Genomic DNA, 144,179 nt, shown 5'->3' on the forward strand with positions numbered 1-144,179 from the left:
AAAAAGGAAAAGGACTATGGATAGGAAGATTAAGTGAGCCCTTTTACAGGATTTTTAATAGCCGTGGCTGAATTGGTTTTGTTGCTTTCATCCTCTTTCATGCACATTGAAAATGTACATATCATCTTATGCCTTTGGGAAGGAGCAATATGATTTCAGTATCTAAAAGGCAATATCCAGTCATCCTGTAGTGCTAATTCTTTCCCTTCTTTCCCTGTCAACACATTAAAAAAAAAAAAAAAAGTTCTGTATGGCTGGTGACTTGGAGGAAGGAAGGTTTTAGATTCGGAATGCAAATATATTTCAGGATTTTGTTATTAGACATTAAAAAGCAGATCTCACATTGCAGTTTCACTTTCTACAGGTGAATCCCTAGCATTACTGATACATCTGATAATGATGTTTAAAATACAGAATTTTTGTCATCCCATAGAGATGGAATTTGGTAGGTATGTGCATTTATGTTATTGATTCAGTGGGTTTTAGCCCAAAGTTTTCATTAGTAAGTTAATATATTACTGTTTTTAATAGGAATTATGAAAGGACACAGGATTTTTCAGAATGCAGATTGTCTGCAGCTAGCTTAATTCTGGATTCCCACGTCTCAAGTGGACCAAAAAAACCCAAATTAAAAATCAACAGCCAAACACTGAAAGGCACTTTGAACATAGAGGTCTAAGAGATCAAAAAAACAATCAGTCTTTGAATTCATCTGGAAAAAATGCTAGAATGCAAATAGCTTTGTTCATCAGTCTCGTATTTGCTTTGTTTCAATGCTTATTGACAAAAGAGGAAAAAAGTGTAGGGAACTTGTTCAGTACTTTACATATTTTTTTTTTTTTCCTCAGCCTATCAGATCTGTTTCCTTCTTGGGTTTTGTGGTTTTTTGTTGGTGGCTTTTTTTTTTTTTTTCAGATATTCCATTGATTATAAAAGACAAAAAGGAAAAAAACACTATTTAGAACTTTAGTCATTTTGGTAGGAGGGAATTATATATCAATCAGAAGTGTAAATCCCTAAGGAGCTTGAGAAGATTTGTCCTAATTCTCAGAGGAAAAAGAAAGTGTATATCTAACTTTGAACCTCAGCGACTTGCTTAAGTAATGTGGTCCTTAACTACTCTTAAGAGAATGTTTTCCAGTTGTTAATCTAGATGTCTTGTGAAGTAAGCTTTTTTTTTTTTTTTTAAATTACAATGCAGAGGAGGACTATCTGCTGATAATGATTACTTCTAAAAGAAATTTCATGTATTTTTTGTCACTGTTCCTGTTTCTAAACAATCTCTCTCTTAAAATATATTTATAGGTAATATTTTCTAAGAACTTTACTTCTAAATGCCCTTTTATAAGCTTTCATCAATTTTCTTAAAACATGGAAAGACTGGATACAGTGTTCTGTTTTGGCTTATCAGTGTCAAATAAATGTATTCATGTATGTCTTTTCAAATTATGCTTTTGTTCATAGATCTCTGAAATGTCTCTTGCAACATCATATTCCTGTATCTTTTAGAATGATATAGTAGCATCCTACAACCTTTTCTTCAGTACTGCTATTATTCTCTGGGTTTTATTTGCACATTTCATTATGATCCTACTTTTCTAAAAATCACAGTCACTTGCCACTTTTCCTTATTGAGCTTTATCTTTCTGGGAAGTCTCTCGCTTCTGAAAAGATAATTTTGTATTCAGCACTTAACCACTGAGCATTTATAACCATTCTGCTTGCTGCAGTTCACAGTTTTCATAACCATTCACTATGTTCCATCTTCCAAAACATGGACAGAAACACTATCTTGACCTTGAAAGATACACTCCCAGTAGGTCCATATTTGATACAGCCATTCATCTGGGAATGAACTATCACTAAGTATTCTCTAGATGTATTTTTGTATATACTTTTTACAGTAATTCAATACTATGCTTCCTTTTTATCCTATGAGAAAGCAATGCAGGTTGGCAACAAACTTTTAGAAATCAAGATATATTACTTCTCTGCCTTATGCAACATGCTATGATTGTAGAAGAAGACAGGATTTGGCCAACAATTTCTTCCTGGCAGATCTGTGTTTCTTAGTGCTGTAATTCTGGGAGCTTCTTTTGAATTAAGAATAAATAAGACTGAGTGTTCTCCCTTTTCCTGAATCTTTGTTTAAAAAAAGGAAGAAATATAGTACCTTTAAACCCACTCTGCGGTGTGTGTATATATATTACTGAACGACCAAATACAGGAGAACTTTAAGCAATGGATAAATGTCCATGACATCATCAGAATAATTTGCTGTAATTTTATCACATATTTTATTCCAATAAACCATATTACAGTGCACTATGTTACTATTAGTTTGAATAACCTTTTAGATATATGCAGCTACATGATCATTTACGGTCTGAATTTTGCTGATGACTCATCTCCAGCAGAATCAAAGTAGTACAGAGCTATGCATAATACTTCTGATGAAAAAAAATGAGTTGTATAAGCAGAAGAAACAAAACCTCCAACATTTAGAGACAAGAAAACTAGGCCAGCACCAGTGAAAGACCATTAAGTCATCCACAAGTGAGTAATTTTGACATTAAAAAGAAGAAAAACTAGTTATTTAGATAATTTTTAGCCTGATCCTTCGAAGTAAAATCTTGATGATCAGTGTGAGTGAAGTGTTTTTCTGAAAGTGAGATTTGATCTTCATAACTAGTAATTTCAAGGAGTAATCAGCAAAGTCTTAATTCTACTGCTTTCGCATATTTAGCCACTTTCTCATAAATGAATTATATGTAACATATAAAAAAAAAGTGTGAAAAACTGGATGAATTATGTGACAAGCATGAAGAGGGACATATGAAAAAGGAGGTAACTGCCTTTAACATAATGCTAAGAATGAAGCATTTTTAATATCCCTTCTCAAGAGTGTATAGATAGTCATCCATTCCCCACCCCTGAGCAATTATAGTAGGTGTACGTTAAAAAAAAGATGAACTTTATTTGGAAGGGGAGGAAAATACACTACTTCCATATACCTTCTAAACTCCTACCCTTACATATTAAAGCAGAACACCACATGTACCTCTACTGAATCATAATTGTCATCTGGATTTGTATTATCTTAATAGAACCAAACAAAAAATTCAAGTTGATATTTAAAATTACATGGAACGTATTTAAAGAATTGCTTTACAAGGTCAAAAAAAAAAAATCAGTCTACTACACATGTGATCTGGTTATCTGAAAACGATCTGATTACATATTATGCAAACACTCTGGAACTGATAAGGACTTTTTCAATAAAATAATAGTAGCAAAGCCATTATTTTACTTCATTATGCTATCAGCAGGAAATATGCTGGCATACTAAAAAAGCTATCTCTGTGTAATACGTGCTTTTCCCCCAACAAATAAAAACAAATACAGGCTTTTGAAAAAGTATATGTCATCTTTTATGTCAATATTCCTATAAATTTACTACCATGAGAGGATATACTAATTACAGTAAGTTTATAACGATGCATTTCTTTCCTGGAGGAACTTACTGTTATGGTGAAAGTCTAATCTGACTGAATTGACAGTATTTGGGATGATTCAGTGGGGAACTTAAAAGTACTTGTTATTTTTGGATAACAAACAGCATTAAAAATATTGATTACATTTTTGCGTTTGATTGTCTCTTTTACATGAGGTTATATTTCTCCGCAAATCTACACAGTGCTTCACTGGCAAGAGTATCAATCACTTCAGGCTCTGGTTACATACTCTCCACAGATTAGAAGGGGCAAGGGCAAATTGTTATAGTTGAGTTCTCTGGTTTGTGACCTTCATTAAACTACCCACCTACTTATGGACTACTGAAATGCATCTTAAAAACGAAGTGGTTTTCTCCTTTTGGAACAGCCACTTGGCGCTAATTTGCATGTGTTAAACCCACACAGTCCACCTAAGTAGCTGAACAAGTTTGGCCTTATCCACATCTGCCTTCTGCTCCCACCCAGTCACTCTCTGCCATAGCATTAGAAAGGCCCCCAAATTTCAGGGACAAACAAAGAAGTGTTTCCAAGAAAGTGCATGTGCGAAAGACAGCGCCTTTCCCACCCCACCTAATTCTGCCTTCCCTCTTGACTGTGAGAAACCTTACTGCCTTAAAACATGAAAGAAATTAGTCATTTTCTGGATCTTTATAACTTCTCTTCTTCCTTGCTAGTAAGTTTAAGTGACAGGCAAAGGCCAAATATATGTGGTTAGATTATCATGAGGATAGAACTGGCCTTACCTCTCTGCCCCCTGTTAAACAAGTCTGAGTGGTAAGTCTTTATGTTTCTGTTCAGGTTTCAAGTTCTTCTTGGCGTATGTACCTAGCAACTTGTCTTTTGTTAAGAAATAAAGTTAACCTTGTCTTAAATTATTGTCCAGAGAAGATGGAAAGTTAGCCTTAATGGCCAAAATTAGATAACATAATGGCTTACAAACTTGTACATTTACTCCGGCTCTTTAGGAATCAATCACAAGGAGTTAAATGAATGTAGCCAACTCTTCTTTACAAAACAATGCTCTGTGACCTCAGGTTATATGATCCATCTACATTTCTTTTAATTGCATTTTCCACAAAGCTTTCTTAAAAAAAACCCAAAACAACCAATCAAAAGGTAAGCTGAACACAGTCTAAGTATTTCTGCTGGAAAAAGGTGGAGCTACAGTACTGTAATCTGATGCCATTAGTCAATCAAAAACCAGTTTGAAACAGGATTTACTGTTTCTGTAAAACATCTTAGTGTGTACTGTAGCTTGTTTTGTCAAGTGAATAATTCCAAAGGTCATTATAGATCCTTTTCATATCACCGATTGATTTTTGTTTATCTGTGCTCATAAACACATGCTTCTTTTGTCTGTTACAGAATTAAGCTTGTGTACTTTAATGTGAGCTTGACTGTTGTCTATTAAAAATCAGTGCAGTTCCTTCTGCGGAGGAAATGGGGAACTGAAAATAAGATACTGCAGTTTCAAAGTGGAAGTGTTTTGTCCTTTGTAAAGAACTTGACAGCCAAATGGACAGTTTGTTCTGGGACTCAAAGACATGTCACAGCAGTGAAACAGATCAGCAACCCTCACCCCAGTTCAGGTACTGCTGGGACAGCAATTTGGTATGAGGATGTTGAGGTGTTTTTATTAAAGCAGCATCAAGCAAGAGAAGCTTATTTCTCTTTGCTGAAAACATCCTAATGACAGTTTACTTCACTGGATTATCAGCAACATGCTAGCTGTGCCACCTGAATTTCAATTTCTTAATTTACAGCATAGATAAAATAGAATAGAGCCGAATCTCTGCTGCTCTCTACACTGGGCTGGTCTTATCAAGCGTGAAGTTTGGCGCATTGCAAACCTATTCAAGTCATTATCTGTTGAGGACCTCTTGAGCCATCTCTATCTCTGCTATGTGCTGATAAGACAGCTGTTTCTGTAGCTGCAGTGTCTCTCTGGGCCTCTGTCTTCTTTTGGTGCAAACTACAGCTTTGTCACTGTGCCCTGATGCTGTCACTTTCTCTGTTGTGCAAGCGTTTGATCCAAGCACAAAAGAGGGTGATGGCAGCGATTGACTGGCAGGTGACATGTTCTTATTATTTTACAATTAAACGTGCATTACACACCACTGGAAATAAGAATCCTCAATAAAAGAAGCTACCTAAGATGTGGTGCAGCAGAAATCTGCTTTTGCCTGGTCACAGTAGGAAACAAGCAAAGATACAATAATTTGAATAAACAGCTTATTTCAGGTATTATATGTATCTGGATTCAGGTTCCACAGTGGTCTATAGAAAGTCTGAGCAGTTGTGGTTACCTTGTGTGGAAGTGAGTTTAAATTACCTTTTTAGTCTCAGTTGCAAAAAGTGGAACACCCCCCTTTTCTCTCCCCATCCAAATGCTAACCTCTTTTTGAAAAATAGTTTTAATTAATATTCAGACATTGCTGTTCAATAGAATAGAGAATAATATAGCAGCCTCAGCTGCAGTGTCTGTACTGTTGTAGTTTTATACGGTATCTGTATCTTATGACCACAGAAGGGCTCGGAGAAGGAGGTAAAACAATCAGGCACCTATGCTGGAGTGCAGAGCCCGTGCCAGTATGTTTTGTACTGGGAACCAGCTGTCTGAAGACTTGATCTGAAGCCTTCGCGCCCATTACCGTTTATTTGTCGAGGGAGTAAGAACAAATGTAACTTTGCACTGCAAAAGCGACCCGTGCAGTCCCCCGGGGTGCAGCTACGCAGACACACACACTCACACGCAGCACACACCCGTGTGAGCGCACAGTTTCGCACCTGAACACCACGAGGCGGTTACCCCTTGCCTGAGGGCCCTTCCACACCACAAGCCTCACCGGGGTTTTTCCCGGCGGCGGGGAGGACTCGGGGGGTGGGGGGGAATCCCCGTTTGGCGCGGTGCCCGCGGTCCCCGCAGTGCCAGCAGGCAGCCAGCCGCCCGGCGGCCCCGGAGGAGCCCGCGGCCTCCGCACCAGCGCCCGCCGCCGCCGGCAGCCGCGGTTCGGGCCGCGCCGTCGGGGCGCGCCGCTGTCCGTGGTGCTGAGGCGGCGGCCGCGCCGGTCCGCGCCCCCCGCCCGCCGGGAGCGGCGGCGTGCATCGTGCGGCGGGGCGGTCCTCTGCCTGCCTCATTTCTTCTTTTCGATTTCTTTCGCCCCCCCGCGCCCCCGCTAGTTGTTAAACCGCTTTCCGCCCGCGCGCTGCAGTTGCCGCTGTCACTGCCGTTCCCTGGCCCCCCGGTGCCGGTCGGAGCGGAGGATTCATCACGCCCGAACAAGCGGCGCCCTTCCCTCCTCCTGTAGCTTAACCATGTCCGACGACTGTTTAATAAGCGATACACGTTTTAGCTTAAGGCTATGTCCAGACAGCCAGCTACCGCTAATCATAAAGACTTCTTTCCAGACATATTACCTAAGCAAAGGCGAACTTTGCAGAATAAACGTTTTTCCTGAGAGAGAGAATTCAGCTTGCTTTCTTCTGCCATTGCCAATGTTAAGGGCCTCTGACAACACAAGAGGGCCGATGACAAGACAATTCACCTTAACAGCTATTTTCTGCCCAATTTCACTTTAGCACCGTGTATCGACAAACGTGACAGACGTGATTGCGTTATTGGTACAGATATTAAGGCTCGAAAGAAAATGCATAAAGTTCAGCTTTTGTCGCTAAAAGCTCGTCACTAATTACGGCTGGAGGACTGTTCCTTTCGGAAGGGGGGCGGGGTGGAGCAGGAATTGAATTGGAATCCTGAGTATCAGATCTGACAGGGAAGCTGCTGAGAGCAGAGTCCTTTAATTTCCTGAAAGATCAGAAAGACACACTTCTGGTTTCTAATATCACACGCTTTGGCTTCCACTTTAAGCCAAGTTTCTTTAGCTCTAAGATCAGTTCTGTATTCATATGAATTTTTAAAATTTTCTTTTTCTTTCGATCAATGCATTGAACTGCTTAGGAGTTTCAGAGAATTTATTTATTTTCTTCCTTTTTTTTTTTTTTTTTTTTTTCTCTTTTCATACATTGCTGATGTTCCGCTAAGGAACGCTGTTGTTTGCTTAAACAAATTCAGCACAAACTGAACAAGGTGAGAAAGTAACCAGCAACTAAATCTAGTAATTCCAAAGACAGCAGCACAGTGCCCAGTTTTTTACAGATTTTCTTCTACTCGATCTCTGCTGTAATCCATGTTTCAGAACTCAGCCTAGAAAAAATAACCACCTTTTTTTCAAAAGAGATATACAAAACTTGCTGATGTATGCACCCACAGCATAAAGAACATGAGCAAGTCCACTGTTAACTGTGGTATCGTTAGGAGACTTTCAAAAGCAGTTTTGCTGTATCAAAGGGTAAACGTTGCCGTAACGAGACAAGAGTGAACATCAGACATAAGCTCAACAACAGTGTAAAGTCAGAGGACCTTCTCAAATACTAACAGACAGTACTGAGAGCACAATTTGTACGTGATTACACGAATTGTGTGTGAACAGACATCACTTCATGTAAGACTTGTGTATAAGCAGCTTTAAGGCAGTGGCCATCCCCAGCCCGTTCTTTATTCAGTCAGAGCCGCTAGCTTGGCACTTGTTCCACCAGGGAGTTATTCTCTTTTTTGGAGTGCTGCTGATTCAAAACGTTGGTGATAGATTGTAAATAATCAGCTAACGTCTGTGTGTTCTAGAAAAACATCGGATGCATTCGGCATAGAAATAATAACATAAAATGTAAAACCAGGCCCTGTGTAACACTCAGTTATTGTGGTAGCACAGGGAGATTATTAGAAACAGATGATACAGAAACAAGCATGTTTTCTCTTTCATTGCACTAATCATTTATAAACACTTAAGGACACTCTCAAGAAAGACTATGTTACGTCTCTATTTGAAATGGCATACCTCTTTATTTTTGCACCTTGCTACATGCTGATACCACAGTACTCTAGATAAGCATCTCACTTCTGCAGGGTGTAAGTGCTTTGCTGTTGGAAATACATTATATACACCTATGTGTTCCGTGTCAGAAAAGACACAAGACCAAAGCCACCCCTAGGGAAGCACTTTGGATTCTGGAAGGAAACTGATCAAGAGCAATGAAGGTCAAGCAGTATATGGAATAAAAGGCATGTTTCTGAATGCCATGCAGGATTTTAGACTTCCATACAACATCGCCTTTTTCTCTGTGAACACTTCTTGTCTGTGCAATACATTGGAATCGACCGCATAACGACTAGAAGCTCTTTTCTTCCTCCCTCCTTCCCTCCCTCCCTCCTCTCCTTCTTTCTTATCTTCCCTTCCCCCTCCCTCCCTCCCCTTTCCCTTCCTTCTTTTTACCCAGGATGTTTGTTATAAGAAATGTCGCTTGTTGGTACGTCCGCTCTCAGAAGGGCAAATCTCAAGAGCCATCCCTGGGCAGCGATATAAACTTTACACGCGCGGTGCCGACGGGCGTATGGACACAACTGCGCGGGGCTGGGGGGGAACAAGCGAACCAACCACACAAACAAACCGAACCAAGCAAACACCCCCCAGCCCCCTCCCGGAGCCACCAAACCGGGCTGCTCCCCGGGCAGCTCTTGGCGCGGGGGATGCGTCGCCGAGCGCCGCCCGCCCCGGCCGTGCCGGGATGCGCCGCCCCGCTCCCACGTGGCCGGCCGCGGCGGCACGAGCCGCCGGTCCCCGGCGGGCCGGAGCAGGGCCCCGCCGCGCCGCGTGGGAGCCCCCGCGGGGCCGCCGCGCCGATGCCGGGCGGGGGGACACGCGTGGCCGCGGCCCCGCCCCGCTGGCGGGACGCCCGGAGGGGCCCACCTGCGCTCGCGGGGGCGGCCCCGCGCGCCGCGGCGCAGCCTGGAAACGAGGCGCGCCGGGGCCCTGCCCGGAGTGGCGGCGCGTCCGGCCAATGGGAGGCCGTCGCCTCGCCGGGGGCGGGGCGAGCGGGCGCCGGCCGGGCCAATGGGGGCGGGCGGCGCCGCCAGCAGCTTGCGTTGTGCGGCGGGGTGCGGAGACACTGCCCGCGCGTGGCGCCGGGGTAGGCGCGGATCGGGCCGCCGGGCGGGGGCGGGGGGAGGCTGCGGCCGCCCGTGGACACACGCCCCCCGCTCGCACCCCACGGCCGCGCCGCCGGGCGGGCGCGGCACGCAGACGCACGCACCCCGGCGCGGCGCGGCGCGGCGCGGCAGCAGGCAGGGAGCCGGGCGGCGGGGCCGCTATAAATCTGCGGAGCGGTCCGCCTCCCTGCAAGGCACGGCACGGCACCGCGTCCTCCCCCCGCGATGCAGCAGCTGACTCCGGCGGCGAGCCGCTAGGAAGGGACCGGCAGGGAGGGAAAGAGAGAGCGCGTCTTTAAAATCGCCCTTCCATCCCTCTTTTCTTTGTTCCTCTATTTCTCTCTGCCTCCCCTCTTTTTGTTTGATAGGGTTGCGAAAGGAGGGTAGTCCTGACACACTCTCTCTCTTTGAGTTCTCCCCTTTTTATTTTTGAATTTTTTATTTTTTTACCCCCCTCATTTTTTTTTCCCCCAGTGTTGGACTGTTGGGGGAGGGGGGGGAGAGGATTTTTTTGGTTTGTTTTAGGTTCTGGGGTTTTTTTGCTTCCTCTTAGAACTGTCCCCAATTTAGCTCTTGTGTGTTGTCTTGAGAGAACTATCCATCTGCCTCTTACTCCTCTTTACTGGGAGAAGTGCACCGTTACTTTTTTTTTTTTTTTTTTTTTTTTTTTTAAGCCGAGGAGAGGAAGGTAAGTTGTGGCTTGATTCTTTCCGTGATTGTACGTGTGCGATAGGGTCCACGTGAATGCCTGAGGTGCATGCCCTGTAGAATTACCTTGATTACCTGTGTTTGCTCCCTGTTAACACCGTTCGTGCCGACGGCGCTGAACGCGGCAGTCCGTGCACATGGCAGCGTGCCTGCGGAGCCGCGTTGCTGGAAGCGTTTGCAGCGCGGGGAGGGCAGCCCTTGAAGCTGGGGGGCCACTGCGCGCCCACGCAGGAAGGCGTGTGCATCCGGCCTTGGCCGAGCTGCAAAGTTACCACCACCACGGCGCCCGTCCGGCCCCGGATACGTCCCTTTACGGGGAGCATCCGAAGGGAAGGATCCGCACCGCGCGGGTGGCGGCAGGCGTATCGCTTTGAGGCGATAAACCTGCCTTTGCAGATTAGCCGGGATAAGACACGCACCCCCCTCCCCGCGCTAATTGCTTTAGCCGCACGGCGTTTCGTCTTGCCGTGGGGCTGGGAGTCGGCTGCGTGTCAAGGCGCACAAAGACGTAGCCGGCCGGAGCAAAAGCGCGCAGCGCGTATTGTCAGCGGGTGTGGAGGGTGTGCGGCGGGGAGAGGGAAGCCGGTGAGCCCTGGGAGCAGTGGTTTAGCGTCGTGGAGGGCCGTGTCTTTTCGTGAAGATGAATAACTCGCTGCGGGAGTGGGTGCGTCCCTTTGTTCGGGGCGGCGGCGTAGGCGGGGGGGCGTGTGCGGTGTTTGCGCCTGCGGTGTTTGCGCGGCGGCGGCTCCGATCTCTGTCCGTGGTCCTACCGGTCTGGCGGAGGAGGCGGGGGTGCGGGGAGCGGTCCCCGCTGTGCTCGGGGAAAGTTTGCGTCCGGCTGCCGCGGCGGGGCTCCGAGCGGGGCTGCGGCGAAAGGGACGAACGGGGCGTCCCGTCCTCGGGCGCGTCCTCTCGCCCTCAGCCCCCGCGGCGGTGGGAGGGTCCGGGCAAGGAAGGAGAAGGAGGCGATGGTAAGCGCTGGCGCTGCAGCGTGTCCTCCCGGCAAGGACGGGCCCCAAGCACTGCTATTGTTGTTTAATTTATGCCCAGCACGTTGCACCGTACCCACTTACTTCACATACGAAAATCATTCACCTTGGAGCTGGACAAGCGTGAGGCCCGTGGGTAGTTGGACGCGTTCCGTCAACTCGTTTCCGAGGACCGGTGGTGATGCCGGCGTTGAGGCGGTTTATTTTGACTTGTCCTTGCACACTGCAGCGCCGGGAAGGCGGAGGGCACCCCAAGCCGTGCGGCCCCGCCGGGGACGGGGCCCCTCTCTCCCAGTGACACCCGCTCGGCACTCGCTGGGGCGCTCCCCGCGGGACGAGCAGCGGCAGGCCCGAAGGAGCGGAGCCTCGCTTTCCCGGGGCCGGGGGGGCGGGGGAGGTGGGTTCCTGCCCCGTCGGACGCCGCCGGTGAACCGGACGGTGCCGCTGCAGCGGCTGGTGCCCGCCGCGGGCGCTCTGAGCCAGCACGGCTGCTCGACTGCTCGCGGGGGGAACCGCGGAGTGCTCGCCGCCGCCGCGCGCCGTCGGACGGGCGGTTCGGGGGTTGGTCCGCCCCGCCGGCCCGCTTTGGGAGAGGAGGCAGCGCAGGACCGCCGGCGCTCGGCGTTTTTCAAGGAACGGCGGCAAGGCGGGGCGGGGGCCCTGACCCTACCCCCACCGGGGACCCGACGCCTGAACACCCCCGGGAAGGGGAAGCGCAAGCTGCCCCGCCGCCCCAGCCCTGCTCAGAGCAGCCCGCTGCCGCGCTCTGCCTCTCCGCCGCCCGCCCGGCCCTACCGCTGCGGCGGGGAGCGGGGCGGCCGCCGCGGGGTGCCCGCTGGGCCCGGGGGCGCGGCCCCGCGGGCGCGGGGCTTCTTGATTGGCCGCCGGCGGCGTCACTCAGGCGGCGGCCGCGGGGATGGGCGGTGAGGGCCTTTATTAGCCCGCCGCCGCCCTGCTCCCGCGTCCTTGCGGCGGGGCAGCAGTGGCACAGCGAGGGGCAGCTTCGGGACAGCGGACCGGCAGCACTAGAGTCGACGGGTGAGACGGCATCTGAGCAGCGGCACCCCCTCGCCCCGTTCCGTGCCCCGGGCGGCAGCAGCAGCAGCCGCCACGCTCCGCCGGACCTGCCGTCGGCGGCCCCCGGGACAGCGGGCAGCGCCGGTTCCCAGTTGCTGGAAGGAGAGCGGGTCGAAGGGCTGGGAAGGGCGCGGGGGCTTGCGGGGAGATGTCGGTGCGGTCCTGGTAAAGGGCGGCGGTACGCCGAGTGTCGTCCCTCCCCGCCTTCCCTCCGGAGCACGCGTGGAGGAGAAGCGGGTCCGGAGCGGGGCAGCACCCTGTCTGACGGGAGGAGGGGCGGCCTGGGCCGGGGGGAGGCTGAGTTAGGGGCTGCCGTTGCCTGGCCAGAGCTCCCCAGGAAAAGGTGAAGACCCGGCGTGTGAGGAGACCTTTGCCCCTCAGCTGTTGTAGTTGATGGGAGGTTTTCAGCTGGTACCGGCTTGTTGCGCTCCCGGTTGCAAACTCCAGGGTATTCGCGGCGTTACAATGAAGAGGGGCTTCTTGCTGCTGACGGGCGGTTCTTTTCTGCGAACGGCTCATCTCTCTTGCCCTTCCCCCTTTCTCGTGCTGGAGAGGCTTCGTCCCTTTTGATCCCCCTTTAGGACTGTGTGAGTGTCCCGTTTCGCGTGCGGTGCTAACTGGGCAGTTTAGCACCTGTGCTCCGAACGGAACATTGTGCAGTAAGCCCTCTGTTTTGTCTGCTACCTCGCTCTGAATAACTTCCTCCCCCCCTTAGAGGTGACTGTCTCTGCACCGTGACTCCCGTTCTTCCCACAAGCTGCTCCTCTCTTCCCCTCTTTTTTTTTTTTTTTTTTTACGTCTTGACCTTCCTCTCACCGGATTACTCGTTTCTACAATAGTGCACCTGCCGCCGGCGCCGTCCTCCCCGGCGCAGGAGCTGCCGCCGTCAGAGCCTCGGGGCAGCGCTCGGTGGCGGGTGGAGCCGCTCGGGGGCCGTCGGTAGCCGCGAAGAGGCTGCGGGGGGGGCTGGGGCTGCCGCCGCAGGGGTGTCGCGGCGGCTCCCGGCGCACCTGTGCGGCTGCGGAGCGCTGGGGGGGCGGGAGCCGCTCGGCGTGCGGGGACCTGGCGGCGGGGCTGCGGGGCTGGTGGCCGCGCTCCCCGCCGGCGGGAAGGCGCGGTAGCCCCGGGACGACCAGCCGACCTCGTTTAGTCCCGGAGGGGCGGAGGGTCCCGCCGTGCGAACGGGCCGCGCCGGGGAAGGGGCTCGTCCGTGTCTGTTGTGTCTGATTTCGGGGGTCGCTTCGTGTTTCGGGTGCAGGGCTCCACGCCGACTTGGCGCGGCCGCCCTGGGTCCGGCGTGAGGGATCACCCCGCCACTTCTGCTTTTGGCGGGGGCCTTGATCTGTGTACTGCCCCCCTTTTCGGTTTGCCCTGCCCTGGAAGAATAGTCTCCGCGCTCTTGGCGTTGTGTGCGTGGGGAGTGGAGTGGCTTTATCTCACCTGCATGTAGCGCTGATGGTAAGAGCTAGTCTTGGGGAGCGAGACAGCTCAGTATCTCTTTCACCCCGTCTATAATACCCTCTCTACTTCCGTTTATACACAGGTATAGCCTCTTAAGAGTCGTGAAACTTACCTTTATTTGAAAAAAAAACCCCAAAACCAAACCACAAAACAATAGCCACCAAAAACTAAATGAAGTGGTCTTACTGCAGTTGATTTAATTGAAGGCTGTAAGACTAAAATGTGTTGCTACATTTATGGAGTTTTGAAGAAAACTTTGGTAATACGGTTTAGTAGCTACATGCTGCTTCACCGGCTGTTTTTCTTACAAGCGGTATTTGATAAAGTAGCAATGCCTCGTGATTATTTCACAACATGCACGTGTGTTTTCTTGAAAAGAGGTTCCTGAATTTTTTTGTGCTAAAAAACTCCATGGTGTTTGACTTTGGACATCAAGGCAGAGATAATTAACAATCTTAGATTAAGGAGGGAGTCCAGAAAATATTCCAGTGAGTGAGAACTTGTTCTGTTGATAAAACAGCAGGGTGTTAGAATTTCAATTTTGCATTTTTCTTTTTAAACCCGTGGATTCTGAATCCTGAAATGACATTTAGTTTTCTTCCTCTTTCTCTTCCCTGGCCTCTTGGAAATGTATTGGGAGTAATTGTTTTAAGAGTGGACTTTGAATCTGTTTTATAGCTATTATTCATAAATAATTTTGTTCACAAATACAGAATTGTTAATTTAGATAATTTTTTTAAATGGGATATTACTTAATTGGAGAAAAACGTAGTTATGTGAAGTTTTTGCTATGATATATTGAGAGCATTTGCAGCTGTAGGCATGTACAAATGACCTTGAAACTGCTAAGGAATCTTATCACACTTATTAAAATCTGACAAAGCACATCTTTAATGCCCCCTTCAAATGTCTTATGACTGTACCTGAACTGATATTTCCACCTGACAATAGCTGGATTGATTTTACATGTTTTCATTTTGGTGGAGTGGTTGATCTTTTCTGGATGGCAGTAGAGATTTTTATTGCTTTAGTCTTTGCAATGGATACTCCAGTATTTTCATACTTGCATAAATCTCTTCCTATTATTAGCTTAATCATATTAGTATGCTATTTCTGCATGTAAATTTATTGTGACTTTCCCATACTAATATGAACATAAATTTTCATTGTTCTTCCTGGATTTGTTTTAAATGCTGTTTTTCAGTGAGAGGGGAAGATCCTTTTATCAATGTGGTTTTTGTTGTCATTGATTTATTTATTGCCTCTTCCAAAATTGTGAACTATCACACTTCAGATTGAGCTGCGTGACCCCAGCGTATTGAGTTGAAGTTGTTCTGAACAGCTGAGAGATCTGGAGTATCTGCTTTAAAACAACCCTCCCCCCCCCAAAAAAAAAAAAAAAAGATGAAGGCTTTCAGATTGTTTCCCAGGTTTCTGGATGGCAGTATTCAAACTATGGTGAAGCCCCAGGCTGAATTCTGTTAAAGCTCCTGTAATGCTAAACTATATTTTTGGGGGGATAAAGTTAAGTCTGCTTTATTTGGGGGATAAGAAGGAAATGGATGACCTGTGATCAGAAAGCCCAGGTTCTGAAAGCCCAAGGAATACTTCACCTTTCCTGTGCTTCTTTAAGTCAGTGCCATGGCAGAGGTGGACTTTGCAAGTAAAAATAGTACAAGGATGCACGCTCAAGCTCCTTCCTAGTCAGAGTGGTGTTAAAATGCTGCTTTTATAGGTAGAATTCTTGCTGTCTTACAGTGTAATGACTTTTGATTATATTTGTTGCCACTGATGTTCTTCATAGCAATAAAACTGATTGTTAGCTAATGGATAAACTCGATTTGTGATGAATATACATTTCAATCTTGCTTTAAAACCATCTTTGCTTCTGCTGTAATGCATTTCTAATAGATTCTAGTATCTACAGAAGGCAGTGAAAGTTAACCAGCTGTTGGTAAGACTTTAAAAGTGAGAGAACGTTGCCTTTGTGCACAGAGCTTTCTTTTCCTGACAGCCCCCAAATCAGTGGAAAAATCACAGTGCTATCCAGCAGGATTAGCTGATGGTGCTTTGGGTTTTGACATCTGTAGTTCCAATTCTGAAGGAAGCCACTAGATGTTTTTTGATCTGTTGCCTGTGTAAACCTACCTGATTTGATTTACTCAGAAGGATTAGTTCTGGAGAAGCTGCTATAACATAGTAGCTAAAAGCTATGACTTCTAACTACAACCTTTGGGCCAGATCAAGATGCCTTATTGCCTAATCCTTGTTCTTGAAACTTAAAAAGTCATCCTGAGTTTCTGGTGGCAAAATAATAGAGGCAGGCTCCTCGACTGATTCCCATTGAAGCTTGGAGAAACTGCCAATATCGAGCAAGCTGCTTCTGCCTAGGAGACATTGCTGTTGATTTATGGGGACTCTTAGCATCTAATATTTTGCTACTGAGCAACTAAATATCATGCTAGATTTGACAAAGGCTGTGCTTAGAGAACAGCTAATCGTTGGTCTTCCCTGTATTTGGAAGTGCTTGCTGTTTTGTGTAGACTTCTTGGCATACAGGTCTGTATGCCAAAAGTACACCTTGGAAAGATGACCTCAGTGAAACACTTGGCTTTAGCAGTGAGTGTTTTGGTAGGGAGTGCAGTTTTTCAGGTTTAAAACTGTATGAAATAGTTGCAAACATCTTATGGCAGAAGTCTTAGGAAAAGGTTACTTTCTCAAACTTATTTTTAAATTCTAAACCCACATCAAGTTTTTGAAATAGCTCACAGTCTAAATCTGATTTTACTGGCAAAATATCTGGAGTTTTAGGAGCAGTAATTATATGACAAAAACTGTAATGGGAAGGTCTTACTTGCATACATTTGAAAAATGCAAATTGGGAACAAGCTGAAGCTTTCCAGATGGAGCTTAAACTAGTGTCACACTGTTTTCTGTTCTGTTGAGCCACTGTTCCTTGTGGTACTCTAGTACTTAAGCAACAGGGGTTTCCATTTGTTTTGATATCATAGTAAGCCCAGACATAATGGGTTTGGAAAAAGCTATAGTTTCCTAATAGAAAGTTGGAATGAGTGTTGGGTGTTTAAATGTCTTAGCCACATCTCAATGTTGTGAGTGCACCAGCCTAGGATCAGAATGAGAATCATTCTAGGCAGTCCTAGGCTTCACTTCATAAAACATTTGTGATACTGATTCTCCATTCCCTCATACAGTCCTGACACTGCCTGTGACTCGCTGGTCAGAAACTGCACAAACAGATGCTTAGACTATATGAGGCTGTAAGACGTTGCAAAGATGAGTATCTTGGTTTGCTGTGTTTGGCAAAAATCAGGTGTGTCACAGTAAACCTGCAATAGTTGACCAGATGACTGGGAAGCTGGAAAATACTAAAGTGCTGAGGGCACTGTAGGATGGTCTTAAGGACTCCAGACACTTTCTCTGGTCTTCAGTTGACTGTGGTGTAGATTTAGAAAATGTTCTATGCTGGGAAGTTGCTGGATTGCTAGAGTGTAATGTAATGTGTACGTGCAGCTTCTTGAATACTTAATACCTGAATACTGGTAAAATAGGGAAAACTTAAACATTCAAATGGCTTGTAAAACAGTCTGCACAGAGGTAGGAAAGGCTGTTCAGGATGTCCTACAACACTCACTGTGATGTATTGAGCATCACCTTTCTGTAGGTCTGTGCTAGTTGCATTTGCTTTCAGTCTCCTGAGGATGAGTTTGTTTAACCAAGTACTTACCCAGATTTAACTGAATAAGCTTGATGTATTTTTGTGAAATGTAACTGCCATTGCAAGATTATGAGTACTGATGTTCTATAATTTAAATCTTAATGACAGAAATGAAATTAGTAGGATTTGTTTTGCAAAATAGATGAAGAGAGTTAATTTCTGAGAAATTCAAATATCTGTGGACAAATGCCTTAGTCACTTTAACTTACAAGGTTTGAGAGGAAAAGATTCAGCTATGGAAAGGGAAAAGTAATTTAAATTCAGCTTCTCTGCCAGTACCATCCCCGCTTCTTAGCGTGTTGATAATATTTTTCAATACTATTCTTATCTACTTTTTCAGAAGTAGAATTATGGTCAGAAGGGTTACTTGGAGTCAGCTTCCATGTGGCTTTTCACACTAATGTGTATATTTGAGAATTTTGTATCTAGAACTGTGTCTCTGTATACAGAGATCTGGACAGGTAACTTTTGTATGCCTGCAGGACTTGTTCTGTGTAATGACATGGGAAAACTTACTGTTCGTATACTTTAATGTAGATAAAATCAGCTAACCTGTGCGTGGTTTTATCTGTTAATGGAACTATAAATTGCCTTCAGGAAATGGAGTTCTCCATTTTAGACTCACTGCAGTGGATATCAAAAGTGAGAAAATAAATACCTAAACACCAGAAACAGGGCAAGGGTTTGTCAGCCTAGTTTTCTTACTTGACCTCATCAGCTTGGCACTTCCTGTTTTGTAGATGTTTGTGGTGTGTGGGGGGTTTTTTTTTGGCTTTAGTACTATAGTGGAGAACTCTACCACTTCTTACCTGTGATTAACTTCAGTATTTTCATGGTACCTGTGAATACATTCTTGAAGTTAAGGTCTCCTGTACTGCTGCAGAAGCAGCTGTGCCTGAACTTAAGCAGCACTTTTGGAGAAGAGTATGCCGAATGGCCAAATAGCTTTTGGTAATTTACAGAGCCAGGTGGGCACAGATGCACTTGTTTACCGACAGAAATAGTTAAGGTTCCTGCAGCATTGCTCCATGTGACCCTGTGAGAAGTGGATGCAAGGTGGGGAGGTCCCTTGGAACTCTGATCTAGTAAAAGGTTTCTGCTGATGAAGCTGGCTGCAGGAGGGAGTAGGTATTGTGGCCATCATGGCAGAGGAGAAGATTGTTGGGGGGTATTTGGACTTCTGAATTTGATTTGAGCAAATGGGTAGTACATCACAAAAATGGTAGCAGCATATGTGCCTTCACTATGTTCTCATTTCATTTTTGTAATGGAGTCCTTGTTTTAGTGCCATGCATTTTTTTCATCCATTAGCATTAAATTTCCTATGTATCAACCCAGTTTAAAGGCAGAGCAAGATTTTGGGGTTTATTTACTTTTTTTCTGTATCTCCTGTTCATCACTACTCTTGAACCAGCAAATGTAACTAGTTAAAGGTATGAACGCTATTGCTTTCGTAAAACAATTGATTTAAGAAGGGCTTCTAAATCTTTTACGTTTAAATCTTGAAATCCTAATACCTGCTATAACTGTAATGATTATTATTTTTATCTCTAGTAACATGCTTAGAAATCTTGTCAGACTTCCTGCTGTGGTTCTTTTCTACCCAAATATGCACCAGAAGCTGCTTTCTGTTTCCAAAAGAGGGACAACTAAAGTCATAATTCTAAAACACCATATGCTTCTTGTAACAAACTGTGTACTGCATGCATGCAGTAGTGAAGAAATTGGTTTATTAATGAGTTTAACTTTTAAATTTTGATGTGCTTGCATCTTGAGCTATAACCCAAAATTGAGTTCCTGACCTAAAACTGCTATTGCTAATCCGGCTGGAGCACCCATTCTGAAGGGAACTGGAAAATTGCTGACAAAGTGAACTGCATAAAGTGAGGAAGACTTTAGAAGCTGCTTTTGCATTCAGATAGCTAAACTGTGAAACTTGGCATAGCAATAGCACTTGCCTTGGACTGCATCCATGGTTGAGATGTTGGTAGGCAAGATGAGAATTACAGCCTCATTAACCAACTGAGTAGCTGAATTTTTTTTTGTAACAGTTGAACAAATTGAAAGGAAATGAAATGGAGTCATGCTTGTCTTTTGATAAAGGCTATTTTTATAAGGAGAGTAGTTCTTGTAGTGAAATTCCTCTGAACCATTGCCCCTGAAGGATATAAAACTAGCTATCCTGATGGAGACCACATGCTTTTTTTGAGTATAGCTCTGATGGTCGAGGATCTCTTCTCTGCTGAAACTATAACTGGGTTGTAGGGTTGCTTTTTTCTGTGGAAGGTTTCTTGCAGAACTCTGAGATTGTTACACCACTTGATGTGGAAGCAGTCACTCAGATTACACATATAAAGGTCTGAGCAACCTAACTAGTGGAAGATGTTGGGGCTGATATTTAAAGGTCACTTCCAACCCAAATCATTCTGTGGATGTATGATAAAGTGTCAAAGGGGGACTTTCTGTTCCATTAGAAGGAATGTAGATTTCATTATTAATTTTTGGATTTGATAATGTAGTTTCACAGAAGTAGCTGTTACAAAAGGAGGAGATACTGCAGACCCCTGCTGTGGCAAAAGTGCAACCTCTTTTTCTGCTTTTATGGATAGGGCCTTTTTTCATCTTTACAAATACTGCATGTGTGTAACCAGCTGGAGTTAGGATTACATGTTCTGAAACATGTGTAGGTGTTTTGCAACAAGGAATATCAGTGTTCCTGAAGAAGTGCTAAGTCAAATTGCCAGTCTTTGGTGTGAATTGCGTAGAATGATCAAATGCACCAGACTTTCTGTTTGAAACAATGAATGAGAATAGAAAAAGAGCTGATAGTTTCTGTAGGAACAGTTTCCTTTTCTGACTTAAACTAATTGTGTGGTATCAGATTTAATTTCCACTTCTGCATATCAGTCTTGCATAATCTTGGTATGTACTCTGAGTGCCCAGGATCAAGGACCTAATTTTAGTGACTGTTGCTAATAATTGCTCAAATACTCTAGTACTGAAAATTAATGACTACCTATTTGTAACCGTCCTCCTGTTTGTTAAATTGGGTTGACTTGCCGCTTTAAAAACTGATTTATACATCTTTTCATTACTTGCTTACCTAAGAAGGCTGTACTGCTTTTATCTGTGTACATCTGAAAAATCTGTCTGTTAAGCTATTAGGAAGAACTGTAAGCATATGATTTGAATCATGAGTTTAGTCCAAAGTGAGATACCTGAGTAAATTCCCATCAAATTCAGTACATTTATGCAGGACTCTTTACTAACCTACATAAATGGATATGAAATAGTATATTCAGGTACAGCGTGATGTAGACAATATCTAATACTACTTTGGGCAGCTTTGAACACTTAAATGTGCATGTAGGTGTTTTTCATGTGTAATATGTATGCACTGAAGGGTTAATCTTCAGTGGAACAATATGGAAGTTGTACAGCAGGATTAAATGGGAATAGGAGCATCGATTTCTTGAAACATAAATGTATTTGTAGTATTGTGGATGTAACAGAGATGAAGATGCCTTTCATATTAAAATGCAAGATTAATAATTTGAACAGTGTCTGTGACCCAAATTTGAGAACCTGTACAGCTGATCAGTCTCTTGGGACATCTGTTAAGGAATGTTTTGCCTCCATTTTAACTTGTAATGCTTTTAGAAAACTCAGCAGACAGTGGGTATAGATCATGAGTCCTTAGCTTCCAGAGTGCCCTTTCTTCTGATATGTGTCAGTTCTGTTTGTTCTTGACTTGAAGATTAACTAATTTACTTAGGTGATTATGACACTACAGTCTTAAGTCAGTGACAATCTCCAAATCAAAACTTTGGTAATACCATCATGCTCTCATGTTAAACATTTTAAAAAGTTTTCTGGAAGGAAGGCTCATGCTACTTCATGATCTACTCACTACAGAGGTTCTGCTCTGCTTTGTCTTGAAGATGGATGGGCAAGCATTGAAGATTTTTTTTCTTAATCATAGATGGTAGGGTTTTTTGTAGGTTTTACATTTGGCCAGGGAAGTTATGCACTGTATCTCCTAAGCTGAAGTATCATTTTCCATGCCCTTGTGAACCAAAAAGTGTCAGACTAGGCTTTTAGCTGTTGGATCAAGAAAAGCATTGCCTGAGGAGCAATTTCCCACAGTTAGCTTTCTGTATGAGGCAACCTGAGTTGAGAGCCTAAGCCTTTCTTGCCGGTGTTCAAAATTGATGCTTTGTGTGTAGCACAAAACCAGATGGGACTAAATGGCCAGAAGCTATTCCCATAGCAGAGGGACCTCTATGCCCAGCTCCCTCTGTAGGTAGTTTATGAAGCGGGCTGCTTCTTTGCTTATCCTTCTATGGAGATTTCTAAAAGCAGTTTTTCTCCTCCCCTTACTTTTTCTCTACTCCAGCAAAATAGATCTCCCATATGTCTTAATCTGAAGCTGGAGGGGGGAAGTTGCTTTAGGTAACCTTGGAAATGTTTTGGTTTTAACCAGCTGGTGTCAGTTCCTGTAGAGACTGTTTAGTGAAGCCAGTGGCTTGCAGAAGCAGATGTATTCTCCCTCGGGCCTGTCATGGTGGTTTGGAAGATGCTGGAAAAGTGACCAAGCCACTGAGAGGAAGCCCACAGGGCTTGTCTGGGCTTGAGGAGTCAGGGCAGAGGAAACACCATATACCAGGGGTGATGGATCTCACCTCTGCATGGGGATGAGGGCAAAATGACCTATTTCAGGCTCTGTATCAGGAGTTTGAAACTTTGAGCCAAAATAATATGGGAAGAATGAGCTTTGTCCAGTAGTTTATCTTGCTGCAAGTCAGTGCAGGACTTCACATGGTCATAGGCACCCAGATGGCATGCTGCAGCCCAGGAAAATACTTCTGTTATTATTTGTGTAGTTCTGTGCTGGCTGATAAATAGAAGCTTTGTGTGAGGTGTCAGCACTTTTCATAAATTGCTGTGGTTCTCCTGAACTTCCTGGATTTTGCCAGGCCAGGATAGCTGCAAACTGAGGGAACTTAAGACTTTGAGGAGAGTTCACTCTTCTTTTTCCAACAAGGAACTTCCTAGATGGATAATGTTGATTTGTGTCTGGACTTGAGTGAGAGCTGGCTGCCTAACTTTCCCTCAGTGGAGTGGTAGCTTGCTGTCTTAGGTTTCCAAGGCTGTTTTCTTCAGCAGGGTGAGCTCTCTGGGAGGAGGTCAGAGACTGCCTATATCAGACACGGATGGTTCCAGCCAAATCCACAACCTCATCACAGCAGGAGCCAGTCAGGCCTGTTGAGGGAGTCTGTGGTACATTTGTGAAAACCTACTTAACAAAGAACAAAATGTGCAGGTGCAGAAGGGGGGGGGGGGGGGAGGCCGGAGAGAACTGTGAGGAAACAGCCCCACAAATGTGGAGGTAGGAGGAAGAGGTGATGCCACTGGACCAGGGCAGGCAAGGCCCTGCAGCCTGGGGAGACCGCCGTGGTGGAGCAGGCCTTTCCCTGGAGGCCATGGAGAAGACTGCTGGGGCACATACAGGCAGGGCAGCCCGTGGAGGACTCTGTGCCATAGGAAGTGAATATTTCCTGGAGGGGCTGCTGGCTGTGGAGGGCCCTTGCTGGAGCAGGGGGGAAGGTGTGTCCATGAACCCCCATCCCCCTTGCCACACCGGACGGTGGTGGGGAGGAGGCAGAGGTGTCAGGAGTGACAGATTGAAACTGAGCCAGGGAAGATGGGAGTGGAGGTGAGGAGAAGGTTGTTTTCATTTTGGTTTTGTTTCGCACTAGCTAAATCCATTTTAATTGGCAATATGTTAAATTTTCCTTGAGTCTTTTTTGCAATACTAATCGGTAAGTGATTTCCATGTCTCTTTCTTGACCCATGAGCTTTTTCATCCTGTTTTTTCCCCTTGTCCTTTTGGAGGCTGTGCAGGCAACTGGACAAACACACCATGGGTCACAGGTCAGTTAGTCTGTGTCAGAGGGCAGTGAATTTCAAAAATGGGCTGTCTACTAGTGGCCAGACATAGTTGGCTAAGCAGAACAATATGTAAGGGTGAAGATGGCTGTGCTCTCTTCTGAATTTAGGTATGTCTGCTCTGATGTTTGTGTGCCTGTGAGTTGTGGCTTCTCCAAACTGTCGCCTGGTTAACAAGGAATAACCAGGTTTTCAAAGTGGCCCGGGAATGTGCATCTAGGGTGTTATTGGTGAAAGGCTTTGTATTTTCATCTGTACTCCCAAATTGAGCTTACAGGAAGAGATAGTCGTTGTCTATAAGTATAGTAGGTCTTCCAGGCAAGATAGTTTCTAGATGCATTTATGTTTTGAGTACCTCACTGGCAGCAGATTCTTGTTTTCATTCATACTGCTATTTGATAAAGTTTTTAAATGTTTGTGGAAACAGGTATTTCTGTCAGAGCAGATATTCCTGACAGTCACAGGTCCTGTCCTTCCAAGAGAGACAGAAGTTGGAGGTTTTCTTAATTTTTAGGTAGGAGATAGTTAATGGCATATGACTTGCTCCATTCTTTTCTTTTGCTAAACAAAGAAATCAGGTGTTGAAGTGGGTCCTACCACCTGTCTGTGGTCTAGGCAGCTGTTAATGTCTGGTGTTCACTGCCATGATTGAAGATGTGCAGTCATTCATCCCCAGTGGTGACAGACCTTAAAATTGTCTCTCTCTGCTAGGTCTTTGTCTCTTCTTTTGAGCAGTGGAATAGTTAGGGTATTGGTGTTAGTATTAGGTGTTATATTCAGATGCACAGTAATTGCAACTTCAGTTTGCATGTCAGTTCACCTTAACAAGTGGTTGGGTATTAAAACTTGCCTACTCAATTGTCTTTGCTTTTTTAGTCAGTGATAAGCTAATGGGCAGTCCCCACTGCTGTCCTGTGCCCTGTTTTTCAGTATCCATAGTAAATGGATGAAAAGTCATCTGAATTTACAGTGTCAGTGCAGAGCCACAATAATTGTGAGTGTATGAAGTAATGGCTGATGGTAGTGGTCAGAGGTTGACTGAGTTCTAGTGCAAAAAAGGTGTACAGGAGATGGAAGTGAGGACAAGACATGATGGAGCAGCATTGCCAGTGAATAAAGGGGTGGGCTGAGAGAAGCTAGAGCACAGCTGCAGTTAATGAAGGATGTCAAGGGCAACAAGATGGGGTTGTACCCATAATGCAGCAGCAAAAGAATAAAAAGAGGAGACTGGGCTTGCTGCTGAATAGGATGGATGATTTGCTGATAGCAGATAGACAAGGCTGTGAGGAGCCTGATGCTTTTATTGCCTCCATCTTCAGTGACAGGGTCTTCTGAGCTCTTTTTGCACGGGTAGAAGGTTCAAGGAGGAGATGAGCTCCTCTGTGTAGAACAGGATCAGATCTGGGAATTCTCAGGAAATCTCAACTGTTTCGGGTCTGAGGGTATTGAGAGAATAGTCTGCTCTCATGATGAGGCCACTGTCTAATATTTTTGGCAGATCAGAAAGGTTCCTGATGATTGTGGAAAAAGCAAGTTTTTCTGTTGATTTAAAAGTGAGCGCAGTAAGGATTATATGGGGAGCCTCACTGTAGTCATTGTGTGAGTTGTCTTTGAAATAATTTCTGTGTAAATTAAAGCAAAGGTGGTTGGAAGTAGCCAGCATTGATTTACCCAGGGTAAATTGTAGTGGAACAGACTATTTTTGAAGTTAATAGGGGATGAGAAAAGTGATGTCATCTACATTGAGCTGAGCGTAACTCTTCATGTGTTTTCCTACAGAATCTTTGTAACAGCTTTGGGATGTGAAGGTTTAGGTGGGTGGATGACTAGATAGGTAGAAAACTGGTAGGCTTTTGGAGCTTGAAATTTAGTGGTTAAACTTCATGATCTTCCTGGAGGCTTGTTACACATAGAGGTCTTGGGGACTCTGTGCCACCTATGTATTTACTATGTACTTCAGTGACCCTGAGGAAAGGGAGAAGAAGTTCAGCCTCATCAAGTTTGCAGACATCACCTGAAGGGTGTAGCTGGTGTTCAAGGGCAGGGTTGCTTGCTGTTCAAAGGGACCAGGACTGTTGAGAAGATGGGGCTACCAGGGACCCTGTGTAATTAATGCAGGAGCAATGTTGCAGCCCTGTTTGGGGCAGGCAGAGACCTGGCAACAATGACAGTGGGACTAGGGGGAGAGGGCCCTGGACTCTGGTGGGCAGTGAGCTGAGTAGGGCCAGAGAGGCTGGAGATACAGGAAACCTTTTGCCCCCCTGCAAGGTTAGCTGGGCAGTATGTGTGGGATCCAGGGAGATGCTGCTGTCTCCATCCTTGTAGGGTTTCCAGCCTACACAGGATAAAGCCCTGAGCAACCTGTTTTGACCACATGGTTGAGTCTGCTCTGAGTGGGGGGTTAGACTGGAGATCCCCCAAAGGTTCTGTTGGCCTGAATGATTGATGTATCTACCTCTTGTCAATGAAATGCATTTATTGGTCAGAGAACTGAGGCATGATGTCAGGGTCCTTTGGTTTGAGTTTTAGAGAAAGCAGAAACACGCCCAACTCTAAGCAAAGCCTTTGTTTTCAAAGCATGCTTGAAAGATTTTGGAGGGTGTAGCTTTGGCTTGTTGTATCTGACCTAAAAAACCAAGAATTGTATTGGAGAGACAGGCTGGGCTAGGTATAAAGTATCAAGGTCAGATTTGCTGCTTTGTTTGTGCTCTTTGAGGTCACTAGTTTGGAAGGTGTGCTGTAACTTTCTGTTTCATGTGATGTAAGCTTTTTGTAGAGAAGAAGCTGACAAATCCAAGCTGGAACACTTTAATATCCAGAAATGCTAGCACAGTATGAAACTGCTGACTGGTCTTATGAGTGCCTTTCAAGGTTAAATTCACTTCTTTGAACGGTTTATCAGTTGCAGTACTACTTTGACACTCTCCCTGTCCTCTCCTTCAGGATGTAGGTATTTCGGGTAGAAATTAGACACTGAGAACTGTTACCCACTATGTGGGCAGCTGTCCTTACGAGTTTACCCTTAATGTATATATCATCAGTTAACAGTTTTCCTCAAGCTTTTTCATGAATAATAGTAGAGCCAAATGTTTATTGATTCTGAGGGGCTGTATGGTATCGTTTGAGAGGAAAGAATTTAGTGGTCTCTTCGTCCATGTAAGCTGACCTATTCAGAGAATAAATAGTGATATGTCTGAACTTGTTTTCCTGGTGGGGATCAACCTAGAGACAAAGACTTGATATTTAGACTTTAAGTAGTCTTCAGAGCCCTCTTGGAGCTAAAAGGATGCACCTCCACATGAATGGCTCTTACGAGTAGTGGCTGGCAGAAGGTTTTTTCTGGAAATCCCCAAGGACTGTTCTGGGCCAAATAAGGATCCTTTGACAGCTGGGATGTTCAGTGTGGAGGTGTTAGTGATGCTTTCTCTGGATACTAGGTGAGCTGTAATGAGAGGGCCACTGGCCAACCTAATCTATCTGTGCCAAGTAGAGTCTATTCAGAGCTGTTACTTGTATAATCAGCTTAAGTGTGGGGTTTGGGGTGGTTTTTTTGAGAATGCTGGTTTAGATGACAAAGGGGGTTTTGGGCACACTTGTAGGTGAACGTGTCTGAGCTTTGGCCAGGTTTAGGCTTTTTCAGAGACTGGTCGTCCAGTGTCCTATGGATTAGGGTAAACTTGGTGTGGGCAAGATCTATCTTTCTTAAAATGGTCTTTGGTGCAGTAGGAGTGGAGCTTTGACTTGAGAGGAAATGAAAAATGGAAAGATGTGGCTAATGTGTGTTCTGGTTTCAGCTGGGATGGAGCCAGTTTTTCTTCTAGTAGCTAGAATAGTGCTGTGGTTTGGATTCAGTATGGAATTTGGTATGAGAAGAATGTTGATAATATACTGATGTTTTAAGTTCTTGTGAAGAAACCAAGGATTTTCCAACTTCCTGTGCCATGCTAGTGCACAGATGCATAAGAAGCTGGGAGGGAGCATAGCCAGAGCAGTGGACTCTATAGGATATGGAATATTTTGTTAATGTTATGCTCACTATATAGATAAGGATTGGAAGGGAAGCTCCCCTCTTCTGGGATTGCAGTGTTGGGATTTTTGTCTTCTCTGAGATTGCTAGCTGGGAATAGGCTGGGCATTCATCAGCAGGTGGTGAGCAATCATGTTGTGCATCACTTGACAGTAATAATAGAATATACAAACATTATTTTAATTTTATTTCAATTATTGTTTTTACCTCAACCTATGGATCTCCTTACCTTTACACCTTCAACTCGCTCCCCCATCTCCTGAGGCAGGGAAGGGTGTTTCAGAAGACTGAAGATAGCTGTAGTGATCAGACTAAACCTGTTAATGCAGCAGCATAATGTTAAGTCTGGCTTATTTTATGGTGTATTAGACTTGGAGATCCCTGTTCTTCCAGAGTTAACTTTTGCTTCTTTTCCAGCTTCTTAAATTGAGGAAGCAACTGTGGCATCATATAGTTGAATGCTAGTGTAAATAAGGGAGGCTAGCTGCTTTTCTGTGCTTTTATGCAATAGAGGGACTTATAGCCAGTCAAAAATGTAAAAGTTTTGCCTGTAACTACGTTTTGACAATGATGTGTCTGGCAGGTACTTCTGGTTACAACCTAGTAATGTGTAGAAAACATGCCTCTTCTGTGGTTAACAGTATGTGACCAGTTGGTGACAACCTGTTTGTATCAACTACCTTATTGCTGTCCATTTTTCTATACTGTATGATAAGAGGTGACCTCAGGAGGATTAGGATGCAGAGATACAGTGGAGTATTCACCTTGAACATGAAAGGTAGTGGGGGGTGGAAGGATCATAAGTAGTCAAGGTACTGCCTCTGGCTCAGGTATTTTAACAGCAGCCTTGTTCTGCATTTACTTCACTTTGCTGCAAAAAATATTTAACTTACTATATGATGTGGATAATTTTCTTAGGACTTGGAAGTAGAAAGGATCAGAATATATGTTTAAGCAGCCTTTCCTTGTGTCTTCTGTGGGACAAACAGTAGTGGTCATGAAAACCAGGTAGCTACCTGAAGGATTATGGAGAATTGGAAAACATGGCTATTTTAGAGTGAGTGGCTAAGGATTGTGCTTCAGCTTCTTTGCTTTGATGCTGATGTGTTCCTCACAGCCTGCAGTCCTTTGACTGCAATGTGTTCTCACGAATGGCTTGTAAAGGCACTCAAAAATAAGGATCTTAAACTGCACTTCTTGTGCATTCTACATGGCCATTCATTCCAATTAGCAGTTGGGATTGTGTATGCAGAACAAAACCAAAATGGTTGCTGACTTATATAGTCACATTACCTCTTCAAACCCAGGAGATAACTCTTAAGATGCAAGAAATCGTTCTCCTTAAATGGGAGGAGATAAGGGGATCTGAAACTGCTTATGTGGGAATGCTAGTAACTAGCCATTGTGGTGTTGAAATGTGACACTTTTTGTCTTGGGCTCTGTAGAACTAGAACATTATATGAATTCTAATAAAATAGAGTTAGTGATAAAGTCTTGTTCTTGCTGCCTTTGTTTCCCACTTCTCTCAGGAGAAGCCTGTTTCTCAGGATTTAATACAGAGAATAGTTTTGATGCATCAGTTGAGTGAGGCAGAACAAATAGATAGTGGTGGGGCTAGCAAAGGTCCAGCCATGCAACCCCCACTTCCAGATGATGTGGGGAAATCTGCTCTATTATCCAAGCTGCTGAATTCAGTCATGTGAACAGGTAGGTACAAAGGAAACTTGAAGCCTGGAAATAGACTGATACCATAGGGAGGGGGAAAACCTCCAGAGCTATAATAGTCAGATGAAATGCTTGGATGCCCTTATTTAATCATTATTTTATGACTAGATATTAATTCATAGGTTGTTCTACCACCATAGCTGCTCTCTAATATCTAGGTGAGACCTTCAAACTCATCCTTTCCAAGTGATGTCAAGAAGGAATCTCATAAAAGGAATTCTTGATCACCCTCTTCTAAAGAAGCCTTCCTGAGTTTTTAGTCCAGTGAATTTGTAACAACCTTTGAGCTTAATGAAAAATAGCCTCTCCTCAAGATTAGGTTCTGTGGTGAACCAAGGTGATGTCATCAGTTTATTAAGGTGAATGGCATTTGGAATACTCTTAATAGTGAGCAGCTGGCAATCTCTGTGGCTCTTCCTATAAAAACGCACTTCACAACAGATATTTGTAGTATATTTTCCTTGAACTGCTTTGCTGTTCTTGGATTAGGAAGTACTTACGACTTTGCTGTGGGGTTATAGCCAGAGCACAACTTCTTGCTCTCTAATCAATACTTACCTGCTTTTTTTTTTTTCATTATGAAACTAATCTTGCTCAAGCTAAATGTAGCCACCCTTAAAACCTGCAGTACTACCACTGTATATCAGTAAAACATCCCTGGAAATGGTACAGGAACACAGACCTATACTTGTTTTCTTCCCTCCTTCCTCCACCCAACGAATATTTGAGTAGGGAGAGGATTGTGTTAACATATGGATTGAGTGACCTGTGATTTACTTATTTTCCACTCTTCTTTTGTGAGAAGCAGGGTGTAATATTCTATGAAGTTGTCTACCTTGCGTGTAATACTGTCTGATTTGGAGGTAAGTGGAACCTGTGAGGACTTCAGGTAGTCACATTCATTGTAGACATGTTCATTTATGTAAGATGAGTTAGTGATATGTGCAGCTGTGCTGGAGTTCTCACCTGCCTGCACTGTGCAGAGTTCCTGGAAGCAGAAGTGGCCACATGTGAATAGCTGTGGCTAGTTCTGGTACATTGCTGTTTCTGATGACAGCGTTCTCCCTCAGCATGAACAGAGACACTGGTAGGACTAAAAGATAGGGCCTCTGGTTATGCAACACCAGGGTTGCTCATCAGTTTAGTGTTTCTGCTCTGTTCTTCATGCCTTCTTGAGCATAATGCCTGTGGTATTTCAAAACCCTATTCCACATGAAAATGAGTGTATTGAATAACCATCGGAGTTGAGAATAGTGTTTTTTTTGTTCAATTTGAGTTAATTGTTTCTAGTTATGGTTCTGCTAAATAGGCAGACTGTTATGTTTTGAGGTAGGTATTTGGTGGAAGTCAGATTGACTGCAGATATTAAGATAGAAGTAATTAAAAGATAGCTAACCTGAGTGGTATCACTGAACTATTGTCCTGTCATTTTGTCCTTCAGCATTTTGAAACAGTGCCTTGAGATATCTCATTGTGGCTGTTCCTCAGGATGGAGGGTGATGTGTGGGAATCAAAAACACTGTCAACAGTTAAATCAAGTTGAAGGTACTTGGTAGCTACAGCACTGCAAAGGTTATAGTAACAGAAGAACACAGGTGTACTCAATCTAACAAGTGCTCTGGGCAAGAAAAAGATTAAACAGATTGGAGGGGGGCAGTTATTTCAACATAACACAGCTGTAAAACTTAATGCTTTCAGAAGATGTCAGTGGAGACTGCTTGGCAAAGAATTCCATAGGCAAGATTTGATACATGGAGGGAAGAAATCTCGGTAATGATGAATTTATACAATGGATCAAGCAACAGTTGCTGTTCAAGGCAGTTTCCTTCTGCTTCAATTCATTGCCAAGTGTGTTTTTTCTTTTTCTCTTTATAGCTTGCATACAACTGTTCCTTAAAATTGGAAAATCCAGTTCTGAAGCCTCTGTAATAGCATGACACATCTCATCTGGCTCCAGTTGATAAGGAAGCTGTCACAAACAGCCTTGAGGAGGTAGACTGTGCAGTAGAAATGTCAGAACAGAACTGGGGAGATACAACTCCTGCTATATCAAACTGGTGTATCTTTATCAAAAAAATTTTGAAGCATAAACCTTCCTTGTTAAGTCTTAATTCATTGCGTGCATTGACTTCTTAGGAGGTAAGGGTAGTGTTGGCAGGACTCTTTGAAGGAAACATTGTTGTGACACAGCTTGCTTTTACTTGCCCATTTATGCTGGTAACAGTGGCAGGACTATAAGCATGGGGAAAAAATGGGGCTTATTATACAAAATGGGCTATTCTGAACATAGTTGGAATGCTTTCCTGTACTCTTCAGAACACTGGTCTGGGCTATGTTCTAGGGTGTATTTTATCTGATAAACTGAAGAATGGAATTGTAAGTGGAAGACTGCTTAAGAGTTGTAATCTACTGAGTGCATAATAAACAATATTGAACTAATATTTTAATGAATTCTGCTTTGCCAGGTAATTTTTCTGGAGTCCTGCATGTGTGAATTCTTTTTCCGTTTCTGCTGGTTAACTGAGTAACGCAAGTATATCCTTTGCTGTACTGTTACTTTCAGTAAGGGGCACCTTAAAGGTATCAGTCCATCCACAGGACGTATGGGCAATAATCTGTTTTTTTCCTAACATTCATGTGGATTATAACACAGTACTAGTTTGAAACTTTACTCATAGCCCAGCCTTGGGCTGGAAATTTAGATCTCATGCTTTTTAAGTATCTCTTCTTCCCTTTCTCATTGCCTTATCTTGTCTGTTGAGCATTGTTGCTGTTGTCACAATTGTGGAATGTAAAAATTGATGTGTAGATTTACCATGATGTATTCCTGTACCTACAAGTGCATTTGAATTTTAATGAAATACAGTATAAATTAACTCTATTTGCCATTGCAGATAGAATAATAGGATGACTACATGATGGATCCATAAGTTTCCACCAATTATGGATGGTGGAAATTTCAGTAACTTTTTTCCGGGTGTGAGAAAACAGAAGGACACAGACTTAATGTATTCTGCTTCTGTTAAATGCTGCTTTTATGACTAGAGTTGGTGCTAGTGGTTAACAGCCCTCTTCTGCATGCTTAAGCTTTTTTAGTCTACTAAAAACTATGAAAGGTACTTCCGTTATATTAATGACTGAAACTACTTAAAATTGTAGAGGTTGGCAGTCACCTCGGGAGATTTTTCTGGTTCAACCTTCTGTTTAAAGCAGGGTCAATGTAGAGCAAACTGTCCAGGGCTGTGTCCAGTTGGGTGTTTGTCTCCTGCTTTGCCCAGAGAGAGTGTGCATCCTCTGTGGTCACACAGTTCAGTGCTTCTCAGTGTTCACTGAGTGGAGTAAATTTTTGTTAACATACTATGTTGTCCTCACACTGGATACTTCTGAAAATCATAGAATGGCTTGAGGTACAAAGGGACCTGAAAGATCATATAATTCTAACACTTATGCCACGGGCTGGGACACCTTCCTTTAGATCAGGTTGCTCAAAGCACTGTTCAGCCTGGCCTTGAACACTGCCAGGGAAGGGGCAGCCACAGCCACTCTGGGCAGCCTGTGCCAACAAAGATGTTGAACAGCTCTGGTCCCAACACCGACCCCTGAAGAATGCCACTCGTCACTGCTCTCCACTTGGACATTTGAGCTGTTGACCACAACTCTTTCAGTGTGACCATCCAGCCAATTCTTTATATACCGAGTGGTCCATCCACCAAATCCATGTCTCACCAGTAGTGAGACAAGGATGTCATGTGGGCACTGTTGATTGTCGCCAGGTTCCCTGCCCCATTCAGCAGCTGTCTCTCATTTTTTTTTTTGTGGTTTTCCTTCTGCCTTTTTTAACAGATGTCTTAAGTTGACTTAAGTCTGTAGCAATAGTGGTAAATTGAATTAAGTTCCACAGTTTTAAAGTACACATTGTGTAATTAGCCAAGTTGCTAGATCTTTAAAAAAAAGCTCAGAATGATTTTTCCTCCCTCTATTTTAAGATGCAAATGCTTGATTTTTAAGAGCTTGTTTTTATGCTTCTTGACCATGATCAATGAGAAGATCTGTAAACTACATTTTGCTGACTTACTGAAAAGTTACATGCTTTCCATTCGTATCCTTGAATTTAAAGAGGCAACTTTGGCAGTAGTTCAGAATCCTGCATTACAACCTCAGTATTTACTCTGTTTCCTTTGCAAACTGGCTATAATTGGAGACTTGCAGTGGTATAGAGTACATGATTGAGTGTTCTTTTTTAAATTAGTAGTTTATTTGTAATGTACTTTCTGTATTGTGAGTTGTGTGAAAATGACATGATAGTTACTGGAGATGTGGTTTTTTGGAAAGCTCTGGATGTGCAATGCCAGCTAAGTTCTTGTTTTGAGGTAAAAGGTGTCCAGTAGGAGGTCTAGATGAAGGTCTTTTTGATCTTGTCGGAATGCCAGTAGCAATCAAGTAGGTCTAGAACTTGCTTTTATCTCTGACCTTTAGGGAAGGAACCTTGCAGTATCTAAACAATAGTTTACATTGATGTAACATGGGGGAAAAAAACCCCAACTTTGTTGTAGAAGAGGAGTAAAGTGCATTATCTATCAGTAGCATCTAATAAACCAGTGAAAACTGAAGACAATTGATGACTGAGTAAATGTGTACTAAGCTTGTTGTCTTGAAATCTGTAGAAGCTATTGCCAAATCTCAAGATAAACCCTTGCCACAGCTGCCTCCACATAATTTTTGCAACCTTTTGACTGAAAGGTTTTTTGGGGTAGGAGGTTTTTCATCTGTACGGTACTTCACATTATTTGCTAGAGGAACTCTTGATTCCTCTGTGTTTTGGACTTTACTGCTAACAAGTATTGCTCGGTTCTAGTCTTCATGCAGCACTGCTTGGATTTTAGTGGAACCTGAAATTACAGTAGTCATTTCTTGTTTAGAAAGATGGCTGTTACTTCTGGTAAGTTTGTTTTTTAGTTGAGAGTTAATGGAAGAAGTCCTCATTTATAATGTTCCGTGAAAATTTAATTTGCATGCTGACATTTACCTCTTCTGTTTGTGAAGTTTGCTCTTTTTGCTTGTGTTTTGCATCAAGGATGCTACATGATGGTTTTACATCTGTAAACTGACATACCAACAAAAATCATAGATAGTTAAAGGTAAAAATAATTTTCTTGTTACAAAAATAGCTAAATATCTTATTTTTCTGAGCCAGTTCTCTAGCATCACTCTCCTATTTTTGACAAACTCAAGCATTTCCTCATCTTAATTTGAATGATTTCTAAATAAAGGACAAAAATACTATCGATGGAACTGGAAATAAACTTTCATAAGTCTTTGAGCTCAGCAAGAAGGTTTTGTTGTACTTCTGAATGTCATTTCTCTAAAAGGGCTCTATTTTGACAAGTTTAACTGTTGACAAGATCTGTGGGAGAAAACATTACAGCATACCAAAGGCATGATAGTTAGAAGTATCTCTCTGTATCTCTGGGAAGACTATGGAAAATGCCATAGATTCTGGACCATTTTTGTTGAGAAAAATCCCCCAAATTAAAGTACCTTTAGTTATCTTTGTCCTTAGTTGAAAGTTTGAACTGGAACTACTGTTTGTATTGTTTGTACAAGACTAAACTATCTTGGACAAACTCCTGTGTTGGCTGGCTCAACAGATAGTGGCCAGCTTAGCTTTTGTGGTGCAAACAGGAACTCCTGTGCTTTAGCAGGTTTTGGGTCAAATAAGTTCTTTTGAGTAGAAGAAACAGCAGATGTCTGGCATCTATTTATGTAGTAGAAGGTGGTGATGAAAAGGTAAAGGACAGGCTGAACCTCTGTAGTGTAGTCTTTCTGAATAAGTCTACTAGACCTATAGCTTCAGAGCAATAACTGTGGTTGGTGGGTTCACGGAGTTCCTTGGCTTATCAGAAAAATAGGCCTAGTGAGCTTGCAGGTCTCTTTCTCTTAAGTCTGAGACTCACGGGAGAACTGGCCATCTGTTTCAGATTGTGTATAACTGTCAAGTGTTTAAATAACTTCATTCTGTGCCAAAACTTTGTGTCCTGTGTACCAGTTGAGTGGAGCTGGTGCAAAGAATCAAAAATAGAATTAAAAGCACTTTGGCAATCTGTACAAAAATGAAGTGTGTTAAGGACTAAGGGAGAGTTACTGTTTTGCACCTCATGCCCATTAATGCTTCCAATAAGCTTGAATCATACATTATGTGAGATTTCCTGGTTGTGCGACTGTTACCCCTGTATGACAGATTGCACTGAGGAGGAAGGTAAGGATTTAACTCACTAAGTTAATGGATTGGAAGAATTTCAGTATAAACAAATTTGGCAGTGGAACACTTGATGCATGAAAATTACTCTAAAAGCTGATTTAATAAAGGGCATTAGGTAGGGTTGTAATTTAGGAAAAGTGAAGTTGATGTAGCATGTTGACACAGACTTGGCAGAATTTCCTTTTTTTGTGGTCAAGTTTCTCTTCAGACACCAGGTGGTATGGATATGTGCTGGTTAAGTATCTGGTATGTCAAAACTAGATCCTGAATGCACACAGTTTTTGAAGAGAAGCAGGTAGGTTTTAAGACAGATGTTTTCAAAGATAGAATAAAGATGAGGCTGGACTTGCTCATTTTTGAACTCTAGTTTTGTTTCCTGAGAAAGCAACTGTTTTTAAAGCAAGTTTTTTTTTTTTTCCACAGGGAATATGAAGGGAAGCGTTTAGAAGTCTCTTATCTGACAGTTTGTTTGCTAGAACTGGGTGAGATTGTTCATACTGGTATATGAAAAATTAAAAGGAAACCTGCTTGAAAAAACAACCTGTCTGTTGCAGCATTTCTTGTGCCACAGGTTTATTGGAGCAGTGCCAGGAAGCAAACGGTTTGCTTTAGGTGTGAGACATAAGCTTACAATGCTGGTAATTAGCAGTAACTTCTGATGCCTGTATATGGCTACTACATATCACTGTCAAATTTGGGATTTCCCATGTTTATGAAAACACTATACAGTTTGGGCTTCAGAAACTTCAGGTGTAGAAAAATGCCTTTTGAGCGTGTTTGGAGTTGCAGGTGGAACTTCTCTTCACATATTACTAGTATGAAAAAGCAGAGAACTGCAAGGTTGTTGTTTCACCTCATAGTGCTTTCAGTAGTTAACCATGGGGTTATGCTCTCTTTCCTGCCTTCGTGATTTCTATCTTTTTGTGTATGTGTACTGCTCGTAAAGATGTAAAGGGTCATTGCCAAGCTCTGAGACTTAGTAGAGTGCCCTAGGTACAGGTGGATCTCTTGTGTGGCATCGGTGAAAGAAGTGCTTTCACAGCATGCCAGAAGTGGGAGAAATGAGATTTTGGATGAATGTCTTGTCAAATTTGAACATAATTTCCTGGGTAATAGTATCTAGGGATTGCATCATTAATGACAGAAATCAGATATCTCTCCATTTTGCCCATCTTTCAAGGGTACCCTTGGCAAGTATATCATGAGGGCTGTTTTCTTGGTTCAGGTGTTTTGGATTTTTTTGTCCCTTGTTAAGCCATTGAAATGGGAAATGCTGTCATCACAGGGGAATGCTTCAAATGACTTTTGCCCACAGTAGAAATGTAGAAAATTACTTGTCACTTAAATACAGAAACAGTCTCCTTAAGTTAATAGCTCCTCAAAATTTGGCCAAAATGCTCTGATGTTGAAGTTGTTGGGGGGTGATAGCAGAGGGTTGGTTGAGTCTGTTGCATCACATTCTTACAATGGTGTAGATTTTACTGAAGTACTAAGTTAGCAGTCAGTGGTATCTTACATAGATAGGGTTCCACATCAACTGATACACTTACAGTTACTTTCACTCTCATTTAAATTCTTGATGTAGGTTTCTGTGTTTAGTTATTAGGAATTTAGTTGTCTGTTTAATGAAGGCTCTGCCAGGTTTATGCCTAGAGGTGCACACTCTACTTCTGGTCTCCTGGTTTCAGGAGACATGGACATCCTGAAGAGAGTCTGATGAAGGGTGATGAAGACTGTAAAGCGACTGGAGCATCTCCCCTATGGGGAAGGGATGAGAGAGCTGTGACTGTTTAGCCTAGAGAAGACAAGGATCTCATTAATGATGTAAATAGCTCCAGGGAAGGTGCAAGGAAGGCAGAGCCAGGCTCTTTCCTTTGGTGTCCATTGACAGGACCAGAGACAATGGGCACAGACTGAAACACTGGAGGCTCCATCTGAACATCAGGAAGCACTCTCTACTGTGAAGGTGACTGAGCACTGATGCAAGTTGCCCAGAGGGATGGTGGTATGTCCTGCTTTGGAGACACTCAAAAACTGTTGCAGCATGATCCTGGGCAGCTGGTTCTAAGTAACCATTTCAAGCATGGAAGTTGGATCAGATGATCTCCAGAGGTCACTTCCAACCTCAAACACTGATTTTGTGATTTAGTTGGTCAGTTATTCTAAGAACAGTGTATATGGTGCTTTACTGAGCTGAATATCATCCTTGAAAAACCTTTGGGAAACAGAAGATGTTATTGTTAGAGCAGCTGTGGGAGTTGAAACATGGCAAGGTGTACAAAATCAGGCTTCCAGGTGAAAGGTCTCTTTCTCTGTGGTCTGTGCACAGATTCTGAAATCTCTAATTCAAACTCAGCAAGTTTGGGTTTGGGTTTTTGTTGTTTAATTCTGCTTTTTGTGGGTGACTACACTTGATAGGTGCTGGGATTAAGCACTAGTGTACATTACTAGGACATCTGTCTTTTTTCACTTGGTAAGAAGACAAAATTGATGTTCTAAGGTTAGAAAGGCCCACAAAAGCCCTCTAGCTAGAAAAAAATTATAGTCTGAACAGTCTGGGTTCCAGAGAGGATGGAGACATGCTCTTTCTAGGAGCAGTGATTTGTTTGACCACTCAGTACCACTGACAGACATAGGCTAGCCATCCCAAGACTAAAAGTCTAAAAGCTGTTGTGACGTATGACTAGAGCAGGCCATAAGGATTGATAACTGGTTGCATTTTTTTAAGGGATAAACAAATCATTCAAATGTGCAAAGCTTGGTAATAAAGAGTCTGTGTAGTGGAGGGCTCCCAGAATCCTAGAACTCAGCTGATGAAGATGTGGCTCATTTGTCATTATCATCATTCAACCTTGTAATGATATGGTTTAACATATTATGTGAGTTTTGACTCTGGATATTTTTCTCTTCTTGAAGCTTCTTGTAAATATTAATAATAAAATGCTAAGGTGTTGAGTCTTCATTTTTTTTCTAGAGCTTTCAGGAGCACCTGTTTTTAGCTAGAAAAAACTGACGAGTACTCTTTTTCTGTTTTGCAGTCTTGTGCAGTACCAGTGTTTGGGGAACACAGCTCCATGGGGTGAAGGAGTTTGTTTCATGGATGTGGTAGTAAGAGTGTTTCTCCCATAGTGGACTCCCCAGATCCCACGATTATGTGCTGTTAAATTGCTGAATCACAAACACTTTGAAAACCAGAAGGAACAAACAGTCCCAGGAGTAGATTGCTCCCCGAGGTGAACAGAATCTGCTAGGTCAGTTTACATAGATGCAGTTTATTCTGGGTCAGGTAATCCAATTGTGATTAGGTTTGCAAAACAATTGATGCCACTTTCCTCTGCTTGTCAAGTGGGCTCTCTCAGCTAGCTGAATCACTTCTACCACTTACTCCTTTCTGAGGTCTGTTGAAAGATTCCTGCTGCTGCTTTTCTGCCACCTGTCTCAATAAATGCAAAAATCCACCCCCAGAGTCATACCTTTTCTTAGTGCTTCAGAGAAGAGTCTTGCTGATAATGCTAGTCTATGTAGCTAATCCACTTACTGTAGTGGATTCTGTAGAGAAATAAAACAATCTGTACTTTGCATAAGCAAATTAGAATGTAACAGGCTGGTATGACAGTTGGGAGACTGTACTGCTTACTGTTTTTTTAAAATATTGGAACTGAGGATAGGTTTTTGTGTTCTGTTTTCTTCTCTATCATTTTTATTAGTTTCTGATTTACTATTCAAAGACTGTTTCCCATCCAACACTGGTCTGGGGAGCCTGTGGGGTATAGTAGGGGGAGAAATACTTGCTACCTGTGTAAGTCACCTATGAGGAAGCACTTCACTGAACAGATAGTGCTCACAGAGTATCTTCTGAAATTCTGCATGAATAGTACATAAAATGTGTGCTGTGTGAAAAATCAAAAGGGAAGAGAAATACAAGAGCAATTCTGGGCAAACAGTCCTGATTTTAGGCTGTAGTGCTTGACCATACTAACCTACTTCTGAAATACCTGTTAGTGTCTCTTCAGCTGGAAGACTCTTTAAAGGCAGTGCTGCTGCTACAGTTTGGTGTGGGGTTGATCTTCTGCTCTTCCTTGAGGTTTACCTGACTTCCTTCTGAAGGGTTTATTTAAGGATGCTGACTTAATTGTGTATTTTGTTTGACTAATGAAGTAGAAAGCTCAGAGCTCTTTGCAGCACAGACAAAAAGTAGTTTATTGTTAAACTTTCTGGAACAAAATGCTTTTTGTCCCTCCCTCATTCTGTGTCTCCTCAGTGGATTTGTAAATCTTCCCATGTGTTAAATGCTACTTGTGAAACAAGGAGTGCAGCTGTCAAGAGCAAATTGAGGTTTTTTGTATTCGGCATGTCTCTTTCCTGTTACTAGAGATGGGAGATCTCTTCATTTTACTGACTTTTCCATATACAGGCTGTTTTTTGAAGGACCTCCTATGGAGCAGCCTTTGTCAAAGGGGAAAACATTAGGTAGTTTCTGAAGCGTCTTGTGTACCACATCTCTCCCTTCTCTTCCCTTTCTGACGTAGATGTTGGGTTTACGTGCTTAGCTACAGTACAGAGATCATTCAGTAGCTGGTGTTGAATACAGCCAACTGGAGGATGCTGGAAACTTGGAGAGTGTTCAGCCACTGAGCTCTGAGCTGTGTCAGTTTTATTGTAGTAATAAGCTTTTTGTGATTCATTAGATGCAGCTGCAGTGAATTAGAACCAGCTTAAATATAACTCAGCTGATTTGCTTTGAATGTTCTAGGTATTTTTGTCAAAAGTTACAGGCTTGAATTCCTTTCAGGTCCTTACTAGAAAGAATGTTTAGTTATGGAACCTAAATATACTTTGAAGGGACACACTTCTTGAGTTTGGTATATGTTAGTTCTAAAAATTATCCCAACTTGCCTTTTCTTTATGCAAAGGATAAAAATCAGCTGAGGAGCCGGTAGTTTGGAGGCACCCATGTGATTTCTCTAACCTCTGATACTTAACAGTCTAAAAATAGTTACCATATGGGATGTCTTTACTGTGAGGACAGCCTCTGCTACTTGAGAACCTTTCTGTGTTTAAGCACTTGCTGTGCTTAAACATTTTTAGCTATTTCTTCAACTAGATGAAGTTGTCATATGGCTTTGAATGAGAGCTGTTGTTATTGTCCACAGATCTAAGAGGAAAGGAGATTATTTTCTCTGAATTTAGTAGGAGTGGATAGGTAGCACTCTGCTTGAGCTTTCTTCTACTGGATCTGGTTTAGATATCAGTTAAAAACAGTGTAAAGAACTTTGATCTTACACCAGTGAAAAATACAACAAATTTTAATCTTAACACTTGACTTGATCTGTTTCAAGCGTTCTGTTACAGTTGTTTAACCTTCTAGCAACCTAATGAGAATTTGTAGCTTCAGTGGAGGTTTAGAGATGTGCCTGGCAGATTCTACTTCAGTAGTTGTTCTTGCTGCTGTAGGGAGTTCACAAACTGCTGAGAGAAGTAATGAACATTTAATACTTGCTATGCTCTGTCCATTTTCTGTTGTATACAAGTAGAATAATCCTTACAGAGCGGTTGCATGTCCTTTCAGGATACGCAGTAAAGAAAGCAAAGTCTAAACTTGAACACACTTGTGTGCCACACGTTATAATTAACATGTGTGATCTAGCTGGTATCTTTCTGTTGGCAGTTTTGGAGATAAGGTACCAGTAGTGTACGTTTTGAAACTGGAAAAAAATTTTATTACTAGATCTTTTCATGATCAGTCAAATGATACTTGATGGCAGGTCCTCAGTCAGGATGCTGTTCTTCATGTTTTACTTCTCTGGTATCCTGACCCCTACCCTCCTTTTGTCCCTTTCCCTCCTGATGGAATGGACTTTAAAGTGACTTGTAGGTTTGTGACTTTAACTTTGACTTCAATTTTTCCAGCTTTCCTATGTACTGACTTTTTACAAGTCTTTGCAGCATCAGGCTCCAGAGCTTTGGTATGGTTGAATGAACTTCTGAAGGCAAAAGTCTCAAACCAATGTTCTTTAAATAATGTTTTTCTATAAATTAGCAAGTTTACTGCAGATGTAGCTACTGCTAGCCTTGGGCAACTAGTCCTGATGCACTCTCTCTGCCTAGAGTAAAAGACCTGTAAAGTTTGTTATGTGTAACTGAGCACTTACTGATCTTTCAGCTGAGGCACTTGTCTTGCAGAACCAACTTGCAGGTAACTTGTAGTGACCATGCATTTTGTACAGCATTCATGCAGGATTTGCAGTAAGAAAGATTTAAATTCCTTTTCCTTACTGCTGTTGCTAGGAAGCATACTTGAACACATTCTTCTGCTATTTTCCAAAAAAACTTTACAAAGCAGTGAATAAACTTCTGAAGGTTAGAAGTTGAGCTTTGATTGAGAGGTCCATTTAATGTAGAACGGTGTAATATGCCTGCAGAGTGAAGTAAGTAGATCAACATCCTTTTTGACTTCAGAGCTGGTTTAAAAATAACCTAACAACCCTATGTTCTTATTCTTTAATGCTGTACCTATATAATGGGACAATGAAATACAGTTTTGATCTTTCAGGGAGAGGTTGTGTGGGTCACTGATATCAGGGTTTCAGGATTTAGAGGTGCTGATCTGTGCATTGGAAAACAGGTGGAAGATTTTCCAATACATTTTATTGTATTTTTGGTAGCAGGAGAAGAGGTGGAATGATGGCACTACTTCTAGTGTCTAAGTGTAAAGAAGGAAAAGGCCTTGCTTTCTGGCTGTGAGACAATACAGCACTTTATAAACTGACTCCTGTTGAATTTTGGCCATCCTGACTATGAGTTCATCTCCAGAAATGGATGATTGTCTTATGCTTTTGTTCCTAGTTTAGGGATTCTTTTAAATGCCTACATTAAAAATGTGGGCAGCAGATCTTAAATGAATGGCATGTCCAAATGAATATTGTGGAGTAAATAGCTTTCTTCCTCATATGGTTTCTTTTAGAGCTAGACCATGCTGACACCTAACAAAACAGACTTTTTCAAACTCAGAGCTGCTTATATTATAGTTTGAAGAATCTGTTCTAATATAATCTGGACAGCACTTTTTTGAAAATGGCATCTATGGAAGTTCAACTCCTACAGGGAAAAACAAACTAAAGTAGTGCAATTTCTACCTTTCTAACTGTTTGTGACTCTTGTGTATATTTAGTGAGAATGCATGACAATGAGGACAGTAAGAACCCATACCTGATACCAGTGAACTCTTTAATATTGACAGTAGCAGTTCAGACTTCTCCGTAGTGCTCCTTTTGACCTGTTGTCAGCATGTCTCTGCTGCTTACTTTTATTTTTTTTTCTGCTCTAGTAAAACACATTCTCAACTTAACTCTGGTAAAGTGTGTAAGTACTCTGTAGTTTAGGAGATGCAGTATAAAACCACTTCTGCAAGATTAAAGTGCCAATAGGGAAGATAAATACTGTTTCTGATCAGCCTTTTTAACTTACTGATGCTTTTTTTTTTGCAAGACATCCCCTCCCCAGGCATAATGTTCACCCGTGACAGTGGACTTATTGCTGTTTTGGAAGTAATTCTTTTTAAAACAAAGACAAAAGCTTCCAGACTCAGATTCTTCTCTCCATGTCGGTAGGAAGTCACAGCATAAAAACTGTCTGGTTTATTTTGAGGTATTCCTCAGCACTTGAGAGGTCAACCTGTGATTTGACAGGTCTACTATAAAGGGTGCTAGAGATAAGCAAGGTCTTAACTTCCTAATCTCAAACTTAGGTGCTGGATGAAAGCATCTGACTTTCTCCCATGCCTAAGAATCAGTGCATTGCTGTAGTGAAATAATGATAAAAATATGCAGGTTAGTCTATATAGAAAGCAAAGGTATCTTAAGTCAGACAGCTGGAGCACCTGTTGATGTTCTCAAAGTACACTTTTGGTTGCTGCTGAGTGTCTGATTTCTGCCCAGGGTTTTTTTTCCCCTGTAGTGAGTGTTACAGGAAGGTTTTTGGGGCATAGGGTATTTTCTAGTGCTTGATGTGCATTGATACAGGGTAGGGAAGTGTAAGTTTAAGAGCTATGTGCTGTTCAACTGTTCTTGCTATCATGCTGTCTTGAGACTTCTCACCAACTCTTTTTTTGTAAACAATTCTCTTGATTTTCCTTTTATATTAAATTTTGAAATGTGCACAGGAGAATAAAATAAATAGGGAAAAATATTATTCTGAGAATTTGAGAGCTCTGCAGGGGTGTACTTTTGTGACTACTGTTTCTTTTGCTGCCGAATTAGGCATATAATTAGTTTTACTATGAAATGAGGTTTTACTTCATTTTTTTGATGCAACAATAAATATCCTAAGACAGTGAAGTCAGCTTTTCAAAACTAATTTTGAAAGAAAATTACCTAATCCAGAACTTGCATGAGAAGGTCTAGATTTCTGTAATATGTATATACAATGTTTAGTGGGTTAGGCATAGGTAATAGAAATGTCTACTCCATAAATACATGAAGTTGTAATAGGTTTGGCTGTAACACTTAGCAGCGTAGTATAATACATGAAATAATTTAGCAGAAGTACCAAATAAAAACATGTTGGTTAACCCATGTAAGGGTCAAGGGTATCTTAAGTGATGTGTAGTTTAATGAAAGCTGGGGTACTGGAAAACAGTAGAGATGGAAGACAAATTAGATACAGCTTTCCATGAACAAGGGGTTAGGAAAAAGAGCTAGAATGTATGGGAAGCAAATGGCCCCAGAAACTTGATATCTTCTGGACAGAATGATAGGAAGATAAGAGTAGCAGTATTAATGACAGTTCTTAAGAGATTTACCAAAGGATTCTGGCATGTTGTCTACTGTGTTTCTTTGTTCTTGAATTTGTTTGTGCAGGGATTCCTATCCACAGAGGTCAAAAACCTTAAGACATGGGTAAGTGCTGACCAAAATCAAAAGCAAGATTATTTTAAAATAGGAGAACTGAAGTATCAATCTCTACATATTTTTAGTTGGATTATACAAATAAAGATTTCTGCACATAAGCCATCTCAGTACAGCATATGGATCTGTCATGTTTTATGTGTGTTGCATTATTCATTACTCATGGTATAGCAGGATTAAGAAATGAAGTTCTTTTCATCTGCTACTGGAAGCCTTTGTGCTGCATTCATGGAAATGGCAGTGACTTCCTACTCCTGGTGGGGCAGGCAAGGAGAAGTCATACCTGTCTTTAAGCTTGCTGTTTTGTCTAAAAGATTTGATTACCAACTTCAGACCATGAGGAATGCTACTTTAAGACTGAATAGTCAGTCTTCATCTGTAATAGGTCTTCAAAGTAAACTGGCTTTGGCCATACTCTTTCTTATTAGTTCATTATGAGCTGTTGGACAAAAATGCCTGATGTCACTCTTTCTGGATCTTAAATCTTAGAAGGTGAAGTAATATAAGCCTCATAAGGCTGTAGGTGAATTGTGAGCTGCTCTTGACTGAAGAGGGGAGAAAATGCTGACTGAAGTGTTCTAGCTTGAATGGTGTTCCTTTTCCTCTTCTTAACCCCTCATGCCCAGCTATGAAAAAAATTGTGCAGCTCGGTTCAGTTGGTGCCACAAGTCCTTGTTTTTTGCCTTGCATGCTATTTTGAGGCCTTTCACCAATGAGAGAAAGCAGGTATTGTGTATTTGAATAGTGTTTAACATCTGTAAAATGTGATCCTAGGTCATTGAAGCAATTTTGTACAACATCGTCTTGAGTTGTTCAGATAGTTTGTTTGCTGTCATACCTACTGTAATGCTGAGTTCATGCCAAACTCCAGTGTCTTGCATTATCTTACTAGTTGAGTTCTTGTTTTACTGAAGATCTCTTCTTCCCCAGAAGGCTTAATGGAAGGATTAATTTTTCTTGCACAAAAATGACTTGGTTATATGTGTATGTAATGGTGCATGTTTCAGTTTAGTTTGAATACTTTCTCATGTTGTACATAAGCTTTGCTTACTTCCAGTTTTAGAACTAAAAGGAGGATGCTGTCTCTTGACTTGACATGTCTGGCTGTCAGACCACTGGTGAACTTGTTACCTGAAAAGTGGATTCGTGCCTGATGCTTGATCTGTGGGAAAGTCCACCAAGCACCCAGGCATGAATAAATACAAATCTCTCCTGAGTATGTTAAGATTGGTTTTTTTGCATGCTGGGCATGAATCTGCTCTTTGCATAAGAATCTGGGCTAGTGGAAGCATATGAGTGTGTAGGCTTTTTGTTGGTGTCCCAGCCTGACACTGCTTTGAAAGGACTTGAAGGGAGAGGCATGGAGACTGCTGGGTTTTGACTTTCAACTGCTTGCTTTTCCCCCCCTTTTTTTATATAGGATTGAGGATGTCAGTTGCTTAGCTACCTAGCTGTGTACATGAGGGTTTAAGGGGTTGAAAGATTCAGTAATGCAATTTCTTTCGTGCCTAATTACATTTGAGATCAAATGTGAGAGCAAAAAAATCCCCTGCAGTGAGGAAATTAAGGGGATTCATCCTGTGGTTTGAAGGGTAGAGGTGATGGAGATACTTGGCCTGGCCCTGTGGGTTTGCTGGGGTGTACTTCTGGTGAGTGTCTGTGATACTGCTGGGTTTTGGGCCCAGCCATGTCTCCAGTTTACCAGGGAGTTGAGAGCAAGAGGAGTGCTGCCATGAAAAAGTTAGTGAAACAGAAGTGTTCCTGTAACCTTGTTGTCTTTGACTTGGAAAGTCCTGTCATCCATTGCTGGGCCCTCTGTTGCACTGAGGAAAGTTGGGTGTGTGAGAAACAGAACCTTTTATCTGTGTCCTTCATGGAGAGGAATGGGAAAGTAAAGGGAGTAATGGCCTTGAATTTGACACACTTTCTTTATTAGGAAGCTGTTTTTTCTAACCTTTGTTTTTAAATATAGGCATCTCTGAAGAGTCAACTAACCTGTTTTTCTTCCTTTTCCTGGCTATTGGTAAAAAATCAGCTTTTGAAATTGCCTTTGGGGCAGAAGGGTGTAACTGCAGTATGTATGAAAGGGGAAAAGTTTTACACAGCTCAACTGGAATAGTGAGGTAAATGCTGAAAAATTGAAGTAGGTATCCTAGCCAGTTCCAGGTTGAGCAGGCACTGTATGTCTAAAAGTGAATGTTGACTTTGAAAACCCTTCAAGCTCACAAGATGCCATATTTGAAGAGTCCTCAAGTTGTCTCCTTTCACCCCATTGAATCTGTTTTGTTATTCTTGGGAAGTTCAAGAGGACTGCAGATGTGTAAGGCTGAAGGAAAATGTCTGAAGTAAGATACTGTTACTTTTTGCAGGATACATATGCATTTTGACAGAATTGTATTGCCTTGGAGAGCACTTTGCTAGAAGACTGGGCGATAGCTAGCACATGAGACTGGAACAGCATGCACAAGTGTTTGAATAAGAGCAAAAAACAGTAGTTGGCAAGATTTTGTGAATGGGCAGGGTACAGTTGAAAAGTCTGAGCATATCTTTTTCTTTAAACAATGATCTTGTTTAAAGTATTGATCAAGTCTGGAATTGTTCACAGCTTGTTTAAAGTTTGTTACTTGAGACCTGGACAGCTGTCTGTAATTCAGTGATAGTTTGAGGGGAACTCTTGCTGGACATCAGCAGTATTGGCTGTGTTCAGACAGAAGCCCAACTTGACATTTAGTTAGGCATTCAAGTATAACAAAAGTAATAGTTTCCCCTCAGCTGTCTTTAAACTCTGTAAATGAAAGAGTGCAATGAAAAGGAATAGTATGATTTTGTCCTGAGTTCTTTCATCCAGTGTATAAGCTAATTAATGCTGGATGCTGATGCTCTCTTGTTTAGGGAATAAGTTAAGTTGGTAGAAGTGGTTATTTGTCTAAATTGATCTGAATAATTAGGAACATAAAAATGGTTTTACTTGGAGGCTCACTTGAACTGATCACTACCAGAATGCAGGTGTTTGTTTTTCTTTACAGAAGAGATTAAAGATGGTAGTTCTAGTATGGTTTCTATGGTAACTTAAATTACCCTGTATTCCCCTTCCTTTATCCCAGTTGACAAGGTAGTCAGTAATTTCAGTCAGAAGAGCTCCTTCATGGTTTCTAGATTACTCCATTGTCAAGCAGTGTCCTCACCTTGTTGTACATAGCTATTTTTTTCAGAACTACTTGCAAATCTTTATGCTGACTTCTTTCCTAATAGATTAGGAACACTAGTGCGGGATTGCTTTGAGCATCCCATAGGTTCTTAGATGATTTGCAGGAATATTAAGAGCTTCCAAAAGCATTGCATATTATGTGGAGAGACTTTTTTAATCTGTGCATACATTTTTAGTGTTGCCTGTAAATTTTTATGTTCAATAGATAACTTGACCTTTCTTCCCTCTGTTCTTTTAGTGCAGTCACCAGGACTATAAAGCTCCTTTCCCAGTAGCAGAATTCATGCCTGTGCTGATGGCTGTTTCTTGTTCAGTTCTCTGTAATTGTCCACTTGTCTTCTCATTGTCTACCTGGAATGGGCAGGTCTGTCTTGCTGCCCCTTCCTCCTTGATGAAAGCTTCTGTAGATTAACTTTTGCAGCACCAATCACAAGGGTGAATTAAAATCCACTTGCTTACATCCCATATGACTTTTTTCATACCTATCTTCCATTTTATCACTTGGCATTCTCATCATGCCTTTGAGGCCTAGATATAGAATTGTTAAATGGTATTACTTATTTAGTGACTCACAGAAGAGCCAGTGTGAAAAGGTCTCCCTTCTAACCTTGACACCTTAGAGAGGCTGTGTAGTTGGGTTGTATTGTTGCATAGTCTCCTGGTTTTTTTATTTTTGTTACCTGTGTTTCCATTAGTAACTTCATAAGTTACTTCAGAAAATGAGACTACCTTATCAGAAGCTAACTTTTAGGGTTTTCTGAGGGTTTTTGGTCTTCAATCTGTATTGTATCACAGAGTTCTTACTCAAACTTTGTATAAATCTAAAAATACTCTGCTGCTTGGTTCTGTTGGGATGACTGAGTATTCTCCTGGAACAGTACCCTGATCTAGTTTGTGCTACAGATTTTTTTCCAATGTTATAATGGAGGGAATGACACGAATGAATAGATGCTAAGTGGGGAGGGCTGCTAATAGAGTAATTCCGGTCTATACTGTTTTAAAGTAACAGTGAAAATACAGACTTAAGAAATCAGTATTGTTTAGCTTGTTTGTGCAGACTGACAAGCACAGTATGTGCTGTTAATGTGTGGACATCAGAATAACCGTCAGGTTCTCCTTGACAACTATTCTTCCTACAGGGCAAACCGAAAGAGTGAGTAGTGGTTTGTTCTGACAAGCAAGGCTGTTGACTGAAGAGATGCCCTCTGGCCTTTGTATACCTCTATCCATAAAGAAGTTTGGGATATTCTAGCAGCCCCTGTACTAGTTTTAGCATATGCCAGATTCAACAGCCTCCATTATCTCTTACTGTACAGCTTTTTTGAGTATGCATGAATTAATGCTGTGCTTTCTTGCAGGCTCATACGATATTTGACTACTTGAAGAAAAAAAGAGCCCTTCAAATTAAGACTCCAGTAAAGATAAAAATCAGTAAAGAGGAAGCCTTAAGAATTGCAGCGATTCAAAATACAAATAACTGTGCTCTTAAATATTTTTGGGGGTGTATTAAAATTCTGAGTTCTGTTTTTTAAAGCAAAATTCAGTATCTAGGTTGTGTCAGAGCTATTGCCTTTTACTGAGCCCTCAAATAATTTTTTTTTTCCCTTTTATTTAAGGTGTGTAGTAACACTCCTCACAGACAACAAACAGCTTATCCTTACTAAATTACCTTCATTAACTGTTGTGAGTCAAAGTAGGCGGTATAAATCCTCTGTAAAACATACTGGATATTTTAATTTAAAAAAAGAGAATAACCTTATTACAAGCTGAAACTAAGGTTTAGACTTTCATATCTGGAAGATATAAAGGACACTGTACTTAGCCATGGGGTTCTGTTTGTTCTACTGTCTAGTTTTATGAAAATAATCTGTAACATCTGCTTATCCAAATAGCAATATGTGATAATTGTTGTGTGCTTCCATTGCACTGTCTATACCCCGGATGGAAAAGGGCAAATACTGAATTCTAAAGCATGTTCTGAAAGTCCCCTGGTATGTAACTTTCAAAGGCTCTTCAGGGGCATGTTTAGGCACTCTTAGGACTTTATCAAGAGCATTGTATCAGCTGTGACCCTTGAGGCAGGAGGCATCTCATGGTGCAGCTTCAGTTGCCTCTGTACAGTGGTAACCTGTTTGAGGCATCAGATTTGTTTAATATCTGGTGTCTGGCCACTTAGATTCAGGGTGCTGATTTTTCTATAATCATCTCTATGTAATAATACCATTTAGAAGTATATTGCTTAATCAGGACAGGCATCTGTGCAGTGATTTTTTTTTTTTTTGATGTGGTGTATATAAATAGAAGTAAATTCTTTATAAAACCTATGTGAAATAACTTTTTTTTCCCCTCAATGATAGGCATGCACAGTTACGAATCAGAACAGACAGTAGAAAAGCTTTGGCCAGAAGTGTGATGCACTTGAAGGTTTCTCCACAGAATATGTATATGAGGTGGTAAGAGTGGTTGAAGGCTCTTCTGTTTTGTCACCTCACCTTGGTTCTGTCACAACACTGCTAGGATCCAGTCTCAGCTTCTATTTTCAGCTGAGCATGAGCAGTTGAGAGTATTACATACCAAAATACCTGTTTTGCAGGAAAATTAGTGGACCAATGTGACTATTGTTTTACTGGTCTTCAACTTGATGGCTCCATTTTATTTTCTAAAGCTCTTATACAAAAATCTACTGTTATAATTGGAACTGTTCTATGGCAACCAGAACTAATCACATAAACCATATGGCTTTTTAACTCCTGATGTCTTTGGTCTTAAAAAAAAAAGCCTACTTGCTTCTCTGCTAGGCAAACCTTTATTTATGACTTGAACTGCAGCTAATTAGAAACTTGGGTTTCAGTTAATGCCACAGTGTTCAAGAGGTTTTGGATTTAAAATCTTAACTGTGCTTGGTGAATTAAAAGTTAAGTTTATTGAAAGGTAGATGGCTCCCATGCTCTGTGAAGAGGGAGCTACTCAGTTTGTTGAATTGAACAACTTTGTCTCCAGTTCTGCTTCCTTCCTTTCCCAACTTAATTGTTCTCCTCAGTCTGACTTTGTTTTAAAACAAACATGTTTCTTTAATAGGCATGGAGCCCTGTTCCCTGAATTTACTAGGTTTTGAATACAGTAACTGCTGAGCTATTGTAATAATCTGAAGTGTAATACTGTCTCTGAGGCAAATAGTCAAAAACTGTATTAGCTTTTTTAATGGTACCAGTTATTCTTAAGTAGTTCTGTACTTTATACTACTTTTGGAGACTATTCACAGCTCGAATGCTATGCTAATACGCCATTTTCATTTCAGAGTACAGTGGCTAGGCTGGAAACTACTTTGAAAATGATGGGTTTTTTCTTTGGTGTAATTAGCTATGTCTCTTTTTTTCAGGTCAGGTAGAAGTGTAAATAAAAGGGTAAGAACTCTAGTTTCCAAATAGATATGAAAGAGCATTCTTTTCAGTTTTGAAAGTAATAAAAATGGTAAAGGAATTGTTAGAGCAAAATTTGGGTTTGAGACATAATGATGATGTGGTATTTAGAGAACTGACTTGTTCCACAGGGTACTCACATCAGTGTATATTTCAGTGAAGACAGGTGTGTTATGCAAACTGGACGTACTTCAAATGAGAGGTGCTTGTTCCTTTTTTCAGAAGTGCTGTGATGCTGGAGGGTACAGTGAAGTATGTGTAGCGAGTACACTGAAGTTCTGTGCATGCAAGTAAACCCCTATTGGAGTTTCCCATCTTCATCCCATGGCTCAGAGGAAGAAAATCTATTCGGTCATGCTGCTTTGCTGAGAGCTATAGAGGTTCACATATATCATCTTATGCAGTCTCTGTAGGACAGTTTTGTAAACTGCCACTTAAGTGCAGTCTCCTTAATAAAGCTTCTCTCAACTTAAAAGAAGTCAGCTGAGAATTTCAGTTTTTCTTCATGTAATAAGCAGTTCATTACATACTTGCCTGTATATATATTGCAGAGCTTCAGGAGTGTGGTTGTTAGCACTGGTTTTGGGTTGAGACCAGAGAGAATGGTTTGCAAGCTTGGAGCTGATATCAAGTCTTCAGTGTTTTGTATTTAAAAAAAAAAAAAAAGTCTTTATCAACTTAAGTTAGAAATAAAGACCAGATGTGAAGTCAGCAAACCATATGGACTTCGGTAGCAAACTGAAATGAACATTAATTTACACTTAAAGGAGGAAAAATTGTTCTGAAGTATGTGTTTATAAACGCTGGATGCAGCAGCCTTCCAAAATCTGTGTCCTTGGTTTTTTATCAAGTTTAGATTTATAACATCTGCTAACCAGGGACAAGAAGGATCTCTTGTATTTACACCAGTCTCAAGCTGTGGCAACAGTCAGGAGCCTTTCTGTTTGTGCCGCATTGTGGTTATATTTAACATCTGGTCTACTTGTAATCATCTGCAAATGGCCCATTAGCTTTTGTGGTATCCTCCTAGCACTGTTCAATCCAACTGGGTTTGCAATGATATTTTATTTAAAAACAAACAACAGTGTGCTTTGGGACAAAAATACCCTTATGAAGAACTATGTCTTGCATATTTTGCTCCAGTTACTCCACTTGAGAAATCCTTGACTCTACTGCCACTTGGTATGGCAAGTAGTACTCTTAAACATCTGTTGCAGGGAAACTGACTGAACACTGCCTGAGCAAGACTTTGATTTTTAAAACCTAGGTTTTTAAGAACAGTCTGGATTCTGACAAAGTAGTTTGTCATGTGTATTTTTTCATGGGCTGGGAAAGGCATGTAAGGGGAGCTGTCTTTCAATGGTGCATGGTCATCTTGTGTGCTAATGGAAATGTTAATGGAAAGTCAACTCCCTGCTTGTCTGTCTGTCCTTTAGTCTTCAAGATCTAAAAATTCGGTTTACGGTATAGTTCCTTCTAGGCATGGTGTGGTTCTGGAAGTAGTTTCCAGGGTAGATGCAGGGGTAACTAGACTGTGTTATCTTTTAAATCTTCTTAAAAATAAGCATCATGTAAGAAAAATAACTTTAGAACTGAATTTGGAAAGATTAGATTGGAATTGCCTCAAATCCAATTAAGCCACACTGCATGGACGTGCTGGGAATATAAATGCAATTACTGTAAATTTGTACAAACTGATTTGTTGCATTATCTTGCTAATCTAACATACGGTACTTTTTGTGTCCACATTGCAGACGGCAACTCCAAACTAACATGGCAGTCAGACTGTGTGATGTGGCTTCTCTGCTTAGAAGTGGTTCGTGGGCAGCAGAGCCTTGGACTGGGGTCTGTGGGTTTTTTCTTAAATTCTGTAGGCTGCTTTTTTACATGTTAATAGTGCTGAGGCCATACCAAACTCTTTAATTTCCTATTTGAAACATTAACTCTCTGCTTTTGTTATAGGCTTTAGGTTGTGTCCTTATTCTGTGAGAGCCCAGAGCACACTGGCGTACCATGACAACTTTTTCTATAATATGGTGATCTCCTGTAGAAATTAAACTGCAGTGGCTTGCCTTTCTTCTAATGTCAATTAGATTTTAGTATTAATTCAAAATGCCTGGTGGATAATTGAAGAGTAGTATTGTACTAAAATGGTTTTGGTATGGTCTGAATACTAAATTTCAGTAATTTTAAAAACCTGTGTACTGTGTATTTTTGATTACTAATTTAAAAGTATATTTACATTCTTACTCTTAAGAAATTGTTTCAAAACTGTAAATTTATCAAACTACTTTTCAGTGTGGAAAATATTTAGTAATTGCTGAAGATGTGCTTTGTGTTTTATGAACAGTTGTATTCAACCTATCAATGGAATATGCATTATTTGTAAAACATATCAGTATCACTTTATTCAGAGCAGATGGTTCTATAGCTGAGAAATGCTGTAATTTCAGCATACACAGGCTACTGCAGCAGCTGTTCACTCGAATGTTGGCTTAGGATCTCATTCTTGCCACCTGAACAGGAAAATAAATGTGTAGTTAAGTGAGGACTGTTTGTTATCCTTGTTAAATCCTGCTACTTTTTATCAATGAAGACTTTAAGGAAAAGGGGGGGGGGGGGGGTGTTTAGGCAATCCTAGAGACCCTCAGTCAGAGTGCAGTATATGTGGCTACTAGCTCTGCCAGATACATCAGTGTTTTGAAAAGTAATTTACCTTAACTGGGATCATCTACTTTCTCATCTTGACAGCAACTTGTTTTATCACAGTGCCAGGAGGAGGTTACCCCTCTGAGTTTCTCACAAGGGAAGAAAATGTTGTTCCAGTTGTAGCTCCTCAGGAAAACCAGATCACACTTTCACATTGAATGTTTTTAATGTAATTAATGTTCTTAATAGATGTTTTTTTTCCCCACACTGTTCTGAAGTAGTTTCATGGAAAATAACTCTGTTGCAGAACACAGAAATATGTTCCCAGGAATGTCTGAATTGTAGTTTAAGACACTGAACTTACTCCCTCTGTTTTTAGAAAATTCAGATTTGCACTCCCTGAGTACATTTGACCTGATCAGCTGTTTGAGTATGCATTGAATGCATATGCTGCTTTGAACAGGACAGTTAGGACAGATAACCTCCAAAGGTCCTGACATTACACTGTGATTTTACAATAGGCTTTTTTGTGTGAGAATTCCTCCTAGAAATTTAAATACGAGGTTGGATTTCAGTGATTGCTGGATTTCTTTTTTAGTGAAACTTCTTGATGAGTCTTGCTTCTGTGTTGAAATGTTTATTAGTGGAGAATTAATGTATAGAATTTTCTACTGGACGTTGTCTTTAGTTGGTCTCACGGGTAGGCTGCCTAATCATTGACTATTAGGCTGACATTAAAAATCTGCTGTATTTACCTACTGTTACCATTCAGTGGCTGACTGAGGTGGCAGAGAGCCTTTAGTACATGTGGTAGCTTGTGGGCAAGTACTGACACTTCTCCAAATGATTGCTGTTGTACCTGCCAATCATAAAGTCAGTTACTTTAGGGTGAAACACAGTAGTTTCTAGAGTGGTGATCACTCCCTAATTTTGATATCTAAAAGTAAATCAAGTTGAAGTATCAAATTCAAGTGTTTCTAAGGTGCAGGGGAGGGAAGAAGTGAGGAATTGTCAGTTTAATCAAATAAAAGCATTTGGAAGCCTACTTGTAACCTGTGGTGACAGAGTTGACCTAGAGGTTATCAAGGAAGGGCTTGTCTTCCATCCCAACACGTTCCTATACCTTTCTAAGTATCTCTTTAAATTACTAATCTTGCTTTCTGCCACTGCTTATGAAAAATAAGCTCAGGATACAGTTAACACTCATCTGGTTCTGAGAATAACCAAATGCTATCACTTTAAATGCTATAATTCGTATCATTTCAGCTATCAGTTATAAGTTAATAGAACTGATTACCCTTGCAACAGGCCAATTCTGCTTGATAACTTGTATACTAGAAAGGCTGTGATGCCCCTAATGAAGGGAATGAGGGAGGATGGAAACTAAGCTTTGAGTGTTAACTTTATTGAGATTGCTTCTGGAAGATTTTAGTGACAACTTTATTTGCCTCTAAGTTTTTGAAGTATTGCCTTGACTAACAGTTAAAATACTTCTGTATTGGTGGGGGTTTTTTGCATATAGAGGCAATATATAGTCCTGGCAATACAGTTTCTGCATAGTAACATCTTTTAGATTCTTGTCTGGACTGTCCTAATAGATGGTGAAATACGAATTTTGATGGTTCTTGTTTTCTGTGTTTTTCAGCAGGTAATTGCTGCCATGGAAACACAACTGTCTAATGGACCAACTTGCAATAACACAGCCCATAGTTCAACCACAGTAAACAATTGCTCATCACCAGTTAATTCTGGGAATACAGAAGACAGCAAGACCAATTTAATAGTCAACTACCTTCCTCAGAACATGACACAAGAGGAGCTGAAGAGTCTGTTTGGCAGCATTGGGGAGATAGAATCCTGCAAGCTTGTCAGGGACAAAATAACAGGTGTGTTGGTTTTGAGTTTTTCTTCATATTTTCATTTTCCAAGCAGTGAGCTGTCAGGTGATGTTTTGCAATTCTCTTAAATCATGGAATAAAGGTGGAAGAAACCAATGCTAATGTTGCTAGTGAAAAGGAACTTAGGTTCATCATTATCTAGATTATACACCCAAACACTGTATTTGCATTTTGTCCAGGTTTATATGAGTGCTATAAATGCTAACTGGGCATTTAAATCTTCTGAGCTTTAGAGTTTTTAGAAAGAAGATTCAGGTGTTGAAAAGCAGATACTTATTCAAGGTTTACTTGAGTTTTTATTCGGCTCCACTGGAGTCATGACTTCATTAGTCCTAGCTGATGCAAAACTTCCTTTTACCAGGATTCAGGGAATTAAACTTGTACCTTGGTAAAAAGGGCAGACTACCTTACTTTGTAGGTGAAGCTGCTTCTGCCTTCTGGTACTTGAGCAATTTCTTAAGGATGCACATTTGAATCAATATGTGCTGTCTGAGAGTACAAGTATGAAGTGCAGTGTGATGTATTCAATTAGTACTTTATTTTGGCAACTGCTGGCGCACAGGTCGCATGTATTTAGATCAGTTGTTTGACTTTCAGAGAACTACCAGATGGATGCCTGCACTTTAAAACAAGAATGAAAGGATGGTTGGCAAAATTCAGTTTGTCTCATCTCTGTTTTTCAACTCTAAGCTTTCTAAAATTAAAAAACATTGATGTACCACTTATGTCAACATTTAATTAGTTTTGTTTGGGAATGTTGACTTTGGTACTATATTTCCTGGCTTTTTTTGCAGAGTCCTCAAATATCCAGCTTTCAAGAGCACATCTTTAACTTATGTCTTTAGTTGCAACTCCTGAACGTACTGTGTGGTTTATGTGTGTTTAAAACTACACTTCTTTGAGCCTGCATATTCTCTATGCTTTCATTTAAGAGGTAGACACCAATACTTTCCTGTTATCAGAAGGTAATGGCAGAACTTGGACATTTTTTTCACACTAAAACTTCTTTGTGATTCAGGTGTTCCATAAGCAGCAACAGTGGGAAGCGGGGAAGACCAAAGCTTTAGTTGATGCAGACTGTGTGTGGCTTCAGCCCCTACTAAACATTTGTGTTGAACTTGGATATGCTTGAGATGTGTTCCCCAACTGTGTACATGAATAGTGGAGGACAAGGCCTAAAAACCTCAGGCAACTCTGGCACCAACCCCAGGCTTTGTTTTTGGCATGCAGCACATGCTTGCTTCTATTGTCCTGATGGCATACTTGCTCCTGTAGTGTGACAGAAGAAGTTATGCCACGTTTTTCCCACACTGATGCAGACACTAGGGTGTCATCAGTATAAGGATGATGCTTAGAAAAGAACCTGGCTGCAAAAAGATACCAAGGCTAAGATTTCCCAGGTGTTTAGTTCATCCATGTCTGCACCTGCTGAGGGTGAGCAGAGTGAGCTGTTAAGGATCTCTTCTAAATTTGACCATCTGTCAGCTGCACAGTGAGACTGACTTTAGCCAGAGCCTGTACCTTTTTTGAATAATACAAAGTACATTAATTGCCAGTGCTCATACCTTCATTCTGCTAATACACAATTAAGGAAAATACTGATATGACACTGAAGAATTGTTATGGTTTAAACTCCACTGGCAGCCAAACACCACTCAGCTGCTTGTTCACCCTCCTCAGCTTGGGGGATGGAAGGGAAATTGCAGGGGTGAAGGGAGACTCATAGTTTGAGATAAAAACAGTTTAATTGTAATAAAATAAAACAGTAACAATAATAGAAAGTACAAGTGGGTAATGCACAAAGTGATTGCTCACCACCTGCCAACTGAAACACAGCCCATTCTTGACTAGTGATCCCAAAAAACTCAAGATCCCAAAACTACAACTCTGAAAATGAAAGAGCCTCCTTCCTGGCTGACTCTCCTTTATATACTGAGCATGATGTTACATGATATGGAATATTTCATTGGCTAATTTGGATCCAGTGCTCTGGCCGTGCCCCCTCCCAGCTTCTTGTATGCCTGTGCACCAAGCAAGATGTGTGGAGCTGGAGAGTCGTTGATCTCTTACTGATGTTCTCAGTTGTTGCTATGTTATCAATACTTTTGTCATACAAAATCCCATACTTGAATCTAAAACACAGCACTGTTCTAGCTACTAAGAGAAAAATTAATGCTATCTGAGCTGAAGTTAGGGCAATAATCATCTCTTTGAGGATGCTTTTTTCCTGTCTTCATTCTCTGCATGCTGGAGACAGCATCTGTGACTGTCTAATAAGTTTTTTTACTTGTGCATGGTGTGGCAACCTGCTACATATAAAGGAATGTTTTTGGCATTATTCAGTCTTGATTACTGGTCTTGGCTACTGTCCTCTAAACAGTTTTTGTTGTCAAACTACACTTCTGTGTCCCCAGTCACAAGGTGGATTCTCAAGCCCTACTTCTTGGACTTCCTGCAGTTCAGATCTATAGAGCATCAGACTTCAGGACTTCAGATCTATAGAGTATCAGACTTCTTACAAAGTAGAAACTAAAGAGGAGAAATGGCCATACTCAGGCCTAATGACGTGATGCTGTGCTGAGACTGAAAGAATGGCTTTTAAGTCTTGATCTTTTCTACTGACTACGCTACATGTAGTTTGTTTAATTTGAAAGCAAATTCCTCCAAAACAAGGGAATCCTGCATGAAGAGTATGACTTTTAAAAGATGACTGCCAGAACTTATACCCTTGTCTTGAGGAATTCACTAGGCCATGCTTCATGGCTGTTCTTCATTTCAGTTAGCGATTGCTGACAATTTACCCTTTCTGAGGTAGGGACCACTTAGTGACACAAAATGAGTCAAGATAAGAGTCTTCTTAAAGCCCAACACTGATCCTTTGACTTCCTTCTTATTGAATAGTCCCTGTCTGTGGTGTTGAATGAAGGTTGCTTTGCCTCCCATTTTGATATGAATGACCAGCACTTCTTCCCATAGCAGGTGGCTTGCTCTTAAGACATTAGGCAGTGGAGTGAGTGGTTGGGTCTGTAAAGTACTGTGCTTCAGCATGGTAGCCTTGGTTATACTGAAACCATTGCTTTTAGTCCTTCCAGGCTGACCAGACCTCAGGGCAATTTCTGCTCTCACTGTGAACGATACTGAATGTGCATGGGAATGCCAAAGAAACTGGGCTGATGCTGCTACACCTTGCTGTCTTCTGCTGAAGGCTGTTGATGTAAGAGCCTGTCTTTATAGGCAATTACTTAAGTGTTTTGAAACAAAAGGTCCTTTACTTAACTGTTTCCTGACCTTTTGTTCCAGGAGTGGAAAGATAAAACGGGTACTTGATCGGTTAGTGGGATGACTATTCAAAGTATTTATCTCTGTCTTGCAGATCTGAGTTGACATATTTAGCATTCCTTATTAAAGTTGCTTAAGGATTACATTCCTCTCAATTACGAGGCAGCTGCAGGCAAACAGAAGTGAGCCTCAAGGTCTTAAATGATGGATGTGCAAATTGCCCACATCCTTACATGATGATTTTGATGTTTTGCTAGAAGCTCACATTGCTACTAGTGTCAAAAGACTACTTGCCTCAATAGCAAGACTCAGTTGCAGACCTCTTCTTTGAAGGTGTGATATCTTCTGTATAGTGTAAACAGATGACTAAGAAGGATCCTGAATTTAAGTTACTTTCTTGGTAAGCAAGAATCCCAGTGTGGGAACTGTTGGAGCTGGAGTTGGTGTTTCTACCTCATCAAGGAGCAGCTTCTCAGCTTTCAGGCATACGTTCACCTGCTGGCAAAAACATTGCATCAGTCTTGTTTCAAAAGGTTTTAGTATAAATGAGATTGAGAAATGTGGTGTCTGACCTTGTAACTAACTGCATTGGGAGAAATACTTGTGATTTAAGTAGCCTGGAGCAAGATTACCTTGAGTTCATAGATGCTGGGGAGAGAATGCTCTAGTTCTAGTCCTGTTCTTACTTATTTTCAGTTTTTTTACAGAGGTCTTCAAAAGCAAATTTGCCTTTTCTTTCTACAGTTCAGAACAGGGATTGTTACCAGGCTTGTATGAAGGAGTAAATTTGTCATGAATTTCAGAATTGTATTGGTTTAATTCCTATGTTAAACCAGTATTTTTTTCTCACCTTAAATGGACTATCATGAGTACTAGATACTTAGTGAATAATTTAATTGGTAAGCAGTTTAGGGGAGCATAGAAATTGAAATATACTTTCATACAGGCTAAACTGCAATTGAGAATTGATAAGGGACAAAACTTTGGTCTGCCTTTGGCTTTCTAATTCAGGTTGGTCCATATCAGTACTGGATGCATCCTCTGGCTACTTCATGAGTGAAACTTCAGTTGTGATAGGCTGGAGCTGAGAGCTGTTCGCCACGTAGATGAGAGTTCCAGTATAGGAACAGTAAAAAATCCAGTAGTAACTGCATTAGGGAACGAAATGAAGCATGCAGGTGAATCATTTCTTGGCAGTGAAACATTTTTTGATGAAGAAAATAAGAAATTCTAACCTACCTGTGTTAGCAGGCAGTGTCAAGAGTCCCAAACCATACCCCACTGATGTGATCCACTAGCAAATTAAGACATACTACAACATATGTCTGCTACATGCTGGGTTTGCCAGTGACCTGTGTTGAAATTCAGGGGGATCAAGGATGTTTACTGCCATCTTGACCTAAATACTTGTCAGAGCATCCTGTGAATTTGAACCAAATTATTTCCCACCCTATTATTTAATAGTTAATTTGCAGTCATATCTGCAACACTGGAGTGCATTAAAGACTGCATTATAGCAGTGCCCCAGTTCCATGAAGCTGTCTGCACGCTTTAGGATTGACATGAGTTGAGCTTGAGGGCCTCCCTGCCTCTAGAAAACCTATTGTAGGGAAGGGAGGCACCCTGGTGATCCCTTCTTACTTTCATGTGAGCAGTCTGAAGCACTGTTTCTGAAAGTCTGTTCTAGTAGTTTGTAATGCTTTTTTTTAAGTCAAATTTGTTAAAACATCTTAATTGTGTCAGTCAATGGTTATAGTTCCATGTAGTGTACTGTCAACATAAAGTTTGTGTCCCTTAGATTTTTATCTAAGAGTTTATTTGTGAAGGAGGTAGGGAAGAAACCTGAGCTGTAGAAGGTTCCTGCTGGTCATCTCCAAGCATGCAGTTCATGGGCACAACTTATTGCTGGGGCAACATTAGTACCTGAAGTGAAGTTTACTTGCTCAGCTGATAGAAAAACACTGAAAGTGTTTTCAACAATTGAAATAGCAAAGAAATTAAACCTTGATACTAACGAAGAATTTAAAGGTACTGAATAAGAGTGTCTTTGTGTGAGAATCATGTTTAGAGCAGCATCTGAGAAGTGGGGCACAGATGTCGCCTGTCTTCACTTGCTAACCAGAGAATCTAACTGGAATGAGTTGTTGTGCCCAGGTATCTTGGTGTCTGTTAGCTCTTACATGGTTTTGACTAGTGCAGATGTATGTTGAGTACAACGTACAAAACTACCATGTGAACTAATTATAGTTGTACAATAAGTGGGAGAGACCCTGTTCTCTCAATAGAGCATCATAACTGAATTCTTATCAGCTGTTCTAGATAGCGATTTAATTTAAGTGCTTTTACATATTTAAAAGCAGCGGATAACATTCTACTTAATCTAATGTTAAGCATGTATAATTATAAAAATCAAGCTAAAAATACTTTAAGTGTAAGGGAAGAGGGTAAAATGGAATGAAGTCATAATTATCAAACTGCCCTGTTCAAATACTTAAAAGCACAAGCTTTTAAGATTAATCTAACAGCTGTTGACAAAATGTAAGCAATGGTGGTAGCTACCACTTCAAAATGAAGACTTACCTTAGCATGGTAAAATGCATTTTCTGACCTGCTTTTCTAAAACTTTAATATAGGTAAAAATGACAATAAATTTGTTGTCTTTACAAAAAAGAAAATTGCACTTTTTAGCACTCTAGTGCAAATTCAGTTGTACATGTGAAGATAAATGTTTAGTTGTCACATTGTGGCATAATCTCCATGATTTCAACCCTTTGCTTCTTTGTCATTTAGACAGGAGTGCTTGCAGAGTTGTCAGCTAAACTGAAATTTTGTGGAATTCAGACTCTCATTTCAGAGAGCAGCTGAAATCAGATATTATAAATTTGGGAGAATTTCTTAGTTTTCCTGGCTTCAGAGATTCTATACTGTTCTCCTGTTATAACCATATGCTCATAAAATTTACAACTTATTCTCTGTAAAAGAGAACATGTTTGATAGATAAGTTTTTCTTGTCTTTAACAGTGTGTTTGAATTAGTAATAATGTATATATGTAGATTTTGTTTGTGGTTTAGCACATCTAGAAAATGAGGCAGGATGTGTTTAGAGATCTAGCCTGGAACAGTATTTCACTTTGGTAGACTTGTGTAGCTGTGAAGCCCTGGTAGTAGACTGTTCCATTTAGTATAATAACCCAGGTGCTCCCCACCTGAAGGTTTCTTTTTGAATCACTTCTGCTATCAAACTTTCTGCTTTCTAAACATGATGACAGAGGAAAAAGTATATTTCAGGACATTCTTGTTGATCACTGTTATATGGGTCTGTTTTCCAAAACTGATCAGACTGCCTTGCTTGGTGTTTACATGTTGTTTGAAAGCATGATCTTTTTTGCATAACTTTCCTAAAAGTCCATATTGTCATTTGGCCTGTGGCTGGCAACTATCTGTCACATTGCAGTGGGGTTTCTGTATAGCCAACATTATAGGCGCTCAGAATAAAATTCTTCAGGTTTTGTTATATGACCCTTAAATTTCATAGACTTTTACAATCTAGGAAAAGGACAGTGTGGCACGTGGAGGAAGGGTCTCATTTCCTTGTCTTCTGTCCTGTCAACTTCAGTCTTACAGAAAAGTGTGTAACTATCTAGTTGTGCATATTTCATCTTGCTCTGTGCAGATACTAATTTCTGAAATACTTGGAGGTGTTGTCCCATTAATGTTTCACATGTAGTGCAAATGCAAAATATAGCACACAACTCAGCAGGTGTCTAAAACTACAGGTTTAAAAAAATTGCCTAGAAGTTGAACACTCCAAAGATCATTGATGCAGTTATAGTCAGTATGTTTACCATTACAGTTTGTACAAAAATAGTTTCAGAGTTATCCTATTGTTAAGTTGAGCCTAGGCTGACAGTTTCTTTCAAGTTGCTTGTCACTGTTGCTTTGAACAGTGTTAGCTTACTCTTCAACCCTAAACCTTTCACTTGCCCTAATGTAAGACTAATTCTAGGGCATCTAAACTGACCTTACAGGAATATGGGAAGAAAGTAGGGGGATATACTCATGCCTTAATCTAAAACTCTATACTTGTTGCCACCTTTAAATTCTGTATGTGGAGAATGAGGTAGGAGACAAGCTAAGCAAGTTGTTTTCCTTTTTCTTCATGTCCCAGAGGAAAAAAGAGGAGACAAATAGTATGACATATCAGTGTAGTGGCTTAGTTTGCAAAGTGACAGTGTTTATCTACAGTGTAGAAAGTTTTAAGCATTCCCATGACAAAAAATGAAAATTTTGACAATAGTAGGGCAGTGAATAGCTGTAATTCCAGGTATTTGCTCATGTAGCACAAGTGCCTGATAACAGGGAGAACCACATAAATGAACAGATCACTACAACTTTGACACTTTCCAAAAGAGGCTGGCTATTTTCGTGAACTTCCATGCTCTTTTTCCTTCTTAGCCTTTACTCTCAAAGTGTTTGATGTTTGCAGTCCTATACTACTCTAATCAGTCAGATGTTTCTGCAAGGTTTTGAGTGCATGCAGGGTGGGACAGTGAGAGTGGTTTGACAGCCAAAAGATGCATGAGCTAAAGCTGACTGCTCTTTTGTGGTGTGAGTCTGAGAGGCAGGGGTTCTTCCTAGCTGCTTTTTAGTGGTATGCTGAGATAAGGAGCAAGTTCTGGCAGCCTGATGATTTCTGATTTGAGCAGAGATGTGGACAAAAGGTGTTGCCTGCCAAATGGTACCTTGCCAGAGGGGGATGCCTTGTGCAGAACTTGGCTAACAAGTGAAATAAAGAATAAACTCAATGGGATTGGAGGCAAATTTCTATTTATACATGGTGAGTTTTTTCTGGAGCAACTTGCTTAAGACCTTGAAACACAAATTTTTCTGGGGGTGGGTGTGAAGGGGAGCTTTTTTTAACTTTCAGGATAGTCCATGTTTTGAACTCTGTAGCTGTTAAAATGCAGTCTCTGTAGCCTAGGGACTCTGTGTTGTAGCACAAAGATAATAAAGTAATTTTGAACTTTGTGCTTGTTGGAAGAAAGTGCAACAGCAGAGTATTGGCCTAGTTAGCTAGCTGGTGGTTGCAGTACTGTTCTATTGTCTGGACTGCAGGAATAAACCTGGAGTTATCTTTTCAAACAAGCCGTATGTATGGATCCAGAGCACTATTAATAGCCTTAAGCCAGGCGGTATTGTAACCTACAGTTACTCTTCTGTGTATTGTTATTTAATGTTATTGAAAATTACTTAAGACCACTTACTGTCCTTAGTAAACTGCATAATTTATTGCACTCTGCATGTCTCTTGGAAAGTGAGTCATGCAGGCAGGTGAAGATGAAGGAACTTGGTTCATTTTATGTTGGTCAAGATAGCACTTGACTGTCTTTGCCTTTCCACTTGCTTTTCACTCTTTTGCAGGCATGACACTATTTTGACCTTTTATAAGTTCATAGGCTTTTTTTTTTTTTTTCAAATAAAAAGGAAAACGACCCACACCTTGTTGATTAAACCTGCATAGTCAGTCCCAGGGATTAAATTAAGTTGCCTTGTTAGTCAGGTCTTACTACTGACACTGTGGAAGTAAGCCATTTTTAAGGTGGTCTAACAGTTGATTAATCCATATATTAACTTGAATTAATGAACTGAGCTCAATATACAGCATAAGCAAGAAGTTGGAACTCTTTATGAGGCTAAATATGATTAGGGACCTCTCTGAATGTAGTGAATCAGAATATCATCTTTTGCTTTTCAGCTTGTGAAGATGAAAAAATGTGCTTTTTTAAATGGGGATTAATGCAATATACATTCTCTTGCACTTTTCTGCAAACAAAATAAAATTTACTTGTCTGTGATTGCAGTATCTTACAATAAGCCTATCAAAGCGTTGGGTCTTGCAAACTGGTGCTGGTCCTCTAGTGATGTGATATCTTGCGTGCTCTTAGCTTCCACCTTGGGAGTCCCCAGACTGCCTGTTTGGCATGTCATCACTGCTTACTCTTTCATAGGTGCTTGTATGTCCTAGTGATTCTACACCAGCTGTTTAAATATTAATTTTATTGGAAGTTGGTGTATTTTAAGAGACCTCAAGTAATCTGAAGTTTTTATAGGCATCACTGCCTTTCAGTGTAACTGTGCTGTAGGATTAGTGCAAAGTGTTTATCATAGAGTGGTGTGTTTCAGTGATGTCTACCTCAGTTTGGATGGTAGTGTTACTGACCTGCACACTCTGAAGTCCTTTCACTCCAGGGAGGTTGTGTGGATTATAAGGACCTGGGTATCCCTATAGAAAGTGGATACTTTCAGCCACCACAAGTAATAAGACTTCATGCTGCATCCAGTCCTAACTGGTTCATGGTTGGTCCATTATGCATTGAAGCAGCCAGTATACTGCATTATAGAAGCAATGTATGTACCCGGAACTTTGTTTAACCTCGTGTGTTAACTTGCTTATGTGAAAGCACTTTATTTCTACATTTTTCTTTCCTTCATCATGGTATGCTTTAACTGACAGTTCTTGCCATACAAATTTGCCAGGCTGACAGATTTTTTTGTTCACAACTGCAAAAAAGGATTTATTATACTATTTTCTGGATTTTTTGTGTCTTCCTGGAGTATGCTGAGTGTGAGTAGAAGTAGGTAGAAAGTAGTAGAAGGCAGCAGAAGAAAAATGTGCAAGCCTCTGGTGTTAGTGATATAGTACTTTAATCCACATGGAAAGGGAAAATAACTGGTGCAAATACAGCTCAGATCCTGCACTTCATTCTATGACTCCTTTAACAATTTGTAAATCTATCAACTTCCAGTTATCAAAGGCACAGCCATGTCATCTTCAGGCTTTACACAGTATTGACCAGTTGTTTCAGTTGCTTTGGTTTTAACTTTTCCTTTTTGAGACATTTGGTAGTACTGACTAAAACAGAAGGAGGCATGTAGTCTGATTTATTTCCTGTCTTCTGAGCTTCTGGAGCTGTTGAAGATGGAAGTTGATTTTTTTTTTTTTTTTCCACTTGGTCTTTCTGATATCTATGGCAGGTTAAGCCACGACCCTTTTTGAAACACTTTTGAACCCTAATGTTACTTCACAGTGGTTATGAAGTCTTGCATCTATAACAAGATGCATCAGTTATCTTCCCCTCTTTTTTTTAAAACAAAAATTCCTCCTTCTGGAAGAATTTTGCTGTGTTTCTATAAGAATAATAGAAATTTGTGGAGACACCTTTCACTTACAAGTAATGAAAATGTCAGCTTTTCTCAGAATATCCTTTTCCTGTGTGTAGTTTCCAACTACAATGAGAATGGCTTGTTTTCTACTACTTGGTATTGCAGATTAGTGAATCAGCTACCAAAAACTGAAAGAAGGATATTTCCCTTTGATATACTTGGAAGGATGTATTTTTTGAGTTGACAATTAACAGTAGGGAAAGAATATATCTTTTGACAGCAGTTTATCATTTGGTTTTCAATCATGAGTAAAGACCAGAAAAAAACCCAAATGGTTGATAGCAATACTGCAAGTTAACTTCTGCAAAATGTGCCCTAGGGGGGAAGATAGTTCTCAGAACTTTCAATCATGGCACATCTCAGGATGTCCTTCAAAACAAGTACCAGATAGTCTGAAAAACAAAACTCCAACAACACTATGTGTTAATGTGAAGTCTGGGAAAAGAATTTACATTCAAGTGTCATGCTAGTTTTTTACTTGGATGCACAAATTACTGCATGCTTCTAAATATCCCAGCAGAAGTACACAATGCTTTATCCACCTGCTTATTTAAGGTGATTAGGTGGTACAGTATATTTAATATTCTGTATATTTAATGCACTGCTGGCTTTATTCCTGATAAGGAACAAATTGTCTTCAAAAGAGAAAAATTCTCAGCTGTGTAGAACATGTTACTGTTACTAGTGGTAAAAAAATAGGGTAAAGTCAGCTTTCAAGAAATAACTGATTTAGCATATTCCATGGTATACTTTTATCTTAGTGCAGTAAAGAGCTTCTATTTATAGTATGACAAGCTAGTTTGTAGGAAAGCATCCTCTCTAGTTCAGTCATTGGTACTTCCAGCAGTTCATGGTTGTTAACAGTTACGTTTAAATGTGTATGTTAGTAACCCTCTCTTCAGGCTTACTGAACATCTTTGGTCAGGTTCATGTAAGTCTTAGCATCCACAGTACCCCCTATCCTTGACTTCCTCTGCCTGCTCTGGGGAAGAACTGGGTCTGCAACACTCATCTTTATATCTGACATCAAGTTTGTGTTGACAAAGGAGGAGATGGTGTTCCTCACATGTGAAGAACCATGCAAGATACAAGGCGAGAGGATGGCACTAAGGTAGAGTTGAACCTGGCCAAGATGAAAGTTCAGTTTCTCTTCCTGAAAAATTCTGATTTTTTTTTTTTTTTTAGGATAACTCACAGCTACGTTACAGACATAATCTTATTGTATGGCAGGATGAACTGTCAAATACTTTGATTGGTGTTTGATCCTTGTTATTCAGTCCTCAATTTATGTTTTTTCCAGATTCAGAGCAATAGCTGAGAAACTGGGTTTGGAAGAAAGATATCAGACTATCAAATACTGAAATCTAGTAGTGATCATGCTTTACAGGTGTCTTCTTGCAATCTGCCTATCTTGCTAGCTCAGTAGCATATGAGTGTTCAGTAAACAGAATCCATCTACTGGAGCTATGAGTGAACTGCAGTTAAATTGGTGATTGCTCATGGCTCATGCAGTTCCTCTCATGTTGCTGAAGCTGCTTTTAAATGTGGTTCAGGCTTTAATGCCAACTTCAAAGTACTGAAATTTGAACAATTTACATTAAAAGTAAATGTCAAGAAAGAAATACCGATGATATTCTTTAGATCTTCTTAGAGACCATAGCTATATAGTTAGTTTTAGGTACGGTTCTACAGTTAAGTGAAGTGCATGTTTAGGGGTGTGCTCCTACTTTTATTCAGTGTCAAAGCAATACTGTGATAATCTCGGCGGTTTAAATCAGACACAGTTGACAAAGGTGATTTATGAAGATGCAGTAACTTTTTTGAAAAACAGCTGGTGCTGGCAGAATGATACACCTATCTTGGCACAGGAGTGTTCTGTGGCTTTGTCTCAGGAGGATTACCGTAGCATATTCTGGAGCATTGTTATGTCCTGAATTGCAAGGTCAAAAAAACAAAACATCTGAGTGTTTCTTACTTCTATATCTGAAACTCTTTACCAGTCTCTTTATGTTTGTAAACTTGGACTACAGGCCAGAATTGCTGTTGATCTTTTGGGCAGCCACACAGGCTTGCCTTGAGGGTACCATAGGCTGTGACTACTTGCAGTTTTTAGGTTGCTCTTAACATAGTGTTGTGTCTTTTATACAATGTCACTTCTGCTTTTGTGTGCTAGTTGGAGAACAAATCTCCACTCTGAAATTTTAGAGACTTGTGAAAAATAATACAGGTCCATGAGAGGAAATCATGAGAGCCTTTATATATAGGCTTGTAATGTTATGTATGTTTCATTTAACAGCATTCTTCCACCAGTGTGTGCAGCTTTAGGAGTGGTGAAAGGCAGAATAAAGCCTAACACCAAGTTGCTCAGACTTTCACTTGGTCCTGTTTACAAAGATATGAAGCTGACTTGTTCTTACAGTACTTTAGTGGGTCTTCAAGGAACAACTTTATACACAGAAACAAATTTACTGCTCTAAAGTTACACATGTAAAATGAATACTTGCATGACTGGTGGCAGAATATGTTTTAATATTCACTAGAAAAAGGACTATTCTCTTTCAATCAAGGACTGGCCAACAAATGTTCAAGGGGTAAAGCACTGAAGGAAGCATATGTAGCTGAAGTTAAACTACAAATAAATAACATTCTCAGTCTACTAGAATTCTTGCAGACATTGAGTTTCAGCTCCTAGACTTCATTATTTAAGCTCAGAAGTATATTCTTCACTGTCATATATTGAGGCAAATAGTATGTAATTTTTCTTGATAGGCTTTTTTAGCATTCCTTTTGTGTGATATTGTAATTCTTGCTGGTTCCATTTCTTTAATTCAGCATTTTACAATAAGATTTTTTTTGCAGAAGTTGAAGTAGCCTGAAACACCGCTATACTGAAATCAATGACTTATTGTAGAAAAATCCTATAAACACCTGCTTATCTTGAGATTTTCTGGTTGCCCTCTGTGGAAGGTGAATTTTTGAACATGTGTTATTTACTATTGAGATTTTTAATCTTCCAGAATACGATTAGTATGTGCTTGTGGTAAATTTTTGTACTAGACCATGAAACTAGTTTTACAGATTAGTGATGTGTATTAGTTTTCAGATGAATTATTACCTGTAGTGTTCTGGGGTTTTTGGCTTTTTATTTAATATGCATATCAGGATGATCATGTGAAATTGGTAGTATTGGGTTCTTCTAAGAAAGAGCATTGATAGCACTCAATGAGGCTACTTTTCTTAAATTATAAGTGTTAAGGAGATAAGTAAGGAAGAGGAGAGGTGGAATTTACAAACCTAGCTTTGCTTGCTCCTTAAAATGAACCTGTTTTGCTTCATAGAACTCATAGTCCTACTTTATAACAAGTTGAGTATGTACTGAAAAGGTTTAGAGAGCTCAGGTGGCTGTAGTATTTGTTGTGGCTCCCTTCTTTTTTGTGGAAAAAGTGATTACCTGAAGTGGTTGATTGTGTAATCTGTGTGGTCTGCAAACCTTACAGGAATGTTTAGTAATTCCAGACAAGGTGCAGGATTAGTGGGGTACTCTAATCAACAGTTACTTCCAAAAGGAAGTTTGCTCAGCCCTTGCATTGGGTATTCGATAGCTCTGGGAAACGGCAGCCAAGGACTCCCTCGTGTGGTGGGTGTGCCAGTCTTTCAAGGCATCATGCGGCTGTTGAAAGGTGCATGTTTTGGTTCACGCAAGTAGGGAGGGCATGCTGAAATAATGCAAGTCGTTGACCCTGAGAAAAAACGCAGCAATAGGAGCTCTTCTGGTACGAAAGTTGCTGGCTTTTCAGCACCGGTTAGTCATCTGGTAAAAATACCATTGTATACTGATGGAGCAGTGCTGAAAAAACATACCAGCAGTGTGCTCAAGCAGAGTTCTGCAGTATTGGCTCTGGATTTTGTCTGGGAAGGCAAGCTTCTGAGTCATGAATGTAGGAATATTGTCTTCAGCGGTAGCTATTTAGAGAGGATAATCATGAGGACACAGCTGGACAGCAGGAAACTTCAAGAGCAGAACATAAGTAGGCTGGATATTTGCTAGAAAGTTCTGGGATCAGATTTAATGTTTTTGCCTGGAAAACATTCAGAGCAGATGTAATAAATCACCAAGATGCTTTAAACAGTTATGAAAAAACTACCATAATATTCAGCTGTTCTCTAATCATGATGTTATGCAGAAAGCAACACGCGTTCTTCTTCAGGAGTGTTAAAATGCTGCAAGACTACTGAAAATGTAGCTTAGTTCATGGCGCATTTGTAACCTTGCAGGGACATTTCCTGCTGTCCTGGTTCAGCTAGGATAGGGTTAAGTGTCACCAGCAGAGAAGTGGGGAGGGATCTCTAGCCAGGTTATTCATACCATGCTGATGTCATGTCCAGAGCGCAGGAATTTTTTTTTTCCTTTGCGGCTTTGGCCGTGGGGAGCACGGGGCTGTCTGTATCCATTTCAATATTGCTCTGTATATCTTTTCTCTTGTTAACAATAAACAGAATAACAGTAGTTATCATGGCTACTGTTGTTGTTCAGATTGCTTATTACACTGTTGTATTAAATTTCTTTAACCAGGGGTTTGTGCCCTACTTGTGTCCGAGGGTGGGGGAGGGACAACGACAATGTGCTCTTGGGTCCCGGCAGGGCTTAAAACCATCACATCCTTTTTTGGTGCCCAACGTGGGACACAAGAGGGTTGAAATACGACTCAAAAAGGGACAGACCCTGACCAGAGTGTGCTACAGCAATCTGTTGGGTGTAGTTTTTCTGTCTGTATTTGTACTGCTTGATAAGAAAATATTTGCAATGCTGGCCCACTTGCTTGCGTGGTGGGGCTGGATAAATCCTTATATCCACTGTGTGTTCCCAGTGCTGGTGTTTGTTGTTGGTGGAAAATGTCTAAGGGGAATGGTTTTGTTTTACTGGTTACTGACTGCTTATAATGTATTGTGGGGGTGAGCCGGTACCTGTTTGCCGTTTGGGCTTTAGTTAGGAGTCTCACCCCCTCTGTGGGCGAGCCAGGGGAAGAGATCCTCTCGGCTTTGGGGATTTTCAATTATCCTTGGAGCCTGCAGGCCACTGTGATTGCTGCACAATGCCTTCTGAATGCCTGCCTGATTTCGGTTTTGGCCATGTGGCACTTCTCTAACAACAGCAGTGCCCAGAAACCTGCCCCGAGGTCAGATAATAGTGAGTGGCAAGGGGTGTGGGAAAAGATGGGCAAAGGCCTGAGTCGGTGGGCGCCTCCAATGCTTTGGAATTTCACTCCTGAGCAAATGCAGAGCCCTGATAAGCTGATGGAGTGCTTAGAAAGGGTGTGTTACCAAGCGGGCAAAACCCAGGAGACACAAATCGCTGCACTGTGTTGGGGACTTGCCCATGCCTACCGTGTCCTCTTTAATACCACCCACTGCCCTCAAGGAGGAGAAAAGGCTACAGAATCTGAGCGTGAAGTTAATGGTACAGTATCTGGGCCAGGGGAACAGGGAGAACCATTTTCAGTCACCTCCACCAGCACAGCGACTGAGCCAGAGAGCCAGCCAGTGCTGGTATCAGTTGCCCCAGTACAGAAAACAAAATATACCAGAAAGTCAGTTCACAAAGTGGGGGATGGGGATGAGGCAGGCCCATCAGGGGAACAGAAGGAAGGGCCAGTGGTGACCATCCGATCTCTATCCCCAACTGAGCTGCGACATATGCGGAGAGATTTCGGCCGCCTGGGAGGCGAGCAGATTTGCACCTGGCTGCTCCGATGCTGGGACAATGGAGCCAGTGCTTTTGAAATGGAGGGGAGAGAGGCCAGGCAGCTGGGATCTTTGGCCAAGGATGCTGGCATTGATAGGGAAATAGGGAAGCAGGCTCAAACCCTCATCCTTTGGAAGCGACTCCTGCTCAGTGTAAGGGAGAGGCACCCCTACAAGGATGATATCCTATGTCAGCTAGGCAAATGGACCAGCATTGAGAAAGGCATCCAGAACCTCAGGGAACTGGCTGTGTTTGAGATGATCTATGGTAATCTGAATGATGAGCAGTCACCCATGGACACAGATCAGGCCCCTTGCACACACCTGATGTGGCAAAAGTTCCTGAAGAGCGCACCAGAAGCACACTCGAAAGCATTGGCAATAGTGTCCTGGTGGACAGACACCCACACTCTGACAGTGGATGGAGTGGTTGGCAAACTCCGGCAATATGAGGGAAATCTCCCTTCATCTCACCATTCCTGGGTCTCAGCTGTGGAGGAACTGTCTCAGAGGGTCCAGAAAATGGAAGAGGACATGTTCCACATTCCACCTGCACGGGCTGATGTCTCAGCCATTAGAAGTAAACGTTTCCCCACCCAAGAGAAAGGCAGCAGAAGGCACACACCACGAGGCACCCTGTGGTTTTTCCTCCGTGACCATGGAGAAAACATGAGGAGGTGGGATGGACAGCCCACTGCTGCCCTAGCTGCACGAGTAGAGCAGCTGAAAGGGAAGACCATCACCAAAGGGGAGTCCTCCAAGAAGAGCGCAGCTCCAGTGTCCAGTCAGAAATCCCCCAGGCAGAACAGAATGGTGAACGTTATGTCTGACCCTCTTGAGGGGACCAGTAAATCATTCTTGCAAGAAGTGAGTGATGATGAGAAGGATTAGAGGGGCCCTGCCTCCAGCCAGGTGGAGGAAAGGGATCATCGGATTTACTGGACAGTGTGGATCCGATGGCCTGGCACGTCAGACCCACAAGAGTGTAAGGATTTGGTGGACACTGGCGCACAGTGCACCCTGATGCCATCGAGCTACAGTGGGGTTGAATCCATCTGCATCTCCGGAGTGACAGGGGGATCCCAACAGCTGACCCTACTGGAAGCTGAAGTGAGCCTGACTGGGAAGGACTGGCATAAGCACCCCATTGTGACTGGCCCAGATGCCCCGTGCATCCTGGACATAGACTATCTCAGGAGAGGGTACTTCAGAGACCCAAAAGGGTACTGGTGGGCTTTTGGTGTAGCTGCCCTGGAGGAGGTTGAACAGTTGTCCACCTTACCCGGCCTCTCAGAGGATCCCTCAGTGGTGGGGCGGCTTAAGGTTGAGGAGCAGCGAGTGCCAATTGCTACCAGGACGGTGCACCGGCGGCAGTACCGCACCGACCGAGATTCCCTGGTCCCCATCCATCAGCTGATCCATCAACTAGAAAGCCAGAAGGTGATCAGCAAAACTCACTCACCCTTCAACAGCCCTGTATGGCCAGTGAGAAAGCCCAATGGCGAATGGAGGCTGACTGTGGACTACCGTGGCCTGAATGAAGTCACGCCAGCAATGAGTGCTGCAGTGCCGGACATGCTGGAGCTCCAGTATGAACTGGAGTCGAAGGCAGCCAAGTGGTACGCCACGCCTGACATTGCTAACGCGTTCTTCTCCATTCCGATAGCGCCAGAGTGCAGGCCACAGTTTGCGTTCACTTGGAGAGGCATCCAGTACACCTGGAATCGATTGCCCCGGGGGTGGAACCACAGCTCCACCATTTGCCATGGACTGGTCCATACTGCACTGGAGAAAGGTGGGGCTCCAGAACACCTGCAGCACATTGATGACATCATTGTATGGGGGGACACAGCCGAGGAAGTCTTTGAGAAAGGGAAGAAGATAATTGAAATCCTCCTGAAGGCCGGCTTTGCCGTTAAGCAAAAGAAAGTCAAGGGGCCTGCAAGGGAAATTCAATTCCTAGGGATAAAATGGCAAGATGGGCGTCGCCACATCCCAGTGGAGGTGATAAACAAGATCACAGCCATGGCCCCACCAACCTCTAAAAAGGAGACTCAGTCTTTCCTGGGCTCTGGGGTTCTGGAGGATGCACATCCCCAACTACAGCCTGATTGTGAGCCCTCTCTACCACGTAACCCGTAAGAAGAATGATTTTGAATGGGGCCCTGAGCAACAACAATCCTTTGAATAAATTAAGCCGGAGATTGCCCAGGCAGTAGCCCTTGGGCCAGTCCAGGAAGGGCAGGAGGTTAAGAACATGCTCTACACCGCAGCCGGGGAGAATGGCCCTACCTGGAGCCTCTGGCAGAGAGCACCTGGGGAAACCCGAGGCCGACCTCTGGGCTTTTGGAGCCGGGGATACAAAGGCTCTGAAGCTAATTACACACCAACTGAGAAGGAGATACTGGCAGCATACGAAGGAGTTCGGGCTGCCTCAGAAGTGGTCGGCACTGAAACACAGCTCCTCCTGGCACCCCGACTGCCGGTGCAGGGGTGGATGTTCAAAGGAAAGGCTCCCTTGACACATCGTGCAACAGATGCCACGTGGAGTAAATGGGTTGTGTTGATAACACAACGAGCTCGAACAGGGAACCCCAGCCGCCCAGGGATACTAGAGGTGATCACAAACTGGCCAGAGAGCAAAGATTCCGGGATGTCACCAGAACAGGAGGTGACACGTGCTAAGGAGGCCCCACCATATAACGAGCTGCCGGATGAGAAGCGATATGCCCTGTTCGCTGATGGGTCTTGTCGCATTGTGGGAAAACATCAACGATGGAAGGCTGCTGTGTAGAGTCCCACACGACGGGTCACTGAAGCTGCTGAGGCACAGGGTGAATCGAGCCAGTTTGCAGAGGTGAAAGCCGTTCAGCTTGCTTTGGATATTGCTGAGCGGGAAAAGTGGCCAAGGCTCTACCTCTACACCGACTCATGGGCAGTGGCGAATACCCTGTGGAAATGGCTGCAGCAATGGAAGCAGAACAACTGGCAACGTAAGGGTAAAAGCATCGGGGCTGCTGAAGTATGGCAGGACATTGCAGCCCGTGTGGAAAACCTCGTTGTGAAGGTGCGCCATGTGGATGTCCATGTACCCAAGAGTCGGGCCACTGATGAACATGGACACAACCAGCAGGCAGACCAAGCTGCTAAGATCAGAGCGGCTCAGGTGGACTTGGACTGGCAGCGCAAAGGTGAACTGTTCATAGCCCGGTGGGCCCATGAGACCTCGGGCCACCAAGGTAGGGATGCAACATACAGGTGGGCTCGAGATCGAGGGGTGAACCTCACCATTGACACCACTGCAGAGATCATCCACGGCTGTGAGATGTGTGCTGCAATCAAACATGCCAAGCGGGTGAAGCCCCAGCGGAATGGAGAGCGATGGCTGAAATATAGATATGGAGAGGCCTGGCAGATCGACGACATCACACTGCCACAGACCCGCCACAGGAAGCACCACGTGCTCACGATGGTGGAAGTAACCACTGGATGGCTGGAAGCTTACCCAGCGCCCCACACCACCGCCCGGAACAACATCCTGGGCCTTGAAACCCAAGTCCTGTGGCGACACGGCACCTCAGAGAGAACTGAGTCAGACAACGGGACCCGCTTCCGAAACAACCTCATAAATGCCTGGGCAGAAGAACACGGCATCGAGTGGGTCTGCCATATCCCCTACCACGCACCAGCCTCTGGGAAGATCGAGCGCTGCAATGGACTGTTAAAAACCACACTGAAAGCACTGGGAGGTGGGACCTTCAAACACTGGGACATGCATCTAGCAAAGGCCACCTGGCTAGTCAGCACAAGAGGATCTGCCAGTAGAGCTGGCCCGGCTCAGTCGAAACCTCCACGTGCTGGACATGGGGATAAAGTCCCTGTGGTGTGCATGAGGAATATATTGGGGAAAACGGTCTGGTTTAGTCCTGCGCCAGGTAAAGGTAAAGGCAAACCCATCCACGGGATTGCTTTTGCCCAAGGACCTGGGTGTACCTGGTGGGTGATGGAGGACAATGGAGAGGTCCGATGCGTACCACAGGGGGACTTGATTCTGGGTGAGAACATGCTGTGACTTATGCTGTGCCTTTGTAAATTGTTGTTTTGTTATTGCTAACTGCTAAATGGCAGCTGGACATGACGCAGATGGTATAGAATAAAGGGGTGGATTATGTCCTGGTTCAGTTAGGATAGGGTTAATTTTCCCCAGTACAGATGGGGAAGGGATCTCCAGCCAGGTTATTCATACCATGCTGACCTCAGCTCTGGGCATGGGAACTCTTTCCTTTGTGGCTTTGGTCGCGGGGAGCACGGGGGTGTCTGTAACCATTGCGGTATTTCTCTCTATATCTTTTGTTTTCTTCTCTATTATTGCTGTTTATTGTTGTTATCATTGCTACTGTTGTTGCTCAGATTGTTTATCACACTGTTGTATTCAATTTCTTCTTATTGTATTGAATTTTTTCTTATTTTAACACGGGGTTTGTGTCTCACTTCCAGCCTGACCGGCTGAGGGTGGGGGAGGGACATCAGCAGTGTGCTCTCTGGTCCTGGCAGGGCTTAAACCAACACACCTGTGTGATATAGCTCTTGCAGTGTTTCAGAAGTAGCTTTTTGAAAGGGCTTACTTAATATCTGCTAAGTTAAAGCTTATACTTGTCTACATTTCAAGCCTTCCTTTTAAAGTGTAACTGATTGTAAATGATGCTTGAGCACTTTCAGCAAACTCTTGTTAACAGGACCACATAGTTCAGATGACTGAATTCTGTCTTACTATGCATCCAGCCCAGTAGCATTGAGTAAAGAGCTGTTCAAGATGCTGCCCTTATCTTCTTGGTTCTGAGCTGTCTACAGGCTTTGGGTATGTTCCTCCTGAAACTGAGTGGTAGCTCATAGGTTTAAAATGTAACAAGCATTTTACAGCAATTCTGCACTCCAGGGTTTATTATAAAATAAAGTGTAATCCTTTGCTCACTGCTGAAGAGAGCAGCTACACAGAGACATTCCTGCATATCAGTCTACTTAGTGAAGTCTCCTGTTAGACGCTTCAGTCTCACTTTTTAAAAGTTGAACATCTGTCAGTGATATACTTAGTGGTGGATATAGCATGCCTACGTTGAAAGATTCCTGACTGAAAGGATTTTTTGCCACTTAGGCTTGAATTTGACTTTGCAAGTGTCAGTTACATAAAACATGAAAGTACGTATTCATTACATTTTAAATCATGACATTTGTTGTCTTAGAGGATTGTGAGAGGCCCTTCTACTGCTGTGCGCATTCTTGGTTTTTATCAGATTTTGTTGAAGCAAAATTCAAGTCAGATTACTTTTTCTCATTCATTTTCTCATTACTTCCAGGTCATTTTGTCATTTTGACTTTTCTTACTTTAGGTCACTTTTTCTACCAATCATTTACCAAACTATTATTTTATTCTACACCATATTGTCTAATATTCATAATGTCCAAATCATACAATCTAGTAGAAAGTATACAAAACCAGCTTTACACAGTGCTGTGAAATAGCCACAAGAACTGTTGAGGAGAGAGAAGCAGCTCAACTGATTGAGCGTGTAACTTCCCAAGTATTGCTCACTTCCACAAATGAGCAGAGTATTCCCCCTGAGGGTGATGAATTATTTCTTCTTACTAGCACCAGTAATCACTCACAAAAATAAGGAATTTAGTCAATCTGTAGTCTCTTATCTGTGAGGTTGAGTAGGCCATAATTCTGTAGATCTAGGAAAGGCCAAACTGGGTGTTCAGAGTACTTAAACACATTATAGCAGACAAAGCACCAGGACAGCTAACTTGGAGAGGTGTCAGGTTTTTCAGACTATAGTGTCAGTAAGCCCAAGTTGAAAAAACAGAGCTGAGCAAGAAACAGATGGAGCGGACCCTGTCTTAAAAACAGTAGGAGACTAAGCTATTTTCTGATATACATTTAAATCTGAGGACTATTTAATTTGTGGACAACTACAGATTCACTTTTTTCTATCACCCTATTGTGGACTCAGACACATAATCTACTTTGAGTGTGTTACTAGACTTTGAAACAAGTGTGTGTTCTGAGGGAAATACCTGTCTTGGCAAGTGGAGTTTGGTGTAGAAGAGGCACGGATGGAAGAGTCCAGAGCTGTTTTCTGTCAGTGTTCAGTTTAATCCTTGGCTTCAGGCAATGCAAGTTAGTTGTTACAGTTATTAAATAATGATGTTTCTCTTCTTAGATATTCTAAGCACCTAGCCTCTACTTGGTTTGCCTTGAAAGCAGAAAGTTTAGACATTGAAAGAGGGGAAAGGCTGCACAGAAGGAGAACCTGTTTGAATTTTATCTGTAATAAAATTTGTGTGCACTGGGTATGCTGCTCTCTCTCCATGTGATATCCACAATCAGATGGGACTTCTCTCTGGTTTGTTCAGCCACAGTGGTATTAGTGTAAGTTTGGACGGAAGTTTGTACATCAGTGCGTGTTGGGTTTGTGTATAGAGGGGGAGGGGCTCACAAAGGTGACTCCTGTGAGAAGCTATTAGAAGCTGTTGGATCTACTGCAGGTGAAAGCTGAGCCAATTAGTGATGGTGGCCACGCCTCTGTGATAATATATTTAAGAAATTAAAACCTGCAATGAGAAGAGTGAAATGTGAGAGCAGCAGCTCTGCAGACACCAAGGTGAGTGCAGAAGGAGGGCGAGGCGGTGCTCCAGGAGGCAGAGCAGGATTCCCCCGCAGGCCGTGGTGCAGGCCATGGTGAGGCAGCTGTGCCCTGCGCCCAGGGAGGTCCATGGGGGAGCAGATCTCCACCTGCAGCCCGGGGAGGAGCCCACCCCGGAGCAGGGGGATGTGCCCGAAGGAGGCTGTGACCCCGTGGGAAGCCCGTGCTGGAGCAGGCTCCTGGCGGGACCTGTGGCCCCGTGGAGAGAGGAGCCCACGCTGGAGCAGGTTTGCTGGCAGGAGCTGTGACCCCGTGGGGGACCCACGCTGGAGCAGCCTGTTCCTGAGGGACTGCACCCCGGGGGAGGGACCCACGCTGGGGCAGGTCGTGAAGAGCTGCAGCCTGTGGGAAGGACCCACCTTGGAGAAGCTGATGGAGGACTGTCCCCTGTGGGAGGGACCCCACGCTGGGGCAGGGGAAGAGTGTGAGGAGTCCTCCCCCTGAGGAGGAAGGAGCGGCAGAGGCAACGGGTGATGGACTGACCACAACCACCATCCCCTGTATGTACCCCTGTGCCGCTGGGGGGAAGGAGGTAGAGAAATTAGGAGCAAAAGAGCCTGGGAAGAACAGAGGTGTGGGAGGAAGGTGTTGATAAAATGTTGTATTTCTTGCTATCCTACTCTAATTTGATTGGTAAATTAATGGTGGTGATGTTCTAATTCAGTTGATCAGGTTTCTCTTCCCCAAATTGGGTCTGTCTTCTGCCTGTGACCATGACTGGCGAGTTAACCCTCCCTGTTCCCTGAACCTTTTGTTACATTTTCTTTCCCCATCCGCCCCGGGGGCAGGTGTGAATGGACAGCTGTGTGGTGCTCAGTTGCTGGCTGGGCCTGAACTGTGTCACAGTGAAACACTTAAGAACTGAGCTTCTGAGTTCTTGTGACCCAGTTGGCATGGCACTTTCACATCAAGTGGGAAATACTGCTAGCCGTCAGATGTACTTTACAACAATTGGGATATCTGATGGATTGTTTGAAATAGCTGATTATACTGCATTTTGTTAAGTGTTTGTATTTTCTAAAACTCATCTATCTGTATATGAAGTGGCAAACCTCTTAAACATCTTCCCTTAACACAAGCAGGAAAACTTGAGTGGTCCGTCAAGCATCTGATTCCAGGAATCAGGTTCAATTTCAAGTATTGTATTGCTTGTTGAGAGCCAAGATTAATCTTTCTTATGTGCTTCTTTGAAGGAAGTGATTTTTGCCTCTGAATTATTGATAATGTGTAATTGAACCACTAATCTTCAGGCAAAATTTCAATCTCTTTAAGAAGTTCTACCTTTTCTTAACCTTTTCAAATACATAAGCCCTTTGGAATGTCAGATCTGAATGTCTTTGAATTTTAGATGATAGACCAAATTATACAAAACTGAATTAAAATAAATTATTCACAGAATCATTGAGGGTGGAAGGCACTTCTACAGATAATCTAATCAATTCTCCTTCCTCAAGCAAGTTCTCCCTGACTACATTGCCCAGGAACATGTCCAGTTAAACTTTGAGTATCTCCAAGAATGGAGACCTCACAGTCCCTCTGGGTGACCTACTTCAGTGTTCCACCCCGCTCAGAGTGAAAGCCTTTTTAATTGCAGAATTGCAGAATAAACCTGCAGAAATGAGTTCAAGCTTGGCCTGAATAAATTACTGGATTTTGTTTGTGCAGTTTCCTAGGCTAGTCTACTAATATTTATCAAGCTTAACTAATAAAATGTCTCCAGGAGAACTAGTCATGAATGAGATGCTTTGTAACAGCTAGGTATGCTGTGGTCAGGGTGTTTTTAATGTGAGAAATAGATAACATGAACAGAGGCATAGTAGAAACTTCTGCACATCTTCTTTTGTTCGCTCTGGAATTGGTGAGTAGTGTATTGAGAACACCTTACATGAAATAGCTTTCTCTTTGAGATTTGTAATGTCTTTTAAGGTTGTGGTTTAAATGGGTTCCTTCCTAGGAGATTAATAATAATACCAAAAATCAGCATTTCTGTATTGTGCGGTAAGACTAAAAGCCGTGCACAAAAAGAGACATCCCTTTAAGTTGCTCTTTTTTGGAGACACTGCTGGGAGGTTTCTGCAGACAGTGGGAGTGATGGAGGTGACAGGTATAGAAATTACTCTACTGTAATCAAACTAATAAGGAAAAAGGCACTTCGAAGACAAGGAACTTAGCTGTATCTAGGTAGAGTTATAAATGGATACAGAAATGCTTCTGCATGTTTCCATACTATTTGTCACAGAAACACGGAATTGCTGAGGTTGGAGGCACTTTTGGAGATCATGTACTCCAACTTCCTGCTCAGAGCAGGGTTGTCTAGAGCAGGTTGCTCAGGGCTTCATCCAGTTGGGGTCTGGATGGTTTTTGTTAATAACTTTGTGTATGTTAACCTGTTCATGGTTTCTAACCAATCTAACAAATTTATTTGTATTTATGTGTGCTGTTTTGAGGAGGAGTTTGGAAGAATGGGGATAGTTTTTGGTTGGTGGTGCTATGGTAGCTTTCAGTGCTATGATAGACTAATTTGCAGGAAATTACGAATGCCAGCAGTGGTGGGCATGTTGCTGAACCCTCTCTTGTTGTATTTAATCAATTACAAACTTCCCATCAGGAAGGATAGTATTCTTCCTAAGTGGTATCCTTTTACTATGTTAAATTTTTCTAACTATTTGCATCCTTGCATACTAAAAATATTTTTAAAGGTGCATGCTGGTTAAGGATGGTATACTGTAGGAAGTTGTCAAGAGATGACTACTGCTAAACTCTCAAGTGTTTTAAGGGCTTAGAATACACTGTTAGAAATGGGCTGTGGTTCAGTGATTAAGAGCTAATTAAAAATGCTTTATGTCCATCTATCACCTGAATTACTGATGCCAAAAGAACGTGGAAATGTTGCATCTTTAGATTATATTTAGCTCAGTTACTTGTACCAGTTGTTATGAATATAAGAACAAAATGATCTTTAAACTCCTTGTTACTGGGAGGCTCTATTTAGTGTGTGAATAACATCAGTAGAAATGTTTGGCTTCAAATTTGGCTCAAGTTCTGATATTGAAGTATATTTGAAACACTCATTTTCAAGCACTGGTCCAGAATTCTACCACTGTACTTTTATGTTCAGTTTAAAAGTTCAAAAGTAAGTAGTGGATTTTTGACGTCGTCGTCTCAGTCTTGAAGCTCCTGCACTACTAATCTTTAGCAGATCATGACAAACTCCTGAACTTCTCGCATAGCAATTTTTAAGTCTTTCATTAAACTGTCTGTAGTCATTTCTGCATTGAACTTAGGGCAGTTCATGGGAACTGAGGAAGCTATTTAAAAAACACTAACCTTACTAGAAAAATTAGGTGTTGTGAGCCTTTGAAACTTTATCTGGGGCACATACTGTTCTTTAATAGAAGCAGTTTTTACTCAGTATGTCTATGTAGGTTTTAAACACTGTTAGTTAACCATTCTGTAGCACTGCAGTACTAATGATCACTCTTCATCTTTTTGATCAGGACAGAGCTTGGGTTATGGCTTTGTGAACTACGTTGACCCCAAGGATGCTGAAAAAGCCATCAACACTCTGAATGGATTGAGACTTCAAACTAAAACCATAAAAGTATGTAGTGTTAACTATGATTTAAAGAAACTGTAGTGTTTTGACTTCTTGTTGATCAGATGCATGACTTCTTTTCCAAGTTTAACTTAAGCATTCTAATGTCAATAGAATAGACTAGGACTTCACTATGTAGCAGATGGTTAGTCCTTTGTAATCTGTTTAGAGTTACATAATGATTAAGTACAGAAAATTTTGATTTTTAATGCACCTGATAACATTTTAGATGTGAGCTTGAATTGTTTTGAGAAATTGTGATGTATGCTTTATTGCATATAGCCTGAACACTACACTATGTGCTTCCTCCTTACTTTATCAAAGATTGTTTAAATTTCTTAATACTACCTTTTTCATGTTGCTAGTGTCTTGTTTCTCTTACAAATTCTTAAAACGAAATGCTGAAATTACTGTACTCCTAGGGCTCTAGTCTCTAGGTCTCTAATGTTTTGTATTCCTGTTTGTGTTGTAACTCCTGCACCTTTCGTTTACTAAATTCAGTTTCTTGAATTTCTAGAATAAGAAATATCAAGACCTACTTATTCTCATCTACTGTCTTAATCCGTTATCAAAAGAGTGAGGATACTCATTTGAGCAGTTGTTAGAGCTCTGAAATCTTGAGAGGGTAGATATAATAAAATTTGTCAGGGAATGCAGACCTCTGAACCTGTTTCACAGGTGGTGTTGCCTGAAGTCAACCCATGTTCCAACCAGACCATTCTTCCTCATTTAACATCAGGATTTGCTAGCTGATCACTTGGATAGTGACTGCCCTCTAACTAGGCTCATGTGTGAGCCATAAGATAAAGCTTGACTCTGAAAACCCTTGGACTTAAGCAATGCAGAGCCACTTAAAGATGACTTGAGACAAAATAAGATGACAGTAATTATGGTTAGAATACCTAATCTGTTCTGGATTCATAAGATGTTATAAAGTGGATTACACTGTTTAAAAAGCAGTATTTCAAGTTTCAACAAACAGTGGATCATGGCTCACAATAACAATGTATGAGAGACATAGATGCTGTGCTGCAGAAAGCTCCCTGTGTACTTCTGGCAGACTTCTTGCCCACAGGCAGTCTCTCCCATTTTCTGCTTTGGAGGAGAATTGAGGAAAGTAATTTCATTCTCTGGTTTATTTGCAGCTGTCTTTTGGGTAGTGGTGAGAAAGGGAATGGGTTTGCGTTCCAGTAGTGTTGCAGGTACACTGTATCGTTGTATTTAATGTCTTGGATTAGACAAGTTAAAAATGCATCTGTTCAGGGTGCTAAATTAGAAGTTCTGGTGACTGTATAGCCAGGCAAAAAAAGATGGTTTAGAGAATCAAGCCAGGTCTCCCAAATCAAAATGATGCCTTAAGGGGGTTTCCAGTGACTGACTTTATGGTGCCAGTTTATGAATTCTTAATCATCTTTCACGTGGCAGAGTGATTAATGCAACAGTTACTGTACTTTTGCAATAAAATTGTAAAAAAAGTGTGGGGGAAAAAAAGTGAAAGTGGAGTAGACTGATGTGGGTGGTAACAGTGGTGCTTTTTCTTTTCTTCCTTACTTCCCAGGACACAAAAGTAAACCATATTTTATAAACAATACCAGACTGACCCTTGCAGTGAAACTAAAGCTTATGTATAAATTATCAGGAATTTGTGCCTTAGATGTCGTTAGCTAAAGAAAATCTGAAATGTTGGAGTTGTCACAAGCCAAAATTGTGATTTCTTCACCAAAATAAAGAACATTTCTAGCTAGGGAAAAAAAAAAGTATCTTTAAATGTTGCTTGTTTGCATAACATAAAATTCTGACTCCACCCACATTCAGGCCTGTTTAACTTCAGCAGCATCTTTCAGTGTTAGTGTACATGACTTGAGAGGGAAAAGCTGCTTTACTCTTCCTTCTTGGACACAAGCTGAGTTTCAGGCCAAGTTTTCATGACTGGAATCTCCCAAGATGCTGTTTAGAGAGGCTGGTTTTTATTGCCTTCCACACTGCAGAATGCACAGAGGCTTAGAGGGATCCCTAGTATGTTTTAAGATTGAAACTAACTGTATATTTTTCAGTTGCTCCACCCATTAAAATGTTTCTGTGGCAGTGACTTGACCAGGAGTGTCTGCCTTTATCTCTGAAATGACAGAAATGCCCAGCCTACAGTGAAGTACTTGGTAGTTTATGTATTTACATATTCCTCAGATCAGCCTGGAGGCAATACTGAGCAGAGGTTGCCTCAGACATCAACTTCACATCTGGGGTGGAGAGATTCACGAGATGTCAGTGCCAGTATCTTTGCAGGGACTACTTTGTTTAGACCATGGTGTTCCTATTTGTCCAGAGTTGATACTTCAATTTAAAAACAAAAAAAAAAATCTGTTTGGCAAACTCAGAATCCAACCCTCAGATTTACTTTCAGCTTTAAAAAATGGGTATCATTGAGATTTATTTATGTATGCCTGCATATGAAAAATGATGGACTAAGATAGTGTTAATGGATATTTTGTCAGAAGAAAAAAATTAGATGCTTCTTTACTCTGTACAACTCTAGGACTTCTGTAGAAACATTTAAGTTGTTCCCTAGCTTAATGGTAATAAGAGTTTGGTTTTTGTTAGTCTACAAAACTGAAAGGAACCTTGTTGGTTAGGTGATGGACTTCCACATTGTGGTGAAACTGAATGTTCCCACTCAGAGGGAATTGTCCTGATCCTGATGTGTGGTGCTCTAGACTGGGGCCATGATGCATACATCTGATCCACTGCTTCTTTACTAGCCTGTTAGTCATTGAATATATTCCTCTGATCCTTAAAAGGGGTGCCACCTACTGTTATCTTGAAACAAAATTTATTGAAAAGGTGGATTTGCAAAATGCTGGCTTAAGTTTTTCAGTCTGGGTAGTGATGTAAAAACTTGCTACCTGATACCTTTGTGAAAAGAACATCATATGGAATGCTTTATGGAATACTTTATTGAACTATTTGCAATGTATCTTAACCAATTTTCAGATTCATATCTCCAAAGCCAGTCATAGCAGTCTTAGTCTTGTCTAACCTGCTACCAGTTGCCTTCTGATTTGACTGGATTATTATAACTGTGGGGTGGGTATGCACTGATGTTGAAGGCACATCATGGTGTGTTAGATACCTGAACCCTGCTCTGCTAGGCAGGGTACCTACACATATTAGATGGTGCCCTCTGTGGCATAATTTATGGTTTATTTGCAATGTAAACAAGCTTACTTGTATTGCAGGTAGCCTGTCAAGTTTGGGCTTCATTTAATTATGCATCTTTAGTGTGAAAACAAGCTGTATCTTGGAAAAAGTAAAACATTTTCTGTGGTTTCTCTTTTGGAAGAAGCAGCTGCTGGGAAGCACTTGAGCTCTGCTCTTCTTAAGTGCCAGTGAAAATGAGGATTTCTGTGCCTGGAGTGTTTTACTTTGTTTTCTGCTTGCCCACTTTCTTGTCCATGACTTTTCATTTGGGTTGTCCTGGAAAGATCAGTTCTTCCCAAACATGGAAAACTCAGAGGAGGAAACAACATATGAAAGTCACTAACTTGCACATAATAAGAAAATTCAGTACATGTGTTGTTGAATTGGCTTCCTCTTGGAAGAGGGGAATCCTCAGTGGCTTCCCCTCCCCTTGCTCCTGGGAAGCCTCCTTCAAAGAAAAAAGTCACAGGTGAATTTATTGTGAGATTATCTGAATAGGAATATCTTTCAGTGTGGTGTAAAAGACTTCTATACTAACAATGAAGTGTAGTAAGATTGTCTAGAGTGGGCAAACAAACGGTGTATCCTTGAACTGTGAGACACAGAGCTGTGAGATGCTCAGTAGGAGGCCGCTTTTTCTCTAGACACAGGAGAATCTGTTCCTTTTCTCCATGGGTGGTAGGCTGCTTGAATAATGGACATGGTGTTTTGTGGATCATAGCTTCCAAGGGAACACTGCAAATGGCAGTAATGCAGTGCAGGTTCCTCCCTTGCAAGGTGAGGTGGGGATGAGGAGCTTCCTGCTGTCCTGTCCCTAGCTTTTCAGTGTGAGAGGGCCTGAAATGATAGAGTCTTTACATGCGGGAGCTGGCAGGTGGCTTTTACTCATGAATGCTGATGATACATGTATGCAACTATGCGTTGCAAAGGGGAAAAAACGTAGTTTGTCCAGGCTAGAGGCCTAGGAGTTGTCATTTTTTATAAGAAGCTACTGCTTCTTAAAAATTAGATTTAATAATGTTTCCTCCTCTTTTAAATTCTTTGGACTATTAGGGTGTTTACATGGGTAATTATCACCTGTCAGGGGAATAGAGATTTAAGAAATATTTTATCTAAAGTATTAAATCTGTAGGTTTTCTTCCCACTCCTTTATAGCTTTGCATATATTTAAAAAAAATCAGGCTTAACATGTAACATTCTGCCAACTTCCTGTTGGAACAGAGTTTGACTCTGGCTACAAGCAGAGACATCCTGTTTTGCCGTTGTCACCTAGTTAACTGTCCTACTGTAGAAAGCAGTGTAATGAGAAGAGCTGGTTCAGTGGAAAAACGAATGCTATCAGCTTTACAAATGCCCAAAGAAGTGCAGTATAGCAAGGGAGGACTTAAAGTGAGGGATGTGCCACAAGTTTGTTATTGTCCTCAGAGAGTATCCTTAGTACTTGGCTTATGTAATGCCATTCCACTTGCTGCCTTGAACCATTACTTAGATTGACAATTAGATTAAAGGGATTTTCCTTTAACTATCCTCAAGATCTCCACCCTTCCAAAATTCTGCCTGTGATAGTACTCTTGAAAATGCTGTGTATGCTTAATGGCAAATAACAAAATGCTGAAAAAACCCATTCTAGTTTGGTTTCTGAGTTAGTGCAGCAGGTAGAACTGAGATTGTTCATGTCTTCACCATTGATACTTGTAGAATAAAATTTTACTAGTCTTACTCTTTGTAGTAATTTTTTCATTAACTAATGTCCCTGGGGAGCAATGAAATATGAGTTGTGTAAAAAGTCTATTAAAATACCAGAGGTAAGTGAGCTGTGAAGGTGAGAGAAACCCTCCTTACCTTCTTGCTTTTTTTTTTTCTTACAGCACTAAAGAGCATTGCTCTAGTGAGTAGCAAAAGGGGATCCTGTTTGGAGGTTTAATTAAAGCTAGTGAGCTTTACTGATGCTATCAATCAGCAAAGATTGAGAGGGGGCATGGTGCCAGACCATTTAGTGGTCTTGACAGGGTAATTAAATACCTCAGGACTGTATTGTCAAGGTAAAATTGAAGTGCTCTAGCAGATTTGAAGGAGAAGAACAATTTGTCTTGGAACAAAGGTAAAGGTGTTTTTTTCCTTTAAATTTCTGCAGGAGTTATATAAATGGTAATTATATGATCTTTTAGCTATATTACAGTTAAAGCTTTGACAGAATTTCCATTTTAAACCCCCTCCCCACCCCACACATTCATTTTCACCCCCAGCTAAAATTTGTTCTTCACTTGAAATTTAAATCCCTTCAGACTTTGAATGTTACTTAACTAGCTTATGCTGGGTGCTTGTTTTTCGTGTTGCTGAATAATATTGAGAGGAGGATTCGCTTGTGAATGCCTATTGCTGTCACTTGCTGTAAACTACACTACGGCCACACGGTTACTCATTAATGCCTAACCACTCTGAGGAAAATAAGTGTGTCAGACTGAACTACAAAATGTGCTAATCGCATCTTTGGCAACTACACAGATTGTTTTCCGTTTGGACCCCAAGTGCTGTGGTGCAGCTGATTAGAGTTTATTGCAAACATCTGTCCCTGTCTTCTTTAGGGCAGAGAATCCTTAGACCAATGCAGCTCACCCTAAGGCTGCTGAGCAAGATTGCAGCCAGAAACCTCACTGGTTCAGTAAGGTTCTTTTTGAGCCTGCATAGGGGGTTTCTGACACAGAAATGGAGATGTTAAAAGGGACCAACAGTACTGTATAGAGCTGAAGTAAGACTGCAAGCATTGCTCAGAAGCCAAGCTCTAAGCAGGTGAAAATAGCCAACAAAACCAACAAAGAACTGCTTGTTACTACTCAGATCAATGATGCATCTTTCTCTGCCCTCCACATGCTATGCAAAATCCTCTAAGGTAGGATATGGCTTTCTGCGCAGGTTCAGAATGGTGCATGGAGACCAGTCTGGAGTTGTTTTAAAATGCAGATACTTGTTTTCTCCATACAGTGCCTTTACTATTGTAAAAACCAGCTACATTTATTTTTGAAATTATTATGTCTTGAGATAAATTGACCTCTGAGCTAGTGGCTTTCAAGTTTTTTGACATATTGACACTCTTGAGTGTCTTTCATCCATACAGTAATATCATTTCTTGGAAGGTCGTAAGATACTCTAGTGAAGTGGTAACTGTGAGTGCATTGGATAGGTTTTATGCATTTCTATAAGGTGTTATCTGTGGAATGAATAAGGGAAGAGACACCCAAGAGATGTGCTTGCCAGTGTCTGTCATCAGCAGCAGCTTCTTAGACACAACATGGCGAAGTTAAAGTATACTTGTTACCTTAAGAAGGGAAAACTTGAACAGATTCACTTCAATTCCAAAACCAGAAGGAGAATTGGGATGTACTTTTTTGAAATTTTGTTCTTGCTCATATTATTCCTGTGAGGACTGGATATTATTCTGTGTACTCTTGTCTTCTAAAGTATGGGGTTTTTTGTTGGAAGGGTACGAAATTTGTGATGCTCTTACTGGTTGAGCATGAGTGGGAAAAGTGTTTGTCAAGTCAGAGTCAGGAATGCAAAATATGGACGGAAGACTTTATCATAAAGTGAGGAGTAAGAAACTGAAAATGTTTGGTGACTGGATTTCTTTTTGTTTCTCATCTTTTCTTTGTACTTAAATTCTAAGTTTATTATTTTTAAGGAGGTGATAGTTATGACTGTAGACTTTAAAATGTTCTGTTTTAAAGGCAGTGATTGTAGTGCATAATTCCCTTGTGTTTTAGTGTATAAAGAGGTCAGTGAACTTAATTATGGTCTTTCTCTTAGAAGTAGTATGATAAACTGGAAGCGTAGGTAAACTGTTGTACTATCTTGAGCACTTCTGAGAAAACATATGTTTCTGATTTTGTCTGTAGAGGGATTTCCAGTTGGTTAACATGTATGTTCTACTACATTTGCTTTTGTTTACTAGATGGCATTTTGGATCTTGTGTATCCACTTCAGACCAAGTCTTGTGAAAGCCTATTTTTGGTGTTCCTTTGTACAGCAGCATTTTTACAAGATCGTCGTCTTTGAACAGTGTACTGTTCATAATCAGTTATATCCTCAGGAGACTCCTAGTTGTCTTCCTCTCAGCTCTATAAAGGCTGGTCTTGAGTCTAAATTTGTCCTGGAAGCAGTCTGTCATAAGAGAATGCTGGCATAATGGAAATGTGTAGACCTTGAATCTAGCAGAGAAAAAGAGAAAAGAAAAAAATGACTGCAAACCAGAAACAAAACACAGAAACCTTTGCATCAGACAGACCCTTATGTCTTCATCAGTACTTATAGTAGAAAACAGAGGAGGAAAACCAGTTCACTCTTTGCAACATCAGTCTCTGTGGACACTTAATCTAAAATTTTGAGCCGTCCTCACAGAACATGGTAACCACTGCTCAGAGGTGTCCTCTGGCTAGATTGCTCTTTCTGTCTCTCACACTGCCTCTCTGAGAACACAAATGCAGCTTTTGCATAAGCTGACTGTAATCAAAAGATATTGTGGTACCATTTTACACTTGGCTCTTAGTCTAAGCAAGGCCGAAGACTGCTTTTTTTTCTGTAATGTTGCAAAGTCCTTATCTGGTACTGTGATATGCTCTGTAAAGATCCTTTCACTGCCTTTGGTCATGGCTTTGACTTTTCTCAAAGTCTAACCATGAAAAATTGTAAGGACTTTAGGGTTTTTGTGGTTTAAGACTCTTAAGATTCTTAATCCATGTCACTGATGTTTCCGAGGAATGTTTTCAGAGATCTGGTAGAACCATACAAACATACAAGATATCAGAAATAGTGCATTTTTTAAGTGTAAGAACAACTCGATCTGCACTTGCTTGCTGAGTCACACATTTATCACTCTTAGATGGAATAAATTCATGCACCTTTGAAATAGCTGCCCGCAGAAAATTCTCTTACAAATTTTCTAAAAAAAAAAACCACCAAACTTATTTAGAAGCCATGTTCCTCCTGAGATTTGTGAAACAAGGGGTTGTTTTCTGGTAACTTCTAAAAGTCAGAATAGGCCTGCTGATCTAGTTGAAGCACCTCCAGTACCCAAAGAAACCTTCTGTTGCTTGCAGACAGTGTTATCAGACATGCAGTGAACTCTAATTGCTAGTTTCTCTCTTACAAGAGAACCAAGGGTATAAATCCTTCAGGAGCAGGTTTAGCTGTTGGTCTCGGTCCAACTGGGGCCTGGGTGACACGCAAAAGAAAAACTCACACCAGTTTGTTGAAGGGGGGGCATTGCCAATAGCAAAAGCTGCCACATTAAGTGCAAGCTCCCAGTTTATTATCACTGGTTTACATAGGCTCGTTTTTACTTTTACAGTCTACTGACCTTCAGGTTTTGTCTGTTTACTGCTCATATGCTCACCATGCATTCTGCAGGCGGTGTTCCAGCCTGCTGTTTCTGATGCTCGCAACATGGTGTTCTGAATGTTGCCTCAGTTTCCCACAATCATTCTCCTAACCTCAAGACCAGTTTACGGTTTGCTAACCACTAGTTCTTAATTCCCACATTTAGCTGCTGGGAACTGCTACGCAGAGAGTGATGCCTGATATCTCATAAGGATGTCACTACATCATGACCGCTGCTTTTCCAAATCAAGTTGTGCCAGGTATGGTTTAGACTAGATATCAGGAAGCATTTCTTTACAGAATGGGTTGTTAGGCTTTGGAATGGGCTGCCCAGGGAGGTGGTGGAGTCCCCATCCCTGGAGGAGTTTAAGAGTTGGGTCAACATAGCGCTGAGGGATCTGGTGTAGCTGGGAACTGTCAGTGTTAGGTTAATGGTTGGACTGGATGATCTTCAAGGTCTTTTCCAACCTAGATGATTCTGTGAATGTGTTATCCAGGGGTGTGAGGCTTGAGCTAGTATCAAGGCTCCTTGAATCCAAAGCAGAGGGCATCCATCTAGCTAGGTACTTTCAGCATAGGGTGCAGGAGGGAAAAGAACCCATTAAAAGTTTCTTTTGAAAACTGTAGCTCTGATCAGGCCTGTTATTGCTATGTGTATTGAATTTGATACCATTATTGATTGATATTGCTCCTTCCTAGTGATGAGAACTGTCCATATTTTACTGAAGAGCTCATGTCATAATGCCTTGATGGTGATAGGGAAAATGAGTTGTTGACTTATTGATGAAAGACCAAAGGTTCATCTTACCTATGTCAACATGAGTGCTCAGTTGTTTTACATAGTGAGTCTCCAGCATACGGGAAAAGATCTTGGCTTCACAAGGAGGTATTTCAGTACTTCATTTCAAGATAACCTTGGGAATAGTACTGGGAAAAAAGCTTCCCAGATTGGAGAATCCCAGTACAATGTACAAAACATTTTGTCTCAAGAAGAACTAATTATGAGCTTTATCAGCTTCTCTGTCTGGTTGTCTTTAATGTCACTGCTGTCCTAGGCCTCCATTGGTCATCCTGTCCAGATGAAACCTGCTCATAGTCTGAGCTCCTCTTAAAACTTGCTTTGCTGTGCTTAACCTGCTGCTCTCCATGATTTAATAATGGCTAAATCATGTCCTGTTCTGAAGAAATAGCAGAGGTGAGAGGGAAGACTGGATTAAAATGCTAAACTGGAATTTAAAGCCAGAATTGAAACCAGATTTTTCCTTAGATTTAATGCTGATCAAAATAATCTGAGCAGCTAGCTCAGTTTCCTAGATTTGTTGTGGAGCTAGGGCTTTTGACCCACTGCCTGCTGTAAAGTGGGGTGTGTGTGGAGCCTAGTAGTGCAAGTGGCTGTGGTGGTTGTTTCCTGACGGATGAGTCAAAACATTGTCGAAGAGGAATGAAAGTAAAAAATCTTTGAGCTCCAGTGCTCATTGTATCAGCAGTGCTCTTCTGTGTCCAGTAACTAATCTGAAAATCGGTGGAAGCTTGAGATGCTGGACACCTTATATCCAGCGTCCTGTGCACTAACATGCTCAAGAGTGAAGATGGTAAATATGTAAAGGTGAAAGACTTCTGTGTTAGTAGCTATCAAAAGCTGTAAGAGACTACATCTGTAAGGAGGTTTCACTTTATTTCAGCGGAAGTTACCTGTAGAGAAGTCATTGCTTAGTTTTGCGAAACACATTCCTAGAGTTTTTTTCCCCAACTCAGAAACCTTGTTGAGTTCGTATTTGTGAATCTTAATAGGTGTGGTGTGGTATATTTAGCCTACAGTGCTTTGGCAAATTCATACTATCTAGATAAAATTATTCTAGTTCATAGGAAGAGCTTTATAAAATACTGGTTGTCCTGTGTTGGCTAGTCATGCTCTTGTCAACTACTATGCCCATCAGTAATCACTTTGAACATCATATTTTAGGCCTGCTTGTATGACTGTAAAGGGACTGGAGCTTCAACACTGTTATGGCTGGGCTGCTGATTTTGGACATGGAAATGGCTACCCTGCTCAGTAGCTGTCCTTGTGTGCCAGGGTTGTGGGGGATCCTTTGACAAGGGTGCATCTAGTAACATTACTCTGGCTGCAATATCCTGAGACAGCCACTGACTTCACAGGTCCCTTTTATATAAATCCTCTCCTGGGCAGTCCTTGAAGAGAAAGCTCTGGTATCAGGGCAGTATATTGGTGAGCTAGTCGCTCAAGTGGAGACATCATGATTCCCCACCCATTACTACTTCATGGCCAGACCTGTTTCTAGTGGTCTGTTTTGTGGAGGAACAAACTGTCAGGTTGGTCTGTTCATGCCCTCAGCTGTGTGAGTGCAGAACAGATGTGAATCCCGTGGCTGACCTCAGGCCTGTGACTCTGGCACTTACTGTAGCTGTTAAAGTTCTTCATGAGACATGGACTAAAATAGCAAAAACTCTTTTGATGGTAGTGCTGAAATGCTGTTGCTTCTATGTTTGCTTTTTCTGTGTTACCTCTTGCAAGGCAGGCTGTAAAAGCAAAGCCTGTATGGCATATGGTTATATTTTTTAGCTTAATCTACACACATAAGTGAAGCTGTGTTCAATAGTATGTTTTTGCAGTTCCACAGAGTTGAGTCTAAATTGCCTTTACAGAGGGAAGTCTATTGTGTTTCCAATTTGCTTTGCTTACAGAAACAAATGCTGCTGTGAGCTTACACCATGAACTTAAACTCAGCACAGAGTGTACGTGTTTAACAAGGCAGTTGTGTATAGCGGAAAAAGTGGCCTTCAAGCTTTGTTTGGAATGGAACTATCTTTCATTTGAGGGAGGGCAGAAAGGAAACTTGATGAATATACAGTAGTGTACTCTCCTGTTTCGGACAACTACCTATCACTGGCTAGTGACAGCTGAGAGCTGGTCTCTGCTGTGTGCTGCAGCATCTTGTTACTAGAAATCAAATTAAGAAGAAGAGTTCTTGAGTCATGGTGTCTCATATACTAATTTAAGTGCAAGTTAAGAACACTTGCCTGGCACGATGGTCTCTGAGAACATTGCTGTAACAAAAATAAATACATCCTTGTTTTCATTGTGTTTGCTAATGGGGTTGGTATATTCCTAATGTATTCCCTTGCAGGAAGGATTAACCCATTTTAGTCTGCACGGACTGGGTGGTAACTTATTTAGATTTTTTTTCCACTGAAACATGGCTACTATCCATAAGGCAAACAGTGTTCTAAACTGAAAGTTTACTCTGGAAGTTATTGAAAGTAAGGTTTACATGTATTGAAATCCTTATTTTGACATTTAAAGATTTCAGATTTGAAGACTTACAAGAATACCTTAAGTATAAGTGTTTAGAATTTAAAACCTTTCTCTGAAATCTCTTGCAAGTAATATAAACACTCTGTTTCCTGTAATACTAAGCTGTAAGATAAAAAATACGGCGCTGAGGTCTGTAAAGATAGTAGCAGATAGTAAGAAATGGAAACATTCATTCGTAGGGACTGGGTCTCTTTATCCTTTTTGGCAACTTCTTTGTTTAACCTGCTAACTTTCACAGTTTTGACTTGAAGATTGTAAATCAGTTCATCTTGATATTATGAAATATTAAAGTAGTGAAAATACTTGGCTTTGGTGTAATGTTTGTATTGCTAGAAACAAGTGTCTTTCCTACTAACTGCAGTGGAAAACTCCAGTAAAACTGCTTTTAAATTGGTGTCTCCAGAGTATCTGTGTTCAGTGTTGTACAGCGTGTGTCATCATTAAATATTGAACACTGTAGGCTTTCTGGCTGCTTCTTGACTTGCATTGTGTTCAATGGTTTTGACATTGCATAACCTTGATGTTTGTTTATTAAATATTCACCTGTTGAAGTAGCTGTGGAAGTAATACTTTACCACAGCTATTAATTCAGTGCGTATGGTCTTTGAAGAAACTGAATCTATAACTGTCAGCAAGTAATTACTGAATGAGCAAACTGACAGGATACAAGTGGGGAGATGAATCTGGAGAGTCTGTGCTTTAAATCTGTATCACAAGTGAAATAGCTGGACTTTGACATCAATAATGAATAGAAACTGTATATCCCATAGCCTGCAAGCTTCTGTTGCATGGGAATTAATTCTCTTGCACCAGTAACGTTTTGTGGTATCCTTGTTTGTCTCTAGTGATGCTGACTTGCAGTAATTACAGATTACTAATAATGTTTTGCCAAAGAAGACCAAGCTTCAGTTACATTGGGTTTCTGAACCTCTGTGTTTCTTTCAGACTTCTTGACTGGCCAGAACTTCTGGTGCTTAGCAAGACAGCTAGAGATAGTGTTTGGATATTGGTAGTGAAGTACTGATTTTAATTTAATGTATGTTGTTCGTGTGACTAATCTGCCCAGATCCAGTACACATCAGTTAGGATACAGGAGTAGTCACTGGGATACTTTCCACACAGAGTAATCTGTGATTGGTGCATGTTCTTAGATGTGAAGAATACCTTGTAAACACCCTTGAGGAATTTAAAGGGAATGACACTGGAACTGAACCTGTAATGTTAACATCTACTGGTTAGAGCTTATTACTTTTCTTTACTTACTTTCTTTAAATTACACAGTGTAGACCTTGACTGCTATGTCAGACTCTTCCAAACAGCATTTACCAGCTAGAGCATGGACAATGGACATCACTGGATCAACTGTCACCATGAAAAAAGTTATACTCATTTGATAGAGGAAAAGTGAGAGGATTTTTACAGATACTGTTTTATATCTTGACAGATACCACGTTCTGTAGCATGAGGTAAACTTCCTGCAAGTTAGCAAACATTTTTGTGCATTTTCCCTCTTCTGAGGGGCTCAGATTGAGTTTATATCCGTGATGAGTGACAGCATGTGTCCACCAGTGAATTCCCCTTTGGAAGACCGTGTTGCTACTTTGATTTCCTCTTAGAAGGAATAGGGGGGAAATGAATGGGGGAAAATGACTGTATCGCTGGTTTTATACAAAAAGGTGAGTGGGAATCCTTTGTCCTGGCTTTGTTACCTTCACTTGAATCAAATTACTTCCAGACTCCGGGTGGAAGTCCCATTTCAAAGAATTTCCTTAGGATTTATTACATATTGTTGCAGAATCACAGAATGGCTGAGGGTTGAGGCACCTGTGGAGGCCTCTAGTCCAACCCCTTGCTCAGAGCAGGTTCACCATAAGCAGGTGGCTCAGACCTGTGTCCAGTTGGGTTTTGAACATCTCCAGGGTTAAACTCTGTGATTTGAGTAGTTTCTTACAATGCATAACCACCCTTTACCATGAAGAGTTGTTTTATTATGTAATGAAAACTATATGGAATTTCTAAATGAACTTTTTCTGTGTTTCAGTTTGTGCTCATTGCCTCTTCTCCTATCACTTGATATCACAGATGAGAGTTGGACGCTATCTTCTTTACTCCCTTCATTAGATTTTTATGGCTAAGATCCTGCTGAGCTGCCTTTCTTCCAGACTGAGCAGTCCCTACTCTCTCAGCATTTCCTTGCATCAAAGACACTTTCAGTTCCTTAATCACTTTTGTGGCTGTTTACTGGACTCACTCTGGCTACAAATACCAGTATTGAGGGACCTAGAGCTGGAAACAGCCCCATGCCCCCCCAAAGTGTCTCACCAGCAGTACTGAGTAGAGAGGAAGGATCACCTTCCTTGACCTGCTGATAATGCTTCTACTAATATAGGCCAGGTGACTGTTGGCCATCTTTGTCACAAGGGTACATTCTGCTGGCTAATGATCAGCTTGGTGTCTATCAGGACTCCAAGGTCCTCTGCCAAGCTGCTTTTCAGTCGGTTGCCTCCCAACATGTACTGTTACATTCCTTCCCAGAGGGAGGACTGCTTTTCTTTGACCTCCTTTGAGATTCCAGTTTACTGAATTCTACAGTCTTTTGAGGTCTCTCTGGATAGTAGCACAACCCTCTGACCTATCAGCCATTCTTCTGAGTTTTGTATCATCTGTGAAGTTTCTAAGGGTGCACTCTGCCCATCATCCAGGTCACTAGTGAAGATGTTAACCAATATTGGATCCAGTATTGGAGGCCAGTGATTAGTGTCCAACTGGATTTCATGCCACTGTTGGCAACCCATAGAGCCTGGCAGTTCTGCCAGTTTTCAGTCTGTCACTGTCCCACTTAACTAGTATGTACTTGATACTGATGTAGTAGGTGTACTTAATGTGCACTTCATGAGGGATATTGTGGGAGAGAGTCTCCGTTCTTACTAACGTTGGGACAAACAACATTCACTGTTCTCTTTGTCCACCATGGCAATGTCATTGTAGAAAACTATTAGGTTGGTCAGACATGATTTCCCCTGTATAAATTCATGCTAACTACTTGCAGTCACCTTGTGATTCATGTGACTGGAGGAGATTTTCATGATTCATTCCTCAATCACTTTCCTAGGGATTGAGTTGAGATTGACTGGCCTGTAGTTGCCCGGAGAGCAACAGTTTCTTGCTGCTCTTGAAAATGGGTGGTATTTCTTTTCACTCCTCAGAAACCTCCCCTGTTCCCCCTGAACTTTCAAAGGCAGCCAGGAGTTGCTTTGCAATGACATCCATTGGTTCCCTCAGCTCTTGCATGTACAGCCTTTCAAGGGCCATGGTCTGTGCAGTTTAAGTAATTCTCAGTGTGATCCTCCTCCACTGACAATAAATATTCCTAGTCCCAGACTTTCTACTGTCTTGTTCTGTACAGGTCCTTTTTTTTTGCCCTTCAGACCTCTTGCCAAATGCAAATTCAGGTGGGCTTTAGCTTTCTTAACCTCATCTGTGCATGATTGGACACCATTTATATCTTCCTACTTTCACATCCTGTACACAGCATTTTTATGTTGGAGTTTAATCACTTGTTTGTCCAGGCAGACTCCCAGACACCTTTGCTTCATTTCCTGCTTGCTAGGATGGACCTTTGGCTTGGAGGTGATCCTTCAGTCACTGGAAGTTGGTGAGCAGGGACATCAACATGGTTCCTAGACCTATAAAGCTGTTCCAGCAGCTTGCTTTGTAAGAACTGTGGTATCCATGCTTGTGCTGCTGGGCTGTGGTAGTCACCAGGGAGGTCCATCAGAACAATGTATGGGTAAGTTCATTCTTAGTACTGCTGAACTTGAACTGCAGATCAGGCAGACCTTGTGAATTAGTTACTTGCTTCTAGCCTATCTTAGCATCACTGACCAGGAGGGAAAGAAGTTCTAGGTATTGCGTTGCCTCACAGGACACTTGAGATATTTCTTTGCTTTTTTTATTTGTGTGTCTTTTTCTCTATTCATAAAGAACTCCTTCCTTAGTTCTGGTCACGTTGTACTTCCTCATTTTTGTTCTATCTAATGTGTTGAATCAGAACAACTTTGACAGCAGGGAGCAGCTGGATAAAAAAGTCCAATTACTGCATTAGATTGCTTAGAAAATGGAGCTATTTAATCTACCAACATCTATAGAACAAATTTTAGAGCAAAGCCTAGGTAGTTTGTAGACTGAGAAAACAGTAGCACCATAAAGTACAGCTTAGGGGCTTTGGCAAGCCTCTGGTATGGTATATTCAGACACACTTCTCTTGTCCTGCTTGAAAGGAGTTTGAGGTTTACATTCTGCAACATCTGTTATGAGTGCTTGCAAGCGTGCATGCTTAGAAAACAGCTTAGTAACAGGTGTTTATCTGAGTGCAAAACTAATATAAAGTCCACAATATCTCCTTAATCTTCAGCAAACTATGGGGTGTTTTTTTTAGTTTCTTAGTAGTGAAATTTTTGACCACCAATTGCATAGCATTCTTATTAAATAGAAAGATAAGTCAATATTTTTCTTGCTTAGCTGATGGTCACTTTGAGGAGTTCTGACTTCTCTCCAGAGGACCTGACCAAATGCATACATCAAGAAAAACTTGTGTCTAACAGCTTATATCTCCTGCCCTGTGTGGCATGGAGCTTTTTTCTTGAAGCTCATAGCCAAGTGGGCAAGTAGAGCAAGTTCCTTCATTCCTTAGCTGTTGTATTTTTCTACCTCTTGGGTACCCATCACTGTCCTTGCTACTTCTTTGGCTGAATGCAGGCAAGCTTTATTCTCTGTTTTCCTGTCTCTGGTGCAGCTTACCTCTCAGACTCTCTGCACCTGGGAATATCATAGGTGTATACTTTTGCCTGTAGAAAAGTAGGAAAATTACTCAAGATCTAGAAACAGTTCTTTCAAAATTGAAGTGTATGTAGTGTGAGGGTTGAATATACAGAATTAAAAAAGTATTGGTTTCAAACACAGCTTGCAAGTATAGGTCTTTGGCTGCACAGCCATAGACTGGTAGCAGATTTACCATTTCAAGAAAAAGAACCCTGTTTTTACAAAGCTCTGGTGTTAAACCCTTCAGCGCAGAACTGGCAAAATCAGTCACTTGACTCAGCTGTGTCAGAATCTACCATACAGCTGGTAGCTGAAGTCAGATTCCTCTTATTTTGTTATGACTTGCAAGACATTGCTTTCCCTGTATCTTGATTTTTGTAGTTTGACTGGCACTCATTGTCATCGACTTTGCAAATACTCGTTTCAGGAAAGGGGATGGTAGTTAAACAGCAAAATGGTTACAGTAGTGTCTCTCCTTTCCTTTCTTCCTCTGAAAGAGCTACTGTCGCTCATGAGATTTAGACTTGAGTATTGAATCTACTCTAACAAGTTTTAAGAAATCATTATTTACATATTTGCCTTTCCTGAAGGACCTGTTAAATTTTGCATCTAACTTGTGAAAGGCTCTTGGGAATCAAGTATTCTGTCATGCACAGGAACATGACTGATGTTCTTGTAACATTTATTAACTGGTGTCTCGTTTCCAGGAGTCTACAAGACTTCATCACTGCTGTAATTTAAAATGGTGCTGTGTAGTATATGGATAAATTACTTATGATGCTGCGAAATTACCATAATCACTTTTTACTACTCCAGTTCTGATAGAGGCTTCCTATAGAAGGGTTAAAAGGACTGAAGTCCTGAACCCTCTTGCTATGTGAGTCTGACTAGCTAGTAGTTGATAATGTCTTCTAGGAATAATCCTATGTTGACTTTCTTAAATGGCAAGAATTGAGTCAAAATAGAAAATAATCTATTGATTCCCAGGTAGTCTAAAAAAATTAACTACTACTTTCTGTTCACGCTGTATCTTGACAAAATTGCAAAAAATATCAGACATTTTTAAAGGGGAGAAATAAGACACTAATAACTTAATTTGAAAATACCCATTGTCAGTGTGTGTGACTGGATTATAGAGGAGGTCCCTGTGACATCAGAAGCTGAGATGGAGAGGTTTGTACAGAGTCATATAGCAGGTTCCTGCCATGACCAGATGTCAGGAATATTTTTTTTAGTATTTGGGTCTCTTTTAGGTTGACTGCTTTTTTACACTTAGACACTGAATCCATTTTTGCTAAAGGGTCTGTGGCTTTCTACCTGGCACTTTGGTGGTAATTTTCATGAGCTTGTCTGTAGACATTTCCCTACTGTTTATTTCTAATAATATAAAAAAGCAAGGGGGCATGTAGAAGAAGGAAGACTCAGTGAGCTCAGATCCAGTGGAAAATAAACTGTTCTGCAGTTCAGTTTTACCAGGTTTGAAACAAACTGCATGGAAATTGGGAAATTCTGTCATTCCTGCCATAAAACTGGACACTGGCAGCTTTTCTATTATGATTAAATTGGCACATCTTCACAAAAAAGGTGAATTAGGAGAAAAGACTGAGGCTTATTCCCAGCTGCCTTTGTGAGAGATGGGAAGACAAGGACTTTGAACACAGGTCTCCAGTTCTTGTGTGGCTCTTGTATTATGGCTCAACAGAGCTGGATGTTGGATAGCATGCTATCTTGGACAGCTCTGAGTTTTGTAGGTCAGCCCTGTTCAGCAACTTTCGGAAGATACCTTGCACAAAGCCTCTGGGTAGAAGGTTGAATCACCACAGCAGTGTTCAGGGGTACTGTTTGTTCAGGCTCTGGTGTGTTCTGTCTCAATTGCCTTTTTTGTTTCACTTCCACGGGAGTCTTAAGAGTGTGCTGATCTGTGTGGAAGTGAGATGGGAGGATTTGAAAAGAAATATCAAGGGATTAGGCAAATGATACATTTAGAGTTAAGTTCCAGCTGCCCAGAGCTGGCTGATCCTGCATTTCAGGGAGGGAAGGAAAGGGAATAATCTGACCACTTCTTGAGGGTCCTTTTTACCTTCACGTTTTATACAGTTAAAACCCTAGATTAAGTGTTTTGTCCTGTTCCACAGGCATAGATGTCTTGTTCTAATCTTTCTTGTAATAAGCATAAACCACTTGTACAAACTTCCATGGGAAGTACTGAACTCTTGAACATGCTGATTTTTCAGCGTGTGTCTAAAGGGTTGAAGAATCTAATTGATAATCTTAGTAAAATATTTCTGACTGATACTTTGAGGCAGCAGGCAAAAACTTCTGTCCAAAAGGGCCTGAGGAGCTCGCTTTTACTTGGCATTTGGTTCTAAGACACCTGTGTTGCAGGAATTGGTGAGCTGCTGAACAGCCAAAATCCAAGTTACATTCCTACTTTTGCCATTCATTCTTAAGCCTATAAAAGTGACATAGCAGAGTTTGTCTTCAGCTCGTGAATGACTGTGTGTCATTTGATACCAAGTTTAACACATGTACTAAAGGCACAGCACTTGAAAAACACTTGCAAACCTCTTAAGTGCTCTGGACTGTCTCTCTGTGGTTTTGACCTAGATCTGAAACTGAAATCTTTATTCCTTGTATTTTTCAGGGATAATAAAATGTTCTTGGATCTTCTTAAATTTGTCTTTTTAATCTTATAGTAAGCTGACTGAAAACACTTTTTCTCCACCGGGGCTTGCTGGACTGTGTACCTAGCTTTTCTCCTTTACGTGAAAGTATTCCTTAATTTATATATGAGGTCATGTAGTCACCTTCTGCATGGTCTATGTTTTATTCCTTCAGTGTTTTCACAGAAGCCAGCACCAAAAAAGATAACTACCATTGCAAGATTAACTTTTCTGTCTGCCCTTAAAAACATTTCAGTGTCTCAGAACAAATGATGCTGTCCTATTTCAACTTATTTAAAGTGTCTTATTTCTAGGGTTTTTTATTTTATTTTTCCTAAGGTTTCCTATGCGCGACCAAGTTCGGCTTCTATCAGAGATGCAAATTTGTATGTTAGTGGACTTTCAAAAACAATGACCCAGAAAGAACTAGAACAGCTCTTTTCCCAATATGGACGCATTATTACCTCTCGTATTCTGGTTGACCAAGTCACTGGTAAGTAGGCAGTTTTGCACTTCCTCTCACTTTTGAACTGGCGGTTTAAGAAATATTTTGCATTTCAGTACAATTGTCTTGTCTCTAGAATGTATGAAAGGTTAGAATGTATGAAAGGTGTATGTAGGCCAGCAAATGCAATTTTCTGCTGGAATTGTTCATAAATATGCATGTACAAAAATAGATTGTGGAGCGTACTGAGCCAGCTTGAGTCATTTCCACCCTGAAGGTGCAGGTTTGAAGCCTGTTTCATGGCTTGTAATAAATTTACAGTTGCTATAATCTTCTTTTCCAAGCTGCTACGCAAAAATAGTCCCTATGCACTTTATGAAATGCTTTTAAACATTTTTTTAATAAAAATAAAATTTTATGTAAAAATGCACAACTGGTTCTCTGAGGCTAGGATTACAAAAGATTCAGACTGATAATTGCTGTTAAGACTGTTTTCAAGGTTGCCTCGTTAACTTTGGGACCACTGAAGAACATGAACTTTGAGTTCCTTGGGAGCAGATAAGGTCTGTGCTTAGTTCCTTAAAGAACTAAGCTCTAGCAGGCTAGTTGCCTTGTCACAGTATGTGTCTTAACCAGGAACCAGTCTCTGGTTACTCTTCAGACTTGGACAGTAATGCATGGGTTTTTGCTGGCTCAAATGGCTGATCTTGAAGAGCTTTATACTTTGCTGCCTTAACCTGCTTCCACCAGGCTTGTTCCAAAAATGTATACTTGGCATTTCATTTGATTACTTGACAGAAGTATTGAGTGTGCAAAGCAAAACACAAAGGAGCAGGGCTCTCCAAATTCTCATCTTTCAAAAAAACTAGGGGTGTGGGGCAGAAGAATCCATTTATTCACATAATTATTCCCTGAATAATAGGCTAGTGTGGATTTTTTTTTGTAGTTGTGTCATTTGGGTGACAAATAGCTTTTGGCTGTATGAGGTCAAAGTGTTCAAACAGTCTTACCTTGAAAGCATTGTGCATGCCACTGTTTGATACTTAGCTGACTTGTAGAGGACCTCATATATATTCCTTTGCAATTCCACTATCTCAATATTGACACATAATACTTAGGGAGTGTTTTAATAGTGTGAGTTGGTGAGACTGAAGAGAGGCAGAGAAAGGAAAGCTAAAGGCGCAGTAGTGACTTGCAGAAGCAGCAGATTTGCAGGTCAGATTTCTGGTCTTTGTGTAATAAATAGCTGTTTACAGTATGTTCCTGTATATTCATACATAGAAATGGTGGGATTTGACAATGGGCCAAATAAGTAAATGTGGTTAAACTTACGTGTACTGTAATTCTAAATACTCATAATTCTAGTACATGCACAGTCTGGTTTTCAGGTTTAAGTTTTCTTTCCTCCTTCCTAGTAATTTGGAAGAGGTAGGCTCAAAGCGGTATGAATAATAAGGTTGTGACACAGACTGACAGATGAAAAATGCAAAGTGGAAGTTGTGACATTTGCCTCTTTAAAGCTTTCTTATGCCTGCTCATTGTCACTTTGATGGTTTAAATCATCACTGTTTATGAACAGAATGCATTTCTTGTTGTTAATGATTAATGTTCATTGGCTCAAGTATTGATACCTCAATGTGTTTATATTTAACCCACAGTATACATTTTTGAGGTGCAGTGTTCTTAAGACCTTTCATAAACACTTGGTGATCCCCTTGCATGTTGCCTTTGACTTTTCTGTACCAAGGAATAGTCTGTGGCCCAAGAAAAGTTTTATTCAAAAATAACACCTACAAATGTATGGTGGTTTGCTGAAACTGAGTCTTTACTTGAAAGGTAATAGTTAAAAAGAGTGTTTAAAAAGGGCTGTAATTTCCATTACTGCAATTTAGAACCTGCACTTCATTCTTTGTCCTCTCAGCATATTTGCTCCAAAGAGAACGTCAAAGGGTGCTGCAGGAAAGCATAAGCCATTTCTTGCTGCTAGGGAGCAGGTGACTAAGCTATTCACAGAATTTCTGTGCATTTACATACTGCAGAGTAGCATGAGCTAAACAGAGGTTCCAGCACAGCTGGCTCTGAGTTCATCTCCCCCCAAATTGCTTTGTTTCAGAATTACTCTTTGATGTGCTAGGTTTAAGTTGTCTTCGCTGTGTTTTTCCTCAACCTTACAAGCTTTCTATACAGTGTATCTTATGTAAGTTAAATTTAAGAATAAAAATAAAAAATTCCAGTGGAAAAGTCATACTTCTTTGGCAACAGCTTAGTGCTAATAAGCTCAAAATTATCTAGCAACTGGCCATTAACATAGCAATTGGCTGTGAAAATCGAATGTTAAGACCTAATATTCCAAAGTCTCTGAATTAATTATTATATGCTTCCTTCACCCTCTGCAGGGGTATCAAGGGGTGTGGGGTTTATCCGATTTGACAAGCGCATTGAAGCAGAAGAAGCTATCAAGGGCTTGAATGGCCAGAAACCTACAGGTGCCACAGAGCCCATCACTGTAAAGTTTGCTAACAATCCAAGCCAAAAAACCAGTCAGGCCATTCTTTCCCAGCTGTACCATTCTCCAAACAGAAGGTATCCAGCACCTTTAGCTCAGCAGGCTCAACGTTTTAGGTAAGTCTGTACAGTACATACTTGTGTGTGACTGTGCTGGAAGCCACATGATCCATCCCATGGGCCTGTTTGTTTCCCTTCCCTGCTTGTGTGATTTCTGTGTGTGAGGGAGACACATGAAAATGTTGAACTTCAGCTATGCTTCTGTAATACAGTTAGACGCAAAAATGCATTTCATTCTATTGGTAGCATTTCAGTATCTAATAAACCTACTTAAACTGAGATGACATCTTTTTCTTCTACACAGTCACTAAAAAAAAATCCATTTCTAAAGGTTACATTTAATTCCTTAGATTCTTGTTGATCAGTGTGCAAGTTGATTCAGTTAACATTGACCTAGGCAATTCAATTTTCTTAGCCATATGGCATGCCATAGCCAGCCTCCTCTTCCCCACCCCCTATCTTTCCTCCCTGTTCTGGCTATCAGTTTTTTTCCTAGTTAGTTCTCTGAATCCTGCATGCCATGCTTTGTCTTCCCTTATTGCAAACTTTTGTAATGAATATTATTCAGATATTTTCTGCATGTGTTTTTACGGCTGTATATTCCCATCATGTTGAAACTACAGCCATATTACAGCCCTGTGATATGTAGTGTGTTGAGGACAGATGGTGAGAACAAAGTGAAACAAATATTTCATTATCTACATTCATGAGTGCCTCGGATTTTTCAGTGATTTTGATCGTTTCTTCCCACCCTCTGCCCCTGGGCTATGTGACTGGAATGTGTTAAACAGTAATACACTTAAACATTTTTTAGTTTACTTTTTAAGAAATAAACTCTTCTAACAGTTTGCTTCAAAGAGCATATACCAAACTTAAAAAGCTCTGCATTGGCTACCCTCCCCCTCAGACCGAATATTCACAGTTCATGGACTGCAGTTGTGGCAGAACTTCTGAATTCTTTTCTTCAACTTTTCAGCCATACATGCTGAAAGTCTCTCACAGGTGTAAATGTCAGCACTAGAGTGGGCTTTCTACCCTAAGGGAAGAGGTAACCAATTCATTATTTGGTGGAGTTTCTTATAATTTATTAAGGAATAAAAGGGTTAACTTAAACAGTGTGTAGGCTTGCCACTGTTCCATAGGCAGAGCATAGGGGCAGAAATTACACTTGGAGGATGGACCTAAGGGTATTATGAAATAAGGTCATGAGGGAATTGTTGTACAGCCTGTGTGTTACAGCATTCAACATACTCTGGCAAGTCTAGACTGCTGACTCATTGAGTTTTTCAGGGTGCACTTTTCCCAGATACTTGGCTGTGTTTGATATTGGTTATTCTGGCTAGGGTAGCATCTGTATTTAGCTGATAATCCAGATAGATCTGTTAGGATTTGTAAAAATTCTACCAACTTCGAGTTTTTTCTTTGGATAGGACCTGAAAAGTTCCTTGCAGTTAATTTCAATAGCATACCCCCGTCCTGCAACATTAGGCTTTGAACCTTAAAGATTTTATTTGGTTGTGTATTTTTATGAATGCCTGTTTAAATTTTACTGGAAATGTTTTTCTGAGATACTGAATGTAAAGTAATGCCTGAGGCGACCATAAGAGCCATTGTGATTTGCTCCACTTAAAAACTAAGTAGGTACCAAGTCTGCAGTGCACAGGAGGGAGAGTAAAATCCTGCTCACTTCTGTTGATGTGGATGGAAGAACAAGGTTGAACTGACTGGTAAAAAGGTAAACTGGGGCAGCAGAAAAAAAATATATTTTTTTAATTAATTTTTTTGAGAAGGTCTTCAGTCTTCTCTTTCTTCACTAAAAGAGACAACCTTGCTGAATTTTAAATTTTTGTAACTGTTAGCATCTTTTTTGGCTTTTTAGGTCTTTGCTGTTACTGAAGCATTCTATGTCTGATGCTTCAGAACTCTCATGTCTTTTATATGCAAGAAATCTTAGCTGTTGACATTTCTGTCCTGGTTTGAACTCAGAGGGCAACTGAACACCATGCAGCTGCTTGCTCCTTCCTTCCCCCTCAGGAATGGGGAGGGAAAATAAAACAAAAGGCCTGGGAATTGAGGACCAGAAGGGATGACTCACCAGTTATGGTTGAGGGCAAAAGACAGACTTGCTAGGGGAAGAAAAAGAACATCAATTTAACACCACCACCACTTAATCTTCCAGTCAGAGTAGGAGAGTGAGAAATACAACCCCAACTTAAAAACACCTTCCTGTCCCAACCCCTCCCTTCTTCCTGGGCTCAGCTTTGCTCCCAATTTCTGTCCCTCCTACCCCTCATGGGGGGAGGGAATGGTAGTTGTGGTAAGTTCATCACCCTTTGTCTCTGCCAGTCCTTCCTCCTCACAGGGAGGACTCCTCACACACTTCCTCTGCTCCAGTGTGGGGTCCCTCTCATGGAAGACGGCCCTCTGTGAACTTCTCTGACATGAGTCCTTCCCACAGGCAGCAGCTCTTCACAAAATGCTCCAGCGTGGGTCCCTCCCACAGACTACCCCAGTACGGGCTTCCCTCAAGGTTCTGGCCTTCTCCAGGCACAGCCCCCTGCTCCACTGTAGGGTCTTCCATGGGCTGCAGGTGAGCATCTGCTCCACTGGTGACCTCCATGGGTGCAGGGGCACAGCCTGACCTCTCACCGTGGGCTGCAGGGCAATCTCTGCTCTGGTGTACCTCTCTCCTCCTCTTCCTCCTTTTTTCTTCCACTGGAAAAGTTTGCATAGTTCCTGGTGTTCACATAGGTATCTCCCTCACAACTACTCTTCCTCCCAGGTTCCCCTTAAATACCTTATCAATGATGTGTAGCCACCACCACTAATTGGCTTGGCCTTGGCCAGAGGTGGGTTGAACTTGGAGCCAGGGGAGCTTTGAGAAAGTTCTCACAGGAGCCACTGCTGTAGCCCCCTCCCCGCTACAAAAACCTTGCCACACACAAACCCAACACAATTTCAGGACGACCTGATGCAATTACTCTGTTTCTGTCAACAGTTGACAGAGGCCTGAAAACAGTCAGTGTAAACTTTAGTAGTAAAGAACAATAGAATCACTACAATGCATTTTTTTTTTCTTAAGAAAAATCCTGAGGTGGACTTTCAAAAGCAGCTATATGTAATTATTACTCAGTTTCTGTAAGATGTGTAAATTAAAGCATCTTTAAAAATTGTCTAGTGAATGCCCCTGAGAATTTTTCTAGAATTTTTAAGTTGTTCAGGTAACTAATGAAAACTACTACAGTGTATGAAAAATTGAGCTGCCCTATAGCAAGGATGTGTAAGTGGTGGTGTCTCTAGAACTGTTCACCCTTTTCACTATCCCCAAATGTTAATGACAAATGTTAATCCACACTTAAGTCTGCTGATAGTAGTCAGGCATTTTTAAATTTCCTGTTTCGTGCTTTTTTTTAGGGATCTGGTGTCTTGCTTTCCTGTCAGTGCATCCTGCAAACCCATCTTACTGCAGAGTCATAATGCTCTGCCGTTTAAGACCTTTACTTAGCTGCAGACAAGACCAAACAATTTTTCAAGTTTTTTGTGCACAGGTGTAGTTACACTACTGCAGCACTTAAGTCTGGATTCTGTATACCAGTAATGGTTCTTAAATCCTGTAGCTCATTACTGGAGAGAAATCACAGTAAGGTACAGATCTGTAAGTTAGCTGTAAGCTGAAAACTAAATCAAGAGTACCTTTTTTACCTAAGTTCATATTTTGTGGAGTACTGAAGAGAGCCTTTAACAAGACTTTCTCTTCATGTGTCTGGGCTTTGCAAGGAAGAAACCAGAGCGTATTTAGGGGAGGTATTTTCTTAGAGAAGCACTTTTAAGATACTTCAGGAATAAGATTAATGGGATTGGTCGGCACTGCATGTTCTGGGTATTGACTAGATATATTTGGTGGCATACTGCAGTTTAGCAGGTTGCAGGAAGGTAATGGAAAAAATACATGGAGAAAGTTTACATATGTATGGATTCTAAAAATATTTGGTTCTGGAAAAGAGTAAGAAAATGAAAAATGTTTGCAGTTCATGTCTGAACATTTACAACTGCCTCCAAACCCTGCATTTTGCATATTTTGGTCAGCAGATTGTCAGAAGACTCTTTAGTGTCTTCATTCAAAACAAGTTAGTAATCTGGAAAACTTCATTGAGATGCTAACAGTATTTGTCTTAGGCTAAAGGTGTAGTGGTGCACTTTCTGAACTGAACTATTTATGGTTGTGAATGCTACACAAGAACATCTAGTCTGTGTTCACTAACTGTATAAGGTGTAATGTGTCACAGCTCTATCAATGGTGGTAATTCAACTTTTGCATGAGGTGCTGTAAGGGATGTGGCCATAATATACCAAATTTCCTTGAGGTTGAAGTGTGGAAAAGTCTGAAGACTGAATATTTTGCTAAATGTTTTGCAGGTTGGACAATCTGCTCAACATGGCTTATGGAGTAAAGAGGTAATAAAGCACTATTAGGTTCATAGTAACCAAGTTAATACGTATTTTGTGTTGTCTTCCAGTAGGACTTATGTTGGATTTTTGTATGTTGGGACTTTGGCTGAAATTGTTCATTTTGGTGAATTGTGCATGAAAGACAAAATTATTTTGTATCAGTTCCATGGAATTCCTGTTTCAAATGACTTGCTAATCGTCACTGGTTTTACAGCATGCTTTTCTTCTGTTTTTCTATGTTACTTCCTTTCAGACCTAGCGCTGTTCTTCCTACTTGTGTATAGTATTGTACACAGTATTTGTGCGGTTGGGGAAAAAAACATTTGCAATGTTATCTTATTAGTCTGGCCAATGTGTTCATGCTGTGAAAAGTCTGGTATCGTTTTGCCTTTTATTCTGAAATGTCTTTGCTGTTTTTTTTTTTGTGAACAGCTTTATGATTCTGTTTTGTTTTCCCCTGTTCTTCAGTAGGTTTCCTCCAATGACCATTGATGGAATGACCAGTTTGGCCGGAATTAATATCCCTGGACATCCAGGAACTGGATGGTGCATATTTGTGTACAACTTAGCCCCTGATGCTGATGAGAGTATCCTCTGGCAAATGTTCGGACCCTTCGGAGCAGTAACCAATGTGAAGGTCATCCGTGACTTTAACACCAATAAGTGCAAAGGTTTTGGATTTGTGACTATGACAAACTACGATGAGGCAGCTATGGCAATAGCCAGCCTGAATGGATACCGCCTTGGGGACAGAGTATTGCAGGTCTCCTTCAAAACAAACAAAACGCACAAAGCCTAACAAGTTATTCTCAGTGCATTAATACATGAAAACTATACAACAAAGGCAATTTACAAGAAGCTTTATGCATTAGTAAATGCCTTTGTTGTATGCCAGTGTGGAAATGGGGATAAAATGACTACTTAGCATCCTAAGAATATGTGAGATTTTTTTATTGCTAATATTTGAATTAAAACTTCTTACATATCTTTTGTGTTTGAATATTGACAAGAGGTACAGGGTTTTTACCTGTCACGATGCATATTCTATTGCCTTCTTTGAAGAAGGTAGACCTTTTAAAATGTTTCAGCTAAGGGAAGAAGTTTTTTCTTTACATGACTGTAACATATGAGTAAACATTGAGGCTTTGTGTTACACTTTAAGTTGGTTTTTGGTTATTTCTTGATTTGCCTTGTGTTTAATTTACATGTTAATACATCGCTGTTTTGTTGTTCAAGAAAAGTATTTGAAGTTTACATTTTATTTATGAAGTTATAATCAGTATTTATTTTATAATTATCATTTGGGTTGGGGAATGGGAACACATTATAAAAGCTTATTGTAAGAATACTGGAGAACTTTTCGTAAAGCAGTACCTTGCCAAAGAGATAAGAGCCTCTTTGATGTGGGTTTAAAAAAGCATCTATTTTTGTAAAAAAAAAAAAAAAAAATTTGGAGAAACTTTTTACTGGTCCTGGAACAAATATTTTGACTTGAATACTTTGAGAAATCTCTTCATATGACACCTAGTGAGCTTTTAAAACTTACCAGGAAATTTGCAATTGTTGGGGAAAATTTAGAAAGATTTATGATGTAGAAATACTTTTGAGACCTTTGTATTAAGAAGTAGAGTCAATGGGATGCACTGTTGGTTTCATTTTTGTAATCATCAGTGGAGTCTTTGATCATCCTGGTTATTAAGTGATAGGTGGCTCACATTAATTTGTGATTTTGAAACAAATGAAAATTTAAAAAAAGAATATAAGAGCAAGCAGGAAACTTAAAATACTGAGATGGGGGAAAAAAAAATCTGTTCTTCCTAAAGAATTCCCTTCAGATAGAGCTCATGGTGTTTAGTGATGTACTTGCTATTGTTTGAAGAATTGTTTTGTCTTTAAGAAAAGACATTGAGCATGGTTTGCGCTGTAGCAAATCAGCAGAAGTGGCCCGAGTTGGGTGTTTCTGGAGGTATTTTGAAAGCTATGTTCAAGGCTAACACCTGAGCTTTGTGTAATGTAAATAAGACCTTGAGTTACAAACTTTTCAGCTAATTTTGGTTTGAGTTTATTTTATGTTAGATGCCAATTGATGTTCAATTTTGAATGTTTTTGTATGAGTTTTTTCTTTGTAAATGGCATTAACATTGTTACTTGAGGTCTGCTTATTCATTTTTGTTGTCCTGAGGACTTGAATTTACAGTGCATCAGATCTGTTGCTATTTTTGTCTGTAGATAGTCTAGCTTCAGCTGTTTATGGTGATGCTACATTTTTGTTTATAAATATGTTTGTGGTAAAAAAACAAGTATAATCATAGGTTTTGAACAAATTTCCTTACATTTTTCATACAAAAACCATAAATACCTGTATGCTATTGAAATTTAACTTTGTATGATGCTTAAATCACTATTTGGGGAAATAGAAAAAGTCTTTACCATGTATTGAAAAAAATTTAAGAAAAAAAATACAGAATATTTTCTGATTAGCATCTAGCTTATAATTAAATTTTTAAAAAAAGCTGAGGGTTTGATGCCTTCACCAGGATGCACTGACAACTATGTAGTTACGTCCTGCTTTTTGTATAAACTGAGATGCTCATATGCTTCCCCTTAGAAAAAGCAATGTTCTATGCATAACATAGTTGTACACTATCTTTGCAGTTGCTTTTGGTTCATATTCTTTTAAATTGTAGTTATAAATTTTTCAGTATAGTACAGTACATATACTGTGAAGCGCGTGCTAAAGTGAATAAGCGAGTTTTCATGCTGACCCACTCAATGCTAATCAAAAATCAATTGGCTTCCTGAGCACTTCCTCATTCTTAGGTGCATTTAGATTGTTAAAGCTAATCCTCTGCATTAAAAATTGTATATACTATAGAAATCACAAACTTTCCAATATGGGGAAAACAGTAGCTACATGCTTCTTTCCTATACTACTGTAGCAACTAATGGCATTGATGAGAAGGCATGTAAATTGGGCTTCACTTTACAGTGTTTATCAGAGCACTTAGTAAAATATAAGGCTGGTATTTATTTGAAGTTGTATAGTATGAATTAATTCGCATCTGTTGGAATAGAAAATATATTCTGTTGAGTATTTAAGAGGTTGTACATGTTTTCTTTTGTGTTTGGATCCTTTGTACTTTTTCATGTTCAGTACATCAATAAACAAAGTTGAAGGGAAAACAGTGTCACGAGCAGGTCTCTTACCATACTGTCCTCTGCTTTAATGGGTAAGCAATCTGAGTTGAGAGGTTTCTGCAAAGCTCGCAAGCTCCTCTTAACTTAGCCTAGATTCCTAGTTACCCACAACGAGGTAAGACAGTGGAGCTGTATACCAGTTTTGTTATGTTAGAATTATGTCAGATCTTTTCATTTTGGTTTTATACAAACCTCTCAATACTTAGGCTGATAGAATAAATTAGGGTGATTAAACACATTCAGAAAAAAAAAAAATTGCTGTCTGGCTGGCAGACTGCTATTCACTGTAGCTAAGTTAATGCTCTAGTGTGTTAGGATAAATAGGAGAGGGAAGGATTTACTCTTTATTGCAGTGTCCATTTGCTGTTTAATTACTGCATTAATTTCTGGGCTCCATTAATTGAGTATTCAGTTAACCTTGGCTTGCTGTTTTCCTTTCCCAGCTCTTGAAGAAATTCTCTAAAAAGCAGTTAACTGTCTCTTGCCCTTTTAAAGTACCCATTCTCCTAAATTTATTTGCTTTGTTCAGCTGAATTAAGTGAATTTCCACCTGTGAGAATCCAAAAGTGGATTATGCAGTGTAGCTTTTTTACAACTGTTTTCTTTCACCTTCTCTTGCATCTTTACTGTAAGATTTTCTTGATGCAAAACCGCGTAGCCTGTGTTGTGGTGTGGAGCACTTCCCATCACTGCTGTGTGATGGAGTCAAGCTTACTTGGATGATGGATGCTCTCTTAAGTCTGTGAACAACACATGTAGATAATAGTACCTCAAGATATGTCAGTTTGTCATAACAAGTGATAACAAACTGACTCTTTATATTTACTTACAGTGTGTACTTTTATGTGGTTATATTCTTTGGTGGCTGAAGTAATGAAAAGATGCAAGACACAACGCTTGGCAGCAAATGAGGAGCTATGTTTAGAGTTCATATTCCAGCGAGGGCATCTGTGTGTTCAGCTTGCAGTCTTTCATGGAAGGATAGTTCTAATTCTCAACTGACATCAGTCTGAGTATAGTGTAACTAGCCACAGTTCAATTATCTTTATTACATGAAAATGAGGACAAAAACGTGTTTATGTAATTGCCTTCAGTTTAAAATCAAGATTTATATTTTTGAGGGTTAACTGTAGATAAGCAGGTAGTCAAGGAGCAACGCTAAAAGTTACCAGTAGTAAGTGCAGTTGCCCAAAGGAAAGGTCAGTGTGTAAAAACACAAATTTGATAATATGTAGCTGAGCACCTCTAGGAAACTGGGGCTCATGAGTAAGAGAATGTGATACAAATTTCTACAGAGTTAGTACTTTTCTTACTATATTAAAGTTTTATGATAAACCTATGGAAGAAAATGTGAAACTGCTTTGTGTGATATGGTGGTGGAGGACTAGTTCCTTTTGTACCTATATAATAGAGTTCCAAGAATATCTATAACACCTGTACAGGACTAAGTGTTAGATGAGAGGGAAGCATGACCCTGGCAGAGGGTGAGCTGTAATGTTAGCTGGGGCACTTGTGGAAGGGCCTTGTTACGGCAGAAGCATGCTTGAGGCTTCTGTGCTGCCTTCTGCAAAAGATGTGTGTCATGAAATCAGCTGTAACAGGTGAACTTCTCACCTGTGTCTAGAAAAGCCTTCCTTTGGGAAAGGAGTGTTTGCTGAGTGTGAATGGAAAAGGTGTGGTTTTTAAGTGGACGGCTGTCTGTTGGGGTTGTAGATGGTGTGTATTTGTTGCATAACACCCAGGGGTCATCGGGTACAGTAAGTCAGGGGCACTTCTACCTGTACTGCTGAGCAGGCCCGACTGACGTTAAAAATCTATTTCCCTTTGTATTGTCACTTCAAAGACACTGCATGAAGGTGACTAGATGGATAGGAATGGTGACTTAAGTTACATCTTGAAAAGCAGCAAGTAGTTAGGATTTACTGGCAAAATCTACAGCTTGATTCAGAGAGTATGTCAGGGTTTTTTACTGTAACAGTTTGAGAAATGAACACAATTTGAGATATGCTCCATGGGTAAAATAATAGCCTGGGATTGTACTATTTCAGCCCTGTTCACACTGTTGATCCAACTGTGCTTGTGCCTTCTTTAACATCAGGCTTTGTCTGCCCAGCTGTGACATTTGAACCGGCATTTCAATATGTGCCTCTCAAAACAAAGAACAATGCACCTATTTTTACACTTAAATTTTCCTAATTATACTTCACTGTGGAGGCATCCATCTACAAAACTACTGCTGTGATGACTAATACTTTGGTCCAGCAGATGTGGTAGCACACTGGAGGTCATCTGGGCTTTTTAAAGCAAAGCTGGAGGAGAGGTTGGGTTTTCTGATGGGACGAGGTGGAACAGGTACACTGTGATAATGCAGGAAGTCTGCTGTTCGGTTGAAGAGCAGTTTTAATCTGAAAAGCCTGACTTGTTGCCCAAAGTTTTAGTAACTGTGACAAAAATCAAGGAAGCAATGTAAACTTTCAGGTACTGTCAAAACAACATGAGTGACTTCAGTGGGTTAAAAGGTTGCTTAAATTTATGCTATTAAGTCTGATGCATTACTGTCTTATATAGTAATTACTCTTACTTTCTGGTTTTCCCCAACATTCTGCTTGGAGACATAAATGTGGTAGCAAGGCAAACATGAATTTTTTCATACTTGTAAGGCTGCTCTGAAAAAAGCAAGCATAACTGCAGGAAGTTAATAAAGCATCTGATTTCTTATTTTATGTACTATATCCTGTGGCTCCTATACATAAGTGAGTTTAAGTTAACATGACATTTTTAGTGATCCTGTAATACTGTAAGGAAAGTTGCTGCAAGTGCTGGCAGAGTGTTGATTATAAATACTGCAGACTTTACGAAAAAATTAGAAGAGCTGAATTTGAAGCAACTGTTATTACAACTGTTATTAAATTCTCATTTATGAATTAGGACCCTTCCTTAGTACAGCACATGTATTTCTGTTGCTGTCAGTGCAAGGATGTTCTTAGTTCCAAGTTTTTCTTGAACGTTCTTCTGATAAAAGCTTCTGCAGGTCACTCAGCTGATGATACAACAGGGCTATTTGCCAACACTTATGAAAGACAATATTCTCTAATAAAAAATTAAATAGCCCCGAAAGTTAGTCCACCACTTCAAGATGTCTACCTGTCTCAAAAGTTTGGTATTAACTTTGAGAAATACAAGGTATTCTGTAGCAGCCTGTTTTGTCAGAAGGAAAGCAGAGATATGTCAAAGTGAAACACTTATTTCCTACCCCTATCTGTGCTTTGTACCCTCACAGAAGATACAACAAGCAGAAGTGTGGTGGCAGACTTTTTTCGGTCCCTGGTTAACACTGGCACTATTCTGATGGATTTGAACAGTTCAGTTGTACCCTTCAAGCTGCCCATTCAACAGTTCATGTTTTCTGAGAAGTTATGACTCCAGAGACTTTCTGGTTTAATTACTTCTTTCTTGTTGTGTTGCATATTCATTGCAAACAGTTGCAGTATCCATTTTTATTACCACAAACTCAGATATATTATAAAACTGAAGTTTGAAAGTAAATGTAAACTGTAAAAGTAAACTGTAACTGTAAAGCCATAAATAATGCCCGCTGATGGTGGGGTTTTTTTGTATAGGGAAAATATTTAGTAGAGTGAGTTTAGGCTTCCTCAGATTCCTGTTCATTGTGCTAACGGTCAGCAGCCACACATGATGTGTTGTACCCCATCTCATCTTTCTGATCTGTTATTAACCAACCCATTCATGCATCATCAAGACACGTCATCATGCATCCAAGCCAAGCAAATAGATTTGTGGAAGTAACAGAGGAAAAGCTGAAGAACAAGAATGTAGGTTGTGTTTTACAGACTTCAGGGAAGATCAGAAAGGGCAAAGTTAATTTTCAAATTATCCATTAGGTTGCCTATCCAGGACTTAGAGAAACTGTCCTACAGCTGATTAACAACTTACTTTCAAATGAGAACTCACTCCTGGATGCTGCTGGTTACTCTCCTGATTGAAAACAGCATCTTCCACATTCTAGATAGCCTAACGGTATTTATCATAACCCTGAAGCTGATGCCTCAGGAATCTATATGTCCACCCCTCAGAACAACTGGGGAAAGAAGCAAATCCCAAAAAAGAATGTTAAAGTTGTAGAAAATTCAGGTTGTCTGAAGCCCATCAAGACTTCTCTTGTTTCAATGACTACTGTCTTTGGTCATCCAAGATAGCTAGTTCTTGCTTCCTCTGGGAAAATGGGTATTTCCTTTTCTGCTACCAAGCTAGCTTCTTCAGAAAAGCAGAACCAAAGCAAAAAAATGATGTGAAAAAAATAAAGGCAAAGGCAGTGGAAGCCTGAAAAGGAGCTTTCAAATTGTGTTGCCAAATTCTGTCGGCTGATAGTGGGCTTCTTTGACATTTATGAAAAGCATGGTGAGCAGAAAAAAAGTAAACTAAAAAATTAGAAGTGAACTTCCTTGGCTGACTGTACTGTCACCTGTGAAGTGTTGTATATTTCTTGAGATCACCTGGTGTGGTAAATCTTTGAAGAGACACTGAGAGCCCTTACCTTAAGAATCTGTCCACAATAAAATTCTGTAGCTATTAATTAAAAGGAAAGGAAGAGTTGCAAGGAACTGATGACCCAATTTCCTTCCTCATGATGGAATTTGAAGTAATTATTAGATGTATCAAAATAACTTACTTTATCTCTGTTCCACACAGAGCTTTTTCCTTAGCAGCAGCTCTAAGATGAGGATTTCTATAGGACAGTGAAGGAATCGGTTCATACCAGGTACTTAGAGGCAAACTTAGTTTCCTTGGAAAAAGGAGATACTTCTCCAGTTGTGTAAAGTTCCTGAAGATGCTGCTGCTGCAAAGCCTTTTTTTTTGCCTATGTGAGAATTAGCAGGTGCTTACTTCCATTGATGAAGATCAAATTTGTAAAATATTCCAGGTGGGAGTGGTTTTGTTTTACTTCAGGGTACTATGGCTGAGATTGTCTTACAGCATTGTCTAGTTCTTAACCTTCTACTTTTATAAATTTTGAACTGTAAACCAGCCTTACAAGGTCTAATCCAGGGAATACATGGTAAATGATGTCAAGGAGTCTTGTTAGGCATTATGTGACTATGTTTGCACCTATCTAACAGCGTTTTCTCCTTAGATAACTCCTAAACATAAAAGGTCCTTCAGTAGTATGGTAATATTGTGATAGATCTCACAAAATACACCTCCTCAAATTGTGATCTTTAGATTTTTCCGAATACCCTGTTCAGAAACAACCCTGTAATCTGGTGAGTCTAGTCCATGTCAAGTATCCCTTCAGCAGATGGGGTTTTGAAGAGTTGGGTAAACTTGCAAATTCAAAGCTATTTGGCAGAATCCAGCAGTAGTCATGGTAACAGGTACCAGCAGGTTTTGGGACTGGAAGCTCATTTCGGATTTTGTGTGGTTTTGGGCAAAACAGTCTTCTCCAAGTGTCCCCGTATTAGGAGAAAGCAATGTCTGGCTCAGGGAGAGACCCCGTTCCTGTCATGAAGTGGTTTCAGTTAGCCACCAAGACAGGTGGAAAATTAAGAGTTGAGACTTTGGGTTCAGAAAGTGTCTTTGAACTTCTTTAGTATTTCACCAGGAATGCATACACTATGCAGTGGAAGTCAAAATGAACCTAATTGCATACCAGACATTTGGGAAGATAACTACTTTTTTTTTTTTTTTTCATGTTGGTACTGTCATCTCTCTACTCTGAGTAACTCCAGGCCACCTGCGGAAATACCATCTCGGATCTACCTAGTTTAATTCTTGCTGTCTGTTGAGGCTCCTTTGCCTATAGATAAGCAGGCGTGTCATGTTCAGTGAATGGCACTTCCTGTTGAAGGTCATGGGGTTCTTATTTCTTGTCAGGTCCCTTAAATGTCTTCAGATATTGGCAAACCTTACAGATTCTAAGCTGTTCTTTCTGAATCCAGACAGCTGCTCACCAGCTGAGCTCTAACAGCCCTCTCAAGAATCTGATTTTCATAGTAAATGAAGCAAAACTGGTTTACGGGAGGGTTTTTCTTTTCATCTCTCATGTATTGTCCCTTCCAGCTTCAGCATGGTACGTTGTTCCTAATGCTTTGTGGAAAAAGAGTTGCTTCACATTCAGACTTATTAATATTATTATACCAGTATTGCCAGTATGATGTTTTCAGACTGGAGAAAAGGAGGGAGCAAAAGGATATGAGAGTGTCATTTTACTTTTAACACTGGCATGTTTTTCTCTCCTTTTGACTACTACCATGAGCTTGCAAGCTAAGTATTTTTCACTGAGGCTGTGCTCTTTCCTACTGTGCAGGCTGAAGTGCAGAATTCAGATCAAGTCTGTATTCTTCATTCTTTTCAGTCCTAAAATTACAGTAGCACCTTAATGGATTTGTTACTGATACCATCAGAAGAGCATAAATTCCCACTGATACAAATTAAGTTATGAAAGAAATTGGGTGCTCTGGAACTACCCCAGCTTCAGTAGATATGCAAAATAAAAATATATCTCCCCAAACATGAGGAAGCAATTTGTAGGGGGAAAATTCAAGAGGGAATGAGAGTTGCCTTGATGTGTAAATATTTCTTTTCTTTCTTTACTTTAGACTGTGCATGGTTTTTCTATTGCTGCAAGATGTATGGATGCAGTTGTCAAGATACATCTGTTCAAGGTGCTGGTAGGGCGAAGATCCAAAGAAAGAAGATCCAACCACCTTGTTGACTGGGCAGGGTAGAAAGACACTTTCTTAAGCCATTGGAAGCTCACCTGGATTCTACTGCCAGCAGAGGCCTTTACAGGTGGGAAAAGATTGCATTGTTCAGAACTTCAGTGTAATCTTTTTCTTTCTATGCATTTAAGCGCAATCTTTTCACTACTCTGGAGTTGAAAGGAAGATCTGGGAAAGAGTGTAGGACCAACAACCTAAATGTTTTTAAATATCAAACATAACACTGATGCTTCTGCATGTTTAGCTTATAGAGGCAGAGATCCCTCATCAGGTAGACAAATCCACCATGTACTTTTGCATGTGTGAACAGCACGTATATTCTCACGTAAGCATGGCATTTTCCCCGCTGCTGTTCTCCCATAATGTATTTCTGGCATGTGTGCTCTTGTAAATAACATAGTGAATTTTTAACAGGAGTAGGTTCCAAACATGCTAAATTGTTCACAGCTATAACAGCTCCCTAAAAGCACATGTCAGGAAATCATAAACTGTTACACAGTGCTAAAGGGATGCAAGAATAGCTGCACAGAAAGAGTGAAACAGGGATCTTGTTCTTTGCGTATGAGAGTTAAGATGTTGTGTTGGCTATCTCTGTGCCAGGTCTGGCAGGCTTCTCTAAGGAACTTGTCACCCGCCTTCCTTCCGAGCCAAGGTGGAGGCAAGATAAAACCTGACTTCAGATGTAGTGTGGGAGCACAGGCATCTCTGGTTGATGGTACACAGTTTGCTTTGTCTTTTCAGAGCAAGGACTGCACGTACAGGGTCAAGCTGGTGCTGGAAGCACAGTGTGTGCTGGTATGGCTTCCCTCTGGCCACTGGGCTATTGCACTTGTGGTAGTTCACTATCCAGTGCACATCTTGGCAATAAAGTAGGGCCTAGCCTTAAATGACTCTGTCAGAAATCTGTTGAAGGTTTTTTTGGAAACTGACATTTAAATAGATGGTAAATGTTAATACAATTTACAGGGGTAGGTTTTGCTTTTTTTTTTTTTAAAGTAGCCTTTGTCCTAGGAAATTTCAGAAATTCACTGTGAAAAGTAGAAAATTATGTGATAATGATGAGTTCAAAAGAGAAGAATGGCACTGAGATAGAACTACTTTATTTCTTCTAGAAGAGAAGTAATTCTAGTAATGGTCGTTTTTCACTGTGATCTTGTTAACCCTTTTTTTCTGTAGCTATTCATACTCCTCTCTACATTTCAAATTGAGTTTGTAAATATATTGAGATTTTTGGAAGCTGCTAAGTGATTCTTTTTCCTGAAAATAGAGCACTTACTGTGTTTCAGTGAAGATGTTAGAAATTATATATGAAGGGTTAAGGTCAAATCTCTGGTTAATGAAACTATTAGCCTGTGTGGTAGTGTGTTCACTTGGTGTTTTAAGGTTTTTCGAAGAGGTTAATGAAGCATAGAGCCCATTGTGAAATCAAGAGGCTGATTATAGTGAAAACATTTATATCGAAAGTGCTTAAGGGTAAACTAGTCTTTAAAGGCCTGTATCTATGAGAATGCTTTCTCTTTCCCCAAAACTCTGAATCAAGTGGGACAGCATTTGTTTAGTACTAGGTAATTGAAATACTAATAATTCCTTGATAATTCATATTCATATGCATTCAGAGGTAAGAGGATTCCCCTTTTCCCAGCATAGTCAAGGGAAAAAGTATTTTGACCCTGTTTTCTGCAGAAAAATAAACTGTAAAAACAAACGACCATTTAATTTGAGGTCTGTTATGTAAATTCCACTGTTAATGATTTCTTTATTGCACATTGTCACTGTGGAGAGGAAAACCAGACTTCACACTGTTTTCTGCTGTACCACTGGCAGGTGAATCTATAAGCAGTTTTGTTGGAATTGCAAGATCAAAGGCAAAATGAGCCTTCCAGTTCTATGCTGTCAAAACAGTAGTTTTGTGCATAGCAAGAGATGTTCTGTGATGAGCTGGATAATCAGCTGAGACAATCAGTTGAGTTTGATGCTAAATTCTGTGGTCTGGGAACACTGCAGGAAATATTCTGTGTAAAACCAACAGGAGGGAGAAGAAAAGAAACAAAGAGGCTATGAAAATTAAATCTTTATTCAGGTATATGCTATTTCAAACAGATTTGTTCTTTCCAAGATTTAATGGAAAATGGACTTACTGCATGAAACAAGCAAATTGGTAAAAGCAGCTAGAGTCCTACACATTAGGGGAAACAATTCTTGAAAACAAATGGATTTTCCAGGGGTTTTGGAAAACTTTGTTCTTCAAAAGCTATCTGTCTTAATTTCCTGATCAAGATCTCCAAGCTTCAAAACATATCAGCCATGATAGTTCAGATAATGCCACAGCACAGCACTGACACCACCGGCATCCCATGGATGTGGTCACAAACACAAACAAAGGCTTTATGTAAGTGAAACTGGATTCCTACTGCTTTTTTTTTTTTTTTTTTTTGCATGGTGGGGTGTCAGTCATGAAGCCCTTGCATATGTACAGAACAGGAATGAGCCCCTGAAATGTTGAACCTTGTGTTCATTCCACTCCAGCAGAAGAGCTGATTTCCCCTGACCTTCCTGTGCATTAATTATTGGAGAAACTTATTACAATTATTATTTTTAGTACTCTTGGCATACCATGACTGTGGCTAGATCCATTGTATTTTATCACTGATTCATCTGTAAGTGCTGATGCTTTGAAAGGCTGCTTAGAAACAGTTCTTAAGTGAAGAGTATTTAGTTCAGTTTGAACTCAAGCAGTACTATAGAAAATCAAAAGGAAAACACTTTTGAAAAATTTTCTTAGGTTGGTGGGAATAATCTGTACTTTAAAAGCTCTTACCATTGGAACTGATTCACTGAAGTGGCATAAAAAAAATCTAAAAATACTACCTTAAACTTGCTTCACATACTTTGTCCAGTCTCTGAAAGGGCCTGGTTACAGTGATTTCATATTTGCTTCACTGCTGGGCTGCACCCCTGTATTCACTTAGCTGAAGACATACAATAATGTATGATTTTGTGCATAATTGTGTCCTATTCTTCATGGCTTATGCTGCTAAAACTGCAGGGAGCATCTTTGCTGGTGCCTTCAGATTGCTGTACATGATGCTAGATGCCTCTGTTCTGAAATGCCTAATCAGTGACTGCTAAAGAGCAGATCTGTACTGAGAATCAGTAAAGCAGCTGCATTCATCTGGGATGAGGCACACCATGATGTCATGGAAAATGTACTCACAAGATCAAGGAAGAGCAATTCCTAAGAAGTTATAGTTATGAACAGACTTCTGTAGGAAACAAGAGGATGCAAAGTTTAACCATGTTTAAGGCATGCTGTAAAATATTTCTCTGAACAGGTGGTGTTATACAAGAGTAAGTAGTCTTAGATAAGCAATAGTTCCTGAAACAGGAAAAACATAAAGCTGTTTTCTATAATGAACTTTGACTGAAAATTAAGTGCTGAAGATTTCTCAAAATGTTTTCTAGACCATGCTACCCTTTTTGCTACTCTGTAAAAACAGGTAGAGGAACAGTAATTTACAAAAGGAGTTTCACCTTTGAGAAAACTTGAACCAAGATTCAGTGCAAACAGCAGCTGCCTAAAAATGCATTAATATTTCACTGGCAGAGAGCCTTCTTCCTGTAGTGATTGTATATTCTTTTTGTTTCTGGGAGTAATTGGCTAGAGCAGTCACTTGCAGCTGTTAGATACTCTGAGCTCCAGTGGAGATCATCAAGGCTTTGTGTGTGTTTAGGTTCTGTTTGGAAACCACTGAGTCTCCAGAGTAGTTAACATCAGGGAGTGCTTTTGGCAGTTGGTGGGTCCACTGAAACAAATGAGATGAACTTATGCTTTTAATTTTCAGTTGCGCAGCTGGGGTCTTACTGCATAATCCCATTAGTAAAAAACAGAAAAAAAAAAAAAAAAAAAAAAAAAGACCTGTGTGAATATCCTAGAAAAAACTCTTAAAAACCCACCAGGGCAAGTCAGTGGTTGTATTGTCTCATCTCCTTTTTCCCTTGTGTGTATAGAAATACATTTGTATATAAAAGTGTTTTCTGCTGTGATAATGTGGCTATTTCTCACCCAGAATGGGGTAAATATGAACATCTGTTTGTGGGGGGGTTTTTTCCCTTCCTTCTGGGGTGGAAAACAGAGCTAATAGAAACCCGTAGTTTAGTTTTAGTCTCCTGACCTCTGGTATCAGTGTGCATACATTTGATTGAGAAAACAGGTGAACTTACTGTTCATGTCCCTGTGCTTTGTGGCAGCAAACTGCAACAAGACACCGTGTAGGAAACGTGGGTTTCCCTTGCAGCTTATTCACACAAGCAACACACAGTTTCTGTGGCTCTTGAAGTTCTGTATTTCGCTTCATATGGAAATACTGTATTGTGTGAATCCTTAATAACTTCATTAACTATTTGGATTTAATAAAACTGCCAGCTCCTTTCAAAAAGGTGAAAAACACCAGTTGCGATGTCTTCATGCTCTCAAGTATTTGAAAAGAACTGGTGGCGTTGCATCTTTGATTCTTTCATTTCTACCCCTGCCTGGGAAAGGAACATCATTAACCCACTAGAAAGCCAGCAAAATTTAAACATTTGGTTAAAATGTGTCTGGTTTCATTTGTTTTTTTAAATAGGGCAGTTACAGTGGCTTTCCTATCCTGACATCTGGGCAAATACCTTAAGATTCTAAAATATTTGTCTTGATCGAGACAATGTTTTAAATCTTACCAGTACAAAAGTTCTTTAAAGCATAGTACTTTAAATTTGTGAGACACGGATATTCCTGGAAAAGCTCTCATTTGCATTTCTGTTGCCATAATACTTAAAATAATTTCAAAAGGAAAGACAGACAATGTGTGTGGAATGATACTAGAGAAAGTATTAACATTTTGGGGTTTGAGACTGAAGAATACTGAGGAGAATATACATAGGAGTTCACAAAATTATTAACTTCCAATGTCCTGGATTAAAATGTGTAATTATTTATATAGAAATGGGAAGCTAGTGAGTGATTCTCTTCTGGCTTTTAAAAGTCTGTTGGTTACAAAAGCATGGCTATGCTCAATCACTGCATGCACAGTAATGTGTGGTAATTCATCTCTCCTTTCTGCCTTGAAATTGTGACAGTTGTAATAGCTAAATGTTTAAAAATTTAGAAGGTGTAGTTTTAATAAGCTCTGGAAATATTAATGTATACTTTAAAAAGGTCTGCAATCTCAGCAAGAAGTGGTTTGTCTTCATTAAAGAAACATTTGGAAGATGATGCATAAAGAGCAGAAGCTATCTGCTCACTCTGTAATTGTTTATACATACCTGCTTGATGTACATAACAAAAATATCTACAGAGAGTATAGTGTAAATGGAAATATGGATTATCCTTGAAAGTTGTATTACCATATGTGAGAATATTGTGCTATTCTGTAAAATACAAAGCAAACTTTATCATGCTGTAAAATAGAGCATTTTATACAGGTTCCAGTTTTTGGAAGGCATGACTTTCTCATCAAGATGAGGAAAGCAATGTCACTTGTTTGAGGTCTGTACAAGCATTTCACAATACACCAGAAAAAGGTACTGCAGCTATTACTTCAAAATTTATTACATTTTAATTTTGGCGACTATGACCTTTTCTTTCAAGGTACATACTGACCAGATAAACCGATGATTAATACACTGAAAGGGATCACAATTCTAGAGCTTGCATTTCTCTTCTGATCACAGAGGTTTGCACTCCTAATCACTTAATCAGAGTGTGTGTAGAAACTAATGAGCATAGGAGAACAAATGCCAAAAAGTTCTTCCCTGATGAGCCACAGGTGTGCCTTCTACTTCCCATTTCATATACAGTTAGTTACTCAGGACATCTCCTATATGGCTGCTTTCACTAGTAACTAGCAAGTAAGCATCTGAGTTGTTTAAGATGGCAGAAGAATCTGCTTCTGAGAACCAAAGTCCATGAAATTTTTTTGTCTTTTTGTTCAGTTAGCATACATGGGACAAGACACTGGTCCAAGCTAAAGGTTTGTTTTAGTGGTAGTTTTGGTGCTGGCAAGTGAATCACCACTGAAGGGTGTGTATCTCATATTCCACTAGGGCTTCCCAGGAACTCTCCCTGAACTTCCAGCATGCCTGTTCCCCTATTTCACTTGTGCAAAATGCTGTATGGAATTTTATTGTGGGATTAATATTTTTTCCTTATTTTACATCTCTGTTCTACACTTTCAATTCTTAAATATATTTAACTCTTCAGTGCTTCTGATTTTTATTTTTAATGTTAAATCTAATGAAGATCCATGAGGAGACATTGTTAATTTTATAGAGAATGAAAAAAAGGGAGTTTCATTTATCTCAAATTTATTTTTTGAGACTTCTGAGGCCAAAGTAATTTTATGTCCACCAGTACTGTGTGGTTGATTGAAGTTCCCTTCATCTGATATTTTTCCCAAGAATAAGCCATATTCACACACCACTAATGCTAGTCTGGCTTCATATATTCTGTATTAGACATTTCTAGAATAGGCAGTTAGTGGCTAAGAAATATTCTTCTCTCTGCATGAAAAATAAATAAAAAATATAACTCCTGTCAGTGTCAGGATTGTACATGGTATGTTTGAAAATCTATGCAACAAAGCATTGAAGATTTTGAATTGCTAAGCAATCATTATAATCTAGATGTAAATTAAATATAATCAGTAGCAGAGTGTTGTCCCTTTTAAAGCTAAATATTTTCTTTAACACTGGGATGAACATGCTCATTACAAACCAAACTCGAATGTGACAGGCTCACATCAATTTTACATTTTCAAGCTTTTGTAACTGTGATACAGTCAAAGGTAAGTGGTGAGGCCTCCAAGATTCCTTGCATTTATGTAGTGCTGCATCATTAACTTTCCTGATTTATAAAAATGTGTCTTATGACATCCAAAATTGTCATTGCAGGAACCTTAGGGGGTAGGAGAAAAGTAGGGAGGGAGATTGTGGGTGTTTCATGAACACTTCAGTGAGCACTTCAAAGTCAGCCTGACCTCTTACGTCCAAGTGCTCTTGTTCCTGTGGTTTTCTTTTTTTTCTCCTCTCGGGAGGTTTAATTTAGCAGAAGCTGCATCTACCCCTTCTGTAAACAGTAATTTCTGTTCTCAGATTATAGCAAAACCTACAGTAAACTGTCAGATACTTGACCACCACTAGTAGCGATGCAGTGTCTCCTTCCTACTCACACATAGGCCACTGTTCATCATGGTAGGAGTGAGGGAGGGAACCTTTTCAGAAGAATAGTACCAAATGCAGAACCATAACAAAGTTGAAGTCCTTCCTTTTTTCCACCTATACAGAGGCTTGTGTCTTACAGTGTAGTATGAAACATAATGGTAATGTGTTGTGACTGATCCCTATTGCAAGTGTGAACTGTGGCTACTTGCCATGAGTAGGCAAGTGAGCCTGTGTTATTTATGAAGACAAGAAGTGATATTGCAAGGAGACAAGGAGGTGTGACTGCAGTTTGCACCTCTACTTCATTTGCCCAAAGGATCTGTGTTTTCTTGGTGTTTCAGAAAAGCGACAAGGGGACACTAGCCAAACGCATGTTAACAGACGTAGCAGTCAGAGTCAGACAGAGTCTATCATTCATGCTTAAAGCTTTCTTCTTAAACGTATGCATTGCAGGGGGCCCACTACCAGCAGAAGGTATTTGCTAATTGTCAGCCAAACGTTGAATTGTTTCACTTGCTGTAGCACTTTTATAGCAGAGCTGCTGTGTTATGGAGGGAAGGGTTAGCATTTATCCTCAACAGTCTTCTGACAGAACTCCTGGGTGCCAACATGCACACTTCTAATGCAAATAGGGTGATACCATCAGACCTTGCTGAACAGCAGATCTAATTTTGCTAATGAGTCTCTCTCATTAATACATCATTCAGCTTTTGTTAAACTGACATCATAGCCTCTGCCTCTGTGAGGTTCTATGTTTAATAGATTTAAGCAGGAGCCTATTAATGGCATTGTCATTATTCATCACTTTAACTGTCAATTTTGCTTACATAAAGACAATCACAGTTTAAACAAGGAAAATGAGCTGTGGCTGTATTGAGGGACAGATCTGTGACCCCAGTTAGCTCTGTTCTGCTACCATGGAAAAGATGCAGAGGGTTATTCTGGATGCCAGCGCTCTTTAGTGATAATGCCTATCAGAGTGTCTGACAATCTTGGGTGCTTCAGCACTTCAATACTTCACAAACATCCATGCCTATGCAGACATTCTCTGGCTTGTCAGCTGTACTCAATTTGGGGCAGTTCCCCTGTTTTTTGTGGCTGCCACAGAGGTGAGTGACCTGGGGTAGGAGGCAGCTCCTGTTTGACACCTGGGTGTCCCTGGTTGGGCTGTGAGCTGGAACAGAGCAGACCTGCTTCATCAGGGGCTCAGTTTGAGGAAAGAGGTTTTCTGTTCTGTTTTCTTAAAAGGAATCTCTGATCTTTTACATAACTCAAAGTTACTCTGGTGTGGATTGTTAAGACTCTTCCAGCTGGTACAGAATAGTGGGAGAAGTCCTGATGGAAGGAGGTAATCTGGTAAAGTGTTGTTCTCTGTTTAACAAGTACCCCAGAGGCTGTAGTCACTTGCTTCCCTAGCAGCCTGTTTGCCAATCGGCATGCACAAGCTGTACAAAGTGCTGTTTTTCACACGATTGTCCAGCTGTGCAAAGTATGTAAACTATTCAGACTCACCCTGGAGTGGGAAAAAAAGCCTATTTCTTAATACAACCAATATATCACAGAAATCATGCTAACCAAATCATTTTTTACAGCTGGTGTATGCACATGTGTGCATATGAAGTTTCATGTCACCACGTGTTTTGACCTTGTTGTATTAAAGCTAAGTAGCCAACTGGTATCATGAAAATAGAGAACACCTCTCATATTTCTCAGATCAGAAGCATACACTGTTCTATAGGGCAAACAAACTCTGTCCTGTCTGTTGTCCTTCAATGTGTCTATGCTCATTGTGTATCCTGTGAAAGTTTACCTTTGCATGATCATTTGAAGACAACTTTTGTAGTTGTATTGAATACATCTTTAAATCCATAACACCAAAGATTTCCTTTATGAACCACTGAATAATTTATTGTGCAAAACTTTAGCAGTAAATGAAATTTGATTGCTATGGGATTGTATCTGACCACTGTAATGCAAGAGTATGGTACCGTCTATGAATACAGCTTTCTTCTGCTGTCCTGAAATGCCAGTGCTTCCTTTTGCATGCTGGTATCTAAGAAGATACGTAAATCAGGGCATCTGCTTCCCATAATTAGCTAATGTGTATGTTTTGTTGAGGGTGGAGAAGTGGGAGAAGGAATACTTACTCCCATAGTTATATGTAAATGAGACCAATAAATCATGTCTGAAACACTCCCTTAAACTGAAGTCCGTACATCCACAAAGAGGCTTTGCGGTACAGACATAAGGCATATATATGTACCTATGTATATACTTATATATCCTGTTGTAGGTGCTCAAAATTTTTCTATTTCTTTCTATAGGAATAATCTGCAGATTTTGCATATATGGTAGATAAAGTGTCATTTGAATCTGTTGAAACTCTTCAGCGTTAATAATCTCAGTAAAGATACTCCAAGAATAAGAATGACCAAAAGAAACCACCAATTCTCAGGATAATAAAATTTTATTAGCAATATTAGGTGTAGCCAGTGTTGGTATTTCCAGAGACAGAGGGCTTGACTTAATAAGTGCTATCCTGTGCTGCCATTGCATTGATAAAAGAGTGTAATATTACTCTCAGGCTTGTCAGTCCTTTTGTCAAGGGAATCCAACTGTCCAAAACCAGGTCATGATGGGTTTCAGTGTTTAGTACAGAAAAGTTCTGATCTGGCTTTTCTGTTAATTGTTTAATCTTACTATTAAAAACACAATGGACTAAGCAGGATTCCTACAGATAACAGCTTTTAACCAAAGTTAGTTTTCAGGGAAAATTACTCAAGTGGACTGGTACAAATTGCTCTGGCAATTCATACCGTGACCAATTTGAGAAAACATAGCTATCTCTTCATAAACCAGAGCACTGTAATATCGTGCATCCTCTGGTTTACGTATATTTAGTCAGAAAACAGTCGTTACGTGAGCTCTTCCTGCATTTTTCATGGTTGTCTCCACAAATTAGAGTGTCTAGGCCCACTTCCAAAAGCTTAGATTTATTGAAATTTTGCTTTATTTCAATATTTGAAGACGATATATTTAACATCATGCAGAGGTAAAAGATTGTTTTGGTTCAAGAAATAATTGTGGGTGTTTTAGGAAAAGAGTAAATCTGGCACTTTTGTCTTAAAATAAAAAAACCTTTCCATAAAAGAGCAACTTAGCACCTTTAAAATAATTCAGCTAAAAATGTAACATTTGCCTAGAAGCAAATCAGTTGTTGCACTTGCTGCTTAAAGAAAAGAACCTTTTTGGTGAATATCCTACTGAGTACCTGCTGCCTTTTTTGAAGTTTTTTTTGTTTCAGTCAAGTGGCTTGAAATGGAATATACATTAATGTTTTTATGTAAGAAATGTATGAATCTAAGTGAACTACCTCTTGAAGATCAGTGCCCTCCAGATACAAGGTTTTTAGAAAGTCATAGTATATGGGCTATGTTCCAATTTTCTTACCACAGCATTTAAGAAGTGATTGCAGTTCTGTTGCCAGAGGCTTTGTTTTCCCTTGTGCAGTCAAAACAAGAAATCTTGCTAGTATTTGTTAAAGGCTCACCTACAAAAAGTGAGCAACAGAATGAAGAAAATGTATAAATTAACATCTCAGCCAAGGTCATACTCCTACTGGCTTTCTCTGTGGAAAGCCATTTTAATGTAGGAATATCTCTGAAAAACAGTGACTTTAAAAGATGATGAGAAAATAAAACAAAGCCAAATGCTGAATCTGACTTTTTAAGGTATTGTCCTTTCTACCTTGGGTGCTGGAACCCCAGAGACACAGCCCATGACCCATTTAGAGGCTGCTAATCCTGCTTATGCTTTTATGGCTCTGAAATATCTGTCAGCAGTGACTCCCTGCTATTTCTCTGTATGTCCTGTGCAAATAAAACTTGTAATATTAAGGTGGGGATGGTTGGCTTCTATTTCAGGAATTGCTCTCTTCCAGAAATGGTGATGTTGCCTGGTTTCTTTTCCTTCCTGGACAAACTATTTGGGAACAAAGAAAATATGCCAGTGTTAATGGCACAGTCTTTTTCTCAGCTGTCAACTAGAAAAGTTGAATTTTTGTGGTGCTCAATAATTGGCATCTGAAGACATGTTTTGAGGGTCTGGGATGGGTGTGGTAAGACCCATAAGGGCCTTGTGGGAAGGAGCTCCATCCATGAAGAAATGCCAGCAGCAAGGGGGCTTCACATACCTATTCTCAGTGTCTATCTACTCCAGTTGCAAAAATATCCCCATAGGGTGGAAAAGAAGAATAGAAGTGCTTTTGACTGGAAACAGTTGTTGTCTTTTTTAAATTAAACCATTACTTCAACTTATTTCAGACATTAGTGAAATAAGTCTTTTTAAAGAAGACATTCTTCGATGACTGTAGCCTATTAGGGAAGAATGGGATTCAGCTGTCTAGAAGAGGCAGGGCTGGCCAGCTTGATGAGATGGGCTTTAAACTGAAGGACCCAGGGGGTGGGGTCCAAAGTGGCCACGTTCACACCATTGCAACCAACTGGGGAATAAGCCAGGCCAAGCACAGCAGTAACAAGTGTTCCTTCTTCCTTGGCTGCCTCCCAAGATGTGAACCAGAAGACCAGAAGTGTATGTATACCAATGCACACAGCCTGAGGAACAAACAGCAGGAACTGGAGCTCTGCAACCAGTCAGAAAGTCATGATATCATAGGAATAACTGAAACATGATGGGACAACTCCCATGACTGGAGAACTGCAATGGATGGCTATAGGCTGTTTCATAAGGACAGGCAGGGAAGAAGAGGAGGAGGAGTCATGCTCTTTGCTAAGGAGAACCTTTTAATATATCGGAGTCAGCTACAGTGATTGTGGAAGCCCTATCGAATGAGTCTGGGTCAAGATCAGAGGGGTCATCTCCAAGGGGGACCTTACAGGTGGCATCTGCTACTGACTCCCAAACCAAGACGATAAGGTCAACAAAGCAATATTTGGGTCACTCAAGCAAACTTCAGGCCAGCAGAACCTGGTTCTTACCCAGGATTTCAAGTACCCAGACATTTGTTGGAAGAACAGTACAGCAGCTCACATGTCATCCATCGGGTTCCTGGAATGCATAGAGAACTGCTTCCTCATACAACTCTTGGATGTGCCAGACAGAAATGAGGCACTGCAGGACTTGCTACTCACAAAGCAAGAAAACCTGCTTTGTAATATCTTGGTTAGTGACAGCCTTGGCTGCAGTGATCACAGTATTGTGGAGTCTGGGATCCTGTTGAGCATGCTTGTTGTGGTTTGAACTCAGCCAGTAGTCAATCACCATGTGGCCAGTCATTGACTACCCCCCCCTCCCTGCTGAAATAGGGGAGGGACAAAAAAAAAAGAAATTCATAGGTTAAATTTAAAAAAAAAAAAAAAATTAGTAATACTAACAGAAAAACACTAACAACAGTAAGTCCAAATGGGTAAAATAGGCAGTGGCTCACTGACCAGTGACCAACATGGAGCCCGCCCCCAGCAGTGATCCCAACCACACTAGAAATTCCACCATCGACCGGGAAACTGAAACAGGTCATGAGAGATCACACGCCTGCCTATATACTGAGCATGATGTCATATGATAAGGAATACTCCAGTGACCAATCCAGGCCCAGCCCTCTACCTGTGCTCCCTCTCAGCCTAAGGAAATGAAGTGAAGTTGGCTCAGTCAGTGGAGCAGGAGGCTTTGGATGTGGCAGGAGTATATTGCGGGGCACTAATTGCAGTAACAGTTCAAATAATTGGCTATTTTAACCTAAAATCAAATCTCCTTGAGGCACACATCAGACTTCTCCATCCTTCTGCATTACCCACCATGTGCACCCAGGTCCTTGGGCAAAAGTAATCCAACACATGGTGGCAGAACTCAAAGAAGAGGTTGAGAGATTAAGAAGTATTAGGGAGTGTGAATGGGAAATTGACTGGTGGAGTAACACTCTAGCACCCCTGAAGCAACAGGAGCTAATGGAAGCTCCAAACGAGGCAGGTAATCCCTCATCCTCTTGCTATCAGGCAGAAGGAGGGACCCTAAGAGATGAGGGAGGCTGGAAACAGGTCCCTGCTCAGGGAGGCAGGAAAATCCTCTCCCCGCCTCCCTCACCCTCTGTGGTGTCCCTTCACAATAGATTCAGGGCCCTGGAACTTTTGAACAAAGAAGAGAAGGAGGAAGAAAATGAGACAAATGAAGAAGACCAAGGTCCACCAAGGCCAGGTCACTTCAGACCAGGTATTAAAACCAGCTCTGAAAAGAACCCCAGAAGAGTCATTGTAGTGGGTGACTCCACTCTGAGGGGTGTCAAATGCCCCTTAATGCAGACCACACCCGCTTCATAGGGAAGTCTGCTGCCTCCCTGGGGCCCACATCAAGGACCTCACATCAACACTCCCTACCCTAGTGAGACTGAAAACCTACTACCCTCTCCTGGTTTTTCAGGTAGGTAGTGATGACATCACCAGGAGAAGGCCTAAAGCAATGAAGAGAGACTTCTGGTCCTTAGGAAAACTGCTTAAGGGGCTGGGGGCATAAATTGTGTTCTCCTCCATCCCTGTGGTCGGGGGGATGGATGAGGAAGATTACAGGAGAATTCAGCAGATGAATGGGTGGCTCCAAAACTAGTGTTACCATCAGGGCTTTGGATTCTTCAATCATGGGTTGGTATACAGGACACCTGACCTTTTGACATTAGAGGGAATGCACCTGTCCTGGAGAGGGAAGGAGATCTTGGGGCAGGAGTTAGCTGGGCTCATTGACAGAGCTTTAAACTAGATTTGAAGGGGGAAGGGGGCAAAACATGGGCCCATCTGAAGTGCATGTATACCAATGCACACAGCATGGGTAACAAACAGGAGGAGCTTGTAGCCGTGATGAAACAGGACAATTACGATGATGTTGCTATTGCAGAAACATGGTGGGATGTCTCCCATGACTGGAGTGTGCCAATTGATGGCTACAAGCTCTTTAGGAGGGACAGACAAAGAAGGAGAGGTGGTGGGGTGGCTCTGTATGTCAGGGACTGTTATGATTGCTTCGAGCACAGGTGTAGTGAAGACAGGGTGGAGTGTCTTTGCATTAGAATCAGGGGGAAGGCCAACAGGGCAGATGTTGTAGTAGGAGTCTACTGTAGGTCACACAGGACAGAGAGATGGACGAGATATTTTATAGGCACTTAGGTGAAATCTCACGATCGCTTGCCCTTGTTCTTTTGAGCGACTTTAACTTCTCAGACATCTGCTGGAAATACAACACGGCAGAACGAGACCAGTCCCAGAGATTCCTAGAATGTGTGGGAGACAACTTCCTGACGCAGCTGGTGAGTGAACTGACCAGAGAAGGTGCCCTGCTGGATCTCCTCTTTGTGAGCAGAGAAGGGCTGGTGGACGACATGGAGGTTGGAGGCCGACTAGGGCACAGTGATCATGAAATAATGGAGTTCTCTATTCCTAGAAAGGTCAGGAGAGAGCTAAGCAGGACTGACACCCTGGACTTCAGAAGGGCTGACTTTGTCTTGTTTAGGCACCTGCTTGAAAGGATCCCCTGGGAGACTGTCCTGAAGGGTATAGGGCGCTCTTTAAGAATGAAGTGTTAATGGCTCAGGAGCAGGCGGTCCCCAGGTGCTGTAAGAGAAGCCAGCAGCAGAGAAGACCACCCTTGATGAACAGGGAGCTTTGGCTGCAACTCCGGGAGAAAAGGAGAGTTTACAGCCTTTGGAAGAAGGGGCTAACCACACACAGTGATTACAAAGAGGCTGTGAGGCTATGCAGGGTGGAAATCAGAAGGGCTAAAGCCCAACTGGAAATTAATTTGGCCTCTGCAATCGAGGATAACAAGAAAAGTTTCTATAAGTATGTCACTAGCAAAAGAAAGTCCAGGGAGAGTCTCCATCCCCTGCTCAATGCATGAGGAAACACGGTAACAAGTGATGAGAAGGCTGAGGTGCTTAATGCCTTCTTTGCCTCAGTCTTTATTAACAAAGTTAATTGTATTGAGGGAATCCAGCCTCCACAGCCAGAATACAGAGACTGGGAGAACGACCACCCTGCAATCCAGGAGACAGTCAGTGACCTGCTGCGTCACACAGACACACACAAGTCTATGGGACCAGACGGGATACACCCGAGGGTGCTGAAGGAGCTGGCTGGGGTGCTCGCCAAGCCGCTTCCCATCATTTACCAGCAGTCCTGGCTGACCAGAGAGGTCCCGACTGACTGGAAATTGGCCAGTGTGACGCCCATATATAAGAAGGGCTGGAAGAGCAATCTGGGAACTTACAGGCCTGTCAGCTTGACTTCAGTACCTGGGAAGCTGATGGAGCAGCTCATCCTAAACACCGTCATGCAACACATGCAGGACAACCAGGTGATCAGGCCCAGTCAGCATGGGTTTATGAAAGGCAGGTCCTGCCTGACAAACCTGATCTCTTTCTATGACAGGGTGACCTGCTCATTGGATGAGGGAAAGGCTGTGGATGTAATTTACCTTGACTTTAGCAAGGATTTTGACACCATTTCCCACAGCATTCTCCTGGCAAAAATGGCTGCTTGAGGTTTTGACAATCACACACTTTGCTGGGTAAAAAACTGGCTGGACGACCGGGCCCAGAGAGTTGTGGTGAACGGAGTTAAATCCAGTCGGCGGCCAGTCACGAGTGGTGTCCCCCAGGGCTGGGTGTTGGGGCCACTCCTGTTTAACATCTTTATTGATGATCTAGACGAGGGGATCGAGTGCACCCTCAGTCAGTTTGCAGGTGACACCCAGTTGGGTGGGAGTGTTGATCTGCTCGAGGGCAGGGAGGCTCTGCAGAGAGACCTGGACAGGCTGGAGCCATGGGCTGAGCCCAACTGGGGGAGTTTCACTAAGGGCAAATGCCGGGGGCTGCCCTTGGACCACAACAACCCCCAGCAGCGCTACAGGCTTGGGGAGGAGTGGCTGGAGAGCTGCCAGTCAGAGAGGGACCTGGGGGTGTTGATTGACAGCCGGCTGAACAGGAGCCAGCAGTGTGCCCAGGGGGCCAAGAAGGCCAATGGCATCCTGGCTTGTGTCAGCACTAGCGTGGCCAGCAGGGACAGGGAAGGGATCTGACCCCTGTACTCGGCACTGGTGAGGCCGCACCTCGATGACTGGGTTCAGTTTTGGGCCCCTCACTCCAAAAACTCCAAAAAGGACTCGAGCGTGTCCAGAGAAGGGCAACGGAGCTGGTGCAGGGTCTGGAGCACAGGTCGTACGGGGAGCGGCTGAGGGAACTGGGGGTGTTTAGTCTGGAGAAGAGGAGGCTGAGGGGAGACGTCATCGCCCTCTACAGCTCCCTGAAAGGAGGGTGCAGAGAGCTGGGTTTGAGCCTCTCTAGCCTAGTAGCAAGCGACAGGACAAGAGGTAATGGCCTCAAGTTGCGCCAGGGAAAGTTTAGACTAGATGTCAGGAAGCATTTCTTTCCCGAAAGGGTTGTTAGGTGTTGGAATGGGCTGCCCAGAGCAATGGTGGAGTCCCCATCCCTGGAGGTGTTCAAGAGTAGGGTCAATTTGGAGCTTAAGGATATGTTGTAGGTGGGAACTGTGCTACGCGAACGGTTGGACTAGATGATCTCCAGGGTCCTTTCCAACCTAGATGATTCTGTGTGATACCTTTATCCAATGCAGGAATAACCCAGACGGCCTTCCCTAACATATTCTTAATGCGCACTATGCGGGCTTTATCCCCATCTTCACTATGTAAGATGTTTGACTGAGCAGGGCCAGCTTGCTTCCCAGATCCTCTGGTATTGACTAACCAGGTGACTTTTGCTAAATGCACATCCCAGTGTTTGAAAGTTCCACCACCCCTTGCTCTCTATGTAGTTTTCAGCAATCCGTTGTATTGTTCAATTTTCCCAGAGGCTGGTGCATGGTGGGGAACGTCATATATCCACTCAGTGCCATGTTCTTTGGCCCAACTGTCTATGAGGTTGTTTCAGAAACGTGTTCCATTATCTGACTCAATTCTTTCTGGTGTGCCATGCTGCTATAAGACCTTCTTCCCAAGGCCTAAAATGGTGTTTCAGGCAGTGCCATGGGGCACGGCATCAGTTTCCAACAGTCCAGTGGCTGCTTCCACCATTGTAAGGACATAGTGCTTGCCATGCCGAGTTTGTGGGAGTGTGAATAATCAGTCTGCCAGGCCTCCCCATACTTATGTTTTTGCCATTGTCCTCCATACCAAATGGGGTTTAACCATTTGGCTTGCTTGATCATAGCACATGTCTTACATTCATGAATTACCTGTGCAGTAACATCCATGGTTAAGTCCACCCCTCGGTCACGAGTCCATCTATATGTTGCATCTCTTCCCTGATGGCCTGAGGAGTCATGGGCCCAGAGAGACAGAAATTGTTCACCCTTACGTTGCCAGTCCAGATCTACTTGAGCCGCCTTAAACTTGGCAGCTTGATCCACGTATTCGTTGTTCTGATGTTCTTCAGTGGCCTGGCTCTTGGGTACGTGAGCATCTACATGACATACTTTCACAACCATATTCTCTATTCGAGCAGCAATATCTCGCCATAATTCAGCAGCCCAGATGGATGTGCCTCTGCTCTGCCAGTTGCTCCATTTCCACTGCTGTAACTACCCCCACAGTGCATTTGTCACCATCCATGAGTCAGTACAGACGTAGAGCACTGGTCACCTTTCTCAGCAATACTCAAGGCCAACTGGACGGCTTTCACCTCTGTGAACTGACTTGATTTACCTTCTCCTTCAGCAGCTTCAGTGACTTGTTGTGTAGGGCTCCATACAGCTGCTTTCCACCTTCGATATTCCCCACAGTGTGACAGGACCCGTCGGTAAACAGGGCAGATCGCTTCTTGTTCTCCAGTAGTTTATTACATGGTGGGGCCTTTTCAGCATGCGTTACCTCTTCCTCTGGCACCATTCCAAAATTTTTACCTTCTGGCCAATTTGTAATTGCTTCCAGTATTCCTGGATGGCTGAGACTCCCTATCTGAGACCATTGTGTGATTAATGCAACCCATTAACTCCACCTGGCATCCGTTGCATGGTGTGTAGAGGAGACACTCCCTTTGAACATCCAGCCCAGCACTGGCAGTCGGGGAGCCAGGAGGAGTTGTGCTTCCGTACCAATCACCTCTGAAGCAGCTTGAACCCCTTCATATGCTGCCAGTATATCCTTTCCAGTTGGAGTGTAGTGGTCCTCGGATCCTCTGTATCCTCGACTCCAAAATCCCAGGGGTCAACCCTGAGTGTCCCCTGGTGCTCTCTGCCAGAGACTCCAGGTAGGGCCATTCTTCCCCATTGCAGTGTAGAGCACATTTTTAACATTTAACATTTTCGCCCTGTCTGAACTGGCCCAAGGTCTACTGCATGAATTACTTCCTGTTTAATTTGTTCAAAAGCTAGTCGTTGCTCTGGGGCCCATACAAAATCGTTCTTTTTCTGGGTCACTTGATAGAGAGGGTTTACAATCTGACTGTAATTTGAAATGTGCAGTCTTCAGAAACACACAACACCTAAGAAAGCTTGTGTCTCCTTTCTGTTAGTTGGTGGGAACATAGCTTTTATTTTATTCATCATCTCCATTGGAATCTGACAACATCGATCTTGCCATTTTACTCCTAAAAACTGAATTTCTTGTGCAGGTCCCTTGACCATACCACGTTCTATGGCAAAACTGGTTCGCAGAAGGATTTGAATTATTTTCTCCCCTTTCTCAAAAACTTCTGCTGTATTACCCCATATACTGATGTCAGTGTACTGTAAATGTTCCGGGGCTTCCTCCTGTTCCAGAGCAGTATGGATCAGTCCATGGCAAATGGTGGGGCTGTGTTTCCACCCCTGGGGCAGTTGATTCCAGGTGTATTGGATACCCCTTCAGATAAAAGCAAACTGTAGTCTGCACTCTGCTGCCAGAGGGATGGAGAAAAATGCATTGGCAATATCAGTCATGGTGTACTACCTGGCTGTCTTTGACTCTAGCTCATACTGAAGTTCTAACATGTGTGGCGTGGCACAGCAGCACTCAGCAGTGGTGTGACTTCATTCGGGCCACCATAGTCCACTGTCAATCCCCACTCTCCATTAGACTTTTGCACTGGCCATATGGGGCTGTTAAAAGCGGAGTGTGCCTTGCTGCTGATGACTCCTTGGCTCTCTAGCTGATGAATCCGTTTATGGATAGGGATTACAGAGTCTCAATTGGTGTGGTATTGCCATTGGTGCACTGTTGTAGTGGCAATTGGCACCCATTGTTTTTTGACCCTCAGCAATCCCACAACAGAATGTTCGCCTGAGAGACCAGGTAACACAGACAGCTGTTTAAATTCTTCTGTTTCCAAGGCAGCTATACCAAAAGCCCACCAATACCCTTTTGGGTCCTTGAAGTACCCTCTCCTGAGATAATCTATATCAAGAATACATGGAGCATCTGGACCAGTCACAATGGGGTGTTTTTCCCAGTCTTTTCAACTTAGGCTCACCTCGGCCTCCAATACAGTCAACTTTTGAGACCCCTCTGTCACTCATGAAATACAAATGGGTTCTGCCCCTTTAAAATTTGACAGCCTTAGGGTGCATTAAGCACCAGTGTCAACTAAAGCCTTATACTGCTGGGGGTGTCACGTCCCGCTCTGGTGAGGCAGACAAGTGACTCAGATTCATGAATCCCCAATGGAGCAGGCCACAAGTCTCCAAGTCCAAACTTATTAACTACTCACAGTACCCAAGTTTTTCAATAATTGAACACACGATAATTGGCTAAGTATATAGCAAGTTGTGGTGAGCAATACAATATGCCTTGCATTTCTTAATGGAAAAGGAAAAGAGGGAGATAGAGGGAATGGGGAAATACAGATCACCAGGCTGGGTTTAGACGTTGATCCCTCCAGCGAGGGTTCCAGGAAGCGGCCATCTTTTTCGCTTGCATTCATCTTCCTCGCTTCACTGAACTCTCCAGGCCTCCTCTTTCTTTCTCTCCCCTTGATTTATACCCACTTTCCTTGGGTCCATCCCCTAGGCTGACCCACATACCTACATATCCTGTGTATGGGGAGGGGTAAGGTGTTTCATGGGATGATGTAATTAACATGATCTTGTTAGTCTTCATTAGCATATTGAGGGGTGTGAACTTTAATACGCATTTCTTGGATAATGACACAAAGGTCATTCACCGGACAGATGGCCCTTGAAATTTGACCAGATGCAGCAGAGCAGAACCATCCTGTCTCCCCCTTTCAGCTGCATCCTGTGTCATTGGGGCAGCCTTATCAGCTTCGACCTCCACACTATCCACCCTGTGACTCATAGTTTTGTCTTGCAAGTGTTTGAGGCATTTCTTAGATCAGCCTCAACTTTTGCTTTCTAAGGCTGCTTTTCTTAGTTTCTCACAGGCCTGGTTTCTCGTCTCACAGGGGGTCAGATGTGCCAGGCCATCGAATGCACACAGGCCAATAAACTCAATTGTCCCTGTCCTCTGCCTGGCTGAAGGCAGGGCACCTCTAATGTTGGTCATAATACCCACTAATGACAAATTGGTTAGTGTGGTGTGCACGGGTTTCAGCCTCATCTTGATCATTCACTTGCTGTGAATACAAATCAGAAGTTCTTTTATATGATAGTGAGCAAAGTTGACCTTTCTGCTCTGTTTGGGCACTTGATTACTGGAAACTGGAGCAGTATTTCTCCTAAAAGAACCCCGTTTTGTAGCTGTTCTTCCTTCCAACTTATGTACCCACTCTTCTAGGAGGCAGGTAGGCCTTCTGTGCCATTTCTTCATGTCTTCTCCATAGTTACACAGGTGATGCCGCAGTTTCCCCTGTGGTGTATACTGGTTCTCTCAAGTAGATAAACCACTGCTCCTAAGAGCCAAGATTCTAGTGCGTGCAGATGGGGAGTAGGACATGTTCTCCTTAAATTGCTGGAAATCTTGAGATAATTTCTCCACAGCCGCGACGAGGGAGGAAGAGAGACTTTCTTCATATTGTTATAGTCAGCAAGCCAGTTCATCCACTGTTAGTCCTTCTTTGTCTCCCCAGTCCATTACTGTTAATGGATTGGCATATGATGAGGGTGTGCTCTGTACAAACTTCCAACATGGGCTGGGTGCACTGGACTTCATCTGGATCTGTAGGTAGCTGTGCATTATATGGGTCATAGTAAACTGTCTCCCACATGGCTAGTTCTCTAGTATTGAATGCCTCTCTCCATAGTGGTCCACTTACTTGGATGACATACAAATCGCCCTTGAAGGGATACCTCTCCCTCACACTTGACAGAAGTCACCTCCAGAGACTAAGATTTTGCATCTCCTTTCCAATGGCTTTGTCAATGCCCCCTTCCCTAGACAGGGATCCCAGCTGCCTCGCCTCCCTACCCTCTAATTCCACATTACTGGCCCCGCTATCCCAGCATCTGGGCCCGATATCCCAGGTAATGCGTTGCTCACCTGGATGGCGACTGAAATCTTTTCACATGTGTCACAACTCACTCAGGGATAAGGATTGGCTGACTATCACTGGCTCTGCCTCCTCCTGTTCCTGTGATGGGCCTAGTTCATCATCACCCTGTACACTGCGAGGGGATTTTCTTGTGTATTTCTTCTTCTGTATGGGAGCAACTGACACTGCCATGGGTTGATCCTCTGGTTCAGCTGCAGCACCTCTCCTTGGTCTTGTAGTGGCTGCAGTTTCTGATACTTGGTTACCAAATCCAGAGCCCTTCTCTTCCTTTTGAGGGCACTGAACAGTGTTTAATAACACTCGGTAGGCATGGGCTAGGCCTCAGCATGTTGCAGTGAGCTGTGTCTCTCTGGAATTACCTTGACAAGGTATGGTGACAACATACTTTTTCCAAATATATTACTAGTTCTTCAGGATTCTGCACTGGTGCAGGAGTGAAGTTCCAATACACTGGAGGTGCCCACTTTTCTAGGTACTTGTCCATGCTACACCAGACCCCCAGACACTCATAATTCTCCAACCTTGGAGTAGATTTCCTGGTGATACTCTTTAGTTGCTTAACCCTGACCAAAACCTGAACCACATGCAGGAACACACTAGCTCCTAGCAGTAAGATGACATGTTAATGTAAGCATTCCAAGGATATTTGAAATTCCTGAATTGATCAGACACAGTTGTAAATAGCTCTAGGACTGATGACTGAATCTTGTCATAGATCAGCATTACATAGTACAGGAAAACCAAAATCCTAACCATTCAGTCTCAACTCTCATGGACAGTGAGCAATAGCATGGGAAATACGTATTGCAAATGGGGTGATAAAATCTTAAGGAGTCAAGCATTAAACATTATTACCAATTCTGTTGTAAGCTCACACCTCAGGCCCCACGTTGGGTGCCAAAAGACTGTCATGGTTTGAACTCAGCTGGTAGCCAACTGCCACATGGACAGTCATTTACTTCCCCCAACTCCTCTCTGGTGAAATAGGAGAGGAACAAAAAAAAGAAATTTGTAGGTTGAATTAAAAAAAAAAAAAAAAAAAAAAAAAAAGTAACGCTAACAAAACAACAGTAACAACAGTAAGTCCAAACAGTAAAATAGAGCAGTGGCTCACCAACCAGCGACCAGTATGCAGCCCACCCCCAGCAGTGATCCCAACCACACCAGAAATCCCACCATTGACCAACCGGGAAACTGAAACTAGAGGTGAGAGATCTACATACATGTCTATGAGCATGTATGAGCATGACATCACATGATATGGAATACTCCAATGACCAATACAGGTCCAGCCCTCTAGCTGTGCTCCCTCTCAGACCAAGGAAAATTAACTCTATCCTGGCCAAAACCAGAACAATGTTGAAGGTTAATCCTAGGGCAAAGCTTTCAGTTTTTAGAAGCACAGACTTCAGGCTGCTCAGAGCTCAGTTGGGAAGGGATTCCATGGGAAGCTTCCATGGAGGATAAAGGAGCTAGCAAGTGCTGGGAGTTTTTCAAGAATGCTCTCCTGGAAGCACAAAAGCAGTTCACCTCCTTTAAAGGTAAGGGAACTAGGGAGAGCAGGAGACCTCCCCAGGCTTAACTGAGTCTGCTCAAGATCAAAAGAGAAGCATAGCAGAGATGGAAAAGTGGGCAAATACCCCTTGAGAACTGCAAGGGCATTGCTAGGGTGTGCAGGAATGCAGTTAGAAAAGCAAAAGCTCATCTCAAATTGAAATCGGCCAGAGATGTCAAAACCTACAAGAAAGGGTTCTTCGGGTACATAAACATCAAGCAGAAACAGAAGGAAAATATTGTCTTACTATTAAACAGGAGAGGTGAATTAGTCACCAATAATGCTGAAAAGGTAGAGGATGTCAACGCTTTCTTCACCTCTGTCTTCACCAGCACTGGTGGGGCCTTGAGAACAAAAATCCAGGTTGATGCAAACATAGAGCCACCATCAGTGAAGGAAGAGCTGCTATGTGAACGGTTACAGGGGCTTGACCCCTACAAATTGATGGGCCCTGACATTGTCCAGCCAAGGGTTTTAGGAGAGCTGGTTCATGTCGTTGTGAGGCTGCTCTCCATAATGAGAAAATGTGGAGATCAGGGGATGTCCCAGAAGACTGGAAGAAGGCTAATGGCAGTCCCTTCTACAATAAGGACTTAAAGGAGGATCCAGGAAATTATAGGCTCATCAGTCCTACTTCATTCCCTGGGAGTTATGGAACAAATCTAGGGGCTATCACAAGTCAAATGAATCACGTGACTGGGAAAAGCCAGCACGGATTCACCAAGGGCAAATCATTCTTGACAAACTTGATCGCCTTCTATGACCAAGTAACCTGCTCGGCTGATGTGAAGCGAGCAGTGGATATTGTTTGCCTGAATTTCTCCAAGGTCTGTGCGGTGGGTGGGGAACTGGCTGACAGGCCACACCTAGAGGGTGGTGGGAAATAGCTCCTTTGCAAACTGGCAACCTGTTCCCCAGGCATCAATTGGGCCCAGCACTGTTTAATATCTTCATAAGTGATCTGGGTGATGGGATCAAGTGTACCCTGATGAAGTTTGCTGATGATACCAAACTGAGTCCCAAAGCAGACACCTGGGAAGGGAGAACCACTCTGCAGGAAGACCTGGGTAGGCTGGAAGAGTGGGCTAACAAGAACCGTATGAAGTTCAACAAGGCCAAGTGTAAGGTCTTGCACCTGGGAAAACATAATCCAGGAGTGCAGTACAGGCTGGGATCTATCCAGCTGGGGGGCAGCTCTGTGGAGAGGTATCGGGGTGTCCTGGTGGTCAACAAGCTCAGCATGAGTGAACGGTGTGCTGCAGTGGCAAAGAAAGCCAACAGGATGCTGGGCTGCATCAACAAGGGCATCACCAGCAGAGAAAAAGATGTCATTATTCTACTCAGCGCTTGTCAGATCACACCTGGAATACTGTGTTCAGTTTTTGTCCCTGCTATACGAAAAAGATATGGACAGTCTGGAGGGGTCCAGAGGAGGGCCACAAAGATGATCAAAGGACTGGGAAGCCTGTGTATGAGGAAAAGGCTGAGAGAACTGGGTTCATTCAGCCTTGAGAAGAGAAGGCTTAGGGGAGACCTCATCACCATGTTCCAGTATTTAAAGGTGGCTACAAACAAGATGGAGACTCCCTTTCTACAAGGAGTCACATGGAAAAGGTGAGGGGTGATGGATGCAAGTTACTCCTGGGGAGATTTGGATTGGACACAAGAGGAAAATTTTTCACTATGAGAACAATCAGTCACTGGAATAATTTCTGCAGGGAATTGGTGGATTCCCCGACACTGGACACTATTAAGATTCAGCTGGACAGGGTTCAAGGCCATCTTGTTTAGACCATGCTTTTGCCACGAAAGGTTGGATTGGATGATCCTTGATGTCCCTTCCAACCTGGTATTCTATGATTCTATCAAATGTTTTAAATAGTTTGCAACTTAATCGAGAAACATGAGCCAATTTGTCTTCCTACATCCCATGCTGGCCTCTGTACGGTTTGAGATGTAATTTACTGATGTCTCTGAACTCTTGCGTTTCTGATGACTATCAAATATGAATTCCAAGGAAAGCTTATTTCTTGTGTATGGCTATAAGCATGTGTGACACAACAATAAATTTTATTTATGTTTACATAGGAA

The 144,179-nt window shown here is 41.5% G+C and overlaps 1 protein-coding gene across 5 annotated transcripts; it reads left to right on the top strand.

The window, feature by feature from the left end:
* The first annotated feature begins 10,209 nt into the window (after positions 1-10,209).
* ELAVL2 (ELAV like RNA binding protein 2) lies at positions 10,210-111,260 on the top strand. Of its 5 annotated transcripts, none has more exons than XM_074931352.1 (8): positions 10,210-10,246; positions 52,777-52,867; positions 55,317-55,557; positions 82,016-82,119; positions 101,839-101,992; positions 104,341-104,566; positions 108,926-108,964; positions 109,427-111,260. In XM_074931352.1, exons 2-8 carry the CDS (start codon positions 52,796-52,798, stop codon positions 109,755-109,757), a joined length of 1,167 nt encoding a protein of 388 aa, XP_074787453.1. In that variant the 5' UTR covers positions 10,210-10,246; positions 52,777-52,795; the 3' UTR covers positions 109,758-111,260. The 5 variants fall into 5 exon arrangements, with proteins under 5 accessions (XP_074787453.1, XP_074787456.1, XP_074787454.1 ...); XM_074931355.1 differs by having other exon boundaries at positions 109,430-111,260; XM_074931353.1 differs by having other exon boundaries at positions 55,320-55,557.
* The last annotated feature ends 32,919 nt before the right edge of the window (positions 111,261-144,179 follow it).

The sequence above is a fragment of the Athene noctua genome, chromosome Z (assembly GCF_965140245.1).
Source record: "Athene noctua chromosome Z, bAthNoc1.hap1.1, whole genome shotgun sequence".
Classification (NCBI taxonomy): Eukaryota; Metazoa; Chordata; class Aves; order Strigiformes; family Strigidae; genus Athene; species Athene noctua.

Coding starts and splice junctions, on each gene's coding strand:
- ELAVL2 (XM_074931352.1), top strand. CDS start 52,796: ATGGCAGTCAGACTGTGTGATGTGGCTTCTCTGCTTAGAAGTGGTTCG. Junction 82,120..101,838: donor TTCAAACTAAAACCATAAAA/GTATGTAGTGTT, acceptor ATTTTTCCTAAG/GTTTCCTATGCGCGACCAAG. Junction 104,567..108,925: donor CAGCAGGCTCAACGTTTTAG/GTAAGTCTGTAC, acceptor AATGTTTTGCAG/GTTGGACAATCTGCTCAACA.